Below are 144179 nucleotides of genomic sequence, written 5' to 3'. Positions count from 1 at the left end.
TACTGTCATGTGCTTTTATTACACTTGTAATAAAGTTCTCGGTGGGTCATTGGTCTGTTTTGCTTGTGTCCTGTTTGCTTGATGTCCCGGAGGTCTGCCTTGGGCCTCCGACACATGAGAGCCATGTAATGGTAGAGACTGACATGATAAGCCCAGGCCTGTATATGGGACCTGGGATTTCTAACATGCCCCCCCCCCTCCTCGTTTGGTGTTGGTTCTTCTCCCCTTTTCAACCCCTGTATGCACCGTAAGAGGGAAGGGTGGCACAAGCATTCGGGTGGCTCCCCTCTTTCTGTTTACAATGGTGGTGGAAAGAGGGAGTCCTGCACTGGTCAACACTGCCCATAGGTAAATGGGATGGTGCCAACCTAAGTGTAAGATGCCAATAGAAGAGGTGGACTCAGTGGCAGGAGCCCCAAGTCCAAGGAAGAAAGGGTGTGCCCTCCATTGACTGCATGGCCCAGGGTGAGGACTACAACCATGAACAGAGAGTACTACGCCCCCTCTCAGTGCCACTACCACCACCCGCATCCTTTCTGTCCTGCGTCTCCCCTCTGGGTCACTGAACCTAGGCCATGTGACTAATAAATGTGACGTCATTGGTCTAGGAGGAGGTTGCAGGGCTCACTGCCTGGAGTCAGACCTCCACCAATCTGATACTGATGACCTATCCTGAGGATAGACCTCTAATATTTTACTCTCAGAAAACCCCTTTATTTCTGACAGCCTTTTCCCTACAAGTGAGATCTAGTACTTGGAAGGAGCTGTCTAATCCTCACCAAGTATCTCAAGCTGATCTTTGTTTGGTTTGTTCATGGAGAAGGCAGAGCGGTTTCTATTGTTTGCTGGTTTCCTCGCAGGCTCTTATCAGGTATTTATAGACAGACCGCACAAATACTGAACATTTCCTCCCACGGCGCGGACTGGTGTTTTTTATGACATAAGCCGCACTTATTTGCCTAAGTAACTTGTCTCAATGGCTTGGGTTAATGATTACTGAACAGGTAACCTGCAAGTCACAAGTATAACTGGCAGGGGAGGGGTGGGAGTGGGCACCCGGATGGAAGATTTGCACCCGGGAACTGCAGAAAGAGTTATGGAGAATGGAATTGTACGCCTGTGGTTATTTGGAGAGACTGCAAAGTGTACTTAAAGGAAGAGAGACGGGGAGTACTACTACTACCATCATTGCTACTGCCTATACCCAACTATAGGAGAAATACTACACTGTGACATACCTTAGAACGGTGCCTTTGCTGCTATCTGTACTACTACTACCATCATCAACTTAGTAAAGAGAGACTTTATTTATTGCAACCAACTTGCCTGGCCATTGCCTCCATAATTCACCAGCCTTACACCCCATCACTCAATATTCAACACCATGGGCACCAGGCAGAAGGCCAAAAAAATCCACGGTTTTCCCCCAGGGAGGAAGGGTGCATTCGCCATTCACTTCATGGTAAGGACAGCCACTGTGATCCACTACAGCTCCCATCCTCCTCAGCGACCATCCCCCTGCTTGTCACTGCAGTACAGCTCCACTGGACTTTGTCTCTTAGCTTTACCTGGCTACTGAATACCAAGAAGGGGCTGCTAGACTCATTTTTTCACTGTTTATTTCCAGAAAATAAGGGATCTGACTGGTAAAATACAAACTATCGAAATCTTCTTTATCTGCATAGAAGTAGTTAGGACAACGCTGCCTCATAGGTATCTGATTGCTGGGACTGTCCCTGTGTATGTACCTTGCATTCTCTTCCAGTGCTCTGGCCCTAGCTACACTATAGTACACTGAGGACCTCTAGTGGTCATCTCAAGTAATGCCACATCTATTTCCTGTAGTTATTCCATACAGGATCAAGTTTTCTCCTACACACAGGATAGGGTATAACAGATCGGTGGAGTTACAACTGCTGGGATTCCCACCCATCACAAGAACAGGGGACCCCTGAAATGAATGGAGCGGCTGCTGAAGCCTGCTTTGTGCCACTGGCTACTTTCATACTAGCGTTTTTGCTGGATCCAGCAGGGTTCAGCAAAAACGCTTTCGTTACTGATAATACAACAGTCTGCATCCGTTATTAACGGATCCGGTTGTATTTTCTTTAACATACCCAAGACGGATCCTTCATGAACTCCAGTGAAAGTCAATGGGGGACGGATCAGTTTTCTATTGTGTCAGATTGTGTCAGAGAAAACAGATCCGTCCCCACTGACTTGCATTGTGGGTCATGACAGATCCGTCCCAGGACGGAAAGTAAACCGCAGTATGCTGCTCTCCGGTATGAGAACGGAACAGAATGCATTTTGGAGCACTCCGTTCTCTTCAGTTATGTTTTGTCCCCATTGACAATGAATGGGGACAAAACGGAAGCTTTTTTTTCCGGTATTGAGACCCTATGACGGATCTCAATACTGGAAAATATTAACGCTAGTGTGAAAGTAGCCTAAGGCAGTGCTCGTTTAGTTCCAGCAGTAACACAGCCAATAAATGGAGCTGCATAGAATATGCTCAACCGGCCCCTTCATTCAGTTGGGTGGCCCATGGGGTACAGGGCCCCTGCTCTCGTGATTAGGGAGGGTCCCAGCAGATCTAACAGTTATCACCTATCCTGTTGATATAACAGGAATACCCCTTTAATTTGTTTTCCAGGTGAACAATGGAATGGGTTAAAAAAAAATGATCATTACCCACATCACTGATCCCCGCCCCATTTCGCCGAATGGTTCACAAAATATTGGCGTTTTTGTGGTAAAATTGGTCCCATAGGAATTAATGGCAAAATGTTCAAAACTAGAGTGGGAGCTGACAAAAGCTAGAGTGTGAGCTGAAAAATCAGGACATGATTTCTAAACTGCCACCACTCCCTCATTTTCAAGCCCACCTACACAAATCTTATATAAAAACGTTCAGCTATCCCTGCTGCCACTAAAAAGCCATAGTCCTGATAGTTTTCACAATATAACCATTTGTTTGCAACTCACGCCGCCCATTGACATTCATTGAAACTCCACTCTAGCCATCTCAAATTTGAAGGGCAATTTCTAAACTACAACTGTGTCTTCATTATGATTCTCACAATATAAAGCTCTTCGCTGTAGGATTTATAATTTTTAAACTACAACCGTTTGAAGATGATGGCAACCGCCAGTGAAGTGAGCAAGTTGGAGCAGTTTGTTTTTTACCACTCTTCTCTGCCCTTGCTGTAGAGTGAGTTGCCATAGGAACCCAGGTGCGTGAGCAGCCAGCAGAGTGACAAAAGCAAGAGTGTGAGCTGAAAAATCAGGACATGATTTCTAAACTCCTACCACTCACTCATTTTCAAGCCCACCTACACAAATCGGTTGCTAATGTATTTATAAATGTATGTTTTAATGTAACTGTAAAGCACTTCCGGCAACAACATTGCAATTAAATGTGCTGTATAAATAAATAAAAGTTGAAATGCATGTCTCACTCTATCAAGCTTGCCATGTGCACTTTTTAAATTTGATTAATCAATTGGTTAGTGTAATGTTTACTATCCTTACTCACTCCAAACACTCCACACAGTTACTCTGCCCACTCCATAAAGTTACTCTGCCCACTCCATAAAGTTACTCTGCCCACTCCATAAAGTTACTCTGCCCAGTCCAACCTTTCCACAGTTAATCCAGCCACTCCAACCACACAACAGTTACTCCAGCCACTCCACCCAGTTACTCCGCCCACTCCAGTTGTAGACTACTGGTGGAGGCAAGAACACTTCACACATTTTCCCCAGAAATTGTAGCTTTTCTAGTTAACTTAATCTTTTCTTCATATATAACACTGCCGCCTCCGCAGAAGATAGTCCATGTACATAACACGTGTTGAAAAGATATCACAAGATGGCGGTATGCATAAGATGGTGGTTCAACTGTTCAATCTTGTCATTCAACATAAAATTGTGGATATATTTGTCTTTTGAGTATTTGTACTCTCACTTTAAGTTATTTAAGCACTTTATGATCTCTCTGAGAGGTATATCTGAGGTTAACCAATAGTTCACTTTCTCTACTTGGTTTGCAGTTTGCTCTATACAATTGCTTATGATCTGGTATGAGCAGTTCGCATTTGTATGCAATTTGTTTGGGCTGTATGATTGTATGGCTCAGTAGTTTGTTTGTATGGTGGAACGGTAAGTAAACTCACATATAACCAGTTCAGTATACAGTTCTAATCATTGTATTAACAGTAGGAACATTACATAACTGTTTTAAATATCTATTTTGGCCTCTTGCTTCCATGAAACACACCTCTTAGTGGAGTGAATGTCTGTTCAGCTTCTCTCCTCTGCTGTAATGATTCTAGCAGCTCCTGCTAGGGGAATTTCCCACACAGGTCGTGTGTGAGGCTGGCTGTGATTGGTCAAAACTCCTGGGCTGTGTGAGGCTGGCTAGGATTGGTCACAACTCTATGCTTTCTGTTGTTTCTGCTGCGTCATTGAGCTTACCTTACATTATATAATGAATCTTAAAGGCATATCATCTTTTCTGCTTTTGTGAACACAATATATATAACAGTTATATGACATCCAAACATAAAGTCACATTAAGTAACTCTGCTTTTGTCTTTAACTTATAAACATAAGAACTGTATTAAGGTTATTGGCAGGTCTAGCTGTATACAACACACAAGCTATATATATAACCTAGGACAGGTCTTAGCTGGCCAGCTACACCAAAACCGATCGGGCCCCAGTGTTAGAAATGCCAAGTGGTGATGTGTCACAGTGCTCCTACCTCGATACTGTAGCTCCAAGGAGTTTAAGAGTTTTTACTTGAATAAACTCTCAATAAACTTGTGTCATCCAAACAATCCTTGATCTTTCTCTTGGCTCCATTAGGCTAAGGGTAAACTGGCAGGTAAACTTAAATACTTTGCTTTCTCTTTCTCTGCTGTTCTAATCTCTGGCTTCAGTCTGGTTACTAGATTTTCTGGAATTTCTGGTACCTTTTGAGAGGAGTGTCTTTGGCTGTTGATCCCCTCTTAATACTCAGCCTGTGAACTGCCAGGAGCATGGTGCTCTATGAACTGCTTCCCCTGGAATACTCCTGCTGCAGGAGGAAGGGGGGGGGGTGCTCCTCTCACTGCGCCATGTCTCGTTTCCTTCCACCACACTCCACTACAGCTTCCTGGAACCCCTCTTTCGGTACTACTACTGCCCAAAAAGGAGAAGAATGAAATGGTAAGTTACATTCTGGCTAAAGGTTTCTCTGCCAGACACACTGCCACCTGCTGGTAAACCAGGCACACAATAAATAACAGTTACATAGCAATAATATTAAGGCCTATATCAAAGGACCTGGAATCAGATATACAGATGACATTATTGGTTAGACTATTAGAGACAGTAGTAGGTTATATGAATGGTAGTGCCCTCTCTGGGGTACTACAACTACTGTGAGTGGGCACAACAAGGGCATAACTACTGTGAGAGGGGCAAAATGTGGAAATAACTGCTGTGAGGGGGCACAAAGTAAGCATAACTACTGTGAAGGGAATAAAGGGATGCACATGAGCTCTTAACAAACTCTTCCTCTGATGCCACCAGATGTAAGGCAGCTATCCTATAAGTCAATGTTCAACCCTTTAAATAGGCCTTGAGACATGACTTGGATTTTAGACAAGTTAGCATCTCATCTGCAGACAGCTGTTTTGGGGTGATTGTCCCTCATCAGTGCAGAGGAGAGAATACTAGCTTTACTGGGTGAGAGGCCTAGGTCAGGATTTAGGGGGTACTATCTCTCTTTGGGGAGAGAGCGCCTTAGTCCACGTGAGGAGACATAACTACTGTGAGGAGGTACAATGTGGCCATAACTACTCTTAGGGGCACAATGTGGGCATAACTACTGTGAAGAGGGTACAATATTGGTATAACTATTGTGAGGGGAATAATGTTGGCATAACTACTGTGAAGGGGCACAATGTGGATATTACTACTGTGTGTGAGCGCAATGGGGCATAACTACTGTGAAGGGGAAAAATGTGGCATAACTACTGAGTGGTAGCACTAATGGAAAAGCAATGCCCTAGATTACCCTGTGATACCATCCCAATGGTATAATCTAGGGGAGTATTTTTATACGGTCAGGTTCCAGATGGGGTTGCCCTTTTTGGGGCGAGCTCCGTGGCTAGGTCTAACAGGGCAGCACAGCACCCCCTGCGAGGGATTTACCAAGCACAGTTACCATCCCCTGTTTATTTGGTTGTGTATTCTTTTTACTCTATCACTATAGTGACCTTATTCTAGAGGACATGATGTGTATTTGTAGAAGCCAGCCCTATGCCTCACCTGTATTGTTTTGCACTTGAGTTCCTCCAGTTTAGAAGCACACTGGTTTACTGCAAACTCTGACTCTCTTATTTCCCTTTGGGGTACACTATGTCTTTCCATACTCTCTGGAGAACTTCAACATGTGGTGACACCTCGATAGTGGACCCTGGGGGCTATCTCAAACTTGGCCACTACACTAGAGAAGTGGATCTTCTAAGTCACAATAAATTTGGTGTTCCTTAGGTTGGGGTCTGAGTAATCTCCCCATTCTTTACTTTTAACCCCCACAAGGAGGTATGACATTTTCCAATCGAATTCCCGGGTGTTGGACCCACAGTTGTCATGCATTGTCAGCAGGAGTGCTAATAAATCTGTAATAAAGTAAGGAACATAGCTGGGGTCACCACCAGGGAAGTAGTTAGGATGGGACCAGCTAAAAGATGAAATGGGAATGTGGTCAGAGGATAGGACAAAAGGCAAAACCAGGAGTAGATCAACAGGTGCCAAATCCAAGGGGTGAGACAGAAGCGTAATCCATAAATAAAGCCAAGGCTGATATCAGGGCCAGGAGCAGAGTCACAATAACAATTAGAAACAAGAAACAAGCAAAAGGATATACTTTAGTATAAAGGTGAAGTGGTAAGACGAAGTTCCCTTTAATCAAGTCAGGAGGCTGATGTCATCCAGGAGAGCATTTGTTATGGCAACTTGACACCACCAAGAGCAGCGGCTCCCAGCAGGAGGCATCACTGGAGTAGGGAAACCTATTACCTATTAACCTGATGTGGCTGGTGGCCACCAAAGTAGGCCTGCAGCTAGTATGTAGTCAGGTGAGTAACAGTGATGTCACAAGTGGATTTCCGTGAAGTAAGATACTATGACAACTCAGTGGAAGTCTGTCAGGTAACATACAATTATATCACACTGGGTTTCAATCAGGTAACCTATTATGACATCAGAAATAGATTTCAGGTAGGTACAATGCATTCGGAAAGTCTTAAGACCCTTTCACTTTTTCCACCTTTTTGTTACGATGCAGAATTGTGCTAAAATAAAATAAAATTCAAGTTTTCTCATCAATTTACACTCAGTACCCCACAATGAGAAAGTCAAAACAGAATTTATTATTATTTACAAATGTATTAAAAAAAAAAAAAAATTCAGACCCTTGGCTATGACACTTAAAATTTAGCTCTGGGGGCCTCCCATTTCTCTTTGAGATGTTTTTATACCATGATTGGAGTCACCTGGTAAATTCAGTTAATTGGACATGATTTAGAAAAACACAGCCCTGTCCATATGAGGTCTCACAGCTGACAATGCAATATCAGAGCAAAAACCAAGTCATGAAGAGGAAACAACTGCCTGCAGAGCTTAGAGACAGGATTGTGTGGAGGCATAGATCTAGAAGAGGGTACAAAACATTTCTGCTGCACTGAAAGTTCTCAAGAGCACGGTGGCCTCCAGAATTCTTGAATGGCAGACATTTGGAACAACCAGGACTTTTCTTAGAGCTGGCTGCGCCACCAAACTAAGTAATCAGGGGAAAAGGGCCTTGGTAAGAGAGATGGCCAATAACCCAATAGTCACTCTAGCTGAGCTCCAAAGATCCTGTTTGCAGATACTAGAGACTTCCAGAAAGTCTACCAATCTGGGCTTTATGGCAGAGTGGTCAAAAAAAAGTCTTTCCTTAAAGTACACTGAGGCTGTGAGAAACAAGATTCTCCGGTCTGATAAAACCAAGATTGAACTTTTTGGCCTCAATTCCAAACATCATGTCTGGAGGAAACCAGGCAGTGCTCATCACCTTCCCGATACCATCCCTACAGTAAAGCATGGCAGTGGCTGCATCATTCTGTGGGAATGTTTAGATGAGTGGATCTGCAGAGAAGAAAAGCAGAAAATCCCCAAATCCAGGTGTCCCCAAACCTTGTGGAAGACTTGAGGCTGTAATCGTTGCCATAGCTTCAACAAAGTTCTGAGTAAAGGGTCTGAATACTTATGTCAATGTAAGATTACAATTTTTCCCTTTCAATGAATTAGCAAAGATTTCCAACATTTGGTTTAGTTTTCTATTTATCGGGGATTGAGAGCAGAATGATGGGGAAAAACATGTGTTTATTTTTATTTTAAGTCCTCAACATATAGTAACGATATGTGTAAAAAGTGAAAGGGTCAGAAGACCTTCCAACAGGGCTCGAGTCCTGCGGGAACGTGTGGGAATGGCGTTCCTGCACTTTTTGTCATAGCTGGAACGCCGTTCCCTTTCAGGGCTGCCCGTCTTTAACGCCGGGCAAAAGGACCAGGAAGCGGTGAAGGCTTTGTACTCACCGCTTCCTGGTCCTCTGTAGGTAACATGCTTGAAGTTAAAGGGAGTCTTTCACGCAGATTCACCCTATTAACCAAATAACAGTGTTATGTCCACGGCATTCCCCCTATTAAAACGGTGCTTACTGTTTGTTCCTTGCTAGCATCGTTGTGGAGAAAAACACTTTTAATCTGCATGCAAATGAGTCTGTGAAGGTGCCCAGGGGCGGCGTTACAACGGCCTGTGCCCAGGTCCCTGGGTCATTTTCATACAAATGCACTCCACCTCCGCCACGTCTGCCCGCCCTTAGTCTCTGTTCTAACCTCCTTCCTCCCGTCCGTAATCCTGCGCATGCGCCGATGAATTGGTGGGCAGTGCGCCCCCCCAGTATAAAAATCATTGGTGGGCAGTACGCCCCCCTCCCCCCCATCATTGGTGGCAGCGGCAGTTCCGATCGGAGTCCCAGCAGTGTAATGCTGGGGCTCCGATCGGTTACCATGGCAGCCAGGACGCTACTGAAGTCCTGTCTGCCATGGCCAGTTAGTCAGCAGCAATATACTTACATGCAATGTGGCTGGCCCGCACTCCTTCTTCTTGTAACTCACAGGTCTGTGCGGAGCATTGCTGTAAGCATAAGCAATGCGCCACACAGACCTGTGAGTTACAAGAAGAAGGAGCGCCGGCCAGCCACAGCGCATGTAAGTATGCTGTTGACTAACTGACCATGGCAGCCAGACTAGACTTCAGTAGCGTCCTGGCTGCCATGGTAACCGATCGGAGCCCCAGCATTACACTGCTGGGACGCCGATCGGAACTGCCGATGCCACTAATGATGGGGGGAGGGGGGGCGCATTGCCCACCAATGATTTTAATACTGGGGGGGAGGGCACACTGCCCACCAATGATTTTAATACGGGGGGGGGGATTGGGCGCATTGCCCACCAATGTTTTTTTTAATACTGGGGAGGGGGAGGGCGCACTGCCCACCAATGATTTTAATACCGGGGAGGGGGGAGGGCACAGTGCCCACCAATGATTTTAATACCGGGGGGGGATTGGGCGCATTGCCCACCAATTATTTTTTTAATACTGGGGAGGGGAAGGTGGAGGGTGCATTGCCCACCAATGATTTTAATACCAGGGAGGGCGCAGTGCCCACCAATGATTTTAATACCGGAGAGGGCGCACTGGGGGCTGATGGAGAGGCACTGGGGACTGGTGAGAGGCACTGGGGGCCGATGGAGAGGCACTGGGGGCTGGTGAGAGGCACTGGGGGTTGATGGATAGGCACTGGGGGCTGGTGAGAGGCACTGGGGGCTGATGGAGAGGGACTGGGGGCTGATGGAGAGGCACTGGGGGCTGATGGAGAGGCACTGGGGGCTGATGGAGAGGCACTGGGGCTGATGGAGAGGGACTAGAGGCTGGTGAAGAGGCACTGGGGGCTGATGGGGAGGCACTGGGGGCTGATGGGGAGGCATGCTATGAGGCTGCTATGAGGCATGGGGCTTTTATCTGAGGTCTGATTGGGGGGTCATTCATATTGGGGTCTGAGCTGAGGTGTGATCTGAGGTCTTATTTGGGTCTTATTAACATTGGGGATCTTATTGGGGCTGTTAGCTGAGGTCTGATTAACATTGGGGGTCTAATTGGTGGTCTGCCCGAGGTATAATGAAATTTTTTTTTTCCGGAGCAGCTTGGAGAAAAAAGGCCTCACAGTCTCCAGCACCCCTGAGGCCAAGCCTGCCAGCACCCCTGAGGCCAAGGGGAGGGCGCAGTGCCCACCAATGATTTTAATACCGGAGAGGGCACACTGGGGGCTGATGGAGATGCACTGGGGGCTGTTGAGAGGCACTGGGGGGTGATGGAGAGGCACTGGGGGGTGATGGAGAGGCACTGGGGGGTGATGGAGAGGCACTGGGGGCCGATGGAGAGGCACTGGGGGCCGATGGAGAGGCACTGGGGCTGATGGAGAGGCACTGGGGGCTGGTGAGAGGCACTGGCGGCTGATAAAGAGGCTACTGGGGGCTGCTATGAGGCATGGGGCTCTTATCTGAGGTCTGATTGGGGGTCATTCGTATTCTGGTTTGAGCTGAGGTGTGATCTGAGGTCGTTTTGGGGTCTTATTAACATTGGGGATCTTATTGGGGCTGTTAGCTGAGGTCTGATTAACATTGGGGGTCTGATTAGTGGTCTGACCCGAGGTGTAATGAAAAATATTTTTTTTCTGGAGCAGCTTGGAGAAAAAAGGCCTCAGAGTCTCCAGCACCCCTGAGGCCAAGCCTGCCAGCACCCCTGAGGCCGAGCCTGCCAGCACCCCTGAGGCCGAGCCAGCCAGCACCCCTGAGGCCGAGCCAGCCAGCACCCCTGAGGCCGAGCCAGTCAGCACCCCTGAGGCCGAGCCAGTCAGCACCCCTGAGTCTTCAGAACTGTAAGTAAATTATATATAAGGGGAGCTTATAATATGAAAGAGATGAATTACGCCTGAACAGACATATAGCGCAAATTCCAGTTTTTGTTTACGTTTTACGTTGCACTGAATTTTCGGCGAAATATAAATATCTATTTTTCCCCCAAATTTTTTTTTGGGGGGGGGGGGTTTGCAGTGGATCTTGGGTGAGTTCCCACACTTTTTTTTTCCCCAAGACTTGACCCCTGCCTTCCGACTGCTGTGACATCCTAGTGGGTTTCATTCAGGTTTTGGTCAGGTAAACTGCAGACCTCCCAAGAGTCCATCATTTGGAGGGACAGTCCCTCTTTTTGACCCAAGTCCCTCTGTCCCTCTTTGCTCCTTAAATGTCCTTCTTTGTGATCTGAGGTATAGATTTGCATTTTTACATTCACAATATTGACCCAGAAAGTGTTCTTTTGGTGCCCCTATGTATATTAGAGCCTGTCTTTTATATTTTTTCATTATTAGATGCAATTTGGATTTTAGAAATTTCTATTTTCTGATAATTGTTGCCCTATTGTGCACAAGAAAACCATTGAAGTCTATAGATATGCATGGAAAATGGATCTTTCACACAATGAACCAAAATTGTCTGTCTTTGACCTTCCAAAAAGTTGGGAGGTATGAAACTATTGTGACATCACAACTGTGTATCACTCACACACTGCTATGATATCACAACTAGTTTGGGTCAGGTGATCTCACAGGTAAACATACCTTATGTACCATCAAATTAGCATCTGGAAATCCAGGAGGCTACAAAGGCCCCTTTCACACGAGCAAGTTTTCCGCGCGGGTGTGATGCGTGACGTGACCGCATAGCAACCGCACTGAATCCTGACCCATTCATTTTAATGGGTCTGTGTACATCACGCATCAGTTCTGCGTTGCCTGAAAAACGCAGCGTGTTCTATATTCTGCGTTTTTCACGCAGCCCTGGCCCCATAGAAGTGAATGGGACTTCAGTGAAAAACGCATTGCATCCGGAAGCAAGTGCGGGTGCGATGCGTTTTTCACTGATGGTCGCTAAGAGATGTTGTTTGTAAACCTTCAGTTATTTATCACGCAAGTGAAAAACACATCAAAACGCATTCCACCCGCGCTGAGAACGCAATCGCAGACAAAACTGACGGAACCTCCTTGCAAAATGGTGCGAGTTTCAGTGAACGCATCCGGAGCCAATCCGTCACGCTCGTGTGAAAGAGGCCTAACTGTTCCTTCACAGAGGACTTTGCCGTTCGTGTCTGACCCTAACAGAGGAATAGACGTTTCCAGTCACATCGACGTATGAGGGTTTCCTGTCCTGAAATATACTGATATTTTAATTGTTTGGTGGACTTTTTCGGATGCGGTGATACCAATAATTTTTTTTATTGCTTATTTATTTTTATATGTGAAAATTAAAAAAAGTGGGTGAATTGAATTTTTGATATTTTTGTGTCAAAACTACATTTTTTCCATCATTTTCACTCCTCTTTAGACCTCAGTATGCAATGTTCTGATCGCTTGTACCCCATTCTATTGCAGTCTATGGGATTTGGACAGCTTTTCTGTGAAGTGACCTCTATTACGCGGCCAGCACTCACTTTGTATAGAGTGGGATTATTTTGTGAGCCCACTCCATACATTTCTCCTGCACATTGTGTGGGAAGGGATTACGTCAGGACTCGCTGAGCCTGTTGTGCCACATGAGTTCAGTAAAGCTATTGTTCCCAGTTACCACCGCGTCCCGTGGGAACTGAGCACCGCCTGAAGACTGGACTGTGTTCACACTGACACATGTGTGAGGACTTCCTCATTGTACCTACAACTGTGTCTTCCCGATTCCTTCCGCCATCCTTGAGTGGGTAGGCATGTATACCACTCACTAGCCACTAGGGTAAGGTCTGTCCCCACAGCCCCTGTACGTTGAGACCATGAGGCTCCTATGGGCTCCGCTCTGGTTGGTTCCATCCCCTTCACTCCCTTTCTCCATAAGAACTGCTTTGCTAACAAACATGGAGCTGGGGAACTGACTCAAGGGTCATTGGAAAGGATGCTGGAGGGAGCTTTGTGGCTGACGCTCGTGGGGCTGTGTGGACCAGACATATCATTTAGGGCTCTGCAGATGGCACTCCTAGCTGGCTCCATGATTCGCACATATAGGGACTGTGTGGCATGGTTATCATCTCTGTTGCTGGCACTTAAAGGGCATCTGTCAGCAGATTTGTACCTATGAAACTGGCTGACCTGTTGGCAGCTGAAGGCATCTGTGTTGGTCCCATGTTCATATGTGTCCGCATTGCTGAGAAAAATGATGTTTTAATATATGCAAATGAGCCTCTAGGAGCAACGAGGGCGTTGCCGTTACAGCTAAAGGCTCAGCTCTCTCTGCAACTGCCGCACCCTCTCTACTTTGATTGACAGGACCAAGTGTAATGATGTGTTAACTGCCTGACCCTGCAAATGAAAGTGCAGAGGGCGCAGCAGCTGCAGAGAGAGCAGAGCCTCTAGGTGTAACGGTAACGCCCCCGTTGCTTCTAGAGGCTCATTTGCATATATTAAAACATAATTTTTTTCAGTAATGCAGGGACATATGAACATGGGACCAACACAGATGTCTTCAGCTGCCAACAGGTCAGCCAGTGTCATAGGGACAAATCTGCTGACAGATGCCCTTTAAGGTGGCTGGGCCCTTCCTCTATAGGGCCCAGAGACCACATAGAGGTGCAGAACCAGCTGCATCCAAGAAAAGCAGCCTCACATCCATAAGTCCTGTTTCTGGGGGTCCCTCACAATCACTAGAATGAAGGGGCATGCACCGCACTCTGTATATCTACCCTAGACCTCCATAGATATTAACCTCTAAATCTTTCAAGACTACCAGTTGTTAAATATTAACCCATAAATCACTGTAGACCACTAGAGGTATTACCTCTAAACCACTGTGACATTGATGCCCAGGGCCACAAAAGTATTTGCACCCTTGCCTGATGTCATAAAAGATGACTGGACCCCCATGCTCCTCAGAATGACGGTGGCACTGTGTTGCATTGTGGGTGGCCGTTGTGCAGAAGAGAAACTGAAGGGACCTTGATCCATTCGTTCTCGTGATCAGTGGGGGTCCCAGATGTCATACCTGCAGAAATCAGAATGTTATGGCGTACTAGGGGTACTTTCACACTAGCGTTTTTCTTTTCCGGCATTGAGTTCGGTCCTAGGGGCTCAATACCGGAAAATAACTGATCAGTTTTATCCCCATGCATTCTGAATGGAGAGCAATACGTTCAGGATGCATCAGGATGTCTTCAGTTCAGTCTTTTTCCGGCGACGGAATCCGCTGCCGCAAGTGTGAAAGTACCCTTATAATATGAAAAGAGAATGCGGCTTTAAATGTCTATAGAAATCATGTACATACCTTGTGTGACCACTAGAGGGCAGCATAGAATAAGGACCTAATATCAAGACCTCAGATGACACCAGGCTGCACCATATACCAGGCTGGCTGTGAAGTGTAATCACTGCGAAAAAGTCAGCAGGGGCGTCCGTGTTTCTCCAGCCAATGCAATAATTTGATAATAATTTTTCTTTTAAATCACCAATTGCCTATATAAGTGTTTCAATTGATTATAATAGTAATTCTGTTCACAGCTGATGGTTTGTTACAATTGTATGCACTCTCAATTGTCCTCTGAGCTATTGTAGGCACAGAAGCAGCAGCACAAATCTCTCACCAGTCCTGATTTTTTGTTACAATGTATCAGTCTGGAATCCTGTCTGTCTGGATAAAGTCTGAGAATTACCTAACTGTTCCCATTTACTGACAGGAAGCAGAGATTTTGCCTTTAGTGAGGAATTTAAAGGGGTTATCAGGAAATTTATATTGATGACCTATCCTCAATTGAGCGAATTGAAGTATCCAAAGTGGACTTAAATGCGAATTTCAGGGAAAATGCAATTCGCCGCCAAGCCGAATTTCCTTGCGCTTTCCCCTCATCCATTTGAGCGCGAACATGCTGCTGCGGCCATCATGATTGAAGATCCCGCACAAAATCTCGAGTGCGGTGACGTATAGTGTCACCACGCCGACCATCATGATGACGTCATCACACACCGTGCAGAATTTTCAATCAAGATGGCCGCAGCGGCCTCTTCGTGCTCAAATGGATAAGGTGAGTTTTTTTTTCCCTTTCCCAACAGTTTAACCCCTGAGGATAGGTCATCATTAGCAATCCCTGAATAACCTCTTTAACCACCAAGTAAATTTATAGACAAAAATAATAATAATAAATACCGCACCCAGATAAAAATGTCGGATTGCTTCACAACTCATCCTGTTGTGTCTCAGGCAGATATGTACATGATTACAGGTGTGGTCGGATTAGACACCAGGGTTTGTCACAAGAGGCAGTAAAAGTGCTTCCCCTGCTGCCCTATAGAAAGGCTCTCAGAGGCTACTTTTGGATAGTGCACCTCTTTGTGCTAGACATACATTTACGACACACTCAATGACATATTGCCTAGTTGACAAACTGTGAGAGGGGCACATCATTGGACTGAGAGAAGCAGGATGGTCGTTTCAACAAATTAGCCCCCCCACCCCATCTAGGTCATTCTTACCTAGCCGTTAGAAGGTGTTGGGACTGAGCAGTGGTTACATGAGGGCAGGCTCTGGATGGCCAGGCAGACCACCAGTGGAGAAGATCATTTGATTCCCTGACAAGTACGAGCAGCTCTCATAGTGTCATTGTCCACCATCCAGACACAGGTGGCTCCTTCATTATTACACATCTCTGTCTCTGCCTGGGTTGTTAGCAAAGGAAGGAAATTTAGTGTCATGGCGCCCATTATGTGTGAATGTGAATGAGAACCCTATGACCTGGAACAATATTAATTTTAGTGATAAATCCAGGTTCTTTCTGGGATCCAACAATGGTCAGGTTCCAGTATGGAGGCCTCATGGTGGGCTCTTCAATCCTGCCTTTGCTGTGGAGGACACACTGCCCCAACTGCTGGTGAGATGATCTGAGGAGACATCACATGTGACAGTCGGTCACCCCTAGTAGTGATCAGAAGGACACTGACAGCTCAGTGATAAGTGCAGGACAACCTGCCACCACATGTGTTGGACCAGGTGGGACACCAGCTTCAGCAACCTACCAGTGTACAGGATCTACAGGCCATGGCTCATTACTAGACTGAGGTCTGATACACTATAAGACATCCTGCAGCTAGTGAGGTATTGGCAGGGACTGTACCCCAGGGGTGCTGGTGCCACAGGAGCACAAAGTAATCACTGACCAGTTTATTTAAAGGGGACCTGTCACCGGGATTTTGGGTATAGAGCTGAGGACATAGGTTGCTAGATGGCCGCTAGCACATCCGCAATACCCAGTCCCTATAGCTCCGTGTGCTTTTATTGTGTCAAAAAAAACGATTTGATACATATGCAAATTAACCTGAGATGAGTCCTGTCCCTGACTCATCTCATGGACAGGACTCATCTCAGGTTAATTTGCATATGTATCAAATCGTTTTTTTGACACAATAAAAGCACACAGAGCTATGGGGACTGGATATTGCGGATGTGCTAGTGGCCATCTAGCAACCCATGTCCTCAGCTCTATACACAAAATCCTGGTGACAGGTTCCCTTTAAATACAAGGCTTGGACAGAAATCTGAATTTCAGCACTGGTGGAGGAAAGCTTAGCTATGACTTTGCTATGAGAAGATCAAACTAGCACTTTTCCTATGGACTGTACTAACTTACAGGCACCAGGACTAGCGCATCACCAAGCAAATATTTGGAAACCATGAATACATACAGAATGTCAGTAGGTGTCTATGTCCCCAACATGGTACAGAAGAAAAAGCTGGGTCCTAACATAAGATAAAAGGATACTATACTGGTGGCATGGATTCAGAGGCTGCTAGGATTTCTTCCAAGGTAGGTATCAATATAGACAGCACTTTAGGTAGTGGAGAAAGTGGAAGTGCACACCCAGGGCAGTTTCTACAGCCTGGCGAGGGGTGCGACTGCACAGGGCGCGGGCGCGTGTCTCCAGCAAGAAGAGGGGGGCGCCGTCGGACAGGCTGGCAGCCACTGGTGGATCCGGGAGGGGGGGTCAACAGGTCAATTGCACCTCCCTTACAATATAGTGAGTCAGGGCGGAGAGCGGATCGGGGGGAGGGAGAGGCGTCTCCCTTCCTTGTTCCTCTGACAGGCCGCCGCCTGAGCCGTACAGCACGGGACACAGGCTGGAAGAGGCCTGCATCGCTGCCAGCCTGATGGAGGTAAGTATAAGTGTTTTTTATTTTTATACGGGACAATACTTGTGGCACATGATTTGGGGGGGGGGGGCATGGAGAGACACTTGTTACTGGCACATGATGGGGGGCATGGAGAGACACTTGTTACTGGCACATGATGGGGGGCATGGAGAGGCACTTGTTACTGGCACATGATTGGGTGGGGGGCATGGAGAGGCACTTGTTACTGGCACATGATGGGGGGCATGGAGAGACACTTGTTACTGGCACATGATGGGGGGCATGGAGAGGCACTTGTTACTGGCACATGATTTGGGGGGGGGCATGGAGAGACACTTGTTACTGGCACATGATGGGGGGCATGGAGAGGCACTTGTTACTGGCACATGATTGGGTGGGGGCATGGAGAGGCACTTGTTACTGGCACATGATTGGGTGGGGGGCATGGAGAGGCACTTGTTACTGGCACATGATTGGGTGGGGGGCATGGAGAGGCACTTGTTACTGGCACATGATTGGGTGGGGGGCATGGAGAGGCACTTGTTACTGGCACATGATTGGGTGGGGGGCATGGAGAGGCACTTGTTACTGGCACATGATTGGGTGGGGGCATGGAGAGGCACTTGTTACTGGCACATGATTGGGTGGGGGCATGGAGAGGCACTTGTTACTGGCACATGATGGGGGGGCATGGAGAGGCACTTGTTACTGGCACATGATTGGGTGGGGAGCATGGAGAGGCACCTCTTACTGGCACATTATTGGGGGGAATCTATGGAGGCATTTCTTACTGGCACATTATTAAGGGGCACTATGTGGGCACTTCTTACTGGCACATTATTAAGGGGCACTATGGGGGCACTTCTTACTGGCACATTATTGGGGGGCACTATGGGGGCATCTACTGAGGCCACAAAGAAGGGGTATTTTATATGGGGGGCTCTGTGTGGTACTACTATCAGGGGGTTTATCGGTTTCTGCAGTATAATATTGGGGAGCATAGTGGCACAGTATTGGGGGTAGTAGGATGATTTGTCCAGAAGATGGGAGGATGATGGAAAAGTAGTAAACTAAGATTTTTTTTTTTGTCAAACTGCAGAGATGAAAACTGGTGGTCTGGTCTGAAGATCTGAAAGGAGAAGATGAGGAAAGAGAACATCTACATCAAAGGAGACGTCACTGGATGTAAAAGTATCCTGTGTAATACTGATACATGATAAATGCAACTTACTGAAGTGAGACAACCCCTTTAAAGGGGGGGGGGGGGGGGGGGGGCGCTTTTTTAATGTTCGCCCTGTTGGTAAAATTCCCTAGAGACGACACACACCATCTAGTGATAAGGTCCCATGCCTCCAGACAGCGGATAATCCAAAAAGTACAGGATTGGAGACAGCACTCCTTAAGGCAAGGTAGATGATCATCTAACCGAGATGTATGTGGATTAAAGGATCATCTACCTTGCATTAAGAAGTTCTGCTTCCATACTTTTAGTATTTCTCCCAGTCAGTGAGGTAGTGACAGGGTGATAGTTCCCTCTGGGCCCTGGACCCTGATAAATGGCACCCTTAGCATCACCCAGAAGTTTCACGCTATGCTTCATGTATTGAGTTATTTGGTCACTGTATGGTGGTATTGTGTGGCACTGCCACCTCGGCACTGTACCGTAGATGTTGCGTAGATGGCAGTGGTACCATAAAACATTATTATTTACCCCTCAGGCTAACAGAGGTTTTTTCGTTTCTGCGTTTTCATTTTTCTTCCCTATTTTCCTTGAGCCATAACTTTTTTATATTTCCGGTCACATTGCTGTATGAGGGCTTATTTTTTGCGGGACAGGTTGTACTTTCTAATGCCACCATTAATTATGGCATAAAACAGGGGCATCGCTAGGTCAAAACATTCGGGGCTTGAGCCCCAGATGTTTTGTCCAGGGCCCCGAATGTTACGGCTGGTAGCTATACAACCTAAGTACGGCGATACAGTTGAATTACTGTGGCCGCTTGCTTGTAGAACGGCGCGGGCGGTCGCCAAGCAACTGCCTGTGCCGGTTCTCAGGCGGCGTGATGATGTCATCGCGCACGCAACATGCCCGTCTGAATCCAGAAGCCTGCAACTTGGGCTTTGTGAATGCTATGGGCACTAAATGTTGGCATTATACCTGCTGGAGCCACTGGGGGATTAGTTATAACTACAGGGGCCTTTCCAAGTACTGGGGACGCTGAAGAGGTCATTTTACATGGGGGCACTATGTGGGGACCATTATAACTGTTGGGGGACACTATAAGTATGTGGGGGCATTATACCTCCTGGGGCACTATAGGAGGGTATTATAACTATAGGGGAACCACAGGAGGGCCTTATAACTACTGTGGCACTATAGGAGGATATTATACCTATTGAGGGCAGAAGAGGAGAGACTTATTACTACTGGGGCACTACAGGAGGATATTATACCTATTTGGGGCACCACGGGAGGGCCTTATAGTGTAATCTGCTCGGCGTCCCACGTGGCTCTTAGACGGGATGCTCGGATGCATGTGCGGGCCAGTAGTTTGGTTTGTGGAAGCGCTTCCAAGGACTACATCAGACAGAATTTATCCCAGAATGGAGCGTGCGGGTTCTGTAATGTGCTTTACCAGACGCGTTTCGAAGTCTCACTCTGACTTCTTCATCAGCGGTGACCCGCCTCTCTCCATTCAGTGCTTTTATACATCCATAAGGTTGGGCAGAAAATCCGAAATGGATTTTGATTCATTTCACTTTTCTCTCTCTTTTATTTGTATATTCATAATCCTCCTTTGAGGGCACATTTAACATAAATCCAGGCCCAGATGCAATTACTTATATATTGCCACAATTTCACTATATTTGTATTCAGTATATCAAGATGCGGTACCGTTGCGTCTTTTTATGTACTTAAGGCAAGGGTGTAACTATAGAGGAAGCAGGGGAAGCGGTTGCTTTGGGGCTCTGACCAAGAAGGGGCCCATCCAGGAGGAGGAGGACTTAAAGATTTGGTCAGGGCCCCCTCAACAGTATTACACAATGAAATTATATACAGTGACAGTATAGACAGTGTAGAAAACGGAAGGAACAGCTGCCGGGCCTGGTCTGAGAGAGCGATCTTTAGAAACCACAGGAATGGGGGCGGCATGAAAGGAAGGGGTTGCGAAAAAATTACTGGAGGAGGAGGGCCCCATTCAAAAAATTGCTGTGTGGCCCAGTCATTTCTAGCTACGCCACTGACTTAAGTTGTTGGCAACTGTGGCGAAACCAACCTCGCCACTGGGTTTTGGAGGGGCCTGGTTGCCAGCCTCTTGCCCCAGGATTATGGCCCATACTAACTTTGAAGGAGAAGACAGACCGGCCGCACAGCTTAAATCTGTGGAACTGTTTTGGACAGAAAAGCCATGAATACAGCCAGGCCCAAGAGACTTTTACAACTAATTCGTGCTATGTTGGGATGTTAAATGTCTATGTGTATTGTAAAGGGTGGGACATTGTATACGTTGAGTAGTGAGGTCTGTCCCATTGTCTCTCTGTGTGTATTGGCGATTGCCCTCTGTCCTGAGAGATAATTGAATTACAACTCGGTTTTCTCCAGGACAGAGGACATTGTGTATTCTCCTGCCTGTGATGATTATGTTAACCATGGTGTACCATGATTATATCACAGGCAGAGGGGAGGATTCTATGTGGGTTGTAGCCTTTGTGTTATTAGTAATTGTATTTTGTTGATTGCGTCTCAGACAATGCCAGTGTGTTAGTTAATTGCGTCAAAGACAATGCTCATTGTATTTTGGTGATTGCGTTACAGACAGAGAGAAGGGGGGTTTGTGTACAATTGCTGGGAAGGTTTCAATACTGTAAATGCATGTGATTGGCTAAAATATAAACTGTCACAGTCTTCTACAAGGGCCCCAGGGGGAGTGTCCCTTGCTAGGAGACCTGCATAAAAGGCTGAAAAATAACCCATTAAACAGTTGCTGTTTTACATTCAACATAGAGCCTCATCTCATGTGTGTGGGGATTGCTATACGCTGAAGATTTGCTATACTCTCCTGGCTAATACTATTAGCTCTTGTAAGAGCTGTTCCTGCTCTCGGGATTTAGGAGAGGTTCACCCACTGGAGCCTGGAGCCTTGTCGTAGGTCCAGGGTGGGTAGGAGACGGCGAGACCTCAACCAAGCTCCGACGGTTCGTGGGGTCTGCAGCGCTTACGGTGTCAAGTGGAGTGCTTGGAGTCCTCGGGAAGCACTAGGAGCATCCATCGACGGAGGTACCCAGTCGGGGATGCTAGGAGATCCGTTACAGCAACCATCTTCTTTCTGTAGCTCCAACCTTTACTTCTGATAGCATTGTATACATAGGATATAGAGGAAGCGTACTCTGTAATGCATGTAAAAAGGGCCGTCTAGGTCCAGAGTGCGGACATTTTTATATTGTTTAGAAATAAAATAGTTTTTGATCAAAAATAAATAAATACAAGATATGGAAGAAATGTACATTATAATCACTAGTCTGTGTAGACAGATCTTGGAAATGAGTATTTTTTATATTACATAAAGATAAATATCAGTGTAAAAAGTTGTAAGTAATAAATATCCATATAAAAATCTAATATATAGAGCTGAGTGTATGTGTGAGTGTATGTGAGTATGTATGTGTGTATGTCCACTAAAGGAATCCGCACCGTCGCATTTACAATCACGAAATTTGGCACACAGGTACATCAGGTGTCCGGGAAGGTTTCAGACCTGGTCTCAGCTCTCTAGGACGTATCGTTCCTGAGATATTCCCAAAAAAATGCATTAGCCAATAGAAGCCTGGTCACATGACCCTTATCAGCCACATACACAGTTTTACTCCAGATTTCCATAACAACCCAGCCAGTTCTCTTCACTGCTGTAGGAGAGCTTTAAAGGAAATCTGTCACCAGGATAATCGCTATTGAAGTAAAGCCATGGCCTAATAGCACTTAGTACCTTATTTCCAGATGCAGGAAAATGCATGATTTTTCTGTGCGAGTGCAAAGCGGTTCAATGCGTTTTGCACGCGCGTGAGAAGAATTGGCATGTTTGGTACCCAGACCCCAACCCGGACTTCTTCACAGAAGTTCGGGTTTGGGTTAGGTGTTGTGTAGATTTTATTATTTTCCCTTATAACATGGCTATAAGGGATAATAATAGCAATCTTAATACAGAATGCTAAGTAAATTAGGGATGGAGGGGTTAAAAAAAAATAAAAAAATTTAACTCACCTCATCCACTTGGTGCAGTGACGTCACCAAAAGTCCTTTTCCTCCCAGGTCCTCAAAGAAGAAGAAAAAAGATGAGCCGGGCTGAGTGAACAAGTGGATAAGGTGAGGTTTAATTTAAAAAAATAAAATTTTAACCCCTCCATCCCTAATTTACTTAGCATTCTGTATTAAGATTGCTATTATTTTCCCTTATAACCACGTTATAAGGGAAAATAATATAAAACGGGTCCCCATCCCAATAGTCACCAAGCACCATGCGTGAAAATTGCACCGCATCCGCACTTGCTTGCGGATGCTTGCAATTTTCATGCAGCTCCATTCACTTGTATGGGGCCTGTGTTGCGTGAAAAACACACAATATAGAGCATGCTGCGATTTTCACGCAACGCACAAGTGATGCGTGAAAATCACTGCTCATCTGCACAGCCCCATAGAAATGAATGGGTCCGGATTCAGTGCGGGTGCAATGTGTTCACCTCACTCATTGCACCCGCGCGGAATTCTTGCCCGTGTGAAAGGGACTAACAGGCAATGCATTACAATACAGATGTATTGTAAAGCATTGCAGAGGGGATCAGAACTCCAAAAGTTGAAGTTCCAAAGTGGGACAGAAATAAAGTGTTAAAAAAAAAGTGTTTTCAATAAAAAATAATTAAGTTTCAAGTAAAAAAATTAATAAAAATGTCATAATAAAAATTGGAAAAAAGGAAAAACACAGATATTAGGTATCCCCGCGTCCGTAACAACCGGCTCTATAAATATTTCACATGATCCACCCCGTCTGATAAACACTATAAAAAAATAAAAAATAAAAACTGTGTCAAAAAAAGCCATTTTTGTCACCTTACATCACAAAAAGTGCAACACCAAGCCAGTGTCGGACTGGGGTACCTAGGGCCCACTAGTAAAATTTATTTTGGGGGCCCACCATACGGATACATTCAAATATAATAAATAATTTAACAAGTTTTTTTATATGAACATAGACTGGTTGAGGTGCTGCATATTGAATATATGTATGTAGTGCAGTAAGTCTACTGTGTTATGTGCCACTTGTGCAGGGGGTGGGAGACTAGGGGCCCACCTTGCTCAAGGGCCCACCGGGGGATTCCCCTGTACCCCTGTGGGCCAGTCCGAGCCTGCACCAAGCGATCAAAAAGGCGTATGTCCCACAAAATGGTACCAATAAAACCATCACCTTATCCCGCAAAAAACATGAGATCCTACCTGAGACAATTAGCAAAAAAATTAAAAAATATATGACTTTCAGACAATGGAGACACTAAAATATGTTTGTTTTTTTGCTTCAAAACTGATATTATTGTGCTATAGTGAAAAAAAACATAGTGAAAAAAGACATATTAGCTATTGCCGCGTCCATAACAACCGGCTCTATAAAAATATCACATGACCTTACCCCTCAGGTGAACACCATAAAAAAATAAAATAAATTTGCAACACCAAGCGATCAAAAAGGCGTATGCCCCCCAAAATAGTACCAATCAAACTGTCCCCTCATCCCACAAAAAATGAGATCCTACCTAAGACAATCGGTCAAAAAATAAAAAAGCTATGGCTCTCAGACTATGGAGACACTAAAACATAATTTTTTTGGTTTCAAAAATGCTATTATGCCATTACGGAAATGGACCTTTATAAAAAAAATCTGCTCTATAAAAAAATCACATGCCCTAACCCCTGTAAAAGTAAATAAATAAAAACTGTGCCAAAATTAACAATTTTTGGTCACCTTGCCCCATAAAATAAAAAAATTATGGATCCGTGAAGGCACGGAGTAAAAAACTAAAGAAAAAAATAGAAAATTGCTGCGCCCATTGCCCAAAGCAAAACAGCTGGCGACGGGGAGGAGGGGCGTAGTCAATAACAGGCCGCGATGCTATAGAGGCTCGTTCCCGTCTTGGCCTGTTATTGGCTGTATCCAGTAGCGTAACTGCCGGGCAAGCGGCTGCTTCAGGGCCCGGGCTGACAAGGGGCTCGGCGTGTCAGTCAAGTTTCATAGTTTTGATTTTGCAAATGACCTTCCTAACCTGCCCAAAGTGCTGTCCGTCCGGCTGTTTGTGCCCAGCCGCGCCCATTATCACCAAGCCCAGCGCCGCCCCGCTGTTAATTATTCGCTGTTTTCCTCTTTTTTTTTTTCTTTCTAAGTGCGCCGTAGTCTCGCCCATGATGTTACTCACCTCCGGGCCCGCGCGGTGTCCTGGCAGCAGCCTCAAGTGGTGTAATCGCACATGCGCCAGCTTTCTCCGCTTTCTGGCGCATGCACGATTACATTACTTGAGGCTGCTGCCAGGACACCGCACGGGCCCGGATGTGAGTAACATCGGCGTATGCGCGAGACTACGGCGCACTTAGAAAAAAAAAGACGAGGACAGCAGTAAATAATTAACCTGTTTTACACAAGGAAAAAAGTGGTGCAATGTTCTGCAGACTCATTATGGAACTGTCTTCAGATCTCGCAGTTAATGAAGGTTAGTAGTTGGTCAGGTGGTGCAATGCTCTGTTGGTCTCCAAATGATAAAAACAGAGGTGAATGGAGCAATGCTCTGCAGATCTCTGAATGCATACAGTTGTGTTCAAAATAATTCAACCCCCAATGCTGTAAAGGGTTTTAGGGAATTTAGTGTACATTTGTAATTGTGTTCAGAATGAAATCTTACAAGGACTTTTTAAAGAACCAAATGCAACTAAAATGACATCAATTGTTTTTGTAATACAGTATTACATGTTTTTTTTGTGATTTCTTCATTGACACAATTATTCAACCCTTAACCACTTAAGGACCACAGGTTTATACCCCCCTAGTGACCAGGCCCTTTTTTACAAATCGGCACTCCACAACTTTAGCGGTTTATTGCACGGTCATGCAACTTACCACCCAAATGAATTTTACCTCCTTTTCTTCTCACTAATGGAGCTTTCATTTGGTGGTATTTCATTGCTGCTGACATTTTTACTTTTTTTGTTATTAATCGAAATTTAACGATTTTTTTGCAAAAAAATGACATTTTTCACTTTCAGCTGTAAAATTTTGCAAAAAAAACGACATCCATATATACATTTTTCGCCAAATTTATTGTTCTACATGTCTTTGATAAAAAAAAAATGTTTGGGCAAAAAAAAAAATGGTTTGGGTAAAAGTTATAGCATTTGCAAACTATGGTACAAAAATGTGAATTTCCGCTTTTTGAAACAGCTCTGACTTTCTGAGCACCTGTCATGTTTCCTGAGGTTCTACAATGCCCAAACAGTAGAAAAACCCCACAAATGACCCCATTTCGGAAAGTAGACACCCTAAGGTATTCGCTGATGGGCATAGTGAGTTCATAGAACTTTTTATTTTTTGTCACAAGTTAGCGGAAAATGATGATGATTTTTATTTTTATTTTTTTTCTTACAAAGTCTCATATTCCACTAACTTGCGACAAAAAATAAAAAATTCTAAAAACTTGCCATGCCCCTCACGGAATACCTTGGGGTGTCTTCTTTCCAAAATGGGGTCACTTGTGGGGTAGTTATACTGCCCTGGCAATTTAGGGGCCCAAATGTGTGAGAAGAACTTTGCAATCAAAATGTGTAAAAAATGACCGGTGAAATCCAAAAGGTGCACTTTGGAATATGTGCCCCTTTGCCCACCTTGGCTGCAAAAAAGTGTCACACATCTGGTATCGCCGTACTCAGGAGAAGTTGGGGAATGTGTTTTGGGGTGTCATTTTACATATACCCATGCTGGGTGAGAAAAATATCTTGGTCAAATGCCAAATGCCAACTTTGTATAAAAAAATGGGAAAAGTTGTCTTTTGCCAAGATATTTCTCTCACCCAGCATGGGTATATGTAAAATGACACCCCAAAACACATTCCCCAACTTCTCCTGAGTACGGCGATACCAGATGTGTGACACTTTTTTGCAGCCAAGGTGGGCAAAGGGGCACATATTCCAAAGTGCACCTTTCAGATTTCGCAGGCCATTTTTTACACATTTTGATTGCAAAGTACTTCTCACACATTTGGGCCCCTAAATTGCCAGGGCAGTATAACTACCCCACAAGTGACCCCATTTTGGAAAGAAGACACCCCAAGGTATTCCGTGAGGGGCATGGCGAGTTCCTAGAATTTTTTATTTTTTGTCGCAAGTTAGTGGAATATGAGACTTTGTAAGGAAAAAAGAAAAAAAAAGAAAAATCATCATTTTCCGCTAACTTGTGACAAAAAATAAAAAATTCTAGGAACTCGCCGTGCCCCTCACGGAATACCTTGGGGTGTCTTCTTTCCAAAATGGGGTCACTTGTGGCGTAGTTATACTGCCCTGGCAATTTAGGGGCCCAAATGTGTAAGAAGTACCTTGCAATCAAAATCTGTAAAAAATGGCCGGTGAAATCCGAAAGGTGCACTTTGCAATATGTGCCCCTTTGCCCACCTTGGCAGCAAAAAAGTGTCACACATCTGGTATCGCCGTACTCAGGAGAAGTTGGGGAATGTGTTTTGGGGTGTCATTTTACATATACCCATGCTGGGTGAGAGAAATATCTTGGCAAAAGACAACTTTTCCCATTTTTTTATACAAAGTTGGCATTTGACCAAGATATTTTTCTCACCCAGCATGGGTATATGTAAAATGACACCCCAAAACACATTGCCCAACTTCTCCTGAGTACGGCGATACCACATGTGTGACACTTTTTTGCAGCCTAGATGCGCAAAGGTGCCCAAATTCCTTTTAGGAGGGCATTTTTAGACATTTGGATCCCAGACTTCTTCTCACACTTTCGGGCCCCTAAAAAGCCAGGGCAGTATAAATACCCCACATGTGACCCCACTTTGGAAAGAAGACACCCCAAGGTATTCAATGAGGGGCCTGGCGAGTTCCTAGAATTTTTTTTTTTTTTGCATAAGTTAGCGGATATTGATTTTTTTTTGTTTTTTTCCTCACAAAGTCTCACTTTCCGCTAACTTAGGACAAAAATTTCAATCTTTCATGGACTCAATATGCCCCTCACGGAATACCTTGGGGTGTCTTCTTTCCGAAATGGGGTCACATGTGGGGTATTTATACTGCCCTGGCTTTTTAGGGGCCCTAAAGCGTGAGAAGAAGTCTGGAATATAAATGTCTAAAAATGTTTACGCATTTGGATTCCGTGAGGGGTATGGTGCGTCCATGTGAGATTTTATTTTTTGACACAAGTTAGTGGAATATGAGACTTTGTAAGAAAAAACAAAAACAAACAAAAAATTTCCGCTAACTTGTGCCAAAAAAAATGTCTGAATGGAGCCTTACCAGGGGGGGGTGATCAATGACAGGGGGGTGATCAATGACAGGGGGGTGATCAATGACAGGGGGGTGATCACCCATATAGACTCCCTGATCACCCCCCTGTCACTGATCACCCCCCCTGTAAGGCTCCATTCAGACATCCGCATGATTTTTTACGGATCCATGGATACATGTATCGGATCCACAGAACGCATGCGGACGTCTGAATGGAGCCTTACAGGGGGGTTATCAATGACAGGGGGTGATCAGGGTAATCAGGGTGATCACCCCCCTGTCACTGATCACCCCCCCTGTAAAGCTCCATTCAGACATCCGCATGATTTTTTACGGATCCATGGATACATGGATCGGATCCACAGAACGCATGCGGACGTCTGAATGGAGCCTTACAGGGGGGTTATCAATGACAGGGGGTGATCAGGGTAATCAGGGTGATCACCCCCCTGTCACTGATCACCCCCCCTGTAAGGCTCCATTCAGACATCCGCATGATTTTTTACGGATCCATGGATACATGGATCGGATCCACAAAACGCATGCGGACGTCTGAATGGAGCCTTACAGGGGGGTTATCAATGACAGGGGGTGATCAGGGTAATCAGGGTGATCACCCCCCTGTCACTGATCACCCCCCCTGTAAGGCTCCATTCAGACATCCGCATGTGTTTTGTGGATCCGATCCATGTATCCATGGATCCGTAAAAAATCATGCGGATGTCTGAATGGAGCCTTACAGGGGGGGTGATCAATGACAGGGGGTGATCAGGGAGTGTATATGGGTGATCACCCGCCTGTCATTGATCACCCCCCTGTCACTGATCACCCCCCCTGTAAGGCTCCATTCAGACATCCGCATGATTTTTTACGGATCCATGGATCGGATCCACAAAACGCATGCTGACGTCTGAATGGAGCCTTACAGGGGGGTTATCAATGACAGGGGGTGATCAGGGTAATCACCCCCCTGTCACTGATCACCCCCCCTGTAAGGCTCCATTCAGACATCCGCATGATTTTTTACGGATCCATGGATCGGATCCACAAAACGCATGCGGACGTCTGAATGGAGCCTTACAGGGGGGTTATCAATGACAGGGGGTGATCAGGGTAATCAGGGTGATCACCCCCCTGTCACTGATCACCCCCCCTGTAAGGCTCCATTCAGACATCCGCATGATTTTTTACGGATCCATGGATACATGGATCGGATCCACAAAACGCATGCTGACGTCTGAATGGAGCCTTACAGGGGGGTTATCAATGACAGGGGGTGATCAGGGTAATCACCCCCCTGTCACTGATCACCCCCCCTGTAAGGCTCCATTCAGACATCCGCATGATTTTTTACGGATCCATGGATCGGATCCACAAAACGCATGCGGACGTCTGAATGGAGCCTTACAGGGGGGTTATCAATGACAGGGGGGTGATCAGGGAGTGTATATGGGTGATCACCCGCCTGTCATTGATCACCCCCTGTAAGGCTCCATTCAGACGTCCGCATGTGTTTTGCGGATCCGATCCATGTATCCATGGATCCGTAAAAATCATGCGGACGTCTGAATGGAGCCTTACAGGGAAGTGATCAATGACAGGGGGTGATCAGGGAGTGTATATGGGTGATCACCCGCCTGTCATTGATCACCCCCCTGTAAGGCTCCATTCAGACGTCCGTATGCTTTTTGCGGATCCGATCCATGTATCCGTGGATCCGTAAAAATCATACGGACGTCTGAACGGAGCCTGACAGGGGGGGTGATCAATGACAGGGCGGTGATCAATGACAGGGGGGTGATCAGGGAGTTTATATGGGGTGATCAGGGGTTTATAAGGGGTTAATAAGTGACGGGGGGGGGGGGGGTGTAGTGTAGTGTTTGGTGCGACTGTACTGACCTACCTGAGTCCTCTGGTGGTCGATCCTAACAAAAGGGACCACCAGAGGACCAGGTAGGAGGTATATTAGACGCTGTTATGAAAACAGCGTCTAATATACCTGTTAGGGGTTAAAAAATTCGGATCTCCAGCCTGCCAGCGAGCGATCGCCGCTGGCAGGCTGGAGATCCACTCGCTTACCTTCCGTTCCTGTGAGCGCGCGCGCCTGTGTGCGCGCGTTCACAGGAAATCTCGGCTCACGCGAGATGACGCCAATCGGCGTTAGTGTGACCTGGCAGCGCCGCAGCATTGACGCCTTTCGGCGTTAGTGTGACGGCAGAAGGTTAAAGACTAACACTCTTAAGAACAGAGGTTCATTCAAGTGTTTTCGATCAGGTATAGGAAACACCTGTGGATGTCAAGGAGCAGCAATCAAGCATAATAAGCACCAATTAGGCAGATTTAAAAGGACTGTGATACTCAGCTCCTTCTAGACATTTACTGGTGTGTTTACAAACATGGTGAAGTCAAGAGAATGGTCTAGGAAGACAAGAGAAGAGGCGATTTCTCTTCACAGGAAGGGCAATGGCTATAAGAAGATTGCAAAGATGTTAAACATACCAAGAGACACCATAGGAAGCATCATTCGCAAATTCAAGGCAAAGGGCACTGTTGAAACGCTACCTGGTCGTGGCAGAAAGAAGATGCTGACTTCGACTGCTGTGCGCTACCTGAAGCGCAAAGTGGAGAAAAGTCCCCGTGTGACAGCTGAGGAACTGAAAAAAGATTTGTCAGATGTGGGTACTGAAGTTTCAGCTCAGACAATAAGGCGCACACTGCGTAATGAAGGCCTCCATGCCAGAACTCCCAGGCGCACCCCCTTGCTGTCTCCAAAGAATAAGAAGAGTCTACTGCAGTATGCCAAAAGTCATGTGGACAAACCACAAAAGTTCTGGGATAGTGTTCTGTGGACTGATGAAACAAAATTAGAACTGTTTGGGCCCATGGATCAACGCTATGTTTGGAGGAGGAAGAACAAGGCCTATGAAGAAAAGAACACCTTGCCTACTGTGAAGCATGGCGGGGGGTCAATCATGCTTCTACAGGTACAGGGAAGCTTCAGCGTGTGCAAGGTACCATGAATTCTCTTCAGTACCAGGAGATACTGGATGAAAATGTGATGCAGTCCGTCACAAACCTGAGGCTCGGGAGACGTTGGACCTTTCAACAGGACAATGAACCCAAGCATACCTCCAAGTCCACTAGAGCATGGTTGCAGATTAAAGCCTGGAACATTTTGAAGTGGCCATCGCAGTCACCAGACTTAAATCCGCTTGAGAACCTCTGGTGGGACTTACAGAAAGCAGTTGCAGCGCGCAAGCCTAAGGCCTCATGCACACGACCGTTGTGTGCATCCGTGGCCGTTGCGCCGTTTTCCGTTTATTTTCACGGACCCATTGACTTTCAATGGGTCCGTGGTAAAAATCGGAAAATGCACCGTTTGGCAGCCGCATCCGTGATCCGTGTTTCCTGGCCGTGAAAAAAATATGACCTGTCCTATTTTTTTCACGGCCAACGGTTCACAGACCCATTCAAGTCAATGGGTCCGTGAAAAATCACGGATGCACACAAGATTGTCGTCCGTGAGCCTTGTCCGTGATCCGTGTCCGTTTTTTCCTATCATTTCAATGGCAAACTTGACTTAGATTTTTTTTTCATTTTTCATGTCTGTGGATCCTCCAAAAATCAAGGAAGACCCACGGACGAAAAAACGGTCACGGATCACGGACCTACGGACCCCGTTTTTGCGGACCGTGAAAAAATACTGTCGTGTGCATGAGGCCTAAGAATGTGACTGAACTGGAGGCTTTTGCCCATGAAGAATGGGCGAAGATACCCGTAGATCGCTGCAAGACACTTGTGTCAAGCCATGCTTCATGTTTAAAAGCTGTTATAACTGGAAAAGGATGTTGTACTAAGTACTAAGAGTTAACGTCACTTGGGGGTTGAATAAAACTGATAATGATGTGAGCACAGAAAAGACATTTGTGGATATTTCATTATAAATGTTATGTTATATTTGTCTGACTTACAAGTGCCTCTGTGATTTAATTGTAAACAAGATGACTGAAATGATCAAAATCAATGTCAAACTGGCCAAAACACTCAATTTCAGTGGGGGTTGAATAATTTTGAACACAACTGTACAGGCTAGTAGTACAATGCCCTGCACCTCTGTGAATGAATAGACTTATGTGATTTACAAACCTATGACTGTATAGTATTGGTGGTGCAATGATCTGCAGGCCCCTGAATGTGTACATGCTAGTAGTGCAATGCTCTGCTGATCTAAGAATGAATAAATCTATGATATTTATAAACATATGAACGGATAGTGCCAGTGGTGCAATGCTCTGCAGATCTCTGAATTTATACAGGCTAGTAGTGCAATGCTCTGCAGATCCCTCAATGTATACAGGCGAATAGTGGAACAATGCTCTGCAGCTCTGAGAATGAATAGAGATATGTGATCTACAAATGTATAACTGTATAATATTGGTGCAGCAATGCTCTGCAGCTCTCAGACTGAGTAGTGATATAATATTTATAAACATATGACTGTATAGTGTTGGTGGTGCAATGGTCTGCAGATCCCTGACTGAATACAAGTTGGAGTAGTATAATGCTATGCAGATCCCTGACTGAATACGGGCTACTAGTAGTATAATGCTCTGCAGATCCCTGACTGAATACAGGTTATTAGTAGTATAATGCACTGCAGATCCCTGGCTGAATACGGGTTGGAGTAGTATAAAGCTCTGCAGATCCCTGACTGAAAACAGGCTACTAGTAGTATAATGCCCTGCAGATCCCTGACTGAATACAGGTTATTAGTAGTATAATGCTCTGCAGATCCCTGACTGAATACGGGCTATTAGTAGTATAATGCTCTGCAGATCCCTGACTGAATACGGGTTGGAGTAGTATAATGCTCTGCAGATCCCTGACTGAATACGGGCTATTAGTAGTATAATGCTCTGCAGATCCCTGACTGAATACAGGTTATTAGTAGTATAATGCTCTGCAGATCCCTGACTGAATACGGGTTGGAGTAGTATAAAGCTCTGCAGATCCCTGACTGAAAACAGGATATTAGTAGTATAATGCTCTGCAGATCCCTGACTGAATACAGGTTATTAGTAGTATAATGCTCTGCAGATCCCTGACTGAATACGGGCTATTAGTAGTATAATGCTCTGCAGATCCCTGACTGAATACGGGTTGGAGTAGTATAATGCTCTGCAGATCCCTGACTGAATACGGGCTATTAGTAGTATAATGCTCTGCAGATCCCTGACTGAATACAGGTTATTAGTAGTATAATGCTCTGCAGATCCCTGACTGAATACGGGCTATTAGTAGTATAATGCTCTGCAGATCCCTGACTGAATACGGGCTATTAGTAGTATAATGCTCTGCAGATCCCTGACTTAATACAGGCTAGTAGTAGTATAATGCTCTGCAGATCCCTGACTGAAAACAGGATATTAGTAGTATAATGCTCTGCAGATCCCTGACTGAATACAGGTTATTAGTAGTATAATGCTCTGCAGATCCCTGACTGAATACGGGCTATTAGTAGTATAATGCTCTGCAGATCCCTGACTGAATACAGGCTATTAGTAGTGTAATGCTCTGCAGATCCCTGACTGAATACAGGCTATTAGTAGTGTAATGCTCTGCAGATCCCTGACTGAATACACCAGAGCGCATATTAAAAAAAAGGAGTATGTAAATAAAAAAGTTCCTGATCTTGGAGGCAAAGGAGGAAATAAAAAAAAAAAAAAAAAAAAAATTAAGTATTAAAAGGGTTGTGTAATTTGGTGGCATGTTGCTACAAGATGCCACCAATGTCAGTTAGGTGCGGGGCCCTTCTGTGGGGCCCTCACTTATCTCTATAACGAAACACCAAAACTGAAACTAGCCGAGTGCACTGCTCAGGTCATGTCTAGGGTTCCATGACTTTCTTACCCTCATCTTACATTTTCTACCTCTTAGGCCCTTTGTAGACGAGCGTGTCCGGATCAGGTCCGGATGCGTTGCGGATGCGTTCAGTGACAACTGTGCGATTTCGCAAGCAAGTTCATTAGTTTTGTCTGCGATTGCGTTCAGTTTTTTCCGCGCGGGTGCAATGCGCAATGATGCATTTTTCACACACGTGATAAATAACTGAATGTTTACAAACACCATCTCTTAGCAACCATCGGTGAAAATCGCATCGTATCCGCACTTGTTTGCGGATGCAATGCGTTTTTCACGCAGCCCCATTCACTTCTATGGGGCCAGGGCTGCGTGAAAAACGCAGAATATAGAACATGCTGCGATTTTCATGCAACGCACAAGTGATGCGTGAAAATCACCGCTCATCTGCACAGCCCCATAGAAAGAAATGGGTCCAGATTCAGTGCGGGTGCAATGCGTTTACCTCACGCATTGCACCCGTGCGGAAATCTCGCCCGTGTGAAAGGGGCCTTAGGCTAATCGTATATTACAAGAGATTTTTTCCTACCTTCTAGATTTCATTGCTTGGAGCAGAGCGTCGGCAGAACTTGAAGAGGAGAGCGTGTCAGTGAAGACTGCGGTCCAGTGAGAAAGATCCCAACGAGGGGTGAGTATGGCCGGCGTCAGTGAAGACTGCGGTCCAGTGAGAAAGATCCCAACAAGGGTGAGTACGGCTGGCATCAGTAAAGACTGCGGTCCAGTGAGAAAGATCCCAACGAGGGTGAGTACGGCTGGCGTCAGTGAAGACTGCGGTCCAGTGAGGAAGATCCCAACAAGGGGTGAGTACAGCTGGTGTCAGTGAAGACTGCGTCCAGTGAGAGAAATCCCAACAAGGGTGAGTACGGCTGGCGTCAGTGAAGACTGCGGTCCAGTGAGAAAGATCCCAACAAGAGTGAGTACAACTTGCGTCAGTGAAGACTGCGGTCCAGTGAGAGAAATCCCAACAAGAGTGAGTATGGCTGGCGTCAGTGAAGACTGTGGTCCAGTGAGGAAGATCCCAACAAGGGGTGAGTACAGCTGGCGTCAGTGAAGACTGCGGTCCAGTGAGGAAGATCCCAACAAGGGGTGAGTACAGCCTGCGTCAGTGAAGACTGCGGTCCAGTGAGAAAGATCCCAACAAGGGGTGAGTACGGCTGGCATCAGTAAAGACTGCGGTCCAGTGAGAAAGATCCCAACGAGGGTGAGTACGGCTGGCGTCAGTGAAGACTGCGGTCCAGTGAGGAAGATCCCAACAAGGGGTGAGTACAGCTGGTGTCAGTGAAGACTGCGTCCGGTGAGAGAAATCCCAACAAGGGCGAGTACGGCTGGCGTCAGTAAAGACTGCGGTCCAGTGAGAAAGATCCCAACAAGAGTGAGTACGACTGGCGTCAGTGAAGACTGCGGTCCAGTGAGAAAGATCCCAACAAGAGTGAGTACGGCTGGCGTCAGTGAAGACTGCGGTCCAGTGAGAAAGATCCCAACGAGGTTGAGTACGGCTGGCGTCAGTGAAGACTGCGGTCCAGTGAGAAAGATCCCAACAAGGGGTTAGTACGGCTGGCGTCAGTGAAGACTGCGGTCCAGTGAGGAAGATCCCAACAAGGGGTGAGTAGGGCTGGCGTCAGTGAAGACTGCGGTCCAGTGAGAAAGATCCCAACAAGGGGTGAGTACGGCTGGCGTCAGTGAAGACTGTGGTCCAGTGAGAAAGATCCCAACGAGGGTGAGTACGGCTGGCGTCAGTGAAGACTGCGGTCCAGTGAGAAAGATCCCAACACGGGGTGAGTAGGGCTGGCGTCAGTGAGGACTGCGGTCCAGTGAGGAAGATCCCAACAAGGGGTGAGTACAGCTGGTATCAGTGAAGACTGCGTCCAGTGAGAGAAATCCCAACAAGGGTGAGTACGGCTGGCGTCAGTGAAGACTGCGGTCCAGTGAGAAAGATCCCAACAAGAGTGAGTACGACTGGCGTCAGTGAAGACTGCGGTCCAGTGAGAAAGATCCCAACAAGAGTGAGTACGGCTGGCGTCAGTAAAGACTGCGGTCCAGTGAGGAAGATCCCAACAAGTGGTGAGTACAGCCTGCGTCAGTGAAGACTGCGGTCCAGTGAGAAAGATCCCAACAAGGGGTGAGTACGGCTGGCGTCAGTGAAGACTGCGGTCCAGTGAGAAAGATCCCAACGAGGGTGAGTACGGCTGGCGTCAGTGAAGACTGCGGTCCAGTGAGAAAGATCCCAACAAGGGTGAGTACGGCTGGCGTCAGTGAAGACTGCGGTCCAGTGAGGAAGATCCCAACAAGGGGTTAGTACGGCTGGCGTCAGTGAAGACTGCGGTCCAGTGAGGAAGATCCCAACAAGGGGTGAGTAGGGCTGGCGTCAGTGAAGACTGCGGTCCAGTGAGAAAGATCCCAACAAGGGGTGAGTACGGCTGGCGTCAGTGAAGACTGTGGTCCAGTGAGAAAGATCCCAACGAGGGTGAGTACGGCTGGCGTCAGTGAAGACTGCGGTCCAGTGAGAAAGATCCCAACAAGGGGTGAGTAGGGCTGGCGTCAGTGAGGACTGCGGTCCAGTGAGGAAGATCCCAACAAGGGGTGAGTACAGCTGGTATCAGTGAAGACTGCGTCCAGTGAGAGAAATCCCAACAAGGGTGAGTACGGCTGGCGTCAGTGAAGACTGCGGTCCAGTGAGAAAGATCCCAACAAGAGTGAGTACGACTGGCGTCAGTGAAGACTGCGGTCCAGTGAGAAAGATCCCAACAAGAGTGAGTACGGCTGGCGTCAGTAAAGACTGCGGTCCAGTGAGGAAGATCCCAACAAGTGGTGAGTACAGCCTGCGTCAGTGAAGACTGCGGTCCAGTGAGAAAGATCCCAACAAGGGGTGAGTACGGCTGGCGTCAGTGAAGACTGCGGTCCAGTGAGAAAGATCCCAACGAGGGTGAGTACGGCTGGCGTCAGTGAAGACTGCGGTCCAGTGAGAAAGATCCCAACAAGGGTGAGTACGGCTGGCGTCAGTGAAGACTGCGGTCCAGTGAGGAAGATCCCAACAAGTGGTGAGTACAGCCTGCGTCAGTGAAGATTGCGGTCCAGTGAGAAAGATCCCAACAAGGGGTGAGTACGGCTGGCGTCAGTGAAGACTGCGGTCCAGTGAGAAAGATCCCAACGAGGGTGAGTACGGCTGGCGTCAGTGAAGACTGAGGTCCAGTGAGAAAGATCCCAACGAGAGTGAGTACGGCTGGCGTCAGTGAAGACTGCGGTCCAGTGAGAAAGATCCCAACAAGGGGTGAGTAGGGCTGGCGTCAGTGAAGACTGCGGTCCAGTGAGGAAGATCCCAACAAGGGGTGAGTACAGCTGGCGTCAGTGAAGACTGCGTCCAGTGAGAGTAATCCCAACAAGGGTGAGTACGACTGGCGTCAGTGAAGACTGCGGTCCAGTGAGAAAGATCCCAACAAGAGTGAGTACAACTGGCGTCAGTGAAGACTGCGGTCCAGTGAGAAAGATCCCAACAAGAGTGAGTACGGCTGGCGTCAGTGAAGACTGTGGTCCAGTGAGGAAGATCCCAACAAGGGGTGAGTACAGCTGGCGTCAGTGAAGACTGCGGTCCAGTGAGGAAGATCCCAACAAGGGTGAGTACAGCCTGCGTCAGTGAAGACTGCGGTCCAGTGAGAAAGATCCCAACAAGGGGTGAGTACGGCTGGCGTCAGTGAAGACTGCGGTCCAGTGAGGAAGATCCCAACAAGGGGTGAGTACAGCCTGTGTCAGTGAAGACTGCGGTCCAGTGAGAAAGATCCCAACAAGGGGTGAGTACGGCTGGCGTCAGTGAAGACTGCGGTCCAGTGAGAAAGATCCCAACCAGGGTGAGTACGGCTGGCGTCAGTGAAGACTGCGGTCCAGTGAGAAAGATCCCAACAAGGGGTGAGTAGGGCTGGCGTCAGTGAGGACTTCGGTCCAGTGAGGAAGATCCCAACAAGGGGTGAGTACAGCTGGTGTCAGTGAAGACTGCGTCCAGTGAGAGAAATCCCAACAAGGGTGAGTGCGGCTGGCGTCAGTGAAGACTGCGGTCCAGTGAGAAAGATCCCAACAAGAGTGAGTACGACTGGCGTCAGTGAAGACTGCGGTCCAGTGAGAAAGATCCCAACAAGAGTGAGTACGGCTGGCGTCAGTGAAGACTGCGGTCCAGTGAGAAAGATCCCAACGAGGGTGAGTACGGCTGGCGTCAGTGAAGACTGCGGTCCAGTGAGAAAGATCCCAACAAGGGGTGAGTACAGCTGGCGTCAGTGAAGACTGCGGTCCAGTGAGAGAAATCCCAACAAGGGGTGAGTAGGGCTGGCGTCAGTGAAGACTGCGGTCCAGTGAGGAAGATCCCAACAAGGGGTGAGTACGGCTGGCGTCAGTGAAGACTGCGGTCCAGTGAGGAAGATCCCAACAAGGGGTGAGTACGGCTGGCGTCAGTGAAGACTGCGGTCCAGTGAGAAAGATCCCAACGAGGGTGAGTACGGCTGGCGTCAGTGAAGACTGCGGTCCAGTGAGAAAGATCCCAACGAGGGTGAGTACGGCTGGCGTCAGTGAGGACTGCGGTCCAGTGAGGAAGATCCCAACAAGGGGTGAGTACAGCTGGTATCAGTGAAGACTGCGTCCAGTGAGAGAAATCCCAACAAAGGTGAGTACGGCTGGCGTCAGTGAAGACTGCGGTCCAGTGAGAAAGATCCCAACAAGAGTGAGTACGACTGGCGTCAGTGAAGACTGCGGTCCAGTGAGAAAGATCCCAACAAGAGTGAGTACGGCTGGCGTCAGTAAAGACTGCGGTCCAGTGAGGAAGATCCCAACAAGTGGTGAGTACAGCCTGCGTCAGTGAAGACTGCGGTCCAGTGAGAAAGATCCCAACAAGGGGTGAGTACGGCTGGCGTCAGTGAAGACTGCGGTCCAGTGAGAAAGATCCCAACGAGGGTGAGTACGGCTGGCGTCAGTGAAGACTGCGGTCCAGTGAGAAAGATCCCAACAAGGGTGAGTACGGCTGGCGTCAGTGAAGACTGCGGTCCAGTGAGGAAGATCCCAACAAGTGGTGAGTACAGCCTGCGTCAGTGAAGATTGCGGTCCAGTGAGAAAGATCCCAACAAGGGGTGAGTACGGCTGGCGTCAGTGAAGACTGCGGTCCAGTGAGAAAGATCCCAACGAGGGTGAGTACGGCTGGCGTCAGTGAAGACTGAGGTCCAGTGAGAAAGATCCCAACGAGAGTGAGTACGGCTGGCGTCAGTGAAGACTGCGGTCCAGTGAGAAAGATCCCAACAAGGGGTGAGTAGGGCTGGCGTCAGTGAAGACTGCGGTCCAGTGAGGAAGATCCCAACAAGGGGTGAGTACAGCTGGCGTCAGTGAAGACTGCGTCCAGTGAGAGTAATCCCAACAAGGGTGAGTACGACTGGCGTCAGTGAAGACTGCGGTCCAGTGAGAAAGATCCCAACAAGAGTGAGTACAACTGGCGTCAGTGAAGACTGCGGTCCAGTGAGAAAGATCCCAACAAGAGTGAGTACGGCTGGCGTCAGTGAAGACTGTGGTCCAGTGAGGAAGATCCCAACAAGGGGTGAGTACAGCTGGCGTCAGTGAAGACTGCGGTCCAGTGAGGAAGATCCCAACAAGGGTGAGTACAGCCTGCGTCAGTGAAGACTGCGGTCCAGTGAGAAAGATCCCAACAAGGGGTAAGTACGGCTGGCGTCAGTGAAGACTGCGGTCCAGTGAGGAAGATCCCAACAAGGGGTGAGTACAGCCTGTGTCAGTGAAGACTGCGGTCCAGTGAGAAAGATCCCAACAAGGGGTGAGTACGGCTGGCGTCAGTGAAGACTGCGGTCCAGTGAGAAAGATCCCAACGAGGGTGAGTACGGCTGGCGTCAGTGAAGACTGCGGTCCAGTGAGAAAGATCCCAACAAGGGGTGAGATAGGGCTTGCATGATTGAGGACTTCGGTCCAGTGAGGAAGATCTCAACAAGGGGTGAGTACAGCTGGTGTCAGTGAAGACTGCGTCCAGTGAGAGAAATCCCAACAAGGGTGAGTACGGCTGGCGTCAGTGAAGACTGCGGTCCAGTGAGAAAGATCCCAACAAGAGTGAGTACGACTGGCGTCAGTGAAGACTGCGGTCCAGTGAGAAAGATCCCAACGAGAGTGAGTACGGCTGGCGTCAGTGAAGACTGCGGTCCAGTGAGAAAGATCCCAACGAGGGTGAGTACGGCTGGCGTCAGTGAAGACTGCGGTCCAGTGAGAAAGATCCCAACAAGGGGTGAGTACAGCTGGCGTCAGTGAAGACTGCGGTCCAGTGAGAGAAATCCCAACAAGGGGTGAGTAGGGCTGGCGTCAGTGAAGACTGCTGTCCAGTGAGGAAGATCCCAACAAGGGGTGAGTACGGCTGGCGTCAGTGAAGACTGCGGTCCAGTGAGGAAGATCCCAACAAGGGGTGAGTACGGCTGGCGTCAGTGAAGACTGCGGTCCAGTGAGGAAGATCCCAACAAGGGGTGAGTACGGCTGGCCAGTGCTGTGGACCCCAGTGTCTCCTTCTCAGCCTCTACATCTTAGTAAGAGGAGGAGGAGAAGAAGGATGGACTTCCGTGGCATCCGGCACTGGCCGCCAAGCTACACCGAGTGGGAAAGTTGTAAGAAAAGATGATCCAGAATAGTTTGTTGTGGAATGCAGTGTCATTAATAAAACAGACATGTCAGGTGTGGTGATGGGTCCTATTTCACAAATGGGTTACAGGAAAAGAAGGGAGGGAAATGTAAAGTTCGGCAAAGGCAGGATTAAGACTTTGACAGGTCCCCACAACAGTATTATACGATGACACTACATGACAGACAGACTAATCGGCACACACTGCAGGGACTGCCCAAAGCACCGCGCCGCCGGCCAATGAAAACACAGCGCAACACATGCAGCCCGGACAGCCCACAGCAGCGCGGCCGTCCAATCAGTCGCAGCCCGGACCGCCCACATTTGTGCCGGCCAATTAACACACGGCGCACCACACGCCGTACGGACCGCCCACAGCGCAGAGCCGTCCAATCACACCATCCCCACAACTGCGCGGCTGGCCAATAACCGTCTCTTATGGTGTCTTGTGTCAGTTGGAGTAGAGTCATTTTGTGCATAACAAGCGGCACCATTACATGCACAGAGTGACAGAATTATCAGATACACACTGCAGCTGCCGCCAGCAGTCATGCCCACCAGTCACAGTGACAGCAGTCAGTGCCAGTCCTATCAGCCACCAGTCTCAGCACCACCAGTCAGTGCCAGTCCTATTGGCCACCAGTCACAGTGCCCGCAGTCTCAGCCAAAAGTCAGTGCCAGTGACGCATATTACAGCTACATATAAGCCAGTATTAGGCTGGTTTCACACGGGCGTTGCGGAAAAAGATGCGGGTGCGTTGCGGGAACATGCACGATTTTTCCGCACGAGTGCAAAACATTGTAATGCGTTTTGCACTCGCGTGAGAAAAATCGCCATGTTTGGTACCCAGACTCGAACTTCTTCACAGAAGTTCAGGTTTGGGATCGGGGTTGTGTAGATTGTATTATTTTCCCTTATAACATGGTTATAAGGGAAAATAATAGCATTCTGAATACAGAATGCATAGTACAATAGCGCTGGAGGGGTTAAAAAAATAATTATTATTTAACTCACCTTAATCCACTTGTTCGCACAGCCGGCATCTCTTCTGTCTTCTTCTTTGAGGAAAAGTACCTGTGGTGACGTCACTCCGGTCATCTCATGGTCCATCACATGATCTTTTTCCATGGTGATGGATCATGTGACGGACCATGTGATGAGCGCAGTGACATCACCACAGGTCCTTTTCCTGTGCACAGCATAGATGAAGACAGAAGAGATGCCGGCTGCGCGATCAAGTGGATTAAGGTGAGTTAAATTATTTTTTTATTGTTTTTAACCCCTCCAGCGCTATTGTATTATGCTTTCTGTATTAAGAATGTTATTATTTTCCCTTATAACCATGTTACGGAGAGGTCAGTGTAATCAAACATACCATACCCACTGGCTCTCATCCTCCTATCAAGGATAGATACAGACCCATGCCACCTACTACCTATCAGTCTGTGAAAGAGATGATACAAGAGATGAAGGACTCTTATATAATCCGGGACAGTCATAGTCCCTGGGCTGCGCCCCTAGTTCCTGTCCCAAAAAAAAGATGGCAGCATAAGGTTCTGCGTGGATTATAGAAAAATCTATCAAATCACCCACAAAGACGCTTATCCGTTACCACGCATTGAGGGGTCCTTGACTGCCCTTGGGTCATCAGCCTATTTTTCCACTCTGGACTTAACTAGCCGGTACAGGCAGGTACCTATTGCCCCAGAAGATCGAGAGAAGACCGCTTTCACTACGCCTATGGGCCTGTTTGAATTTAATTATATGCCGTTCGGACTGTGTAACGCTCCAGGGACGTTCCAGCGGTTGATGGAGTGTTGTTTAGGTCATAGGAACTTCGAGACTGTACTATTATACCTAGATGACGTCATTATCTACTCCAAGACGTATGAGGACCATTTAAAACACCTGGATGAAGTGTTTCAAGTCCTTGTTAAATATGGCCTTAAAATCAAACCGTCCAAGTGCCACCTGCTGAAACCAGCAGTAAAGTATCTGGGGCATGTTGTTAGTGCCGAAGGAGTCCAGCCCGATCCTGATAAACTTGCTGCTGTCCGTAATTGGCCTACTCCCACCACCGTGAAAGAGGTGAGAAGTTTCCTCAGCTTTGCAGGATATTATAGACGCTTCATTTTGAACAAATTGCAGATCCGATCCAGGAACTCCTAAGGGGGCATCCCAAGAAGAGTCAAAAGACTCCTATCCCTGTTGAATGGAATAAAGAACGGGAGATTGCCTTCCAGCTCCTGAAGAAGAAGCTGACCAAACCCCCTGTCCTGGGTTACCCGGATTATCAGAAGCCGTTCCACCTCTACACGGATGCCAGTAAAAGAGGCCTGGGAGCCGTGTTGGCCCAAGTGCAAGACAACAAAGAGAGGGTGATTGCCTACGCCAGCAGATCCCTGAGGGGGGCTGAGAAAAACGATCAGAATTATAGTTCCTTCAAGCTGGAGTTCCTTGCCTTAGTGTGGGCTGTGACTGAAAAATTCAAGGACTATCTTGCTGTCACACCGTTTGTTTCCTTCACGGACAATAACCCCCTGGCACATCTGAATACGGCCAAGTTAGGGCCCCTGGAGCAAAGATGGGCTTCCCGCCTTGCCAACTATAACTTCACTGTGAAATACCGGGCAGGCCGCTGCAATGATAATGCTGATACCCTGTCTCGGCTCCCCACTACAGAAGCACCAGATGAAACAAAGGATGCCTGGGAAGAAGTGGAAATTCTGGCGTTTTACAACAAATTTGCTTAGCAAGATAATATTTGCACTGAAAATCACTTAGCTGCTGATTCTTCTTCATCAAATATTCCTGAGTCCAGGGGCGAAAAAGAAAGGTGGATTAAGCTCCAGTCTGAAAGTAGAGTCCTCGGTGAACTGCTCGACTTCCTTACCAGTGGTAGAACTCCTGAGAGAGTCCGCAGGAAGAGTGCAGACCCAGAACTAATGAGACTGTGGAGATATCGCCACCAACTCTTCCTTCGAAAAGGCCTGTTGCTTAAAAGGAGCCTGGATCCAGTGTCCTGTGATAGGATATATCAGATCCTCATACCACGTCGAGATGCCAGTCTGGTGTTAGAGATGTATCATAACCAGTCCGGACACTTCGGCGTGCAGAAAACCGAGGCCACCATTCGCAGGAGATTCTATTGTATCGGGATGATAGATGACATTCAGAAATGGTGTCGAGAATGCACTGCCTGTGCTGTGGGGCGAACTAAACGCCATGACCAGAGGGCGCCTCTCCATCCTATCGTGAGTAAAACTCCTTTAGAACTTGTTTCCATTGATCATGTGAAGTTGGAGCCAAGTCGCTCTGGTTATACTTATGCCATGACCATTATTGATCACTTCACTAAGTTTGTCGTAGCAGTGCCTGTGAGAGACCTGACAGCCAAGACTACAGCGGAGGCGTTCTGGAAGCATTTCCTCCTGCCTTACGGCTGCCCAGAGAGGATCCTCACCGACCAAGGGTCTGTGTTTGAATCACAGTTGTTCCAAGAGATGTGCCTGCTGCATAATTGCCAGAAAGTCCGGACCACCGGCTATCATCCGCAAGGTAACGTACTCTGTGAAAAGATGAATCAAACTCTCATCGAAATGCTGAGAGCAGTACCCCCTGAGACAGGGGGTAATTGGCCTACTCTGCTGCCACAACTCATGTACACCTATAATAACACAATTCATTGCTCCACCGGATACACGCCCTTCTATCTGATGTTTAGCGTCCAAGGGAGGTTACCTGCTGACCACTCCCTGGATGTACAAGTGCCTGATGTCATCAATCCACTACCAAAGACTGATTGGGTGGTGGAGCATCAAAGACATCTCCTCAATGCTAAAGAGATTGTTCAGGAGCGCATGGAAAATGCTCGAGAACGACAGCAGAGAGACTATGACCTGGCTGCTCATGCGGAACCTCTAGCTCTAGGAGACATGGTGTGGTTGAAGAATAACCATCGAACCAGTAAATTGGACATTAAGTGGAAAAGGATTCCCTATGTAATTTCTACTATCCCGACTGCTGAGGCCCACATTTATCAAATTTCCAGAGATGGTAAAGGCTCTCAAGTTGTACATAGAAATCGTTTAAAACCCTGCATAGAAGGGGAACTTGCAGCAGAGGACATTGAGCCGGAGTCTCCTGAGCCCTAGTTGCCAGCCCAACCTGCTGATCCTATGCAGGCTGTTGAGAACCTGATACATGACAAAGAGCCACTTCATTGGTTTCTCACACCCTGGTTGAACTTGGTGGTACCAGCTCCAGTTCCTGCTAGTCCTCAACCCCAGGATGACCTGCCCCAGAAGGGTACCTGAAACAGCTCCAGAGCCTGTGGACTTCTCTGAACCAAGGCAGGAAGAACCTCTGCCAGTAAGGAGGTCCACGCGGTCTACCAAGGGGCACCCACCTGTGAGATTTGGAGACTATATTATGGGGCCAGGTAGCCCCTCCCGGGAAACCCCTGTTTAACCATTTACCAGACCCGGGTACGGACTCATTTTTGTTCTTTGAGCCTCCAGGAACTTATGTTACATTTGCATTTTCTATTATCATTATGGACTATCCTGGTTATCCTTGATACGCTGCACCAGGTCAGCGCCACCTGTTCCCTTATACTATCCTGAGAGAAGAGAACGACGCCCCTTTCCACCGCACTTTCCAGTGGAGCTGCTTGATATGTTTATACTGCTAAAGTGATTACTGTATATGCCTGTTATCCGTTTTGTCTTTCAGGTTGCAGTTTCCAGCTGGGCGGGCCCCTTATGTTGCGCCGAGGATGGGCAACGTCATAGCAACGGGGTATGTAGTGTCCCACTAGGTAAATGTGGGCACTACACAAGAGTTAATATGACTATTGTATTAATGTGATTTTTTTTATGTTCATTTCCCTGTGTTATCTGGGTAGCAGGCCTATTAGGGTGCAGTTATTCATCCTAGACACTAGAGGGAGCTAAAGAGCCCTTAGTATATATAGTTAGGCCCAGACAGGGAAGTGCAGTGCAGTCCAGGAGGCTAGTAAGTGCAGTCTAGCCTGCCTGTAGTTCCTGAGGCTCAGTTAGCTCAGAAGATTCACCCCAAGAGAAGAGTATATCTCCTGGGAGAAACCTGCAGTTCCCACAAGCAGAGCAGAGCCAATGTTCCAGCTAGTCAAGTAAGCTGAAGGGCAGAAGTATTATTAACGTAAAGCAAGAGATATATACCTGAGGAGGATTGCTACCAAGGATAAAAGCCAGCATTAGGGCATACAGGCCTTGGGAATACAGACAGCCAGGATATCTGAGGAATAGTGCAGCCTGGTCTGTGAGTGTTGTTTTTATCCTCTGAGTATCTTGCAAAGAACATTACTTGCCATTGACATAAATCCTGCTATTGATTGCTTCTGCAAATTGGAACTGAATTCAAATTGTATAAAGTTGAACTGTTTCCAGTAAAGAAAAGTTTGGTTCACCACAACACCGTGTTCCTCACTTATTACAACTATAAACCGGTGTGCCACCGTCACAGGCACTGGCGTCACGAACCTTAAAGGGACCTTGCCCCAGGTACATTAAACACCTGCAACATCCAGGTCACCTCATCCACCATCAGGCCTGGTCCCTAAATACAGAGAGTGCCCCAGAGGACCCCTGTGCCAGCCTCTCCATCACGGCTGTACGCCTGCCCAGGGACCCCATACAAACTGTGAGTAACCCTCGTTTGCCCATTAACCGTGACCTCACATCGCAATACCCTGCAGGGCGGCGTACTGCAGTATCAGCCACCAGTCAGTGCCAGTTGTCAGTGCCACCAGCCACAGCCATCAGTCAGTTCCCTTGCCATTTAATATAGACTGTACCTACTAATGTTTTGCACTTCTGTTCTAGCACCCGTCATTGTAACGGGCTTAATGTCTAGGTATATTATATAGGAAAAAGGTGGCGTGGCAGCCTGGTCTGGTCTACATCGTGACTAGCCAAAGGAGTGCGGTTAAGGCTACTTTCACACTTGCGCTTGATCGGATCCGTTCTGAACGGATCCGATCACATTAATGCAGACGGAGGCTCCGTTCAGTACGGATCCGTCTGCATTAATAACTTAGAAAAATTTCTAAGTGCGAAAGTAGCCTGAGCGGATCCGTTCAGACTTTCAATGTAAAGTCAATGGGGGACGGATCCGCTTGAAGATTGAGCCATATTGTGTCATCTTCAAGCGGATCCGTTCCCATTGACTTACATTGTAAGTCTGGACGGATCCGCACGCCTCCGCACGGCCAGGCGGACAGCTGAACGCTGCAAGCAGCGTTCAGGTGTCCGCCTGGCCGTGCGGAGGAGAGCGGAGCGGAGGCTGAACGCCGCCAGACTGATGCAGTCTGAGCGGATCCGCATCCATTCAGACTGCATCAGGGCTGGACGGAAGCGTTCTGGCTCCGCTCGTGAGCTCCTTCAAACCGGAGCTCACGAGCGGCACAGCAGAACGCTAGTGTGAAAGTAGCCTTACACAGGAGGTGGGAGTCCCAAAGCAGGGGTGGGGGCATACAAAAATTTGTTGTGGGGCCCAGTCACTTCTAGCTATGCCCCTGGCTGTATCCAACTGCCCCCCCCCCCACACACACACACACTCACACACTTTGCGTCGCCGCATGTTTTGATCCGCGCGACGGGGAGATGCACTGGCGACCAGTGCAGGCATCAGGTCCCGGGGTAAGTACAACCTGTATGAGGGGCCCGGGCATTATAGGGGTTGGATAAACCCTTTAAAGGGATTTCAAACTATTCTATATTGATGACCTGTCCGCAGAATAGGTCATCGGTATCCGATCGGTGGGGATCTGACTCCTGCGAGGGACCACGGCCTTACCCTGCGCCTGGTAAAGCTCTAGTCACCCCAGCTGATCGGTGAGGGTCTCAGACCCCCACCAATAGGATACCTGATGACCTTTCCTGAGGGGGATCATCAGTATGACGAATAACCCTTTAAAGGGTTAAAAGGGGGTGACAGGTCAAGCTTGCAGGGTGTGGGCGATGCACAGTGCAGATCCTGTGCAGTCACTTTCTTCCATAGATATTATAGATGACGTAAGCACGATGACAATGTAAAATCCCCGGCCGATGAGATCATCAGGTGACTGTATTGACTGAGGCAGCGGCTCTCCGACCATGGGCGGGGTCAGCGCAGGTTTCATTGTGACGTCACGGTGGGCGGCGCCTCCAGCCCCTTCTCCCGGCTGCCTGTCACTTTCGGCTCATTCCTGTGCTGTCCTCGGAGCTGGAGATTGGCAGCTCCTGTACAACGATGGCCGCCCGCCTGTGTGCCATCCTGCCCCGCGTACCTGCCCGCAGCCAGCCCGCCCTGCCGGGGCTCTGGAGCTCCTGTCCTCGGCCAGGATTCTGCTAACCCCCGGCACTGATGGGACCGGCCATGGGGGCGACCTGGGAGAGGAAGGGCATCAGCGCCCGGACATCTGCTGCTGCTGGCATCTGCCTACTGGTGGTGAGTACCCGCCGCCCCCATTGTGTGCCAGCCTCGTCTGCCCACTCTGCAGCTGCTCATCATGCCGGATCCTGCAGTCAGGGTGCAGACCTATGGATGTGCGGGGCCCAAGCTGCTGCAGAACCTCTTTCTGGACGGCCCCAGGGTTATTCTGCAGGGTTTGTGAACCAGGAATGTGCTGGAATGTCTCAGGTTTTGCAGCAGTTTATGTGGATGGGAAGAGGTTCTGCAGCAGTTTGTGGGTCGTAAGAGGTTCTGCAGCAGTTTGTGGGTCGTAAGATGTTCTGCGGGTCGTAAGAGGTTCTGCAGCAGTTTGTGGGTCGTATGAGGTTCTGCAGCAGTTTGTGGGTCAAAAGAGGTTCTGCAGCAGTTTGTGGGTCGTAAGATGTTCTGCGGGTCGTAAGAGGTTCTGCAGCAGTTTGCGTGGGTCGTAAGAGGTTCTGCATCGGTCAATGTGAGGGATTTTCAGGAATTGACAGCCTTTCGGATGGATGTTTTGTAAGTGCTTATTCCAAGAGGTTCTGCAGCGTCAGGGGATCCCAGGCAGTCCTGCATCTTTGCAGGCTGGTGCTGTGCCCGCGGTGTCACTGTATTTTTTTGGCCTGGATGTCCTCGTGCCAGTTACTATTGGCCCCCAGAACCAGGAGAGGACAATAAGTTGGTTTCTTTTAGTGCGGCCTTGAGGTGGGAGGCGCAGCACACCTCGCGCATCACAAGACGTGTACGGCCGATAGGTGCACCTTACCCCAAAATGCCCCTCTGAAGGCTTTTCTCCAGTCTGATGATTTTATTTTATTTTCTGAGCAGAGGATCCGTCCCTGCACCAGTAGGCTCTGGGAAAGCTGGGTGGCAAGTCTTTTCATGGCGGCCATGTTGGTTGTCACCCAGCTTTCCACAAGAAAATATGAAGAGGACAACTCGGGGCTTCTGTGACTTGTTGGTTTGTATGATTTTTTTAAAGGGAATTGCCCATTGAGCGATTGTATGCAATTGTCTTTAAGTATTTGTCTTTCTGTCTAACTGGCTCCGGTCGAGAGGGAGTTAAAGGTTTTTAGTTTCTTTTTTTTTTCTTTTTTTTTGAGAGGGAGAACTTAAAAAAAACAAGGTCCAAAGCATGTTGAAAGTAATAGACAATCATTACGCGCCTGTTTTTGGGTCAAGGGTGTTTTCTTTTGCAATCGGGGCGTGTTCTGGGTGTTGCATTGTTTTTTTTGTTTCTTTCTTCATCTTCTGGTATTTTGCCCCATAGACAAGGCGGGCATTTTGGGATTCATTAAATAAACAAAAAAACTCTTAGGGCTTGTACACACAACGGTTTTTGGCGCTGTTTTTCATGTGTTTTCTGCGCCGCCAAAAAAACAACGTTAATTCTCCCATTCATTTCTTTGGGAGGCAGAACTTGCTTTTTTTTTTCGCGCTGTATATTTTCTCCCATTGAAATGAATTGGAAGTAAAAAAAAATGTGCCAAAAAACACACTTTTTATTTAAAATCCGGAGCGTGAACAGACCCTTAGGCTCCCTGCAAAAGTTTTCGCGCAGATAAACTGCAGGGTCGAAGTGAATGAGATTTCCCAAATCTTTTGCAGACTTTGCTTTTTTTCAGTTCGGAAAATTTGACCTGCCGTGCGGTTTTTAAAATCTGCAGCGTGTCAATTGCATAGTAGTTTTCTCTACAGACTTTAATGGTGTTCCCCACCAAAAACAAGGGAACAAACGCATAAAAAAATGGGAAAAAAACTGGGATAAATGGTGCCTTTTTTTTTAATGCATACCATGGCCACCTTCACATCTGCGGCAAGGCGATCTGGCTGCCAGTTCTGGCAGAGAATGCCGGGGATCCGGTGGACGCAGGCGGCTGCGTGCAGCAGTTTCTCTCCAACCAATTCTCTGCATTTTGGCCGAATTGCATCCGGGGACACCATTATAGTTAGTGATGCCGCAGCGCCTGATCCGGAGAACGGCAGGCTGTTCTGTGCCGTAATTGCTGCCGCAGATGTGCAGCTAGCCTAATCTGTACCACGTGCAGTTACTCGTGGGGCCCGTTCACGCAGAGGAATGTGCCGGCCGCCGCATGGTGTCTGCCTCCTATTGTTTTCAATGGGCGGCGGCACTGCATTTAGTGGGCTGGCGGTTTAAAGCCGCAGCATGTCCCTTGATGCTGCGTTGTCTGGACAGATGGCGGCAAAAATTGCTGCGGAATACGCTGTGGATTTATCTGTGGGAATTTCCCCCCCCCCCAGACCCCTTTTTAAGTGCAGGTTTAGTTTTTAAGTTTGGGTGGAATCATGGCAACTGGCTCCATTGTGAGCGGTGGCGTCTCTGTTTTGGACAATCGCTCCTCCACTCTTACTACTGTAAAGAATCCACGTTAGAGATGGCAGCCAATAAGATTCCAGCTTTTATTTTTACATAAATGACAGCTGTAATGTGATTGGTTGCTATTGGCAACACTGACATATTGGCAGATGACAACTGAAAGAAAATCCGCTATTGGCCAATCACCGTGCAGCTTTCATTTTTGCACCGCACTGTAAGAAATGAAAGCTGCGCTATGATTGGTTGCCATGGGCAACAGACATATTGCCATTATGAGTTACCCCCATGCATTATTAGCACTGGCTGTCCTTCTCGCTGGTATCCAGCCGTAGGCTCTTGGGGCATGCTGGGAGTTGTAGTCTCGCAACAGCTTGAACCACCGGGCGCGGCCAGCTGGGCTATGTAATGGCCCACGAGACGAGCGCACTCCGCTATTGACCACTAACAGGTCCCACTATTAAAGGGGCGTCCCTGTATTCTATAAATATGGACTGAAACACAATCGGGCAGATTTAGCAATCGTTTTCATGGTTCCCAACGGTTCCAGATCTGCAAGGGACTGCCCCTGATTTCCAGAGGCAATACCTGCAAATTTTGGCCATCCTTGGTTAAAATGGATGGTGCCCGTGCGTGTTTATACCATACATTTTCAACTTTTTATACTTCTCGTTCTCGGCCTTTAAGGATAGGATGTAACTCCGGATCAGTACAGGATAAGTAATGTATGTACACAGTGACTCCACCAGCAGAATAGTGAGTGCAGCTCCGGAGTATAATACAGGATGTAACTCGGGATCAGCGTCCACCCCCCCTTCTGGAGAGAAGTTCAGGTCCCAGAGTTGGGACCCTCATCTATCATAGGTTTGTGACCTATTCTGTGGATATGCCAGAAATGTCTGAAGTGGGGACACCCTTTTAATTCTATAAGATACCCTGGTGGACACGCGCTTTATAAACCTCCTGTTCACACAGTGCAGCCAGAGCCATTAAGTTGTGGTACGTTGTGTGGGCAGACTCATAGGAGTCACAGAAAGGTCTCCGTCACCTTCTCCCCCTTGTGTACCTTTCGTGTCCGTAAACAGCACAGAGCCCAAAATATTGTTTATGGCTTATTGTAATCCTATAACCGGCGGCTAATCCCTATAGTCAGTGTGATAATCCTCAGAGGTGTCCTGTGGTAGAACAGAAGCCGACGCCAAGATGGAAGTTACCTCACTAACATATTGTGTGCTCCTTCTATGTCACATCACATGCAGGCTGCTCGAGAACACCTCTAATTGAAAAGTATCTTCAAGGGATTGACCACTCCTTGAAGGGGTCATGCACACGACCGTATGTATTATACGGTCTGCAAAAAATACGGATGACGTCTGTGTGCATTCCTTATTTTGCTGAAAGGAACAGCCACCCCTAATAGAACAGTCCTATCCTTGTCTGTAATGTGGTCAATAATAGGACATGTTCTATTTTATTTTATTTTTTTTGCGGAACAGACATATGGAAATTTTTTTATATTTTCTTTTTGCAGACCCATGGAAATGAATCTGCATATGGACAGTAAAAAAAAAAAACGGAACGCACACAAAAAGAAAAGGCTGTACATTTGTGCCTTAGGGCTCATGCACACAACCATATGTACTTTGTGGTCCACAAAACACGGATCCGCAAAAAAAAAAAAACGGATGACATCTGTGCTGCATCTGTCCCTTTTTTTTTTTTTTTTTTTTGGACGATCCATTGTAGCAATGCCTGTTGTCCGCAAAACAGACAAGAATAGGACATGTTCTCTTTTTGCAGAACGGACATGCACACGAGTCATTTCCGGGTTTTTTGTAGACCCATTGAAATAATTGGTTCCACCTAAAAAAAAATAAGAAAATAAGTTTGTGTGCACGAGCCCTTATATTGATGGACGTTCCTTAGGATTTTTCAGCCAGCACTTGGCCTATTGTGTCCGTTTGGCACTATCTCACCATTGGCATGTGGCTCCTGTCCATGGGATACGGGAGGATAATCCAGCTAGATGCCTCTCAATCCCGTTGTGGTTGTGCTTGATTTTTATTATTTTTCCCCCTTGTAACTTCTAGTAAAGCCACATCATAGACAACGTTGTCTTGAAGTCTCTTATCTCGACTCTCGAGCAATTAATTGATCTAATGGACGTTGAGTTCAGTCTTAACTCCATCGCGTTGTCTGACATTGTGGAGACAGAACGTGAAGATAAAGGGTAGAAGGATCTGCGGAAACTAAGATCTGAACAGACCCAAGACTAGAGTAGGGTGTCAGGAGAAAGGGCCACAGCTGGAGATGAGCGAATCGCTCAAAATTCGTTTTGGGTTTGATTGGGTGCGATTCTGTTCACGTCCAAATAAATTCTACCTGAATGGAAAGTGATAGAGTTGCCTGGGAAAATCTCTTGTCTCTCTCCTCTCACAAAATTCAGAAGACTCAGAATTTGTGGAAAAACTCAATCTGAATTTTAGAATTAATTTACTGGGTGGGTCATGTGCACTGAACCATGTCCACAATGCATGACTTGTCTTCTCCTCCTCCATGGAAGTGGTATGTGTGGCCGAACCTTCAAGGCCTCACGGCCATATTTTGTGTCCGCGTCCAATCTAAGTTTTTTTTTCCATTCATTTCTATGGGTCGGCGTGCCGTCCATATTCGTGTTTCTGTCCCGCGACTTATAGAACATGTCCTATTCTTGTCCATATTGCAGAGAAGAATAGTCATTTCTAGTAATGGGATTAAGAAAATTGCAGATTGCATACAGAAGGTATTTTGCGGACTGCAATACGGTAACGGTCATGCTCAAGGGTGCAGGTTTATAAGCCGAAAATCCGTATAGATTTCCATGCGGGTTTCTCAGCGTTTCTTCACCAAAACTAGTCCGCCTCATTTGAACCCTATGAATGTAGCAGTGGTAACCGGTGAAGTCCACGACTTTGGACCAACACTGATTTCAAGAATCAGGACCTGCCGACCATCTGATCTGTATGTGGTCCCCGCGACTCCCCCCAAAAAGAGTTTCCAGGAGTAAGAACTGATGTTGGATTTCAACAAACCCTTATGTTCTCATAAGGGCTCATGCACACGACCGTATGTATTTTGCACTCCACAAAACATAAATCCGCAAACAACGGATGACATCAGTGTTGCATCAGTTTTTTTTTGTTTTTTTTTTGCGGGCGGATCTATTGTAACAACCCCTGTCCTTGTCCGCAAAACGGACAATAATAGGACATGTTCTACTTTTTTGCAGAACAGATGTACGGACACGGAATGCACACTGAGTCATTTCCATATATATTTTTCTTTCAAGCCCCATTGAAATGAATGGTTGCGTATACAGACCTCTAAAGGAACGGAACTGGAGGAAAAATACATTTGTGTGCATGAGCCCTAAGAAAGCTGCCTCTAGAGATGTCTGGCAATGGCTTACCCACACCTCCAAATGGAGAACACATGCCCACTCAGCTGAGCTTGTGTTTCCAGGGGGCCAAATAATGTCTGCCATCTAAAGTGCCAGCGATTTCTGGAGATGATTGCATCAATGTAAGGGTTTGGGCATTCCAAGCAGGTGACTTTTTAACAGGAGACCACTTTTGGTTGGGTTTCCGTGGTCTGTAATAATGGCTCTGTCATCATAGGTACTGGTTCTGGGTGCCCATCATCAGTAGATCGAGGGAATAAAACACATGGAGGAGTCGTCTAGCTCACTCCGGGCAGCACATCCCCCTCGTCTGTAGATTTGGCCCTGTGACCGCCATTATTTGTGCTGCAGTCTAAGCAGCTTCTGCTGGAGAAGTGGGTGGATGCTGCTGTCAGGACAAGCCCGGCTTCTCCTTGGCTCTGTCCCTTGATTCCCTGCCATTGACGCTAGCCCTGTGTCTGCTATTGTCAGCTCTGCTGCACGAGATATATTAGTCATGTTACTTTATGTTGGGATGGACGCTTGTTTTCCTCTTGGTTATATCCGGCTTCTGCAGTGATCCATGTCACGCATTCCTGGTTAGTGACAATGGAGGCTGTTATGATGGGAGTTATACTTATTCCCCCGCAGACACGTGGAGTGTCTCATCACTTCCATAGTCCCATTTCTTAAGAGCCACAAAGCGTTTTTAAGTCATAACCTGATCACCTTCCTGTCTCCACCAGGCCACCGGTATCTCAGAGCCACCTCCATGTCCTGCACCACCTCAGTCAGGACACAACTGTGGTTTTTGGTGCAAGCGCTCTTTAAAGGGGTTTTCCCGTGATCTTTATACTGATGACCTATCCTACGTCATCCGTAGCTGACCAGTGGGGTTCTGACACCCGGGACCCCGCCGATCAGCTGTTTGAGAAGTCATCGGCGCTTCCAGTACCGCCAATGCCTTCTCTCAGCTTTCGTCTGGTTCATCGGGAGTGTCTTTTCTGCTTCAGCTAAGGGGCGTCTCCATGCCGTCCCTATCAGAACTCAGGAGGCAGTTGATGCTGAGCATGTGCGGCCTTCTCAGTGAGGAGGACAAAGAAATAAGAAAAAAAATAAACAGCAGGTGGCGCTATACAGAAAGATTTCAGTAAATTACTGTAACTATGCAAAATTTTAAAATATATGCAATTACAAAAGTATTTAGATCCAGGCGCTGGTTTGAAAACTGTAGAATATTATTGAGGGATAACACCTTATAAAAAATAATAATACCCAAAACACTAAATAAACTTTAGGAAATGTAATTCCCAAGGCATAAAACACTATACTTATTTGGCTTTGGTATCATCACAACCAACACCATCCTTACAATAAATGTGTGGCCTCAGTCTTGATGGGCGGTGGATATTTTTGCCAAAGTAAAAATTTTTTAAGTGGCAAACAATGGCGCTTAGAAAAAGAACGTATTGTCCTGCGGAAAACAAAGCTTCATTCAGAGAAGTTAGGACCACAGTAAAGGGAAAGGGAAAAAAAACAGTAAAATAGCTTTTTGTCCTCAAGACAAAAATGATGCTGGTCCTTCAGAGGTTGGGCATGTCCGCTCCATCCAGGTCTATGGGACTGCTGAAAACAGCGCCTGTCAATCCTTGGCAGTCCGTTTCGAATTGAGGGACATTGGACACCAGTTCTCGTTATCAGTGGGGGTTTCAGCAGTCAGACCCCCACTGATCAGACAGAGAGGGGTTAATTTATTGTTAATGGAAGACCCCGTTAAGCATCTTTGGTATAGTATCGCCAAAAAATAAAGACAAAAATCTTTACATAGTAAAATATAAATAAACTTTATTAACAATGTAAAAATACATACATACATACATACATACATACATACATGGTAAAAAAGGCAGCACAATGGGGACACAAAGGAGAGAAATAGGACCCAAGGAGGGGCTGGGAGGTCAGCACACCAAGAGTCAGGGAAAAAATGATCAGATGCTAGTCACCAAGAAACCTCAGGACAATGAGCCCAAAACACAAGGAAATGGAGGCAAATGTGAGGATAAACAGACTTGGTGATAAAAAGGAAAATGATAAGCATACCCGGAGTGGTGTTTCAATCTCTTAGCCACCTCCTGACCCAACGCCGTTTCGCCAGAGATCTGGGTCTGGCCGTCTGGGGGGTGGGAGACTTGTTGTTCTGTCCACCTTGCTGTCACCCCATAACTAGCACCCCCCCCTCCGGCTTCGGGATATTGAGGAGCGTAGTCTCTTGGTGTGCAGAATAGTTATTATTTCGACATGACCTACAGAAATACAAGAAGGGGAGACACAAAATCTAAAAGAACCTGCCCCCCTTTTCCTGTCACCCACTAGTGACGCTGCCCCCCCCCTTCTCCTATTGCCCCACTAGTGACCCTGCCCCCCCCCCCCCCCTCCTGTCACCCCACAGGGAAGAAGCAGACTCCACAGACTATGATGGGATCTGTTCAGTTTCTGTTCGGGATCTGTCTTTTTACTGGACACAAAACTGCTGCATATAAGGCTTTTTTGTCAGGTCTTTCGACAGAATCTGCAACAGCGGCTCCAAACGCAGCCTGCAACACAGATGTGAGCAAGTGTAAGCCTACCTATTATGTATCTGAATTACCGCAACTTTCGTACTCCTCCTCGGGTAAAAATACTCCTCAAAAATGGTCAGAGGAGTATTTTTACTCTTCTGCAAAAACATAGTGCGACCTCTGCATGTATGTATTTATGTGTGTGTATATAATATATATCATGATGTATGTGCACTCCATTAGGGCTGTACAGCATTTTTATAGATACACACATGTGTTTGTTCATGGTCGTAGACTAGGGGAGTCGATATCCCTCACATAAGGTCATGACAAGACCCCATCAGACCCACATTGTAGAGGACCAGTGCATCCAGCTCTGTAGTCGCTTCTGCTGCCTGGATAATAGATGTGGATTTATTTCTGGAGAAGCAATCGTTTGCACAGACTGGCTGTCCTGTACCCGATAGACGAGGTTCAGCGTACGTCAGTGAGGCCACAAATTCTCCAAACGATCATAGGGCAAAGTTTACTACTTTCCTTTGAAAAAGTGACCATCTTCTACACAGGCTTGTGGAATTTGGTGGATAGTTTTCGACCTTGGACAGATGTGCATCATCTAGGTGTCATTCTAAAGCAGATTTCACAAATCCTTGGATCATATACTGATATGGAACATAAGCTGTAAAAGAGAAAATTACTCTACTGATGACGAGTTGTCCACTGAGAGTCATTCTCATTACCTGTGGAAATACAGATGTGGATAGGTGGTTTACTGGGCTGAAGAAGTGAGGATGTAGCTACTAGATCTCAGTTTATGACCAAATACTGTACTAACCTAAATGTGATGATGCCCCAGTGCTATGATTCCTAGAAACGTACGTTTGTAGCTGCCTCTCTCATGTAGCATCGTACAGCCCAAGAGTGGAGTATGGACCTATCCCAAAGAATGAATTGTATGATATTTGGGACCTGGTGCTAATCAAAATTTACTTTTCACATCCATCCCAAATGAGAGATTCTTCAATGCCAAAGGCAGAACACAAGCAAAAAAAAAAAAAAGCAAAACATTTTTCATCATGTGATTTCCTAAAACAGTCCCTGGAGAAAAAATGAGTTTCCATTATAACCTATTTGGGTGAAGACCACCCATAATATGTCCAAGAAGATACCTTTTATTGGGGCTTTCTAAGATGTGCTTCCATTATAACCTATTTGGGTGAAGACCACCCACAATATATCCAAGAAGATACCTTTTATTGGGGTTGTCTAAGTGTTTTTTCACTGATGACCTATACTCCATGTGACCAACGAATGTGACGTCACATGGCCTAGGAAAAGGCGGAGAAGACTGCAGTGCTACTGCATCGCCGCTGCTTAGGTCATCACAAAAAAAACACTTGGCAAACCCCTTTAAAGTATCGTCGTCCAGACAGACAATTGTGGCCTTAAGGGATATTTCCAACTTGGACATTTATAGGATTTTCCATATATGTCTGGATGTAGATCCCACCTCTGGGATTTGCTCCTTTTTTGAAGAATAAGGGTCCCTGCCGGTGGGACGGCTGCCACATTCAGGTGGAGAATAAAAGGCTAAGTAGTTGTGCATCTTGGAGTTACAGAAAGAGATGAGCACAGCTGCTCGTCATGATGCTTTCTCCAGACCTTTTGTTCTCATTGGATCTGTTTCCACTCTCATCATGACTAATCGCTTTACTAATGGATCCAAATGGACTCTGACCAACCTCAGGGACTTTATTGGAGTCCATTAGGCTCCAGTGTTTCTGATAACAAGAATATTTTTGGAGATTATTCTGTTCTTGATGAAGATACCAGAAAGTTGACCGAAACCTGGAGGAACCATTGTAGTTCTGGTGTGATCAGAGAAAAGGAGATAAAATAATTGCCTCTGGGAGAATACAAAATGTAGACACTTGTCTAGTGGATTGGAGAGGCCCTCTAACCAGTGGGACCCGTCATCTCTCATTGTCTCAAGTAAATTCTTCAATATTTTCAGCAAAAATCCAGGAAATGGCTCATTCACGTGAGCTACTTTGCCCATTTGCTCTAATGCCTATATACCGGTATTTATTTGCATTCTGTGTTATTGATGAACCCAACTGGGTGGAAAAGGTGTTTTGACGCTTCCAGGTAATGACTGCCATATATTACTGGCTACTTGTTGGCGTTTGAATCTTGCCATGCTGGAAGCGGATGTCCCATGTCTCATTGCAGTGATGGTCGTACATACTGATTTAAAAAATGTTTTTTTGCATCATAAACTCTTTCATTATGTGACGTGAACGCGGTTATTACAGGACGCTGTGAAACAAGTCAGCGAGTGGCAACCAAATAATCTGAGGGTTCATGCAGATGACCATATCAGTTTTGTGGATCCGTGGGTGCGCTTAGCACTTTGCAGATCGGTACGTCCTGCCCTATGAGAGAAATGTCCATTCTCCTCCTCTAAACGGACAAGAATAGGACTTTCTAATTGGTTTTTCTTCTTTTTTTGCCGGGCTGCGTAATGAAGCCCCATTGAAATGAATGGGTCCGCATCCAATCCACCAAAAATGCTGATCAAATACGGACTGAAAATATGGTCGTGTGCATGAGGCCTAAGCAAGAGAGATAATCCAACCCGCCTATCGTAGGCTCTGGAGCACTACACCCTGCTTTCCCAGACTCCTTAATGGTAAATGCACTCATATCTTCTCCCTCATTTCAGTGTGTACCTCGGTAGGTCGGCCGTTCAGGGGTCCAGGAAAGCTGGGCGACCACCCCTGCGGCAGCTGGATTGTGAACCCCATCTAAATTTGTTTAGGGCGAAATGGTTAATATGGAGTGTCTCTACACAGTTGAGCCTGGCTGGACCATGTCCCTACACAGCCCATCAAAGAAAGAAAATGGTAACGCCCAGTTGTCAGTTTATTCCTACATTTCCAGGAAGAATAACAGAGGAATAGAATAACACAGTATTTGCTGTTTGGTAAACTGATCCCAGATTCTGATATTTTGGTAATGAAGGGCTTTCTAGATGAAGAGTTTGATTTCACGAAAAAGATCATTTATTTTTTTGATGCAGCTCTGGGTGTGGAGTAAAAGACCACATCATACCGTATTCATTGTGTTTTTTGTGGCTGCAGCTTTTTAAACCTTCAGAAAAAGTATGAGTCCTGTCTGCTCCCGATAGACTTTGCCAGTAAGCGTCACCAGAGGGACAGGGGCACTTTCTCTTGTCTGCTGCAATGACTTTCTCTAAGATTAAAAAAATCCTTCTGTGCCAGGGCGGTGTCTCCACTGATGTTTGTGGTCACGATAAATAAGGAACCATGAGTCGGGCTCGTGATGACTGCAGCGCATGAACTGCAGAATTAGCGTCTGGACCGTGTGAAAGTGCTGTGATGGATTTTCTCCCAAGGAGTTCACACGGGGGCACTGGTTTTCAGACTCTTCCTGATGTACACCAACTTCCATGATCCTTGGCTTGCCGTATGGTTTCATGCTGTTTCTATATGGCTTTAAGGGGTATATTTAAAGGGGTTTTCTCACTTCAGCAAGTGGCATTTATCATATAGAGAAAGTTAATACAAGCCACCTACTAATGTTTTATTGCCTCCTTTGCTGGCCGGATTCATTTTTTCCATCACAATTTACACTGCTCGTTTCATGGTTACGACCACCCTGCAATCCATCAGTGGTGGTCGTGCTTGCACACTATAGGAAAAATCACTGGCCTCTCTCGTGGCTGGGACCGTGATGGCGTACATAGGCTAGTGCTTTTCCCTATAGTCTGCAAGCACGAGCTCCACTGATGGATTTCAGGGTGGTCGTGACCATGGAAACGAGCAGTGTATAATGTGATGGGGAAAAAAAAATCCAGCCAACAAAGGAAGCAATATGGATAATAATATATTAGTGTCTGGTATTAACTTTATCTACATGATAAATACCACTTGCTAAAGTGAGTAGCTGTCCATGAGGACCCTTAATATTGGGAGCTGTACTGGACGAGTGGTTTAGATGACCTCTCTAGAGGGTTTCAATTCTGCCCCCAATGTCGACAAGACCTGTCACAAGAGTCGCATCAAAAGGGGGTCTCAGATATTGGACCCTCACCTACACACAGAAAAAACGGGGGTTGGTGCTGAAGATAACCATTCAAGATCACCTCTCAACGAAAGTTCATAAGACCTACCGTTTAGGAAAATCATCTTTCTGTAAGCTCCATGCAGTCTCATGATGAAGTGACGTTGGCACAACCAAATTCGGACCTACATATTTGTTGGGGCAGAGCTCCAGTGTTGAAGACCATTGCCCGCTTTCTTTCCTATCCTTGTGGTATGACCAGATTTACGTCAACTGCCAAGGGTGCATCTCCAGGAGGTGCACCCAACTTTAAATCGATCAGCAGTGTCCAGTGGTCACATAAGGAGACACTAGCATTAGAGATGGCAGGTGGTGGTCCATGGTACACATTTTGCATTGGGGCTCTGGACTTTTGAACCCTTTACCAGGAAACTACTTTTGATGGCCTCATCAATTGTTGATGTGACGACTTCAACTACTGTAAATTTGGGGCCCACTGGATAGAAAATGTTGCTGTGAATTGCATCTAGTATATATTTAACAGGAAGAGTCTTCCTAGGAAGAGTCACTTTACGAGCCGTTTACATGTACGATGTTTCAGGCTTTTATAGACTTGTTATGACTCCACACCTAGTGTTTGTTATTTGCTCTCCATGGTATCAACCAGATTTTTTCTGATTTCTCTGCATCCACAACTTGTCAAGTCTCCTCTCAGTTCCCCAATCTTTTCTTGTCAACCCCCTCCTCCCCCATCCTCTTTAAGATGTTTGTGTACTGGTGACAGGATGTGGTAGATAAGGGTTGTTATTTTAGCATAGTACTTTTTTTCTGCCTTTTCGTCAGTTACGATATGTTCTCGTTTTGCCGCCAAAGCTAAACCTTTGTATGCCATGTGTCTTCACTACTAGACCTTGTGTGACTGGTTGCTGGAGGCTCCATCCTGATCGGGAACTGCTTGGTGTGATGTATAAAACTACTACAGAAGACAGATAAAATAGTATGGTTGTATAGTTGCTTTATATAGATAAAATAAAATGGGTCTTTCGGCAATGCTGCTTCTGTGGTTGCAGGCTCTTGGACCTTCTGGAACTGGTCTTTACTTCAAAAACATTGAGGCACAGACTTGTATCATGTAATGATTCCCATACTCCAGTTATAATTATATTGGTTATTTATACTTCAGAGCAGCGTTCACAGTTCTGCTGTTTTGCTATTAGAAACAGTTGGAAAGCTTATCAGGATGTTCCACCGTTTACCGGAGTCTATATAATGCACCATTTCCTAAATGAAGGGGTCTCGTAGCAAAGATTAAAATGGTCCCCCAATTATGGTGTTGGGTTGTGCCTCACAAGACAAATTGCCTGGTGGTTTGTTTTTTCCCCACACATGACCTTAGGGACAGTTGCCCAACCCTAGTTTGTTATAGGGGTTATCCAAAGCTTTAAAACGCCCCGCCCACAATGTCTTTCATACAGACAATACTTACCTGGTCCCCGACGTCTATGTCCTCCCGGATACCTCCACGGTGGTCTCTGCTTCTCCACATTGTGCAGATGACAACATCCGGTGACGGGGGTGCAGCCGGTGCTACGGTAACCTGCCCCATTGCGTGACGTCACCCTTTGGATGACCCCTTTAACCATGCTGTTCCTCTATATAGGGGAGTCCTGTATAGGGTGTTGCCATCTAGTGGTAAAATGGAAGATGCTAAAGTTGGCCTCCCTCCCTCTAAGGGCCCCACAGCAGCCACATGGTCAACATCTATGGTGTGTATGGTTTTTAGCTGGAACATATTAAGACTGTTTGACGGTTCCGCCCTCACCCTGCCTTTTTCTTCCTACGCCTGCCCACATTTTACTTTTTTTTTTGGTAAACTGTCACAGCTTCTAAAACGGAGCAATAGGCAAAAGAACAAACAGGTGGAGCTATACAGATACATTTTATTGAACAACTCGGCTATGCAAAACTTTTAATTACATTCAATTATTAAAGCATTCAGATCCAGGAGCTGCTTTGAAAAACGTAGAATATTTTTCTTGAGACAACACCTTGAATGAGCTGCATAAAATATACAGATCTGAGGATAGGAGAAATATTATTTTTCCTCCTTGAAGGAAATTTGTCATCGGGATCTATTCAGTTTAGGTTGGGTCATCTATGGCGCCTCATTTATCAAAACTGTCCAATAGTAAAACTGTCTTTGTTGCCCATAGCAATCCAATCAGCAGTGAGCTTTCATATTTCTACAGCTGTACAAGAAATGAAAGCTGATCTCTGGTTGTTATGGGCTTCAAAGACAGTCTTACCATTGGACACTTTTGATAAATGAGGCCCAATTGTCCTATGAAAATGGAGCTTCTAGGTGCTTGTGTGACCAGTAACCGATCCCTCAACCATTGCCTTAAGGGACAGAACTGGCACATTTTGCCCATGTGGCTCTGAAAATCTTATACGTAGTTATGTCATGTGATCCCACTTGGTTCCGCTGCTTCATTGGGAGCCCAGTGGTTGGGAGCAGCAATATCATCAACAGACTCGTAGACATCGGGAGCGTCTTCTTTCTAGGAAAGAAGGGAGGTTGTTTCCGCAGACATGGGAAATCTGTTGGCACTTTAGGTGGTCTTCTAATGGGCATAGTTGAACAGGTACCCAAATCTAAGGAATACTTGCCAACTTTTTGACAGCATGGATAAAGGAAAGCAAAATGTATTTCTCTCCTATGACAGCACCCCTGGAGAGACTGCCTCCTCCTCCTTTAGGACAGGAAACAGGAACCAGAACCGCATTTTAAAGGATGGACCATCCCCTCTATCTCCAGGAGCAAATTGGATCTGCCGATGGAAGATTAGGATTAGAGCTGCGGGGACCCCGGCTATTGTAAATAGTGTGTGGAGGTTTCCCTGTGCGGCGTAAGCCTCCTCTTGGAGCTGCTGCAGAAGTCTGGACTCCCTTCTCTATCCTTACCCCTTCCGTCCTCCTTCCCGGAAGGGCTTGTTCTTCTGGGGCTCCTGCGAACCTCTGCAGCCGTGTTCGCTTGTTCGGCCGCCGGCCCGCACAATGAATTTGCTACTTCTGGGTTGCGGCGGTGGGAGGAAGCTGACGCTGAGGACCGGAAGGAGAGGATACCAGCTAGAACGCACCAAGGAGAAAAGACCAGCTGGCTCACTGCCATGCTGGGTGAAATAAACGAGGCAGCTGGTGTGTGCCGTATGAAACATGTAGCAGACTCAGCGCGTTGAACCCACTGAGACCACCAATGATACATCAATACCAGGGTGGGGTAAGAGAGGTTATACCCCAGCATGAAATTTCTATCTTGTGTGCTCATGGGGTCATTTTTTGTTGCTTAGTTTTCAAAGGAGTCTTCTAGGAAGACCTCCAGAGTAAAAGAGAAGGGATGTGGTGTGTGTATAAGAAGAAACTTCCTTGTGTCTGGGCATTGTCAAGGTTGTATCAGCAAATTAATGGAGGAGGAAGCCCCGTCTTTTATGGGCATCATTAAACAGATGATGCGTGAAGAGGTTAGAGAGTCAGTTAGCGGCTTGATAAAGCACTGTCCCAGTACTTCTGCTGCCGCTACTAAGGACTCCCCCTCCAGTAACAGTGATATACTTTCCGGTTTGCAGGAAGGAGGAGAATGGGGTCATCTGAAGTCTTCTGAGGACGAGGCCGCAGGGACACCATTATTTTATGTGGAGGATACCAACTCCCTAGTAAAGGGGGTTAGGGCTACTATGGGGTTGGAGGAGCAGAAGCCACAGCATTCTGTCCAGGACTCTGTTTGAGGGTTTAGGCCCCAAAAAGAGAAAAGTGTTTGTACATAGGAACATTCAGGAGCTAATTGCCAGAGAATAGAAAAGACCGGATAAGAAGTTTTTTCGTTCCTTCTTCGGTGAAACGGAAGTATCCGTTTGAGGGATTGTCTGCTCCTTGGGATAGGAACCCAAAACTTGATGCCCCGGTAGCAAAAATGTCTAGAAAAACCGCCCTCCCCTTTGAGGATATGGGTTCGCTGAAGGACCCAATGGACAAGAAGGCAGAGGTTTATTTAAAAAAGAATTGGGAAGCCTTTGCGGTGGCTTTTAAACCTGCTATTGCCGCTACGTCTGGGGTCAGGTCCCTAAAAGTTTGGATGGGAGAGCTAGAGGATCACATTAAAGGGGGTACCCCCTAGGGAGCAGTTACTTTCCTCCTTCCGCACTATATACAATGCCTTGGATTTCTTAGCTGGCGCCTCTGCGGATACCTTTTTTAAAAGCTTCCGCCTTATCCAACTCTGCCCGGCGGGCCATTTTGGTTAAAAGGCTGGAATGGGGATGCTGGTTCCAAGGCAAAACTTTGTGCTAATCCTTGTCAGGGAGAATTTTTGTTTGGGCCTGTACTTGATGATTTACTAGAAAAGGCCTCGGACAAAAAGAAGGGCTTTCCCTCAGTTAGTCAGGCACTTAAAAAGTATTTCCGTCCTAGATTTAATAAAGGCGTCTTTAAAGGAAAAGAGGGAGCAAAACAGTTTGCAGGTCCTGGTAAGAAGAGTAAAGCCGAATGCAGACGGCCATGTTTCACGGCCGTGAGTGGTCCGTGGTAACCCGGCCTGGATTCCTGCTGAGAGCAGGAGCGCACAGCGTCCTTGGTTGCTATGACTCTGTGTATTATTACTGTAGTGCAGCGGCATCAGGAAGCGCACAGCGTCATAGCAACCAAGGACGCCGTGCGCTCCTGCTCTCAGCAGGAATCCAGACCGCTCATGGCCGTGTGCATTCGGCTTAAAGTATTTTATTTTATTTTATTTTTCTGAGTCAAATGCCTCAAAAAAGCAGTCCCAATGATGCCAGAGCGCCTGTTGGGGGTCGTCTGTCTGTCTTTTTTTTTTTTTTTGCTCCTCAGTGGCAGAAGATCTCCAACAGACCCTGGATAAATTCTGTGATGGGGAAAGGCCTAAAGCTAAATTTTCTGAATCTCCCAGCAGGGAGATTTTGTAATTTCAGATTTCCGTACAGATCCCGCAAGACAGACTGCCATTATCTCAGGTTTTTTTCCCCTGATAGAAAAAAGGGTGTTGGTAAAAGTCCCAGAGCAGGAATTGACATAGGGGTTTTATTCAACTCTTTTTCTGGTCAAAAAACAATGTCTCGTTTCGGACTATAATAAACTTGAAGTGTTTGAACCAATTCCTGCAGTACGAGAGATTTCGTATGTAGTTCATCAGGTCTGCAGCGTACAATCTGTTCCCAGATTGCTTAATGGCCATAGTAGACCTGAGGGATGCGTATTATCATGTCCCCATTCATCCCAGCCACCAGAGGTTTCTGAGGGTAGCAGTCCAGTTAGAGAAAGATTCTGCATCTTCAATTCCAGGCCTTACCCTTCGGTGTTCACAAAGATTATTTTGGAGATGATGGCCCACATCAGGGAGAAGGAGATCAACATTATACCATACCTGCATGATTTTCTGCTGGTGGCCCAGTCAGGTCCGATTCTTCAGGATCAGATTGCCTGGTTCAGGGAGGTTCTAGAGAAGCTGGGATGGGAGATAAACCTAGAAAAATCCAGTTTGTGCCCAAGCCAGAGATGCAGTTTCCTAGGAATGATTTTGGACTCCAGTTCTCAGAAGTGCCTCCTATCCCTGCAAAAAGCTTTACTAATCAGGTCAAGAGTTCAGCAGCTTCTCTCTTCTCCTTTACTCACCATAAGAGAGGCCATGTCGGTACTGGGTCTCAAACAGCCACTATTCCGGGGGTGGAATGGGCCCAGTACCGTTCAAGGCTTCTTCAGCTTCAGATCCTGCAGGATTGGGATGGAAGTCTTCCCTCTCTGGACTCAGTGATGTCTCGATTTCCCCAGACCCTGGATTCCTTGGGTTGGTTAAAGGACCTAAAAACCTCGAAAGAGGAGTTCCTTGGACCAGGGAGGCGAGCCGTTAGGGTCACTTCTATTGCAGGGGAATTGGGACAGCAAACCTCTGTCCCATTCGCACAATTTCAGGGAATTGGATGCAGTCAGAATAGCCTTACTACAGAGTTTCCTGGTCATCAGAGGCAGGAACATAAGGGTCTATTCGGACAACATGACAGCAGTGGCCTATATCAACCAGCAGGGAGGTACAAGGGCTCGGGGCCTAATGTCTCTCGCTCAGCAGATTTTCTGCCTAGCAGAAGGTTCTCTATTATCCCTTTCTCCAGTACATCGAAGGGGTTCAGAGAATGTAAAAGCGGACTTCCTCAGTCGTCCTCGACTATACCAGGGAGAGTGGTCCCTAGATCAGGTTTTTTTTAATCAAGTAGCAGCATTGTGGGGAACTCCAGAGATAGATCTCTTTGCCACCAGGGCGAACAAGAAAGTAGAGGTCTTTTTTGCTCTCTCGCCGGAGGAGCATCTGAAAGGACTGGCCCAATCCTGGGTGCGGGGCCTTCTGTGTGCCTTTCCCCTCGCTAAAATTGCTACTCAGGGTGGTCAAAAAGATCTGAGAGGAGGAAGCCACAGTAATAGTTTTTGCTTCCTTTTGGCCAAGAAGAGAGTGGTTTTCATGGCTCTGCAAAATGTTGATAGCAGAGTTTGATGGTGGCACTTGGGGCACTGCAGTCCTTTTAGTTTTTAAGGCTATGTAGGGGCTCTTTTTGTACCCAAATGATGTTGTGTCTTATGTAGTAAGTTGCACCCGAGTTGCATTAAAAATTTTCTACTTACCCTTCTGCTCCAGAGCCGTGGCTTTCCTTACATGGCTGCATCAGTGATGTTCCTTTATACCACACATGACCACTGCAGCCAGTCAATAGCCTCAGTTGTCTTGTGCCCTATGCCTCTGAGGCCAGTGATTGGCTGCAGCAGCCATGTGCAGCCAAAAAGATGACATTGTGGCTTCAGCGGTTGTGTAGATCAGAGCAGTGAGAGTCTGTTAAATATAACCCATTTTATTTTAACTTCTTCCCTGTCATTTAGCCATTTTTACTTTTTTTTTTTTTGAAAATCTTTATTTGTGTCATTTTCCAATAATAAAACACGCAAAGCACATTCTTGTACATCCATAAAAGCAACATATCCGTACAAAACATAGACCAAGATCTGTTAATCCAGCGGGATGACTATGGAGCCCCACTCAAAGTAGCTGGAAGACCTTAATTACATATAAGAGGTAACAGTATATAAAATATACAATGAGCTAGGGTCGACTAACCCCTCCAATCATGCTGATATCTACTGATACCGTATAAATTATTTATCCAATGAACGTATCTCTTACGTTTGGTCCTGTTCCATAATGATCAAGTTGGAATGTGATTTACGAACAAAAAGAACTACACATACAAATAAACAGAGTTCAGAAAATAAAGAAATAATAAGTCAGTCAGGATCTCAACACACGAGTATATGGTGTTAGCTACTCAAAATGAACCTCTATTCCAAATGTATTAATAGGAATGACATTGCACATATCTTGCACCCTATTGAGGAAAATACATATCTGGTGGACCTACACAGCAGCCAAGGCATATTTCTCTTCCATATGTGAAAGCCAAGGTTGCCATATTTTCAAATAGTTACCCCTATTGTTATTCTCCCACCCCGCCAATTCCTCCATTTGACACAAAAGGTTCATTTTTTCATACCACATGTTCAAAGTGGGGGGATCTGTTTCTCTCCATTTAATTGGAATGAGAAGTTTTGCAGCAGTAATCATATGTGTGGCTAAGGAAGATTTACTTGGTCTGAACTCCTTCTCAGGAAGCCACAATAGAATCAAGGGGCCTGTAAGTTTAATTTGAGAACAGCACACCTTGTTAATAGCTGATTCAACCTCATGCCAAAAATGTCTCAGAGCCGGGCAGGTCCACCAAATATGGGAGATATTACCCACTCCATTAGAGCACCTCCAACAATCATTAGAAGGGATCAGATTAATCTTATGAAGAAATTCTGGTGTGCGATACCACCTGGTAAGTATCTTTACCGAGTTTTCTTGGACTCTTACACACCTCGAAAATCCATGAGAATGGGAAAGTATAAACGCCTTATCAGGGTCATTTATTGTGATGTTTAGTTCTCTCTCCCACTCTCTCAAATATGCCGGCGTATATTTATCCCTTTCAGTTAGCAATTGTCTATAAATTAATGACAAGCACTTTGGGGGAGTGGAAGGCAGAAGTACATAGTTCTCTAACCAGGTTGGATCTGGAAGGGGTAGGAAATCAGTCTTTGAAAACCTGGCACATGTACTCTCAAAGTCCCATTTCTGAATCATATTTATTTCGGAAACAGAAGTCCCAGTGAGGGCCTTGAAAAACTCAGAATTTGGTGGCGATCTAAATAGATCTCCTAATCTGTAACCTTGAACAAACTTCCAAGCCGTAGGTCTTTTGATGGGATTACTTGAAAGTACATGTGGTAACAAATGAAGCGGCATTAAAGGAGAAAGTCTCTTGCCACTCATGTTAAGTGCCGGAGACATATTACAATGAACAATAGTACACCTCGTAATTTCACTTTTTACCTCTCCTCTAACGGGGGTTTTGCCATTATAGCTCCAAAGAAGGTGCTCCCTATTTTTTCCCATCACCGCTCTCTCCATAGCCACATGGAGAGGAAAGGGTTGAGGCCTGGACAAAGCAATCCACCTCTCTAAATGTATAGCTTGGACATAGGCATTCAAATCCGGAAGGGAAATACCTCCTTGTTTCCTTTTCCTCGTAAGAAGAGAGAAGGAAAGTCTAGCTCTTTTCCCCGCCCATAGAAACTTTCCCATGAGTACCTTAAGACTATTAAGGAAAGATTTAGGGACTGAAATGGGGAGAGATCTAAAAGTATACATAACTTGTGGTAGCACATACGTCGTAAGGATGTTTTTCCTCCCTAGCCAAGACAAATTAGGCACTGAGGCCCTAGAGAGAAATGATTTGATTTTATCTATCACGGGGCTATAATTAAGTCGAAAGAGAAGGTTCGGGTTAGCCGGTACTAATATTCCTAAATATTTTATGGCCTCATTGGGCCACTTGAATGGGGTCAAGGCCATTATGTGACTCCTTGTATCCAGATCAAGTGATACTCCCAAGGCTTCAGATTTTCCCATATTTATCTTAAAGTTAGAGATAGCTCCAAAGCTCTTGAAAATCTCCAATACATGAGGCATTGCTTCTTTGGGGTTCGTTATCATCAGTAAAAGGTCGTCGGCAAATGCCGCCATCTTATGTTGGACGCCTTCTAACTGTATCCCCTCAATATTGGTAGATTGTCTGAACTTCAGTAGTAAGATCTCTAATGTTAGAACAAAGAGGGTGGGTGAAAGGGGGCATCCCTGTCTAGTGCCGTTCCTAATCTGAAAGGCGTCCGACAGAGCTCCATTAACTAGTACTCTTGCGGATGGGGCTGAATATAGGGAGAAAATGGCATCAATAGTTTGCAACGGGAATCCGTAAGCTACTAAACAGGACTTCATAAACAGCCAATTAACTCTGTCGAACGCCTTTTCAGCATCAGTTCCTAAAAGTAGCAGTGGCGATTTCTTCTCCTTGGCTAGGAAAATTGCATGCAGTACTCTACTGACGTTGTGTCTCCCCTCCCTGCCAGGCACAAATCCCACCTGTTCCTCTCCTATCAGCTCTGGGAGCAGCTTAGAAATGCGTTGGCTCAATAGTTTCGCCCACCACTTCAGATCTGTGTTGAGGAGTGAAATGGGCCTATAACTACCACATTCCTCTGGATCTTTCCCCTCCTTATGTAGAATGGTAATGTGAGCTAATTGAGCCTGAGGAGAGAGGGAAGACCCCAACATCAGAGAGTTGCACATTTTGGTGAAGTGTGGTATCAGGACCTCTTGGTACTTTTTATAGTAAGCAATAGGAAACCCGTCTGGGCCAGGGCTTTTTCCAGATGGGATAGTATTAAGTATTTGTCTTACTTCCAACTCCGTGAAAGGTGATAGGAGGCTATTTTTTCCTGCTTCTGAAATAGTTGGAATTTTAATGGATTGGAGAAAGGAGTCAATGAGGTTTTGTAGGTGAGAGGGATTATCTCCTGTAATATCTGAGCTTACCTCGATGTTATACAGTGATTTGTAGAATTTACAAAACTCTGCTGCAATGGCAGGAGTCGTGATCAGCCTATTACTATCTTTATCTTTAACTGCGCTAACAAAAGTTTTATTCCTCTGAGCTTTCAAAAGAGAGGACATTAATTTGGAGCCCTTATCTCCATGCGAGTAATACTTAAACCTTAACGACCTTAAAGTTCTAGCTGATTTGACATTTAGCGTATCTTTCAACTGGGAACGTAGCAGATTTAGAGCATTTTGTGTAGCCTCTGTCATGTTGGACTTATGTCGTTTTTCCAGTGCGGAAATTCGTGATAGAATGCGTTCTATTTTTTCGGTTCTCTGTTTTTTTACCCTAGTACCTAGGCTGATCAATTCCCCTCTAATAACTGTTTTGTGGGCCTCCCATATCGTTGTTTTAGGGATATCTGGCGTGTCATTATTCCTAAAATACTCTAAAATATTCTCTTTAATTTGATCTCTATTAACCGAATCTTCTATTAATGTGGTATTAAGTCTCCAAGACCAGGCTTTAGGTGGTATGTCCTTAAGCCTCACTTGCAAGCTAACTAAGGCATGGTCAGAAACTGTTATAGAGCCTATAGACGCGCCCATGACTGACCCCAGGGCCGTATTTGACAGGAATAAATAATCCAACCTTTGGTAAGACCTATGGACCTGTGAATAATAAGTATAATCTCTCTCACCGGGATGGAGGATTCTCCAGGCATCTGATATTCCCAAAGCTGCCAACCCTATCTGGAGCCTTCGGATTTGTTTCGGGGATATAGAAGTATGTTTAGAGGTGGAGTCTTTTGAGGGGTCTATTGCTAAATTGAGATCACCGCCCATGATGAGCGTTCCCTCAACAAAGGATTTCAGTATGTTTAATGTCTGGCACAGCCAAATGACTTGCTTGGTGTTAGGAGCATACAAATTAGCCAGCGTAACCATGGAGTTTAAAATTTTACCCTTAATAAATATATATCGTCCTTCAGGGTCCACTATCTTATCCATGACCACCATAGGAATATTATTACTAATCCCAATTGAAGCACCTCTAGCTGCTGAAGTATAAGTAGAATGATACCAGTTTACAAAGTGTCTGTTTACTAAATTGGGTATATGGAGGTGTCTGAAATGGGTTTCTTGAAGAAACGCTATATCCGCTCTCTCCTTCCTAAGCATATGGTATATTTGACTACGTTTTTGTGGTATGTTCATCCCATTCACATTTAGTGTCACAACCGTAACCTTAGCCATTTGAGGAATACTTGAGCATGTACTCTATCAATAAAATTAAGATCCTGACTAGTTTAAAAAAAAAACCCCATTTTTACTTTTAAAGAGGTATTTTGATTGGAACATGTCCGGTCCGACTGCTGGGACCTCCACTCATCACTGGAACAGGGATCCCATGAGGCCTAGGGAATGCCAGAGATGGAAGAGCACAGTGTTCACCCTTTTCTGGCAGTTCCATAGAGATGGAGTTCTTTAGCTGAGACAACCCCTTTAAGGACTTCTCAGTCAAGGAAGACCTTCCAGTAGCTGTGTACCTTTATTACGGAGAATTCCTGTCTTATTTTCACATAAGGTTAAGTCATCCTTCAGGAATGCATCTCGTTACTCATTCACAGTGTTCCTGTAATTCGTGGGGTTATCACTGCTCCTGGCAGGAAACAGTAGGCTACGACGCAAAAAGCCGGTGACAACGTGTGTTTATGGAAAATCTGTCGACTTATTCACAAGCTTTAATCATAAGCTAAACCAGTTGTATCTCATGATTTATTTGCCTCTTCCATCACTGCCAATGAAATACCCATCGGCTTAATAGAAACTGAAAAAAACAGGAAGTGCTAGATAAAGGGATACCTAAATCTTTCCGGTTCCTGATATATTAGTTTTGATATTCTCAATTATGAGAGGTCCTTTGGTAGAATAGAGAAAAATGGGCCTCAAAAAATTAAATCTGGCATCATCTTTTTAATGCAGAACAGTCACAGGACACCAGTCTCTAAATAGGTAGGGTCCCACCCTCTAAGACCCTACAGATGCACTGGGAACGTCTAGGGTTAGAGTACCCCTTTTAAAGGGATTATCCTGTAAATAATAAAAAAAATTGAAATTGCGCATCATATAGTACACAACAATCCCTTTCTAACAAAGCTAGAACCAGACCTCACATGGATCCAGATATCTCCACATTCATTGCTCCAGTTGATATACTAGGCTGCAGTTCAGGCGATGTGTCCTTTCTGGTGTGCCTCTCTCCCTATCACAGCACAGGGGGGTGGTCCGTTTTGCTGTAGCTCTCTCCCTGTCGCAGCTCATGGTATGTGTCCTTTCAGCTGCAGCTCTATCTCTGTAACGGTCACGGCTTCAAACAGTAGATAGTGCAGGTGGCAGTTCAAGGATGGGACTGAACATGTGCGACCACCTCACTTAAGTGGACAGAAGTAAGAAGAAGAACAAACAGCAGGTGGCGCTATATGTAGATGCATTTTATTGAATAAATTGGTGGCAATACTAAATTGTTAATTACATGCATCTACAAAAATATTTGGATACAGGTGCTGGTTTGAAAAATGAAGAATATTTTTCAGGGGACAATCCCTTTTAAGTGTTACAAGTGATGGTTTGAACAGACTGTATACTTAGCCCAAGGCTTTACTAGTTGATGTTATTAATTAATTTTGATGGACTCATTACATATAAAGTAAGAAATCTTTTGTACGTTTCGGTCAGTTCGGTATTCCCATATAATGAAACATTTTTCTTCTCTTTTCCTTTTCAGATTCTGCTTTTTCATCTTGAACCCATGGGAGCTGAGTCGGTGCTTTCTGATAAAAAGACAATTCTACCATCTGGGAAGTATTTGTATACCAATCCTGTGTCGAAGATAAATGTAACATGTGACAAATGTCCAGCTGGCACATACGTGTCCAAACATTGTACCCAGTTTGCCCTTCGAGAGTGTAGCCCTTGCCCCAATGGCACCTTCACAAGACACGAGAATGGGAATGACAGGTGTCATAATTGTAGTCCACCATGTGAACCACCCATGGTGGTGAAAATGCCTTGTTCTGCCTTGTCTGACCGTGAGTGCTCATGCCCATCTGCAACATACCTCCTCAATGGTACCTGTGTCAATCACACCATGTGCCCCATAGGATGGGGTGTGAGGAAAAAGGGAAGTGAGACTGAAAATGTCAAATGTAAGACATGTGCCCACGGTACTTATTCTGACGTGCCTTCAAGTACTTTGAGATGTAAGACCCATACCAACTGCTCAGCTCTGGGCCTGATGGTCCTGAAGCCTGGTACAAATGACCGAGACAATATATGTGGACCTCTCCCTTCATCCCCATCCAAAGATTTCTATTCACTACCCGCTGAATATGGTAAGTCGTGTATGATCAAGTTCACTTAAGAACTGCAGGTCTTTATTGGTTATTTTATCTCCAGTATCTGTGTATTTTTCTAGAACATTCTCAATGTTCTTTTTCCTTGTTTGGTATATCTCATCTCTTTTCTGACTCTCTGCCCTTCATGATATGATCCTATGACTTGTTCCACAACTCCTCTTCCTCAGCACCCTTACTTCTTGGCCATTTCTCCCTGATCTATTCCTGTGCCTCATAATTTTGACCTATTTACAGATCTCCCTCTTCACCTCATTCCTTAGACATGACCCTCTGTGCCTCTTGCACCAAGACTGAATCCTCTGTGCCTTTATGCCCTAGACCTATCCCACTGTACTTATACCCTAGACCTATGTCTCTGTGCTTATCCTTCAGACATTTGCCTCTGTATTCTTCCCTTAGACCTGTTTCTCAGTGGCCTTCACCCTTTGACCTGTGCCTCTGTGGCCTCTTCTCCTAGATCCACCCCTCTGTGGCCTCTTCTCCTAGATCCACCCCTCTGTGGCCTCTTCTCCTAGATCCACCCCTCTGTGGCCTCTTCTCCTAGATCCACCCCTCTGTGGCCTCTTCTCCTAGATCCACCCCTCTGTGGCCTCTTCTCCTAGATCCACCCCTCTGTGGCCTCTTCCCCCTAGATCCACCCCTCTGTGGCCTCTTCCCCTAGATCCAACTCCTTCCCTATTTGTCGTCTTACTTATTCTAGATATGCCTCACTGCTCACAGTTGCACTTATACTTTTATATTTCAGTTCTACAAAATGAAACCTTACATTTGCACTGCTCCCAGAGTGGTGCACCTATTTAGTGATCTGCGGGGAAGGTCTTGGCGCTTCTTTACCTCTCCTCTTCATGTTAGCATTCTTCTCTACAGATACTGCTTGCTGATTTGCCTAGCAAATCGTGATTGGAAATGTAGGTAGACTGCACAGATCAATGTGACCAGGAGGTTTTTGAGATTTTTTGCTGGTGTTGTTGGATTAGATTTAATCCTTCCATGTGTATCTTTTTCCAAATTATTCTGTATCCTGAAGACCAGGGGTAGACAAATTACTGTAGACTTTATGAGCAGGAGCAGAAAGCAGGAGTTGATCCAAAAAGGACTATACAATTTACTGAAAAACTGCTAGTTCTCATCCCTTTTGGATACACTTCTGTATTTGGCTCAAAAACTGAATGTATGATTCCAGCCTAAGAGTTGTCCCATCTGGAAATTTAGACATTTCTTCAGTGCATTTGTTTTGGCTTTTTTTCGGAACTCCTCCATTCGCGGTCACAGAAGACCTTGCCCAGTTCTCGAGTAAGGATAGGGATCCTAACTTCTGAGACCTGCTACCAGACGTTTATGGCACGTCCTGTGGATATTGTGACCTCTGAGTCCATTCCTGGAGACCTCTTTAGGAGTAGCTTAATTTTTCATTCAGTTGCCTCATCAACGAGACCACCCTGTCCGAGACCGCATCTCCCACTGACAAATTGTCACCTCTCCTGACATGCCTGTTTTAATAGCTTCATGCATTCCCCATGTAATAACAACAATACTGGAGCATCTATTCTTATGGCTCTATGTTGTGCCATTCCTTTATTATTTCTACTAGAAGTTAGGAATGAATTGCTAGCAGTCTGCAGTAAGGGTACAGAGGGGAGGTAACAAGTTGGGGGGGGGGGGGGGGGGTGTCCCTGCACAGTCTGACTATCCAATCAGTGCTGCCATTGTCAGACTGTGCAGAGACACACACCCAACGTGTTACCTCCCCTTTGTACCCTTACTGCAGACTGCTAGCAATTCATTCATAACTTCTAGTAGAAATAATAAAGGAATGGAACAACATGCATACATAAGAATAGATGCTCCAGAATTGTTAGTATGTGGGGAATGCATGAAGCTAATAAAACAGGCATGTCAGGGGAGGCTTTATTGATGTAGCAGTGCCACAATGATTTGTATTTACTGCCGCAGCCTGGAGGACGTCTTTGGGTGTTTTTTATATGGACCACAAAGATTTTGATGTCCTGACATGTCTGCTTTAGTAAATTCCTTAAAGGGCATCTGTCAGCAGTTTTGTACCTAATGAAACTGCCTGACAGACTGAAGACATCTGTGTTGGTCCCATGTTTATATGTGCCCTCATTGTTGAGAACAATTATGTTTTTAATATATACAAATGAGCCTTTAGGACCAATGCCAATGATGGTGTTGCCTTTACACCTAGAGGCTCTGCTCTCTCTGCAACAGCCGCGCCCTCTGCACAGTCAAGGGCCAAGCAGTGACTATATTATCACGTCTGACCCTATCAATCAAAGCGGAGAGGACACAGCAGTTGCAGAGAGAGCAGAGCCTCTAGGTGTGACGGCAACGCCCCCGTTGCTCCTAGAGGCTCATTTGAATATAATAAAACATCATTTTTCTCAGCAATGCGGGCACATATGAACATGGGACTAACACAGATGCCTTCAGCTGCGAAGCGCACATGCAACAGGTCAACCAGTGTCATAGGTACAAATCTGCTGACAGATGCCCTTTAAAAAGTAATAGGTTCGGTCTGGTCTTTTCTTAGAAGTCTACTTTGTGCCATTCTTCTGTTATGCTCCTGGAAACCTATGTTTGAATAAATTGATAACTGGATATTACCATTCCCTTTGTCAGTGCCGTGTCCCCAGTGCTGACACTGTCAGAGTATCTAGCGGCTCACCCGAAAAATAGAGAAAATGGTAATCAGTAGTTTCCACATCATACTAAACTGGAACTAAACCTAAAATGTAGTGTTGTGTGAGATTTCAAGAGAAAAATTCTCAGAGCGGGGCCAAAGGACTGTGATTTCTCTGTAGAGCCCTTTCATTCTGGAAACCGGCTGTGATCTGCAATCAGGCTTCTTCCAATGTAATCTTCTTCTCCCATGTGTCTATCCCATATCTGAAGGTCATTTGGACTAGACTTCCCCTTTTAATGTCTTCTCAGGTAAACTGAGGCAAAACCAACATAACTATTAATCTGGATTATTCTGGTTTATTTGCGAAATCCACCAGTCATTAATTCTGCCCAGGTAATTAGGAAGTTCTGAGAAGGTTTTGTGCCAGATGGATGGCTAATGTTTAAAATGGCAGGCTAAGGGAGGTAAGGTTTCCAGGTTTGTTCCTACACAAAGGTTTACTTCATCTGCACTTTCCTTTCTTGATGTTCACTTCTGGGTTTTCCTAAATTTTCCGAGCAGCAGGTGTGTGGTTGAGCGACCACTTGTCTGAGCGGGTTGAAGTTGTGGACTCCTGCCAGAATAAACATGTGAGGTCATAGAGGAGTTTGACAAAAGGGGTTGTATGTGAAGTCAGTTTTGCTAAAATTAGGTATGTTCACCATGCCAGATCATTCATGGCTTTCCGTAAGGAGCTGTCACCTGGAGGTAGGTCTTTCTGCAAATTCAGATATTCAAGGATTCAGAGCTTAAAACTTCACTTCTGCTTTTAGCAGTGTAGGACTCAGAATGTCCCTGGGATGTTAGTCACGTGTCTGTATTCCCATATTGTCTTCTTCTCCTTGTCTTGCAGAGCCGACAGATGTTTACAACAATACTGAAAAGAATGAAACGGAATACTTGAACATAACGGAAGATCAGGGCATGGGACACCAGCTGCAGACTCCAGGCAGAAGGCCTCCACAGATGGCAGGTGATCTTCAGCAACCTGGAGTATCAGGAAACAACGATGAAGGACTCAATACCATTTATAAGACCACTAGAAGGGGACCTCCTCGTCAAGTTCCCCACCACTTTGACATCAACGAGCACCTACCTTGGATGATTGTACTTTTTCTTCTGCTGGTACTAGTGATCATTGTGGTTTGCAGTGTCCGGAAGAGTTCCCGCACGCTCAAAAAAGGACCAAAGCAGGACCCGAGCTCCATTGTGGAAAAAGCCGGCTTCAAGAAGTCTACGGCATTGACCCAGAACAGGGAGAAGTGGATCTACTACTGCAATGGGCATGGTGAGTAGTATGACAACTGTCTTTTTCTGGATGGTCTTGGTCTTGATTGGTGGCAAAGTATTAGCCCTCCATTGGTTAAGGCTTTTTGCATAGGTGCTGCTCATATGGTGCCAAAGCCGTTCAAGAAATGGAACATGCCTCCTCAAACTAGGAACCCATAGGGAGGGAATATGGAGGTCAGCATGGAGGTGTTTTAGGTCCTCCATGAAAGCTCCAGGTACTGAACGACACGAGGTGCCTTCTAATTGTAGCCTAAGTTGTCCCTTGCTTGTAGGGTAGGATGTGCCATGATCCTATAGACGACAGGAACCCCCAACTTTGATTTGTAAGGGGACATGTTTAGACTATATAGGGCCAGTTTCTCAAACTTGTACGAAGAATGGGGGTCCTAAACTTGTTCCAGAGGAGTTTGAAAGGAGTGGTGGGACTTTCGGGGATGTCAAGTACAGTGCTTGACTATCTTCCTCATTCTATAACCTTTGAATGGAGTGGCAGGATGCATACGTGACCACCACTCTATTCTAGCGATCGGTGGGGCCCAAGTGATCATTTATTACCTATCCTGCGAGCAAGTGGTGGGATAACCCATTTAAGGTCAGGGTATGGATGCTTCTTAGGTCTTGAGGACCTTGGGAGCCAAGTAGACCATTCCAAGAGCCAGTGTGACCCTGTAAACGATAGACCATTTCTAGAGGTGATGCCCACCAACCTATGGTTTAGATTGCTTAGAGATGTAATCCATCTACATTTAGTCTCCGAAAAATCTGAAATGTGGCATGACATGGCTGCTTCCAAGCTTCACGGTGACAGCCCAGCTTTGTCAGGTTGTCTGGTTTCTATAGCAACTGGATTGTTAAGAAGTTACTGTCATATACGGTTGCCAGGCAGCTCTTTCCCAAGCAACCTGTCTGTCTCCGGTTTCTCATATCTTGAACTGAAATACTGAATAGACTAAAGATGGTAAAGAAGAAGCGAGAAGGCTTGAAACCATGACGTTCTCTATCACGAACTTCTAATAAAAGGAGTTTTCCAGAATTTTCTTTTGGTAGCCTGTGCTTAGGCTAGTCCATTAATGTATCATTGGTTAGAGGAGAGGAGATGTAGGAGACTTATTAAAGGAACCCCCCCGGGGCCAAACTGATGTTCAGTTGAGGGAAGGAGGGGTTCATGACAGAGTCAGAGTTTACTAATCTTTGTCATGCTCCACCTCCTCCCCTTTTGCATTGAGTGAGCTATTTTTTTTAAATTAAATTTAATTTATTTTAGAAGTCTTTGAAATATGTCCTCCCAGTTCTCATGAATTATAGGAATCAACATATTTTTCAGTATAGGGGGCAGTCTCTGCACAGAATTCACATTGCAGAGAATAACACTCTTTGTAAATTAATTTTTTCTGTTCATTATACACCCCGAACCATAAAGATAATATATGTCGTAGTGAATACCAAACCAAAAGTGCAACACCCATATAATGATTCACAATGTACCACACAATTATAACATTGTGCAATAAAAAGAGGAACCCAAGTTACACATGTACATAGGGATATAAGTCACAGGTAAATGGTGAGAAGATCATCCAAAAAATAAATAAAATTACAAACATAAGAAATACGGTAGATATGTAAACCTATAGTAACTAGTAATACATAGATATCCATCTGCGGCACAGCTCTCCAGCCGTTGCGTGCAGGGGGTTTTGTCCGGCCGAATGCCGGGGAGTGGCCGGATCTCATTATAGTCGGTGGGTTCCTGCGGGCAGATGGCACTATCCGGCAATTCTGGATCCGGAGAACTCTCTGCTGGAACAGCCTTCCTGGAAAGCTGTGCCGCAGATGTCAAAATGCCCTCACCCCCCTGACACGTGTTTTACCATAGTTTCTTCCAGAGGAATGATGATTTATTTTTTATTATGTTTGTAATTTTATTACTTTATTTTTTTAGATGATTTGAACATTTAGCAATTTTATTGCATGTGATTTGCAGAATACACTCACCTAAAGAATTATTAGGAACACCTGTTCTATTTCTCATTAATGCGATTATCTAGTCAACCATTCACATGGCAGTTGCTTCAATGCATGTAGGGTTGTGGTCCTGGTCAAGACAATCTCCTGAACTCCAAACTGAATGTCAGAATGGGAAAGTAAGGTGGGCTACAAGAGCAGAAGACCCCACTGGGTACCACTTATCTCCACTACAAATAGGAAAAAGAGGCTACAATTTGCACGAGCTCACCAAAATTGGACTGTTGAAGACTGGAAAAATGTTGCCTGGTCTGATGAGTCTCGATTTCTGTTGAGACATTCAAATGGTAGAGTCCGAATTTGGCGTAAACAGAATGAGAACATTGTATCCATCATGCCTTGTTACCACTGTGCAGGCTGGTGGTGGTGGTGTAATGGTGTAGGGGATGTTTTCTGGGCACACTTTAGGCCCCTTAGTGCCAATTGGCCATCGTTTAAATGCCACGGGCTACCTGAGCATTGTTTCTGACCATGTCCATCCCTTCATGACCACCATGTACCCATCCTCTGATGGCTACTTCCAGCAGGATAATGCACCATGTCACAAAGCTCAAATCATTTCAAATTGGTTTCTTGAACATGACAATGAGTTCACTGTACTAAAATGGCCCCACAGTCACCAGATCTCAACCCAATAGAGCATCTTTGGGATGTGGGGAACGGGAGCTTCGTGCCCTGGATGTGCATCCCTCAAATCTCCATCAACTGCAAGATGCTATACTATCAATATGGGCCAACATTTGTAAAGAATGCTATCAGCACCTTGTTGAATCAATGCCACGTAGAATTAAGGCAGTTCTGAAGGCAAAAGGGGGTCCAACACCGTATTAGTATGGTGTTCCTAATAATTCTTTAGGTGTGTGTGTGTGTGTGTGTATGTGTATGTGTGTGTGTGTGTGTATATATATATATATATATATATATATATATATATTTTGCTTCATTTTATAACTGTGTGGTACTTTGGGAATCATTATATAGGTGTTGTGCTTTTCCCGTTAATTGCCTGACACCATGTGTTGCGTTCATTAGCGAGGTGCGATGACAGCAGACCGCCAACTGCTTTATAATTGATCTATTAACCTGGAATGACTGTAAATGTGTAACTGATGACATCATGAGACGACGGAGGCAGCAGCTAACGGGACCCAGGTATACGCCATGTGATGGTCGCCCCAGTTCGGCTCAGCGTAGCTACTGATTCCTAATTAGTTTGGTGGCGGATGTCTCCAGCGTTGCTCACATTGGGCGTGGGAACTGCAGAAATCAACATTTGAGTCTTCTCTACTTAAAGGGGTATTCTCACCACAGACATGGCTGACGTATTGCTTGGACATGCCATACATTGCCCTTCGGCCGGGGTTTGCTGTTTGCCACCTTTGTCTTCAGTTGGATCGGCTCATCCGCATGGACAACCATCGCGGTCAGGGGCCACCCGGAGATAAAGTGTAACAGTGGTCCTAGCATAACGCCGCCAATGTCTACAAAGAGACGGTTTCTTTGTCAGTGAGAAAAGCGCAATGTGATAGGTGTGTGAATACCGCGGTCACCATTCATAGGACATATCAAAGCTGCAGGAAGGCGCTTGCATGGAGTTACATTAGTTGTACAGATGGATATGGATGCAGAGATTCTACCACTTGCAAAATGTTATGATGGCGCTCCTCTATCTTCTATGACAGCTGTAACTTGGCTTAGGCCTCCTTTACATTTCCGTTTTTCACGGACGTGTGCTGTCCACATCATCCACGGAATGCGCACATACCCATTGACTTTAATGTGTCTTTTCACACATCAGTATTTTTCTTTTTTTACCGACTGAGTCAGTGAAAATATCACCGAGACCTGCACTACTTTTGGTTCTTGATGCGGACCGGACGCGCCCATTATAGTCTAGGGGTCCGTGTAAAAACACAGACTCAACACGAATGACGCACACCTTAACGGATGACACGCAGATTTTTATTAAATTTTTTACACCGTTGTTAAACGGACACGTAAATGTGAACGAGGCCTCAGGCAGGGTGCTGGTTCTCGTAAGAGACCAGTCCTGTATGGGGACTTTCTGGAAGTGCTCCATGGGAAATGAATATCCAAGAAGAATTTTCTCGCCAGCGCCATCTATTGGACGAGGCTCCCAGTGAGCTAAAATCCGACTTTCCAACCAGCCTTGGGATTTGACAAGGGAATATGGCCAAGCCTAGTGTACTTCCAGTAAGTCTCATCTTTAAGGAGATCCAGCACCCCCGCCTAAGCCGCCTTTAAGGCATCGCACTTAGCCAGCCAGAATCCTACTCCGTACCGATGAGGGCCACTCCCCCCGAAACGGCTGTCTACAGATGGATATCTGGCCTGGCTATATTCACTTGTCCAATCCCAAGGCTTGTCGGAAAGTCTGATATTGACTCATAGGGAGCCACTTCCAATAGGTGGCGCCGGTGAGATGGTTCTCCTTTTGGGGAGGTACCTCTTTGCATACAGCTCTAACATAAGAGTACCAGGCGTTCATGGACACGGGGTGGGGCTGATTATGTTAGAGGACCTCTCTCTGTGCGGTCTATTGTCCACGCACAAAGCGCGCCTCTGAAAGCGTTACTATTTTGGAGCTGTTAGAATAAGTGGGCAATTTTTAAAAAAATAGAATCCGGTCTGTGGTTACCATGGCGATGGCAGGCGGTCGTCCGTTTGCCGGCACAGATTGTCTGTACGTCTGGAAAAGAGGTCCCTTGTAGAACATATGTATCGGCCATTGTGTACTAACCCCTTACAGCGATGAATCCCCCTGCAGGGGGGTGAGCGTTAACCCTTTGCACAACAGCAAAAGAAACTAAAATGACAGTCCTCGTTTATGAATAGAATGCTGGGACAACAGTGGAGACTGACTGTGACACAGGTAGAGCTGTAGATGAGTCGTGGGAGGAAAGTTAGCAAGTGAATGGGGCTGAGCTGCAATTCACTGCACAGAAAAAAATAAGAAGGCGGCGCAGGGTTATTACAGAACTGTGACCCCTTCATTCTCAGGATCGGTGGGGGGGGTCCCATATCCTAGCAATATTACATTACTTTATAAGAAGACCCCCTTCTGTTCTCTGTATTATTATTGTACGCAGTGTTGTGTTTCAGTTTGTCAACATTTTTCAACATCTCTGCTTGCTGTCAGAGAAACGTTATGTACAAAGGCCTTGAACCTGTACAAAGCTGGGTTTCCGTGCGGAGGCCGTACCTTCACTCACCTCCGGGGATCAGTGGGCACATGACTGTGAAGGTAATGCTTCCGTCAACCCAAATTTGTGCACCCATCGGTTGCCTCCGTCTGGTGAGGTTGCAGCCGCCTCACCCTTAGGCCTCATGCACACGATCCGCAAAAAATACGGATGATGTCCGTGTGTATAACTTCTTTTGTGGAACAGAACAGCTGGCCCCTAATAGAACAGTCCTATCCTTGTCCGTAATGTGGACATGTGGACAAGAATAGGACATGTTATGTTTTTTTTTGAGAAACGAAATGCACACAGAGTAACTTCAGTTTTTTTTTGCGTACCCATTGAAATGAATGGTTCCGCATACGGTCCGCAAAAAAAAACAAAAAAAAAAAAAAAAAAAACGGAGTTGACACGGAAAAAAAATACATTTGTCTGCATGAGCCCTTTAGAGCTGAAAATTTTACCTTCGCTGAAACACTGTAGCAAACTCCCAGTGATACGTGATATGTACTGCTGCTCATAGAGGAATTGCTTAAACTGTAATAGCAGCAAACCCTCAGCTGCGATAAAACATTTGACTGTATTGTGTTTGAACAGGGATTCACAGCTGAGGGTTTGCTACAGTTATACCCACTTTAGGCATGCTTGAATTCTCTGACTGCAAGCAGAGATCTTTATAATGGCGAGAAAGGGATCTGTAAAGTATATCTGACAGTAGGCAAGCTTTAAAATGTGACTTTTTCTATCGGAGGGGGGTAAGAACTCCGGAGTGAGCCGGCTGCCCAGCTGGTACCTGTTGTGCCCGCAGGGTACCGGGATTGAAGATTAATCTGAACGGAGCTGGAGACGTCCCCTCCATCCTCTTATTAGCAGAGAGTTGTGTTTGTCTCTGGGTTTATCGTGTGTAACGGGTAGAACTTAAGATTCGTCAGTGCCCGGGGGCCAGGGCTTTGCGATTTGCTGAGTACATGTGTGGTGTGGATGGAACAGGCCTGAACCAGCTGCCCGGGCCCCTGGAGGTGGGTGTACGTAGCTATTTAGAGGTCACAGATGGAGGGGCCACATGACTCAGAATCCCAGGAAATTCCCAGGGACTTCAGTAGAATGCTGCCTTCTGCTCTGCATCCCATTACATGGCGTATAGACTCGCCTCTGTCTTTCTACTATGTGCAAGATCTCCGCTTGCTTTTACAAATCTCGCCCACGTGCTGCAAACAGAAAAACAAGTGTGTTGCAAATTTGACCACGATCGGCGGTGGACCTGCAGCAACGTAACAAATACAGATTTTTCTGCCAAGTGTATAATTACCCTTGTAGTCGTAATACGGAGCCACAAGCCCCCTGGACCCTAGAATGATGCAACACGCCACATTATTTCTGTACTGTCTGGCCTATAGATTTCTGTGAATGCCATATTGTAGATCTGTGCAGCATGGACCCGTAATACCGCTGTGTGCCAAGCCCAGGACAGGAGAGAGCTTTGTGCTGCTGCGCTTTTTAGATCGCAACTGATACACTGAAACAAACTCGGAGCTGTGTCAGCAGCACATTCACCATTGCAAGGGTTTAGCCTCTGGAGGTGAACGTAAAAAGTCTCCATTCACTCACAGCAAGCAGAGATTTTTAAACTGAAGCCTGAAATGTGTTGCCCACACAGTAAGCAGCCAGCAGTGCCACTTGATGGGACGCGATGCCGGAACGCTGTGATATTACGGCTGGCACCCATCTCCCCCAGTATAACCTCAGTCTGTGGCGGTGCAGTGTAATGCAGATTGTTGCATCAGCCGCAGCGCTCGCAGTGATCAGACCATTACTGATGAGGAGCGCTCGCAGTGATCAGACCATTACTGATGAGGAGCGCTCGCAGTGATCAGACCATTACTGATGAGGAGCGCTCGGCTCACGTCTTGCTGTGACATTTGCAGTTTGTTTTTTTTCCTTCAAGGCGTCCAATAAATCAAGCAGTTTGGCTGAAACCTTAACCCTGGGTTCAGACCTGAGCGCTCTGTATGCGCGATTGTACGGGCGTTTACAATCGCGCATAGAGACTGGCGTTCACACATTGTCGCGCGTTCCCGAATATCTATGTGCGGGAATGCGCGACAAACGCCCAAAAAAAAGCTCAAGCACTTGTTTGAGCGTCGGGCGTTTTACAGCGCGATCGTACGCGCTGTAAAACGCCCAGGTGAGAACCATTCCCATAGGGAATCATTGGTTCTTGCCTGTTGTGCATTTTACAGCGCGTAGGAACGCGCTGTAAAACGCTCAGGTCTGAACCCAGGGTAAATGAGTTTCACTGCAGCCACATAATCTGATAGATGAGGCTTCTGTGCTCCGGGATCCAGTACAGTATAATCTGATAGATGAGGCTTCTGTGTGCTCCGGGATCCAGTACAGTATAATCTGATAGATGAGGCTTCTGTGCCCCGGGATCCAGTACGGTATAATCTGATAGATGAGGATTCTGTGCTCTAGGATCCAGTACAGTATAATCTGATAGATGAGGCTTCTGTGTGCCCCGGGATCCAGTACAGTATAATCTGATAGATGAGGCTTCTGTGTGCTCCGGGATCCAGTACAGTATAATCTGATAGATGAGGCTTCTGTGTGCCCCGGGATCCAGTACAGTATAATCTGATAGATGAGGCTTCTGTGTGCCCCGGGATCCAGTACAGTATAATCTGATAGATGAGGCTTCTGTGTGCCCCGGGATCCAGTACAGTATAATCTGATAGATGAGGCTTCTGTGTGCTCCGGGATCCAGTACAGTATAATCTGATAGATGAGGCTTCTGTGTGCTCCGGGATCCAGTACAGTATAATCTGATAGATGAGGCTTCTGTGTGCCCCGGGATCCAGTACAGTATAATCTGATAGATGAGGCTTCTGTGTGCCCCGGGATCCAGTACAGTATAATCTGATAGATGAGGCTTCTGTGTGCTCCGGGATCCAGTACAGTATAATCTGATAGATGAGGCTTCTGTGCTCCGGGATGCGGTACGGTATAATCTGATAGATGAGGCTTCTGTGCTCCGGGATCCAGTACGGTATAATCTGATAGATGAGGCTTCTGTGCTCCAGGATCCAGTACAGTATAATCTGATAGATAAGGCTTCTGTGCTCCGGGATCCAGTACGGTATAATCTGATAGATGAGGATTCTGTGCTCTAGGATCCAGTACAGTATAATCTGATAGATGAGGCTTCTGTGTGCCCCGGGATCCAGTACAGTATAATCTGATAGATGAGGCTTCTGTGTGCTCCGGGATCCAGTACAGTATAATCTGATAGATGAGGCTTCTGTGCCCCGGGATCCAGTACGGTATAATCTGATAGATGAGGATTCTGTGCTCTAGGATCCAGTACAGTATAATCTGATAGATGAGGCTTCTGTGTGCCCCGGGATCCAGTACAGTATAATCTGATAGATGAGGCTTCTGTGTGCTCCGGGATCCAGTACAGTATAATCTGATAGATGAGGCTTCTGTGCTTTGGGATCCAGTACAGTATAATCTGATAGATGAGTCTTCTGTGTGCTCCGGGATCCAGTACAGTATAATCTGATAGATGAGGCTTCTGTGCTCCGGGATGCGGTACAGTATAATCTGATAGATGAGGCTTCTGTGCTTTGGGATCCAGTACAGTATAATCTGATAGATGAGGCTTCTGTGTGCTCCGGGATCCAGTACAGTATAATCTGATAGATGAGGCTTCTGTGTGCTCCGGGATCCAGTACAGTATAATCTGATAGATGAGGCTTCTGTGTGCTCCGGGATCCAGTACGGTATAATCTGATAGATGAGGCTTCTGTGCTTTGGGATCCAGTACAGTATAATCTGATAGATGAGGATTCTGTGCTCTAGGATCCAGTACAGTATAATCTGATAGATGAGGCTTCTGTGTGCCCCGGGATCCAGTACAGTATAATCTGATAGATGAGGCTTCTGTGTGCTCCGGGATCCAGTACAGTATAATCTGATAGATGAGGCTTCTGTGTGCTCCGGGATCCAGTACAGTATAATCTGATAGATGAGGCTTCTGTGTGCTCCGGGATCCAGTACGGTATAATCTGATAGATGAGGCTTCTGTGCTTTGGGATCCAGTACAGTATAATCTGATAGATGAGGCTTCTGTGTGCTCCGGGATCCAGTACAGTATAATCTGATAGATGAGGCTTCTGTGTGCTCCGGGATCCAGTACAGTATAATCTGATAGATGAGGCTTCTGTGTGCTCCGGGATCCAGTACAGTATAATCTGATAGATGAGGCTTCTGTGCTCCGGGATGCGGTACAGTATAATCTGATAGATGAGGCTTCTGTGCTCCGGGATGCGGTACAGTATAATCTGATAGATGAGGCTTCTGTGCTTTGGGATCCAGTACAGTATAATCTGATAGATGAGGCTTCTGTGCTTTGGGATCCAGTACAGTATAATCTGATAGATGAGTCTTCTGTGTGCTCCGGGATCCAGTACAGTATAATCTGATAGATGAGGCTTCTGTGCTCCGGGATGCGGTACAGTATAATCTGATAGATGAGGCTTCTGTGCTCCGGGATCCAGTACAGTATAATCTGATAGATGAGGCTTCTGTGCTCCAGGATCCAGTACAGTATAATCTGATAGATAAGGCTTCTGTGCTCCGGGATCCAGTACAGTATAATCTGATAGATGAGGCTTCTGTGTGCTCCGGGATCCAGTACAGTATAATCTGATAGATGAGGCTTCTGTGTGCTCCGGGATCCAATACGGTATAATCTGATAGATGAGGCTTCTGTGCTTTGGGATCCAGTACAGTATAATCTGATAGATGAGGATTCTGTGCTCTAGGATCCAGTATGGTAAGGGGGAGGAGGTGAGCAATCTCCTTCAGAGTCCGTCACTTCCAAATTGGATGCTACCCTGAATTGATGGGGCTGTTTTACATTGGCCGAGGATCGGGCCAAGTATCCGGAATGTACATTGGTACAGACACTCACTCATTCCAGATTATTTCTCTGTCTGAAAGTGCCTCCTGCAAACAAGCAAAACACTCGTTTCTCAGGTGATCGCATCTTTCATGCGGCATCTGAAATCAATGTTTGCCGGTAGCATACTGTCCCATGTTAATTCAATGTGTTGTCGACCAATATGAAAAGTGAATGGGGAACGAATGATCATAATAACGCTCATTCCTTCCCCACTCTCTTTGCATCAAGCACTTTAAACGAGAGCACATCAACACATACATATATCGTCGATTGCCTCTCATTATTGGCTCCGCATACGCACTGGAAGAACGTTGACGGAACTTGACAACTGTCGGTTTCCACAGTGTTCCCAGACGGCAGATAGATGGGGCAGTTAGATTTCAGCATGCCCAATCCTCTGTATTTAGTCAAATTCATTTTTGCTATATTTTTATTTTATTTTTTTACATGGGAATGTTATCATCTATGTAAAAGGTTTCTGAAAAACCCGTGATGTTGACCTCATAAAATGAGTGGATAAAAGGTTTGGGTCCAGTTTTACAAAGCTCAGCATCTCTAAGTCTAAAATATTCAGTCAGTCCCTTTACAAATAATTTATAGCGGTCATAAGACGTCCTCGTTGCAGGGTTCCGACTCGTAGCCGCACGCTTCCTTAATAGAAGCCATCCAGTTATTCTTAGTTTATGGCTGCAGGGAGGCTGAGGAGCCTCCAGATTGATGGCCGTTACAGTCTCTGCACGGAAAGGCCTGAATTCTGAGCGAAATGCGACTGGTGCTCTACACCAAGCCTCGGGGGTCCATGAAGAGGTCGGATTTTTAGGATATCGCTTACTAATCACAATTCTGATTGCTAGAGGAAGACTGAAAGATTTGTCTTCAGTTCTAATCAAGTGTATCTTGAATGCAGGGCCGGTGTTGGGGGGGGGGAACTGGGCCACGATCCTCTAAGAGGCTCCCTGCTTCAGTCCAGCCCAGCAGATCGCAGAAGGTTGAACAGTCTGGACTCCAGAGTGGGGAATTTCCCAGCTTAGCAGTCCCTGCTCTGACTCCATATATGCATATGTCTATATATGGAGTCGGTGTTATCAACATGAAAGAGGTATTCCCAAGCATTGTCATTATGTATATCATATATAAATCTAATTTAGACTCTATTTTTGAACTCTATTTTTGAAATGTCTTTGTGGGGATTTGAACTTGCAACCTTCTACATTACGGGCAAGAACCTTAACCTCTGGGCTATAGAGCTCAATGCTAAGTCAGTGCTGAAAAACCTCATAGTATTTTGTATAATACAAGAGAAACTTCTATGCTGTTTTTCAGCACTGACGTAGCATTGAGCTCTATAGCCCAGTGGTTAAGGTTCTTGCCCTTAATGTAGAAGGTTGTAAGTTCAAATCCCTACAGAAACTTTTTTAAAATAGAGGCTAAATAAAACTTAAATACACAGGGTGTTCTCAACAGTGACATTTTTTATTTTATTGAGAACAAAAATGGAGCAAAACGTAAAATATGATCAAATAACACCCGTATTGGCCGACACCAACCTTTTTAATTTGTGTAACGGGTATTTTCTGTTTGGAAAGGTGGCAACCCTGTTGTGGAAAAATTATTGTTTGCTGTATGGTCGCCATCTATCCTATGGAGATGCGCAGATTCGTTCGCATCGCGCAGAAACTTTCGCACGATGGTCTGGTCATCCCAACCTGTAGCTGATTTGTGTCTGGCCTGGTATTACTGCAGGATAACAGTGTCATGGCGCCGGCTGAGGCGGGAGGGATGGGGACCGTCGAACAAAGGCTTCTTCATCCGCGAGGATAAGCGCGGCAACGAAAAGGGTGCGATCATTCACATATTCGCCAGCCAATCATTTCATACCATAACCTGTCTCCCCATTGGTCATGATTGTAAGACCGCCTTCCACCTTCTGGTATAAATAAACCTCGCCTAGCCGTTGGAGGCAGGCACCTTATTGGATCCTACTTGAGAACGTCTGTGACGTTATTTTGTAGGAATTGCGCACACATCGACGCACACTACACCAAGGATTTCCCGCTTGTACTTCTGGCGGTCGTTTTCGGTTGTGACAACGAGACAAAGGAGCAAACGGCGATATCAACCCTAATCAGGACCTCTATAGGCCCGCTCACTGCAGCAAGCTAAGCCTCATCAGGACTCTTCATAAAAAATTTCATCGTGATATACTGACCGTCATACGGTATCTTTATTTTTTTTATCGTTATGTCCACGGAGATGTGTGGGGGCTCATTTTTTTGCAGGACGATCTGTCATTTTTGACCATGCCATTTGAGTATTTGAGTTGTGTATGACTTGATCACTTTTTCTTGGGAGATAAAGCAGATAAAAAAAAAAATATTTCTGTTACGCCATTCGCCATATGGGCTACTTTTTAAAAATCTTAATAGTATGGGCGCTTTCGCATGCGGCGATGCCCATGATTCTATTTTTATTTATTTTTTGTTTCTTTTTATTTTGGGGAATAGGGGTGATTTTTAATTTTTATGGTATTTTCAAAACTTCATTTACATATTTATTTTCTTTAAGTCCCCTAAGTGGACCACAACTTGGGCTACTTTCACACTTGCGGCAGAGTGATCCGGTCAGCAGTTCCGTCGCCAGAACTGCCTGCCGCATCAGGCAATCTGCATGCAAACGGACAGCATTTGTAGACGGATCCGGATGCGGATCCGTCTCACAAATGCATTGCAAGAACGGATCCGTCTCTCTGTCATACGGACAAACGGATCAGTTTCTATTTATTTAATTTTTTTCACATTTTTACCGGTCTGTGCAGAAGGACGGATCCGGCATTGCAGTATTTTTAATGCCGGATCCGGCACTAATACATTTCAATGTAAATGCTGCGGTATTTTCTCCGTCCAAAACGCCATTCAGTGACTGAACTGGAGACATCCTGATGCATCCTGAACGGATTTCTCTCTATTCAGAATGCATTAGGATGAAACTGATCAGTTCTTTTCCGGTATCGAGCCCCAATGACGGAACTCAGTGCCGGAAAAGAAAATCGCTAGTGTGAAAGTACCCTTACAATCATCCGATGTAAATTGCTCCATTATTCTGTATAGAAATCACTTTATCACAGTTCAGTACTGCCATCTAGTGGCCTGAACTGGTATATACTAACAATGAGCCTGGAAGCCTAGTACAGGCTGCGACTCCTTTTTAGAACAGGGTGCTTTCCCTGATCTCCTCTGGGGGAAAGCGCGCCTGACGAGGAATCCCGCACTCTGAGATGCCATGAGTGAGGGGAGGGGGCATGTGGCATATTCTAGGGCCATGAGGGTGAAGAACAGTGTGAGGAGCTTTACGGGGTGTAAATGTGTGAGGGAGCGCTGGTATAGACAGAATGTAACTGGTTTTAGTACATTATTTCAAGATATAGGGCCCCACTTTTGATTTTGCCCAGGGCCACATTTTGTCTAAAACCGGCCCTGCTTGAATGGTCTGTAGGGGGCACACTTCTAGTTCATGGGTCTGTTTTTCCTTAGAAACACTCGTGTTCATGGACTGTGTCTGGTATTGCTGCGCTTTCAAATGAATATAGCTGAGCTGCAGTACCAAACACTGCCCATGGACAGGGGTGGCGCTGTTTTAAGAGGGGGGTGTGTGTGTATATATATATATATATATATATATATATATATATATATATATATATATATATATATATATATATATATATATATATATATATATATATAATTATTTTTATTTATTTTTTCGAATTCTGGACAAACCATTAAAGCTCAGGCGATATGGTGTCGTCACTGGTTACCAAGGCTTGACATTACGCCCTTCCTGGGAGTGCGCGAGTTCAGCTTGGCACAGTTTACACAGACACCTCCTGTCCGCACTGGCACAGGGAGGTCCACGCTACCTCCGGCGTGACACAACACTCGCTCACAACCCTGATAAGCTGAGAGAGCCTTTTCACTGCCCCAGTGAAACAGGCTCTGCCAGCCCTGTAGACTTTGTGAATGTAGTCACAAAAATCCAAATTTGCTGGATCTTTAGTTTCGGATCACAGCGTAGGTTGTGTGTGAATCACTTGCCACATGTCTTGGGAGGCATTCGGCGCAGAGATCCTGGGGCACTGTATGAGACTGCCCATAGGACACTTGATGAGGTTTGAACTTCTTTCCTTGGTCATACCATCTAGGTAGGGGAGCTGATGGCACTGGAGGTAACTGATGGCATGTATAAACCCCTTTAACCATCACTTACCGAGTGCTGTCAGCAGTTTTGAGTGGTCAAAATTGCTGACAGACTCAGTCTCGAAGCTAAAATCTAAGTGTCTGCATTATTTTTCTTGAAGGCCTCGACTTCCATCATCTTCTACTCCATTCACAGTGAAAGTTGCTCTTAAATCAGCAGGGGCTGCTTGGCGGTACGAGCTCGAGCCACTTAAAGGAACGCTAAACCTAGGAAATGAAACTCGGTAAACTCGTACAAGGGCTCTTTGAAGGACCTGAAACAAAACTTTTTCAAAGAAACAGAGGTCCTTCACTGACCGGTTGTCTCCTTATACCGACTAAAGTGGGTGGAGGTTAATAAGGGGATGCGTCAAGGTCATGGCATATCCTTTAACCTGAGCCATATTTGAGATCGGTACGATTGTCATCATAATCTGACGGTGATCATTATCTGATTCTTCCTGCAGGGATCGACATTCTGAAGTTGGTGGCAGCTCAGGTGGGCAGCCAGTGGCAAGATATCTATCAGTTCCTTTGCAACGCCAATGAGCACGAGGTGGCAGCATTTTCCAATGGCTACGCAGCGGATCACGAGCGAGCCTACGCAGCTTTACAGCACTGGACTATACGAGGGCCTGAGGCCAGCCTGGCCAAGCTGATCAGTGCTTTACGCCAGCATCGGCGCAATGACGTGGTGGAGAAGATCCGTGGCCTCATGGAGGATACTGTACAGGTACCATGATTTCGTGTTTAGATGAGGAGACCCACCTGGACACCCCCATTAATATGGTGTCAGAAAGCACCCTTTTTTTTTTTTTTTTTTTTTATACTAAAGTATCATGTGTTTGTGGTAACAGCTGGAGTAGATATAGAGAGAAGGTTTTTGGGATTTAAAAAAACTTTCCACAGGATAAGAGGATAACTATTAGATTGGTGGGGGTCCTACCGATCGTGAGAATGGAGGCCTTGTACCCCCTGCAGCCCCCTAAAATGATTGGAGCGGCCTGTTTGGCATGCGTGCAGTTGCTCCATTTATTTCTATGGGAATTCGGGAGATAGGCGAGCGCTATACTCGACTATCTGCCGAACTAACTTGAAATCGGTAGAGCGGCCACGCGCATGTGCGACCTGCCACTCCGTTCGTTGTAGGGCATACGAGGCCCCCCCTTCTAGTGATCAGTGGGGGTCTGAGCAGTCTAATAGTTATCCCCTATTCTGATGGGAGATAACTTCAAACAATCAGAATACCCCTTTAAGCTTTTAGACATGATGTGAAAATGATGCAAAGTTCGAGTGCGGTGGACGTGTGATGACATAGACATAGCTCTTGGAAGGTAGTGGTTCAAACCTGGTTTTTTATTAGTAGCTGCAAACATTCATTATTCTGCATTTTTATTTTTTTACAAAACTTTAAGCTTTCATGCAAAATCGCATGAAGGCGCACATATTATTTTTATTTAATTTTTTTATGTTCTCATTCAGGCTTTATTTGTGTGAAAATTGACCTGGCAATTTGAGCGTTAAGCCATAAATGACCTCAAAACAGCCGATTTTGCCTCCTGGCGCTTTGTTTCGTTTTGTACTTTTTCTTTTTGAATAGCTGCTATATACAGCTGACTGTTTCCATGTATAAATGATGGGCTGTGTGCTGCACGGGATAACATAGTGTTCTGAACAGTGTCCTCATAGAAATAGCTCCTCCTGGTCCCGTTATAGCACATCATGGATGGATCTGATCTCCGCACTGCAGGACTGCTCCCGAGTGCCTGGATTTTAGATGGTTGCCTGCTAAAACTACTGGGCAGGAGACCATATCTGGACATGTTGTTGTATTTCTTCTCTCCATGTACTTGGAAACATATGGCGTGCATCTTGCCTGCAGAGCTCTTTTTCCCCCTCATACACCTAATTTAGTTGCCTTTTGCCACCACTAGTGGGCTGCTCGGTAGAATCGTAGCCATATTTGGCTGCATACAAATCGCTCCCCCTAGTGGTGACAAGCGGCAGCCTAGGCATTTATATCTATTTGTATGAGGGAGGAACATTTATACGTGTCAATCTACTCTCATCCAGATGCTAAATCTCAATGCATAGCTACTGATTTTGACTGATCCTGATATATAGAAGATCATGCCTTGACTCCAACTTCTCCGTTCCATTTGTGTTGACTCGTAGGCTCAACACACCCGCCATTACATGCTTGATCAGTGTCTGTGCAACATTTACAATCTGGGAAGATCATACAGTAGGAAATAACAAACTGAGTTTAATTATATTGAGTAGCAAACCGCAGAAGTATGAATACAGCTCTGGAGTATGATATGGGCTCTAACTTGAGACCAGTACAAAGGACCTGTCATGGAGGCACAGTTAAGGGCTCATGCACACGGCCGTGCCCGTGTTACAGCCCACAAAGAGCGGGTCCGCAATATGCAGGCATGTTCGTGTGCATGAGCCCTAAGGCTGAGTTCACACTATCGTTAGGGTCTCCATGGGCAGTGCCGTCAGATTTGACAAGAAGAATAGGGCAGCATCCAACTCTATTCTTCCCATTAAAATGATGGACACAACGATGGAACCTCAATGAACCCCATTATAAGGCCTCTTTCACACGACCGTATGGCTTTTTCAGTTTTTTGCAGTCCGTTTTAAACTGATCCGTATTCCGTTTTTCCATTCCGTTTTTCCGTATGGCATATACAGTAATTTCATATAAAAAATTGGGCTAGGCATAACATTTTCAATAGATGGTTCCGCAAAAAACGGAACGGATACGGAAGACATACGGATTCATTTCCGTATGTGTTCCGTTTTTTTTGCGGACCCATTGAATTAAATGGAGCCACGGAACGTGATTTGCGGGCAATAATAAGACATGTTCTATCTTTTAACGGAGCGGAAATACGTAAACGGAATGCATACGGAGTACATTCAGTTTTTTTTGCGGAACCATTGAAATGAATGGTTCCGTATACGGAACGCAAAAAACGGCCCGCAAAACGGGAAAAAAAAACGGTCGTGTGAAAGAGGCCTTAGGCCTCTTTCACACTTGCGTTGTCCGGATCCGGCGTGTACTCCACTTGCCGGAATTACACGCCGGATCCGGAAAAACGCAAGTGAACTGAAAGCATTTGAAGACGGATCAGTCTTCAAAATGCGTTCAGTGTTACTATGGCAGCCAGGACGCTATTAAAGTCCTGGTTGCCATAGTAGGAGCGGGGGAGCGGTATACTTAGTCTGTGCGGCTCCCGGGGCGCTCCAGAATGACGTCAAAGCGCTCCATGCGCATGGATGACGTGCCATGCGATCACGTCATCCATGCGCCTGGGGCGCCCTGACGTCACTCTGGAGCGCCCCGGGAGCCGCACGGACGGTAAGTATACTGCTCCCCCGCTCCCCACTACACTTTACCATGGCTGCCAGGACTTTAGCGTCCCGGCAGCCATGGTAACCATTGCAATGCGCCGAAACGACGTTTAGCTTAAGGCCGGATCCGGATCAATGCCTTTCAATGGGCATTCATTCCGGATCCGGCCTTGCGGCAAGTGTTCAGGATTTTTGGCCGGAGCAAAAAGCGCAGCATGCTGCAGTATTTTCTCCGGCCAAAAAACGTTCCGGTCCGGAACTGAAGACATCCTGATGCATCCTGAACAGATTTCTCTCCATTCAGAATGCATTAGGATAATCCTGATCAGGATTCTTCCGGCATAGAGCCCCGACGACGGAACTCTATGCCGGAAGAAAAGAACGCAAGTGTGAAAGAGCCCTAAGTTAGCGTGGTCCGTCAGGTGCCAGTGATGTCATGTGATGGATTTGGCACTGCCGCCATGGTCTCTGTGATAACTGATGTGGGGGAGGGTGGTTGTAGGAGATTTTTCTCTTGAGGGTGGAGGTGGGGTGCAGACGGATGCAAGTGCTTTAGGTTGCTCCTGTATACTAATGCCAGTTACTCAGATATTTTATTTATAGAAGCTTGATCTCTTATAATGAGCTTTGAATCTCCAAAAAGTGTCTCCATTGAGTATTCCAAGTGTCGGGAGGTGACCGCGGTGGAGACGTGTGCCTGGCTACGAAGGCTCTTGATAGATTGGCGTGGCGCTGTTCATTAAACCTTAATTGGAGTCATTTGGCTCATGCTCTAGTCACACTCCATATACTTGACTGAGCTGTTTACCATCTAGTGCTCACAGGAGGTTCCTTCAGTGGGTAAGAAGTGGGTTCTTAAGGGTTATATCATATTATCATTGGTTAAAGTGTATGGGGCGAGCTGACTCAACTGTGTAAACGGTGAAGGGGACCCTTTAGTGATGGTCATGGGGCTCCGGGAGGTTGGATCATGCCAATCAAATATTGATGGTTTATCCAAAGACTGACTATTGATGTTATAGTCATGGAGAAGGTGTCGGGCCTGACAGAGCAGGGGCTACTGACCCTTAGTGGTTGTCTGTTCTGGCTTATAAGGGGGTTGGGGTTATAAAACATGGTGTAACGTGAGCAGGACTGCGGCACCTGTACAGGCACTGGCTTATGTTGACCAAGGGTGGAGATTAAGAAGTAGACCCCAGGTTTGACTTCACTCCGGGCCCCTTCATCCTCATTCTGCACCCCTGCTATGTTCAGCTGTATGTTTTAACATAATGATGGTGGTAGTAGTCCTAGTAAATATGTAAACTCAGTCTATTACTTACAGCCAAGGTCATATCTGCACGGTTCTTCGGGTCACCTGGTGGACACAAATTCTGGTCTACTTTTCGTGACTTGTCCACGGCTCTCAGGAGATGAATCATTTTTACTTTATCGAAAGGGCACGCTGTGGCCCTGGGCGTCTCCTTCATGCTGCATTTCATTTATCGGCCTTGACAAGGGCACTATGTCATGTCTTGGAGGAGATGATGGGAGCCTGGGGAGTCTTGACGCTGAGTACTGGGAACCGCCGCCACAGATGACTGTGAAACTTCATTATACAATAATTGGTCTCTGGAGATGACTTGGACACCCAAAATGTTTTTGTTTTTTTTTGTAAGGGAGTAGGTCACCTACCTGCCTCCAGATCATCATCCACCACTGCACTGAAAGTGTTAATGGATTGTCAGAATGGGTGCCAAGTACAGCTGCTCTGGCACTTGTAGTGTTAATACATAATCGGCATGGGTCCTAGGTGCAGCGGTCACTCTCTGCCCTGGCAGTGTTAATACATTATCGGCATGGGTCCTGGGTACAGCGGTCACTCTCTGCCCTGGCACTGGTAGTGTTAATACATTATCGGCATGGGTCCTGGGTGCAGCGGTCACCCTCCTCTCTGGCACTGGTAGTGTTAATACATTATCAGGGTGGGTCCTGGGTACAGCGGTCACTCTCTGCCCTGGCACTGGTAGTGTTAATACATTATCGGCATGGGTCCTGGGTGCAGCGGTCACCCTCCTCTCTGGCACTGGTAGTGTTAATACATAATCAGGATGGGTCCTGGGTACAGCGGTCACTCTCTGCCCTGGCACTGGTAGTGTTAATACATAATCAGGATGGGTCCTGGGTACAGCGGTCACTCTCTGCCCTGGCACTGGTAGTGTTAATACATAATCAGGATGGGTCCTGGGTACAGCGGTCACTCTCTGCCCTGGCACTGGTAGTGTTAATACATTATCGGCATGGGTCCTGGGTGCAGCGGTCACCCTCTGCTCTGGCACTGGTAGTGTTAATACATAATCAGGATGGGTCCTGGGTGCAGCGGTCACTCTCTGCCCTGGCACTGGTAGTGTTAATACATTATCGGCATGGGTCCTGGGTGCAGCGGTCACCCTCTGCTCTGGCACTGGTAGTGTTAATACATAATCAGGATGGGTCCTGGGTGCAGCGGTCACTCTCTGCTCTGGCACTGGTAGTGTTAATACATAATCAGGATGGGTCCTGGGTGCAGCGGTCACTCTCTGCTCTGACAGCATTGTCACAGTGAAGTAGCAGAGCTGAGCGCAGCCCCTTCCCTCATTGTCGTGAATAATGAATGTGCGCTGTGTGCTCCCGTTTCCCAGTACACTGTAATCAAGCCTCCCGGCTTATTCCTAGAAGTGACATTCAGCTCACCCCTGATTCTCCCAGCAGTGAGTGACCACAACCCTCATCATGAGGACATTGCCCTTGTCTCTTGCCCTCTCAGGACTGCTTAACCGAAAGGGGTATTTCCATCACGCGCAGTTATTTTGACCTCATAATTTTTGAAAAGCCCAAAAGGGATAACAACAGCGGCAATTTTTTTAATACTGCGCTATGCCTCAAACTCTGCCTAATTCCTGTCCATACACACCCAGTCTCTCTTGTGCCCCCACACAGTAGTTATGCCCCCATTTGTCCACCACACAGTAGTTATGCCCCCATTGGGCCCCCACACAGTAGTTAGTTATGCCCCCCACAGTAGTGCCCTCCTTGTACTGTTATTAAAGTAAAATTGAAAAAAATTAAGTAATTCTCACCTAGCCCAGTTCCACCGATGATCGGAGCACTTCCTGCACTCCCCAATGGGCGCAATGCAGTGATCCTCTGCCTGTGCTCCCTTACACAGCCCAGCAGGTGTAGTGTGTCACTGCATTGCATCTGCTGGGGATCGCAGGGAGTTCTCCGATTATCGGTGGAACAGGTCTAGGTGAGTTTTTTTTTTTTTTTTTTTTTTTTCAGTTTTATTTTATTAACAGCGCCAGCCAGTAAATTACATTCAGCTGTCTCTGTGTCCTTAGGGTCCAGGGCCGGTGGGAGATATGTTTATGGCATATCTATGGGATGTGCCATAGACTCCTTACAGATGCAGGTCCCACACATATCTCTAGATATCTTGTGAGGTGCCCATTCATGTGCCACTCTCTCTACCTTCACTTCTATGGGAGTTCTGATATGTGGTTATTTGTGGTGGTCAGGTAACGTGTCTGTAGCCACCAGATTAACTCACATTACAAAAGTCTCACAGCCTTATACCACTCAAAGTCTGAAAATCCTGGAGAAACTGCTTTTAAACCCAGTGTCCCTCTTTTCCACTATGACACACTGCCAGCCGGGGGTATAGAAAGCTGAGATATGAGGAGCTCTTTGGCGATGCTGCTCACAATGTAGACCTGTGCCTGTTACATGGTGGTCATCCATGATTTACTCAGATACCCTGAAGCCCAAGCAGTACTTTCTCTTGATTATATTGTAACATCAAGTCCATCTTTTGAAACCCCTCCCCTGAGAACAGCCATACCTTGTCCACCAGAACAAGTGCCCCATTGTTAGTGGCCCTCTGCTATGGTTAAGGGGAGACCTTCCTCTAACCAACTCTGCCCTATGACATAATGATCCCCTGACAATAAGCTGATCACAAAGTGTTCTCCTGGGAGCTCCAACACTCACCCTTAGGCCTCTTTCACACGACAGTATGTCCATTTCAGTGTTTTGCGGTCCGTTTTTCACGGATCCGTTGTTCCGTTTTTTGCTTCCGTTGTGGTTCCGTTCCGTTCCGTTTTTCCGTATGGCAAATACAGTATACAGTAATTTCATATAAAAAATTGGGCTGGGCATAACATTTTCAATAGATGGTTCCGCAAAAAACGGAACGGATACGGAAGACATACGGATGCATTTCCGTATGCATTCCGTTTTTTTGCGGACCCATAGACTTTAATGGAGCCACGGAACGTGATTTGCGGCCAAATATAGGACATGTTCTATCTTTGAACGGAAATACGGAAACGGAATGCACACGGAGTACATTCCGTTTTTTTTGCGGAACCATTGAAATGAATGGTTCCGTATACGGACCGCAAAAAACGGCCCGCAAAACGGAAAAAAAAAACGGTCGTGTGAAAGAGGCCTTAGGCTACATTCACACGTCAGTATTTTTCTATATCCCGAATTTCGGTCCGTTTTTTGCGGATCCGTTGTTCCTGAAAATGTTTCTGTATGTCATCCGTTTTTTGCGGATCCGCAAAAAACTGAAACATGTATAAATTTCACAAAGCAAATAAAGTTGTTTGGATTTCTTTGAAAAAAAAAAAGTGAATAAGTGATTTCTGTGGGCAGGATTTAATTTCCAGGAACGGATTCCGCATAAAACGGATGACATACGTAATGACATACGAATGTCATCCGTTTTTTGCGGAACCATTGACTTTGTATTGTACCAGGATCCGATTTTTGCGGAAAAGAATAGGACAAGTTTTATATTTAATCGGACATGCGGAACGGAACAACGGAAACGGACAGCACACATTGTGTTGTCCGATTTTTTTTTTTTCCAGGACCCATTGAAAATGAATGGGTCCAGAACTGGTCCTGATCTGTTCCGCAAAAAACTGAACAGATCAGGAAAGAAAAAACGGACGTGTGAATGGACCCTTAATCTTTGGGGAAACTTTATGGTGAGTGCTTAGTTTCCCTGCAACCCCACCACTGGGGAAATAAGGCATTACACAATGTCCATTCAAATCTGTGGGTTGCCTGTGTAATGCAGGGCAGGACAGGTCCTCGAGAGATTATTGTAACCACCCTCCACTCTGACCAAGTATGACTTGTAGTTCAACCATAGTGTGGAGGAGTCTCGGAGGCTTTGAGCAAAGGAGTCCCAGAGGTGAACTTCTGGCTTGAGTAGGATGGGGGGAGGCTAGACTTCTGCTCACCTCCCTGGTGTGGAATGTGTGGAATTGCACTTGAAGATGATTCTTGCAACATGTCCTAGAAGCTGAGCTCTGGTTTTGGCAATGGAAGCAGAAGACAAAGGTTCAAGATCTATAAATAACCAAGTCCATTCCACGTCATGGTAAACAGGCTTCTGCAGGCCTGTGGCGTTCAGCAGTATCCTAAATAAGAACTTGAAACTGTCTGGAGGAAGTCTTGGGTACTTGTCACCTAGCTACACCTGTTTGTGGAAGAATGTACTGCCAGCGCTGAGGCACAAGGCCTCCTGAACTTCATGCCTCATTGCTGTCATTAGCTACTGATCATCATAGAGATGACCTGAGACCAAGGAGGAAAATAGTTAAAGGGGTCTTCTTACTACAGACAATCCAAATCATATGGCAGCTGCTGCATCTGAGGCCTTTGGCACACCCCGGCAGTGGCCCTTGTAGAGGGTAAATACTCATGCATGGTGCCAAGTCAGATGAGTGGGGCCATCTGTGTAATACACGATCCAAGATTGCCCGAGCGGCAGATGCTATTACAGAGGGGCTCCCCGTTCTGCCTGAGCTTGGGACCCTCTTCTGTGCCATCTATATGTCACATATTCCTAAAACAACCCCCTTATATGCATCTATAGATCTGCATTTGATGTGTGAACCCATAAATGTTGTGTGTAACCCCCTTGAATATTCTGTAAATGTGCATTTTCTTCATGCAGAATGGCAGCATGATGCAAAAGCTGAGCACTGTGCTCCTACCATCTCCTTCTCCCCTCTCACAGCAGCATGATGTCTGCTACATCTCAAGGGAGAGAGACTGCAGCTTCATCTCTCTTCTCGTCCTCATGCAAAAGCCACATACTGTTCTCCTACCAGCTCCTCCTCCCCTCTCGCAGCATGCTGACTGATGCATCTCAAGGGGAGAGATTGCAACTGCATCTCAGCATGCTGCAAAAGCTATGCACCTCTGCTGCGACCTGCTCTATTTCCCCTCTCGCCGCATGCTGTCTGATACGCATCAAGGGAGAGATATTGCAGCAACCTCTCTTCTCAGTGAGATGCAAATGCTACGGCTTGTGCTCTTAACTGCTTCTCCTCCCCTCTCGCAGCATGCTGTCTGACACACCTCAAGGGAGAGAGATCGCAGCTACTTCCCTTGGTGAGATGTAAAAGCGGTGCACTCTGCGCCGACCTCCTCCTCCCCTCTCGCAGCATGCCATCTGACACATCAAAGGGGAGACCTCTTCTAGCTACATCTCTCTTGCTGATGTGATGCAAAAGCTCCGCACTGTGCTCTAACCTGCTCCTCCTTCCCCTCTCGCAGCATGCTGCCTCACACACACAGTAAGGGAGAAATACTGCAGCTGCATCTCCCTCCTTTCACTTTCATATATTCAGAACGTACTAAGTTGCTGAAATAGAAAGGCACTTGAACTCTTTTTAGAGCCTATCTGTTCAGAGAGTCAGTGATGGTCTGAGGCCCCACCCTGGACAGAAGGAGAGTCGGGAACCTCGCATGCCTGGCCGTATCTGTACCATTCTAGGTGGGCGCTTTACACTGATTCTAGTGGTTGTGCCTGTATATAAGACAGTTTGTAGATACGTCGTTGATGGTACGCTGGCTCCACCGGAGCATAGATGTGTACTCTATAAACAGGGCCCGGGTTCCTCTCCCTCGCCTGGGGGGGGCTGGATGAGGTGTGGACATTGTGTTCCTGGCTCTCACCACTAATATAAACATGGATCATGCAATAATATTGCTATTACGAGCTCGTAGCTGCATGGGTCAGTAGGGAGTCCAGGGGTTGTCCATCGGTTACAGTGTATGCTATAGGGCGGCTGCATTTCCTCGTGTCGGTCACATAGTACATGAGATTTTCTGTCAGGCTGATGCATGCAGTAAATCTATATATCTGATCTTCTGTAATTAGACACCGCTCTCTTGAGAAATAAGATGTGTGTGGAGCGTGGTCGCCCCCTAAGCAAATGCTAGTTCAGTGATGTCATCCGACAAAGGTAATGCGCTATATGTCTTCTAGTGCATATGGATCCAGTACTGTATGATGTCATCATGTATGGCATGATGACATCACAGGGTAAGAGGTATCCCACTTACCCACAGCAGTCAGTCAGGTTTATGCTGTGCACCACCAACCATGACTCCATGGTTGGTGGTGCACAGCATAAACAGTTGTCGGTAGTCAGCCAGTTTTAGCTATTTAGCCAGTGCCCTGTAGCCTCAAGATGTGCCTCTATGTTGTGTACTATCCTGGTTGTCAGGCACAATAGAATCAGCCCGGTTTATCTATTGCCCCGGCATCCGGTAGCCTCCAGCTGTCCTGCCATATTAGTTATCAGTTGCATCGGCATCCTGAAACCCCCAGCTGTACCACCACATTGCATGTTGTAGTTGTCAGCCATGGTAGTCAGCTAGGTTTAGCTGTTGCACCAGTGCCCAGTAGCCCCCAGCTGTACCACCACATTGCATGTTGTTGTAGTTGTCAGGCATGGTAGTCAGCTAGGTTTAGCTGTTGCACCAGTGCCCAGTAGCCCCCAGCTGTACCACCACATTGCATGTTATTGTAGTTGTCAGGCATGGTAGTCAGCTAGGTTTAGCTGTTGCACCAGTGCCCAGTAGCCCCCAGCTGTACCACCACATTGCATGTTATTGTAGTTGTCAGGCATAGTAGTCGGCTAGGTTTAGCTGTTGCACCAGTGCCCAGTAGCCCCCAGCTGTACCACCACATTGCATGTTATTGTAGTTGTCAGGCATGGTAGTCAGCTAGGTTTAGCTGTTGCACAAGTGCCCAGTAGCCCCCAGCTGTACCACCACATTGCATGTTGTTGTAGTTGTCAGGCATGGTAGTCAGCTAGGTTTAGCTGTTGCACCAGTGCCCAGTAGCCCCCAGCTGTACCACCACATTGCATGTTGTTGTAGTTGTCAGGCATGGTAGTCGGCTAGGTTTAGCTGTTGCACCAGTACCCAGTAGCCCCCAGCGGTGCCTCCATGCTGTGTTGTTGTAGTTGTCAGGCATGGTAGTCAGCTAGGTGTAGCTGTTGCACCAGTGCCCAGTAGCACCCAGCTGTACCACCACATTGCATGTTGTTGTAGTTGTCAGGCATGGTAGTCAGTCAGGTTTAGCTGTTGCACCAGTGCCCAGTAGCCCCCAGTGGTGCCTCCATGTTGTTGTAGTTGTCAGGCATGGTAGTCGGCTAGGTTTAGCTGTTGCACCAGTGCCTAGTAGCCCCCAGCGGTGCCTCCATGCTGTGTTGTTGTAGTTGTCAGGCCCAGCAGGTTTGCAGGAGTCGTTCTTCTAGTTCTCGTGTCCTCGGAGCTTGTGCTGTACAAACATTGACTATGCTCTGTTGGCCTCATGATCCAGAATTACCTTGAATAATAGACTCACGTTGTCTCCTATTGTACCGCCGATGTCGTGAGCCGCCGGGACACAGAAAATACTCTCTATTCTCTTGCGTCTGCCTCCTACGCCGCTGAACATCTATTCTGCACAAGTGGAATGAAAACAACTGAAGAATAGTGCAGGGATAATGGGCGAGCTCTGCACGCAGCGCCCATGATGGGCTGTGTCTCTTCTGCCGCCATCGCTGGTGGGTTTTCTATGCTAGAAACGCTGCAGATTACATTACAACCGCCATTCACTGCACCTGGACTCAGAATAAAAATAATTTGTGCAGTAACCCCTTTGCGGTACATGAGATTTGTCAGATCTCATTCACTTTGCTGATACTGGATTACACGGGAGAGTGCACATGTAATCCGCAACGTGTGCAGGAAGCCTAAGGGTATCTCTGATTCTGCACCAAAACTGCATTCGGATCTTCCCCTTTGATTTCAGTGGGGAAGACGTATGTGAATTCATACTGTGCTTTTTGTTTTGACGGCTTGCTGTGTTAAAAAAAACTCCTCCTATCCATTCTTGATGCGGACTCTGCGGGGGATCTAGGTCCAGAATTCCCATTGAAACGGGCAGAAGTGAAATTCTACATCAAGTGTCAGGAAAATAGATTGCATCCCCAAAAAAAACTTGTGCGGATTCTGCATCTGGGGTTTTTTCGGCACAGAAAATTCTCTGTGTGAGCATGCCCTTGGGTAACTGCACACGATGCAGAAAATCTGCACCAAAACAGCACGATCAGGATACCAAAATCTGCAGGTGTTCGCAGGGAAATCCGTGCTTCCAATCCGCATCAATTGGTACGGATTTTACTGTCTCCATTGAAGTGATTTTAGGAGAAAATCCGGTCAGGAAAAATAAAATAAATTGACATGACCTACGGTGCGGATTTTCCTTCTCGCAATCCTGATTGTGTGCATTTAGCTTACAAAAATGCACACAAATCCACATTATTTTTATGCATATTTTTTTTTTTTTTTGGTGCAGATTTGTTTATTTTCACAACCCCACTGAAGTCTATGAGGTGCAGAATCTTACAGTTTACGTACCGCAGATTTTGAAATCGGCACAGCAGGTCAATTTCTGCCCAGAAAATGTAGGCTCTCCCCTGAGATACAGTCTTATCCAGTGTAGACAATGCTCTGGGAGCTAAACGCAACAGCAGCAGCCACACAGATCTCGCTGGCATTTTGCTACAATGTATCGGTCTGGAGTCCAGGCTGTTTAGCTCACAGATCATTGTCTAGACTGGATAAGATTGTATTTCTCATCTGAGAGTAGGACTGGCTATGCACAGGTTTACTGTCTCTGAATGTAACCAAGAGTGTCCTCGTTCACTGACGGCAAACTAATATCTTGAAAAAAAATGAGGCATTGAGGCATAAAGTATATTAGAAAGTTGTAGGACATTTTTTAGTTAGGGTTCACAAGTAGCGGTTGAGGTGTGGTTAAAAACGCATCGGGAAAAAAAAACTCATAGGTTTTTGGTACACTTGTCTAATAAATGTGTAAAAAAAAAAAATAAGTGTCATCCTCCCAATGTGGTTTTGATACCATTTTAAGTTAACCATGCCTCAACCACTGCTTGTGAACATACCCGAAGATCCCTCTTACACTAGCCGACAGAGCGGGCACTTAGCGGGTATAAGAGTTCATTTCTGATCATTGCCCGCTCGGTAACTGTCTTTGCGTACGGCAATGATCTGTGATATTTGGGATGAATGATCGCTGCTACGATCATTCATCCCTAGTTCCATTGTTTGTAAGCAGCACATGCCAGTTCACAAGGGGCAATGTCCTGCCGCCAAACAGGAATTTTTTGGTGTTGGCTAAAAGGATGCGCTCACCTGACAGACTGGCGGTTTGCTTGTTTTTTGGGTGACCATTGGTACCTTGACTTGGACCAGTTATTGGGAAAACATGTTTGTACCACTGGTCATCCTGAACATCTGCTTTTGTTAAAGGGCCTTTTATACATTGATTTCACTCTATAGGGCGAGTGTCCTGTTATTTAGTTCTGTAACTGGGCCATGGTCAGACCCTGGTGGACTCCACGGCCAATTTTTTTTAAAAAACACCTACAGTCCCTTTATATCAGGAAGCTAAGGCTTGATGGTTGCATAGTATGCAATAAAGAACACATGTCAACATGGCATCATGTTATGGCTACTGTAACTTGTCCTTCTCTAGACTGGCACTACCCAAAATATATGGGCATACCCCAGGTAACTGTGGTCTAACTGGTCACTATAGGGTGTCCATAGTCCCTTTAGTAAGTTTTGGGTGCTGCCTCATGCCCTTTTTTTGCCCTCTGGTGGTTTATGCCACCAACCTCTCCATTTCTAGGTACTAGGTTCTCTTCTCTTAACTCATAATTTTAGAAATTGCATTTGATTTTTAGTTGACTAGTACCAAGTTTGAATAATTGTCAGTTTTTGAGGAATCACTTGAGTTACTTTCATGAGTATTTCTAGCTAGAACCAACATCCTGGAAGCTCAGAGTGAATTTTTTGGGGACTTGTACCAAACCCTATGTACCCAAAACGTAGTGAACTTGAACCAAACCCCATGTACCCAAAATATGAGTACGAGACAGACTGACCACTTGCCCTCTTATTTAAGTGACCCACTACAGTGATTTTAGTGCCAACTTGATTAGTCATAGTCCTCTCCTGATCTGACTGGGAGCTCCGGGGTGAATCACTTGAGATCTAGATGACAGATGTGGTTTACTGTAATGACTGTCTCGTCCTCCGTATATAACTTTCCAGACCTCGGCAAGTTCAATTAAGTTCTCTGACCACACAGACACAGCTGCTGACTTTATAGAGGGAATTACTGTTCCATCTCAGGTAGCTTCAGAGCTTAAATTTAACATTGTTTGGAAAGTCAAAGGTGAAGAAGAACTAATATATATCTAGTTCTGCTTGGATCGTACATCTGAATATAGGAACTAATGGCGCCTTTCTGAAGTTTTTTTTATGTTTTATCTACCATTGGAAAGTAATGAATAATATAGGATATCAAATATGAAATCTTAAGATTGACAGGAGGACACACGGAGGCTTAAATCTGAGGACAAGCTTTTTAGATCTTGGGCTGGGATTGCAGATCATAGTACACAGATAAAATGTACAACGTTTTGGCCATGTCCTAGCCTTTCAAGGCGTGCATTTTGGAGGAGATCAAGCCCACCCAAACATATCACCAGCTCGTCTCCGACTGTACAACATAACCCTATGGGGAAGATTTATCTAAAGTGGTGTCGAGGAAAACTAGCTTTGTTGCCATAGAAACCGATCAGATTCCACCTTAAATTTTTTCCCTTCACCTATGATCGCACCCCTGGAGAGACCGTCTCCTCCTCAGGACAGGAACCAGAACCGCTTTAAAAGAGGGGGGACCACCCTCTCTACCTCCAGTTCTGTTTCCTGTCCTAAGGGACAGGTGGGATTTGGAACTGATAAGAAGAATTGAAAGGAGCTGCTGTTAGGGCTTTTCCCAGCAGCATAAGCCTCCTTTAGGAGCCGCTGCAGAGACTGGGCCTCTTTCTCTCTCCTACCCCACTCTGTCTCCTTCTTGGTCTGGCAGGGTTTCGGCCTTCCAGGACGTCTGTGGCCGTGATCCCACGTCCGGCTGTCGGCACACGTAAGGGAGAAGTACTTCCAGGTTGTGACAGTAGGAGGAAGCCAGCACTGTAAGACTGGAAGTGGGGGGGGGAAGAGAAAAGCCCAGCCAGCTCACTGCCATGCTGGGTGGAAGAAGCTGGCAGTTCCTCCATTCTGGCTGATATTGCTGTGGGAACATGGAGCAGACTCCACTGAAACCACCAATGATACGCCGGTACCACAATGGGGTTGTACCCCAATATTTCTGATGCAGGTTACTCATGGGGGTCATCTTCTAGAAAAGTCTCCAGAGCGAAGGACAAGGGTTGTGCTGTATGTAAAAGAAAGCTTCCCTCTGCCTGGGCTAAACCCCTTTGTGAAGTGTGTGTAAGCAAGTTAATGGAGGAGGAAGATCCGTTTCTGATGGGCAGCATCAAGCAGATGATCCGTGAGGAGGTTAAGGAGTCAGTTAGCGGTCTGCTAAGGAATTGCCCTAGTACCTCTGCAGTTGCATCTAATCACCCTCCAGTGACAGTGATGTGCTTTCAGGATTGGAGGAAGAGGGAGAATGGCTTTCATCTAATGAATCCTCTGATGACGAAGCTGCAGGGAGGCCTCTCTTTCATGCGGAGAACATTAACTCCCTAGTCGAAGCAGTGAGAGCTACCATGGGCTTAGATGACCAGAAGCCACCACAGCCTGTTCAGGACTCTGTTTGAGAGTCTGGGCCCCAAGAGAAGGAAGGTCTTTGATGTTCATATAAATATTCAGGCAGTCATTGATAAGGAATGGAAAAAACCTGATAGAAAGTTTTTTTTATTCCTTCCTCTGTGAAACTTTAAATATCCTTTTTGATGAAGAAGTGTCTGCCTCTTGGGACAGGGCCCCAAAACTTGATGCCCCTGTAGCTAAGATGTCTAAAAAAGCTGCGCTTCCTTTTGAGGATATGGGTTCTCTTAAAGATCCGATGGACAGAAGGGCATAATTTTTTTTTTTAAAGAAGAATTGGAAAGCCTCGGTGGGAGCCTTTTAAACTGGCAATCACCACCACTTCTGTTGCGAGATCCCTAAAATCATGGATGGGGGAGCTGGAGGCTCACATAAAAGGGGGTACCCCTAGGGAGCAGTTATTATCCTCTTTCCCTACTATATATAATGCTCTGGATTTCCTGGACTTCCACTGACTCATTAAGGTTATCTGCCAAAGCTTCTGCCTTATCCAACTCTGCTCGTAGAGCTATCTGGTTAAAAAGCTGGAATGGAGATGCTAGCTCTAAAGCGAAGCTTTGCGCCATTCCATGTCAGGGTGAATACTTATTTGGGCCGATCCTTGATGATTTACTTGAAAAGGCCTCTAATAGAAAAAAGGGCTTTCCTTCCACCAGTCAGCAGCCCCCTAGGCCTAGGAGATCCCCCTGAAACCCTCTCTATTAAACCTGGGACGGAAGGAAGGATAGAACTAGTGCGGGAGCAGCTAAGAAATCTAAGTGGTTTCTTTTTTCCGGGTCAGATGCCTCAGAAAACAGTCCCAATGACTCCAGGCCTCCAGTGGGGGGTTGTCTGTCTCGTTTTTAAGGTCAGTGGCAAAAAATCTCCAACAGCCACTGGATAATTTCTGTTATAAGATTAAAGTTTCTAAAGTTGCCGATAGAAATATTCATGAAAGCAGATTATCGGTCCACCCCCCCAAAAAAAAAACAAAAAAAAAACAGGCAGCCATCATTTCAGAGTTTTTTTTTTTTTTTTTCCCCTGTTGGAACTTCCACCAACACTTTCTTTTCTAAGACAGGAGGTGAAAAAAGGCTTTTACTCAACCCTATTTCTTGTAAAAAAAAAAACGAATGGTTCGTTTCATACAATAATAAACTTAAAATGTCTGAACAGTTATCTGGTGTACGAAAAATTTAGGATGAAATCCATCGGGTCGGCGTTGAACAATTTCTTTCCAAACTGTTATATGGCCACAGTGGATCTGAGGGATGCATATTATCATGTCCCTATCCATCTCAGCCACCAAAAATATTTGAGGGTAGAAGTTTAGCTAGAGAAGAAGATCCTACATATTCAGTTTCAGGCCCTTCCCTTTTGGACTATCTCAGGCCCCAAGGGTTTTCACAAAGATCATTGCAGAGATGACGGCATATGTGAGTGAGAAGAACATAGTTATCATACCCAATCTAGACTATTTTCTTATTGTTGTCAGATCCTAAAAGAACAAATTAACTGGTTAAGGGAGGTTCTGGACAGACTAGGATGGGATATAAGCCTGGAGAAGTTCAATTCTAAAAAATCTACAGAGGGGGGTTCCATGGCGCAGAGAAGCAGTCCTTCCCTTGACCACGGATGCCAGCCCATATGGATGGGCAGCCTATGTGGAGTCTCTTCTGTTGCAGGGGAGCTGGGACGACAATTCTCTGTCCCAGTCTCATAATTTAAAAAAACAGAATGCAAGCCGGTTAGCATTGAGACAGAGTCTCCCTATCATCAGGGGCAGAAATTTCTGAATCTATTCAGACAATGTGTCAGCAGTAGCCTGTATCAACAGGCAGGGAGGTACCAGAGCTCTAAGTCTGATGGCCCTAAGCCACCAGATTTTCAATCTAGCAGAAGATTTTCTCTTATATCTTTCTGCAGTACATCTAAAGGGAGTGGATAATGTGAAAGCAGATTTCCTCAGCCGTCATCTATGCCAGGGGGGAATGGTCCCTAGACCAGAGGGTTTTCAACCAGATTTCAGCTTTTGGTTTTCAACCAGATATCAGCTTTTGGTTTTCAACCAGATTTCAGCTTTTGGTTTTCAACCAGATTTCAGCTTTTGGTTTTCAACCAGATTTCAGCTTTTGGTTTTCAACCAGATTTCAGCTTTTGGTTTTCAACCAGATTTCCGCTTTTGGTTTTCAACCAGATTTCCGCTTTTGGTTCAGCATCCAAAGGTAGTGGACCCTTTGGCTCAATCCTGGAAGAAGGGCCTTCTTTATGCCCCCCCCCCCTCATTCCTCCCTCTAAAGCTATTACCAAGAGTCCTCAGGACGATCAGGGAAGAAAGTGCCACGGTCATAGTGATATAGCTCCCTTTTGGCCAAGGAGGGTTTGTTTTTCTTCGATCCGCAGGATCTCGATAGCCACCCCTTGGGTTCTTCCCGTAATCCAGGGACTTCTAGTTCAGTGAGTGAGTGCCTGGCTATTGAGAGGGAGATTTTGAGGAAAAGAGGGCTCTCGGAGGATGTTATCACTACTCTGTTGGCGAGTCGTAAGAGGGTCACTTCAGAAATCTATTTGAGAGTTTGGAGAGCTTTTTACAGATTCGCCAGTAGACCAGTGGACGTGCTAGCGGCTCAAGACATTCCACTTGTATTGGATTTTTTGCAGGAGGGTTGGAGAAAAAAAGCTTACACCTAGCACTTTAAAACTGCAGATTTCAGCATTACCGTGAGTGCCTTTGAGTTTAAATTGGCAAATCATCCTTGGGTTAAGAGGTTTTGCTTTATCTAAGTTATTACCATTCTGTAAAGATAGAGTTCCTCCCTGGGTTTTAAACTTGGTGCTTTCGGCTTTCACTTCAGATCCTTTTGATCCTATCAGTGCAATTTCCCCTAACATGCACTTCCTAAAACTTGCTTTTTTATTAGCCATTACCTCCGCTAGGAGAGTCAGTGAGATCGCTGCACTTTCCATTGACCAACCTTACTTAAGAATCTTGTTGGAACTGGTGGTGGTTTTCTCCTGAACCTTCTTTTTTACCTAAGGTTTCTTTCCAGTTTCACCATTCCCTGGAGATAGTTTTACCCTCCTTCTGTGCTTCTCCAAAAAAATGAGAAGGAATCAGAATTCCATTGTTCAGACGTTCGGAGGTGTATAATTCATTATCTTCAGGTCACTCAGCCTTGGAGGTCCTCTTCCTGTCTGTTGCTTTTATTTCTGGGTACGAAGAAGAGCTCTGCATCTTCTCAAACCATTGCTAGATGGATCAGACAGGCTATTTACTTAGTGTACTCATCCAAGGGGATTGTTTCGCCCTCTGGGTTTGGAGCTCAGTCTATTAGATCAGTCTCCACTTTTGGGCAGAGTTCCCCACATGCTTTTTTCAGACACTATAAACTTCAGCTGCCTTCTAATGAAGGCCTGTCATTTGGCCGTAAGGTGCTCCAAGCTGTTGTCTCGCCCTAGAATAATCTTGCCTAAATCTCCCAGGGGTTCTGTCACCGAAGGGGAAAAATGGGAATACACTTATCGGTAATGAGCCATTGCCTTCCACGTCCTATAACCTGTCTCCAAAGGAGATACAAACTGTCCTGCTACAAGAGGACATAGTTTCAAATTAGAGGGGCAAAGGTTTAAAAGTAATATCGGGAAGTATTACTTTACTGAGAGAGTAGTGGATGCATGGAATAGCCTTCCTGCAGAAGTGGTAGCTGCAAATACAGTGAAGGAGTTTATGCATGCATGGGATAGGCATAAGGCCATCCATCATATAAGATAGGGCCAGGAGCTATCCATAGTATTCAGTATATTGGGCAGACTAGATGGGCCAAATGGTTCTTAGCTGCAGCCCTAGTCTGTATATAGAAACATTGAATGTGTCGGCAGATATCGATTATTCTAGTAATTAAGTATTCTACCGATTGAATCCAACAGTTAATCAAGGACTCTAATAAGAAAAACTTGGGCAGATAAGTGGCAGATGAGGTTTAACACTGACAAATGTAAAGTTATGCACATGGGAAGGAATAATGCAAGTCACCCGTACTTATTAAATGGTAAAACACTCGGTAACACTGACATGGAAAAAGATCTAGGAATTTTAATAAACCGCAAACTAAGCTGCAAAAACCAGTGTCAGGCAGCTGCTGCCAAGGCAAATAAGATAATGGGTGGCATCAAAAGGGGCATAGATGCCCGTGATGAGAACATAGTCCTACCACTTTACAAATCGCTAGTCAGACCACACATGGAGCATTGTATACAGTTCTGGGCTCCAGTGAACAAGGCAGACATAGCAGAGCTGGAGAGGGTCCAGAGGAGGGCAACTAAAGTAATAACTGGAATGGGGCAACTACAGTACCCTGAAAGATTATCAAAATTAGGGTTATTCACTTTAGAAAAAAAGACGACGGAGAGGAGATCTAATTAATATGTATAAATATATCAGGGGTCAGTACAGAGATCTATCCCATCCTCTATTCATCCCCAGGACTGTGACTGTGACGAGGGGACATCCTCTGCGTCTGGAGGAAAGAAGGTTTGTACACAAACATAGAAGAGGATTCTTTACGGTAAGAGCAGTGAGACTATGGAGCTCTCTGCCTGAGGAGGTGGTGATGGTGAGTACAATAAAGGAATTCAGGAGGGGCCTGGATGTATTTCTGGAGGGTAACAATATTACTGGCTATAGCTACTAGAGAGGGGTCGCTGATCCAGGGAGTTATTCTGATGCCTGATTGGAGTCGGGAAGGAATTTTTATTCCCCTAAAGTGAGGAAAATTGGCTTCTACCTCACAGGGTTTTTTTGCCTTCCTCTGGATCAACTTGCAGGATAACAGGCCGAACTGGATGGACAAATGTCTTTTTTCGGCCTTATGTACTATGTACTATGTAATTAAAAGAATGTTGTATATAAACATACATTTTCTCCCCCATGCCATCAGTCCCCCCTCCCCAAGTGCAATCAGCTCCCCGCAGTGCCATGAACTCTCTCATGCCATCAGCTCCTCCTCCAGTGCCATTAGTTCCTCCCCCATTGCCATCCACTCCCTCCAGTGCCACCAGATCCCCCACTGCCATGAACTCCCGCAAGCCATCAGTGCCCAGCCGCAGCGCCAGTGAAATCAAATATTTACCTTTCCTGCTATGGGTGCCACCGACACTCTATAGCTCTTCCACCATAATCTTCACACGATGCACTGGGACCTGACATCACACAGCATCAAGTCAAGGTGCACACTCACGTGCACTACATCCTGACCATGTGTGTACGTCAGGATACAGTGCAGCATGGTGCGGTCCGGCGGAAGACCACGGAGCGGTGACTAATAGCAAGCGCTTCACTCGCGCTCCGTGGTCACATAGTAGATAAGAATCCTCGATGCAAAACATTTTTTTTGTCAAGTTACTCGATTTGATTGGAGTAATCGTTTCAGTCCTAATACAATCATTGTTTTACACGGGCAATTTAAATCCATTTCAACTCAACACAAGGTAAGGACCGCAACCCAGGCGCTCATTCATTCTCCCCAAACGCCCCCCACACAAGTTAAACTTACCTGGCTCCCCGGCACCCGCGTTGCTTCTGATGCCTGCACGGCCGCCACTGCATCTCCCCAACACGCAGATGAATTGAAAACATCCACCGTTGGGCAGACACATAGTACTGTACAGGATAATGGCTTTCAAACAAAGTTAGAACCAGCCCTGTACCTCACATGGGTCCAGAGAGCACATTCGACCAACTCGGTGAGATGGACAGAAAATTAGGAAAAGGACAAACAGCAGGTGGCGCTATACAGATACGATTTATTGAATAACTCGCTGGCTAATCCATTTTTTTATACATGCAATTACAATAGTATTCGGATCTAGGTGCTGGTTTGAAAAATGTAGAATGTTTCCCCTTTAAATATAATTGGACAACCTGCCATTACAGTTTAGGACGTGGTGTTATGTACTGAGGATCTGTTGTGGCTCTCCCATGGCTTGAGTAGATTAGTCTAGCAAAATGTTTCTGATGTTTCTGTCTGTAATAAAATTACGGGAAGAGCAGATTTTATCAGCTCATCTTAATGCACTCATCTGCCAGAAACACCTGCATTGCAGAGGAATACAGATCAGCTCCAAGACCTGGGATCAGGATCTGAACGTGCTTTTTGGTAAGACATAGTAGGGGGCTGCAAATATACTGGTAGTCCTTGGGAACCTCACCATGAGTGGTATTCTATATAATGTGGCTGCAGCGTATTTCTGAGATTGTGAGATTTTCCTGAAAGTAGATAAAGATAACCAAACCAGAGAGTCAAAAATATTAGACTTTGATGTATAAAGGAAAATGGTCTAATATCATATATCTGAGTGGCATGGCATGTGACCCATAGTAGATAATTTGAAGATGAAATAGGCTTATTTTCAATCATTGGCATGACAATCAGATGTGAGTGGGTGACCTGTTTTATCTTAAGAACAGTGATCTATCAAAGTCTAATCTTCACAACATATTTGTGGAAGTCTTTTATGGTACGAACAAAGGAGATTTTGGAGGACCTCAGAAGAGGGGTTGTTGATGCTCATCAGGCTGGAAAAGGTTGCAAAACGATCCCTAAAGATTTCAGACTCCACCAGTCAACATTTAAACACATTGTGTACAAATGCAGGAAATTCAAGACAATTACCCTGCCCAAGAGTTATCGACAAACAAAGATCACGCCAAAAGAGCAAAGCCTGTAGTAGTAAAGTCACAAAAGAAACCCAAAATAATCTCTTAGCAACTAAAGGCCTTTCTCACATTCGCTAATGTTGATGTTCATGAGTCCACCATCAGGAGGACATTGAACAACAATGGTGTGCATGGCAGGATTGCGAGGACAAAGCCGCTGCTGTCCGAAAAAGAGCATTGCTGTCCATCTGCAGTTTGTTAAAGATCACCTGGACCAGCCAGAAGGCCATTGGAACAATGTTTTGTGGACGTATAAGGGCAAAATACTACTTTTTGGTTTAAATGAGAAGCGTTATGTTTGGAGAAATGATACTGCATTCCCATCTGTGAAAAATGGCGGTAGCAGTATCATGATTTGAGCCTGTTTTGCTGCATCTGGGCCAGGGTGGCTTGCCATCATTGATGGAACAATAGATTCTGAATTATACCAGCAAATTCTAAAGGAAAATGTCAGGACATCTGTCCGTGAGCTGAATCTCAAGAGTGTGTGGGTCATGCAGCAAGACAACGACCCAAAGCACACAAGTCTTTCTACCAAAGAATAGTTAAAGTTAGGAATGTCCTGATCTTAATCCAATAGAAATGTCGTGGAAGGACCAGAAGGAAACACTTCATGGGAGGAAACCCACCAACAACAAAGTTGAACCTGTTTTGTAGGGAGCAATGAGACCAAATTCCTCCAAGCTGATGTGCAGGACTAATCAACCATTACCGGAAACATTTAGTTGCACAAGGGGGTCACACCAGATACTGATAGTGGAGGTTCATTTACAAACTTTTTCCACTCAGAAGTGATATTGGATAATTTTCCCCAATAAATATTCTAATATTTTTTACTCCTTTTTGATTTGATTATCTTTTGAATACTTTTAGGACTTGTGTGAAATATAATGTAGTTTTAGGTTCAATTTATGCAGAAATATATAAAGTTCACAAACTTTCAAGCCCCATTGCACATGGCAACAAGGGAGGCACCTGTAGGACCTACTGACTACTAAGCTGTAAAATATGGTCTGGGAGCAACATAATATCTGTACAGGTACAACTGCCATGACGTGGCATAAGCTAGTCATGGTGGTCCCCCTTATTACCCGAAACCAATGACATGGGCCGACATAGGTAAGAGACCCAGAAGTCTACATCACTACGCCTCCTAGGAGCCGCTATGTCCACTTCCCCCCAGTATTTGCACAAAGGTGTCGTATCCCGCATGCTAAGAACCTTCCTGCAACCTAGGCATTTTGCATTCATGGACATGTATGATCTAGGTTTGTGGAAGTTCAGCTCTTTCAACAGCCTTCAAAATGTTCAGGATGTTTTATAAGGTTACTGCAGATCTTGTGCTTAATGTAAAATATTCATGGTTCACACCTTTTATTGTGGCAGCAGATTTCAGCTCTACTCTGCAGTGCATCACAGGATCCCTCCCCATGACTTATTCATTAGAAAGAGAACTTCCCTTATCTGGAGGACAGAAGATGAGCCTGGGTACTTGATGAAAGTCACCAGGGGTTTTGCACATTGTGTTTAGCACCTCCTTACTGTAGCCTGCATCGACCTGACATTTATATTTCTAATAATTTTTGCAGCCGGTATCCTCATTTTATTATGTAGTTATGTAGTTTTTATAATGTAGTGATGTCACCTTCAGTCCTATGTAACACCACAGATAACACAGTGATAACTCTCAGAGCACAGATCATGTAGTAGATTCACTTGCAGTCCTATGTAACACCACAGATAACACAGTGATAACTCTAAGTACAGATAATGTAGTAGATGGGTGTGAGGCCCCAGAATTCAGAACATGCACAGTGTGACCTGCAGTGTGGGCCATATTCTATATACCCCCTCCCTCCCAATCCTCCTGTGAAACAGATATTTGGATGGACACTACATACATTGCTACAAAATATACAGTAGAATATAGCACCATACCTGTTACATACAGTGACGTCTCCTGTCATGTAGACTTTCCTAAATGTCTTCATTTAGAGATTAGGCCCCCATGATACCTTTCAGCCGTGTCTCGTCTCTGCAGAGTTTGACATTTTTTTTAGATGCCTCACTTTACTATCATCTTCCCCCTTCTGGTGCCTCAACACGTTCATCCTGCTGCTACCCCCAATACTGAGCTAGTACCATACAAATAGTCCCCCATAATAACATGCTTCCGCACTGTCCTCCATGGTAATAGTGTGGCCCACATGGAAATTCCTTGTGTCCCCTGCAATTTTGCTCCCTGGGCAATGACACTCACACACAACGGTACTGCAGTAGTGGACAAGTCACTGCCTCCTACAAGATCAGCACACTCTTTGCCTACTGCTGTCATCGTTTTCATTATGTGATGACCCCACAAAATCATCACATTCTTCTCCTGCTTCTGACATCCTTTTCATTATCTGATGACTACAAGGCATTCTATCCCCACAGTTGCGTATAGCCCGGTCTGAATCTGTGTTGTATCTCTATCAATTCATGATACTGCCGCTGTCAATTTTTTTTTTTACTTTTCTAGTATAATCACAAATAGACCGGTCACTACCTCCAACAAAATCGGCAAAACTCCTCATCTGCCACTGTCCCCATTCCCTTGATTCCACAGGATGTTTTATCACCCACTTTATGTCCCTGTCGCATTACAGTCCTCTCCTAAGTCACTGCCGGAAACCCGCCAACCCCATTTACTGTAATGGGGACCAGCAGCGATGCGGCCACATCCCAGAAAACATGCCGACAAGCGGCCAGAAGAAAACCGCTGTGTGCAGCGGCATTTGTCCGGCTGCTTCTTGGCATATTCCGCCGCTGGTCCCCATTATACTGAATGGGGCCGGACAACAATGCGTTTGATTCTGGAATGCAGAGAGAACTGAAATTTGCTTAAACGCAAATGTGAAACAGGTCTTATCCCAGTTCCCACTTTGACGAGGTTGTCGTGCTTAAATACTACTACTCCGATCATTTGTCATCTAATTTGCTTTAATTGATTTTCCTTCTCTATTAAAATTGAATTCCTTTATAATGACAGATCATAATTATGAGATCAAAGATATGAAGCCTCAAGTTCCATACAATATGTCCTAAAATAAATCGCCAATATCCGACGGCATAAGAACTGTGTCAGTTCGTAGCATGAAACCTCGTGTACGGTATTGACTCTTCCTACAGAGGATCATAATGCTGCCGGCTATATAGCGGTTTATTGCTTAGACAGGTTGTTAAAGAGGAATTTATTGCGGGTGTCGCCAACTGTAAGGTTAGTGTACCTGCTGCTGGCTCCTGTACGGTTACATATTACCGGTTTATGGCGCTGATGCATCTTCTATATACTTAAGTCATTTTCTGACCACGTGGACAGCAGTGTAGGACCTCAACCTAAAGTCATTTCCAAGACTTAATATTGAAAGCATGTCCTTAGGATAGCTCACCAAATATTTGATTCTGAGGGTCTGATACTCCAATCCGGCCAATGAAGGCATCCTGCAAGGGACTCAGCTGCAGTAATATATTGTTGTGCCGAGAATTGCTACCGCTTCCATTCAGGTGGCTGTGAGTACCACTGTGCAGAAAGACTGTGAAGGTCTCTTCATACTCGGGATAAACCGCACCCCCATAATCCTAAAATGACGGTGTATCCCAGCTATAGATAACAACTTGTGACTGTTGTAGCTGAACACTGGCCTCAGTAGTGATCTCACTGGTTTCGACATGCTTGCCACCACCACCACCGATTGGCTGCAGCAGTCATGTCAACATGTCATCCCTGGAGCAGTAAGAACACTAGGGAGCAATAGAGCAAGTATCAGCACTGGAGCTGCAGAGGAGTAGTAAGGTAAGTATTACTACTTTTGTTATTTTTTGACACCATTGTAAGTTTATTCTTTTTTATGACTTTTTTTTTAAATTTAAAGAGCAGGATCAACCCTATCAAACCAGACACACTGCCTGGTAAAGTTGACCATGCCGGTGACAATGATGCCTGTCTTGTGAAAAATGGTTGTGGCATTCCCAAGAACAAACAGCTTATTTCCTTATACAAATGAGGGCTTCAGTGCACTGAGGGGCGTGGCCAGCACTGGAAAGCAGAGGACGGCTGAGGTATAGGCTCCGCCCCTTGGCGCACCAAAGCCCTCCTTTGCATAAAGAATAAGTCTTTTTTTTTTTTTTTCTCTGGACCGCCACAACCGATTTTTACCAGACAGGTACCATTTTAATCAGCAGGATCAACTCTACCAGGCAATAGGCCTGCTTTAAAAGGATTGATCCTGCTGACGGGTGCTTTTTAATTGGTCACCTTTAAATGGCCTTCAACAAACTAATCAGTTACTTGATCTGAGCTCTGATTGACTGCCCACCCTCTTCCTCCTTGCCATTACCCGTGGTGGAGTCCAGTTCCTTAAGATTCATGCTCCTTTAGATCCACCTAGGTCAGGCATGCTCAACCTGCGGCCCTCCAGCTGTTGCAAAACTACAACTCCCATCATTCCCGAACAGCCTACAGCTATTAGCCTACAGAAGGGCATGGTGGGAGTTGTAGTTTTACAACAGCTGGAGGGCCTCAGGTTGAGCATCCCTGACCTAGGTCATGGGGCCTGTTATACAGTAAATTGCTTTAAAGGTACAATATTTTTGAGGATAATGCCCCTTTTAATAATATGCTGTCCCCCTCCCCCATAGCTGTATACAGAAGATGGTGATGATGGGGTCTAGCTCTTGTATGGGAGGTGAGGTATAACTGCGTGTCCTCTTCTCTCTAAGGTATGGATTCACGATAATTTAGTAGCTTGTTATATTTTTCTCCCCGTTGTGCCGTTGCTAGTCGGACGGCGTTGGTATTCACACAGAGTCCTGACAGACCTCGCTGCCAAGGCACGCACTGCCCGCTGGTGTCCCTGTAATGGCTGAGAGACATCTAGAGCTACCCCACCCTTCCATGGTTACATATTACCCTTCATGTCCTTTGACGCCATCAAACAGGTCACCTTCAGGAAGCCGCAACTATCGAATATTCTGCCCTCGGGACAAGGTTGTATGGAGTGGGGTGCTTCCATTCTCCATAGGCGGTAGATACTTTTGCAGAACTTCAGACCCTCATTAAATAAAAACCTAGAAAGGTAGACATTTTTCCAAAAAGTGGTTTCTTCAGGGGTTGTGGTGACCCGAACCAGCATAAGGACCACTTTTTCTCTATGGTGGCCCCTTGAGCTCACGGCAGTCAATCCCATGGTAAAGTTTCAATAACGAAAGGAAGCGGCCACGTATCTGATCGGATTAGAGACTCTGGCTAATGTCATTAGTGATGTCTTTTTTTTCTCAGACTTGGCAGCTGCAGATGCAATGTTTTTCTTCGGTAATTTACTAGCAGAAATGGTTTTTGACAAAAATGTAATTTGCCTCCTGAGCCGTTGGCTCTAGTATGCTCCCTGGCAGCAAGGAAATTAGATTGTAAGCTTCACTGAGATGGGGAGTGATGTGAATAAACTAACATTACATTAGAAACCAAAGCGTAGTACATAATGAGATATTGCAGAGGACAAACATTTTGGATGGTTTTTCTATTAAAGGGGTTGTCCAGTATTAAGCCTCATGCAGATGTCCGTGGAACACGGTCCGTGAGATACCGCACTGGCATTGCAGGAGCGCTCGGCGTCATAGCAACCAATGACGCCGTGCGCTCCAGCTGTTAGCAGGATGCCAGGCTGGGATACCACGGACCGCTCACGTCTGTGTTCCACGGCCATGTGCATTCGGCCTTAATTTGAGGGTATTTACATCCAAATCAGGTGGACGGTGTAGGAATTACAACAGTTTGCATATGTGCCTCCCAATTGTTAAGGGACCAAAAGTAATGGGACAGAATAATAATCATAAATCAAACTTTCACTTTTTAATACTTGGTTGCAAATTCTTTGCAGTCAATTACAGCCCGAAGTCTGGAACGCATAGACATCACCAGACGCTGGGTTTCATCCCTGGTGATGCTCTGCCAGGCCTCTACTGCAACTGTCTTCAGTTCCTGCTTGTTCTTGGGACATTTTCCCTTCATGCATGCTCAATCGGATTCAGGTCAGGTGATTGACTTGGCCATTGCAGAACATTCCACTTCTTTCCCTTTAAAAACTCTTTGGTTGCTTTTGCTGTATGCTTTGGGTCATTGTCCATCTGCACTGTGAAGCACCGTCCAATGAGTTCTGAAGCATTTGGCTGAATATGAGCAGATAATATTGCCCGAAACACTTCAGAATTCATCCTGCTGCTTTTGTCAGCAGTCACATCATCAATAAATACAAGAGAACCAGTTCCATTGGCAGCCATACATGCCCACGCCATGACACTACCACCACCATGCTTCACTGATGAGGTGATATGCTTAGGATCATGAGCAGTCCCTTTCCTTCTCCATACTCTTCTCTTCCCATCACTCTGGTACAAGTTGATCTTGGTCTCATCTGTCCATAGGATGTTGTTCCAGAACTGTGAAGGCTTTTTTAGATGTCGTTTGGCAAACTCTAATCTGGCCTTCCTGTTTTTGAGGCTCACCAATGGTTTACATCTTGTGGTGAACCCTCTGTATTCACTCTGGTGAAGTCTTCTCTTGATTGTTGACTTTGACACACATACACCTACCTCCTGGAGAGTGTTCTTGATCTGGCAAACTGCTGTGAAGGGTATTTTCTTCACCAGGGAAAGAATTCTTCGGTCATCCACCACAGTTGTTTTCCGTTGTCTTCCGGGTCTTTTGGTGTTGCTGAGCTCACCGGTGCGTTCCTTCTTGAAATGACCTCTGGACCTTGTATCTGCTCATTGTAATTGGGATAATGAGGGAATAACACACACCTGGCCATGGAACAGCTGAGAAGCCAATTGTATCATTACTTTCGGCCCCTTAACAAGTGGGAGGCACATATGCAAACTGTTGTAATTCCAACACCGTTCACCTGATTTGGATGCAAATGCCCTCAAATTAAAGCTGACAGTCTGCAGGTAAAGCACATCTTGTTTGTTTCATTTAAAATCCATTGTGGTGGTGTATAGAGCAAGAAATGTAAGAATTGTGTCGATGTCCCAATATTTATGGACCTAATTAGTTGTAAATGTTTATAGTGGTGTCAGATCCTTCAGATCAAAAATTGGCAAATTGCTGTCGACCTAAAGAACCTATTTATTTATTTATTTTATATTTTTTTTATATTTGGAAAACCTTGATTGTAATCCGGTTACCAGGATTCTTATCTCATGGTAACTCCAGGCAATGGTTTTCACCTTGAAAGGCTGCCATGGGCAACGATTCTCACATGACTGGCTACCCTGGGCAATGGTTATAAAGTGATAGGCTACCTTGGACAATGGTTCACATGATTGGCTACCCAGGACGGTTTTCCCACAGCCCTGTGTGTGTGTGTGTGTGTGTGTGTGTGTGCGCATAGTGATCTTCTCTGGGACACACCCGGCTAGCCCTGCTGCGTTCTGCATATCAATGCACTCTCTGCCAAGGGCAGCTGTCATTGACAAATGAGCGCACTTACATAATCTGCTGAGGAGCATGCACTCTCTAATAGGCTCTTACAGGATGAAAGTGCTGGAAATCTTATATGTGTACACAGTTCTATCATATTGCTTTGTTAGTGCTATGGATATGTGTTTTGGCATGCCAGGAGGAGACTCTTTATAACAGTTGGAGAGGGTCTTTTAGGTGTGGTTCATATATATATATATATATATATATATATATATATATATATATATATATATATAGGCTAGAATACGTTAAAGGGCAAATTACATGGTAATAACAGTGCCATACTGCAGACTAGAAACACTTAGGCCCCTTGCAGACGAGCGTGTCCGGATGCAACCACGAACTGCGATTGCATTCCGTTGCTCAGTTTTTATCGCGCGCGTGCAATGCGTTTTGCATGTGCGTGATAAAAAAAAACTGACTGTGGTACCCAGACCCGAACTTCTTCACAGAAGTTCAGGTTTGGGTTCAAGGTAGGGGTGCACCGAAATGAAAATTCTGGTCCGAAACCGAAACCGAAAATTCAGGATACCCCTTGACCGAAACCGAAACCGAAAATGGCTTTTTGCCCAAATACTTTTAAAAGACCCCCCACCCCATAACAGTGCCATCCACAGACCCCCCTACCTCATAACAGTGCCATCCACAGACCCCCACCCACCCCATAACAGTGCCATCCACAGACCCCCCCACCTCATAACAGTGCCATCCACAGACCCCCCCACCTCATAACAGTGCCATCCACAGACCCCCCCACCTCATAACAGTGCCATCCACAGACCCCCACCCACCCCATAACAGTGCCATCCACAGACCCCCACCCCATAACAGTGCCATCCACAGCCCCCATTGTACAATTAATAGATTAATTGAAAATATTTCAAAATAGCGGGGAGGGACTGGGAGGAGGAGCTGGGGGCCGGTGCGTTCACTGTGCTCCGGCCCCCAGCTCCAGTAGTTATAAAATGTTGTACAATTAATAAGCATTCTATTCATGAGGCCCCCTCTGCAGTATTACATTCAATACAGCCACATCCTACTCACAGGGCTGTCATCTTAATGCTGGCCGGCCGGGCAGAGGAGCTGCAGCGTCACAACTGACGTCATGTGCCCGGCCTACTTTCTGAATGAAGGAGGCGGCGCAGGCATGTGACGTCAGTCGTGACGCTACCGCTCGTCTGCCCGGCCGGCCAGCACAGCCCTGTGAGTAGGATGTGGCTGTATTGAATGTAATACTGCAGAGGGGGCCTCATGAATAGAATGCTTCTTAATTGTACAACATTTTATAACTACTGGAGCTTGGGGCCGGAGCACAGTGAACGCACCGGCCCCCGGCTCCTCCTCCCAGTCCCTCCCCGCTATTTCCGGCCGATATGTAAAAATATCGGCAGAAACAGAGTAGGTGCATTCTCGGCCGATATTTTCGGCCGCCGAAATTTCGGTGCACCCCTAGTTCAAGGTTGTGTAGATTGTATTATTTTCCCTTATAACATGGTTATAATGGAAAATAATAGCATTCTGAATACAGAATGCATAGTACAATAGGGCTGGAGGGGTTAAAAAAATAAATAATAATAATTTAACTTACCTTAATCCACTTGTTCGCGCAGCCGGCATCTCTTCTGTCTTGTTCTGTGAGGAATAGGACCTTTGATGACGTCACTACGCTAATCACATGGTCAGTCACATGGTCCATCACCATGGTTATGGACCATGTGATGAGCGCAGTGACATCATCAAAGGTCCTATTCCTCACAAAAGAAGACAGAAGAGATGCTGGCTGCGCGAACAAGTGGACTAAGGGGAGTTAAATTATTTATTTTTAACCCCTCCAGCCCTATTTTACTATGCATTCTGTATTCAGAATGCTATTATTTTCCCTTATAACCATGTTATAAGGGAAAATAATAAAGATCGGGTCCCCATCCTGATCATCACCTAGCAACCATGCGTGAAAATCGCACCGCATCCGTACTTGCTTGCGGATGCTTGCGATTTTCACGCAACCCCATTCATTTCTATAGGGTCTCCGTTACGTGAAAAACGCACAAAGAGGAGCATGCTGCGATTTTCACGTAACGCACAAGTGATGCGTGAAAATCACCGCTCATGTGCACAGCCCCATAGAAATGAATGGGTCCGGATTCAGTGCGGGTGCAATGCGTTCACCTCACGCATTGCACCCGTGCGGAAATCTCACCCGTGTGAAAGGGGCCTTAAAGGGGTACTACACAAACATGACATTATTATAGAGCATGCTTGCACTTAGAAGACAGTCCTGATTTCTTTTAAGCATCAAGTACGTACATGTAGTATGATGCTATGTACAGTAAACACTTCCTTTATACGTAAACTGGGCTTTCATGTTCATTGTCATGAGAGGACCTTCTTCCTCTGCAAGTTGTGACACCATGCTCTATAAAGTATTGTGTAAGTGTGGGACAAAAGAGGTGATATCTCCCTGTCTTCTATCTGCAAGAATATAACTATTATACACTGCCTGCTATTTACTATAATACTGCCTCCTATGTACAAGAATATAACTACTATAATACTGCTCCTATGTACAAGAATATAACTACTCTAATACTGTCCCTATGTACAAGAATATAACTGCTATAATACTGCCTCCTTTGTACAAGAATATAACTGCTATAATACTGCCTCCTTTGTACAAGAATATAACTATTATAATACTGCCTCCTTTGTACAAGAATATAACTACTATAATACTGCTCCTATGTACAAGAATGTAACTCCTATAATACTGCTCCTATGTACAAGAATATAACTACTATAATACTGTCCCTATGTACAAGAATATAACTACTATAATACTGCCTCCTTTGTACAAGAATATAACTATTATAATACTGCCTCCTTTGTACAAGAATATAACTACTATAATACTGCTCCTATGTACAAGAATGTAACTCCTATAATACTGCCTCCTATGTACAAGAATATAACTACTATAATACTGCTCCTATGTACAAGAATATAACTACTATAATACTGCTCCTATGTACAAGAATATAACTACTATAATACTGCTCCTATGTACAAGAATATAAGTACTATAATACTGCTCCTATGTACAAGAATATAAGTACTATAATACTGCTCCTATGTACAAGAATATAACTACTATAATACTGCCTCCTTTGTACAAGAATATAACTACTATAATACTGCCTCCTTTGTGCAAGAATATAACTACTATAATACTGCCTCCTATGTACAAGAATATAACTACTATAATACTGCCTCCTATGTACAAGAATATAACTACTATAATACTGCCTCCTATGTACAAGAATATAACTGCTATAATACTGCCTCCTATGTACAAGGATATAACTACTATATGATGTGGGATTTTGAAAGTATTCATGACTGCATGGAAAGTTCCAAAGTTCTCAGCCTTTGCAGAAGAAGGATGTCTATCCACTTGAATTTGCCCTTGATCCGATATATAATTTTTTCAACCTCTTCTTTTAACAATGTAATGTAACTCCTTCCAATATCCCACCACCCAGAAGATGCTTAACTATATTTGCTTCTTTTCTTCATTAAATTTAGGGTTATTTTAGTGATCTTAGTCGTTGATAATATACCTGATAATCTGTAAACATCTTCATGCCCTTATGTCAGACAGTACATTGTGTTCTTGTTATTGTGCCCACTGAGCCATGTGAAATGTGACCAAGACTGCAGAAGGATCCTTGGCTTTGTATCTTGGGAAATAAATAAATGAGTGCATTGTTTAGCGCCATTCATGTATGTTTCTTCTATTTGCTTTGACAGATAGAAGATGACAAGCCAACCCTTCAAGTAAATCCTAACCAGCCAATGTCAACTCAGGATCCTTCCCTCAAGGCACCCGACTCTGCCGCCCTGATGATAGAACCATCTCCACTGGATAAGAACAAAAGCTTCTTTGCCGATGAGTCAGAACCTCTCCTGCGATGCGACTCTACATCTAGTGGTTCCTCTGCTCTTAGCAGAACAGGCTCCTTTATAACCAAAGGTAACTGAACTGGGCTCATTTTGGTGTCAGTCTGGTCATCTACGCCAAATGGGGGACGGTGCTAAACAACTGCTGTACTCCAGGGGTGCTGTCTGTTTTGGCGGACAGGGTCCGGTTAAGTTGAGATCCAGTACACTCTGGTGTTGCTTCGATTAACAAGAGCCAGCCAGGCTCTTCCATTCGACCATAGATGGTCATCAGACCCCCCCAAGTCCACTCTGCTTCTCCACAAATCCAAAAAGTTAGTAGTTACAAATTATCCAACACACTGACAACTTACTCCTGCAATTTGGGCTGCCCCACTTTAGGGTTGTGACTTCCAAGATGGAGAACTACTTCTGTTCCAATGTTGAAAGGAAGAGGGACTACCTGGCTGAGATGCAGGAGGAAAAATTGCAGAAAGTGACCAATTACATAAGTGATCGGAACTTCCCTGCTGCTGCAGTCCCTACACTATCCAATAATCATAAAAATGTGGTGGTCTTATGTCCTGGTAGACCACTTCATATAGTAGCTCTGGTCTAACTACTGATATTTATGGGTTAGACCATCACTAGGATCCACACCAATAGTTTATTTGTCACTCCTTTTAAAAGTGAGGACTATGGATACGTCCAAGTCTTTATGAAGTCTACAGTCCTAGAGCTGGGACCTTTTACTGACAGATATTTATCGAATATTTTGTCGTTGAGTAGTGAAGGAAGTCATTTTTACACGTTAATACATTGATACATCTTATTCTCGTCTTCCCACAGAAAAAAAAGACACGGTACTCCGCCAAGTTCGCTTGGACCCTTGTGATCTGCAGCCAATCTTCGATGACATGCTACCCATCCTCAGTCCTGAAGACATCCGCATTATTGATCAAATACCACAGGCTGAAGACAAACTAGATCGTCTCTTTGAGATAGCCGGCGTTAAGAGCCAGGAGGCCAGCCAAAAACTCCTCGACTCGGTCTACAGCCACCTCCCTGACCTGCTGTAGTCCTGGTAATGTCTACAATAAACTACTTGCCTTGAATGACAGAAAGAGCGGGTACCTTGCTTCTCTAAGCCAGTCTTAACGAAACGTCATCATCTCCGCTTATTGCATTCACCCAACTTCAGTAACCGTGGCATTGATCGGGATGCCATGCGTGCTGCAAACGTATGTTGGATTTGCAGCTCTGTACATATCATGGCCATTTTCACTTCACGAGAATTCACTTCACCTCGTTTGCATAGCCGCTATCGTTTGTTCCACATGACGTGTAGCCATGGAGGAACTCTGGAGTCTAGAAGGCATTCCACCACACAAAGTACACAAATGTCTGGAACCGTTGCTTTGCATAATGCAGACCACTCTTGGTACCACTCGTATCTTCTGGTTTCCTGTATATCGCTGACCTTTGGGCTGATGATTATAATAAAGGGGAGGGAGATGATAATCTAATAAACTGCCCTCCCGAGCTGCTGATGAGACTTACAATGCATGGTACTTACCTTTATCACAGCCGGTACAAGAGTATAGGTTTTATGATTCCTCATGAATGGTTCTAAAATGATGCAGTCTTCTTGGTCACCACATCTCCAACCCCACCTACCCTTGAGGGACTCTCTCTTCATTGTTAGACCTGTTTTGGCAGGTTTTTCTTCTCTTTGAAAAGGCTTAAAAGATAAATTTTTCGGTTATTGGTCTGTTTCTTGAAAAATAAGGTAAAAAATACATATATTTTTTTCATATTTAGTCAGCTGAACTAGTTTTTCTCAGGATGAGTACCTGCCATTTATTTAATAATGTTTTTTGTTTTTGCTTGACAAGGTAACATATCACCCTCCCATGGTCTATTTTGTGGGCTAAACCAATGCTTACTAGCATGGTCATGAATACGCTGGACATTGGCCCCCAAAATGGCCGCCTTGTCTTTGTTTAGCGGACAGATGCCCTTAAACTTTAAGTCAAGGAGATATCGGGCAGATATGTTGCTACCATCAATGATATAAGGGGTTAGCTTTGTTTCACATTTGCGTTAGACATCTCTGACAGGCAGTTCCGGGAGGGAGCAGCTGGCCACAGATGTCTGGATGCTGCACCGCCGGACTCTACCTGACACTCACCAATTCCATTCACTATATGGGGACTGGCGGAGATATGGCCGCAACCCGGTTAACATGCCGAGAATCGGCCGGACGAAAACAGTTATGGCCTGATCTCCATTGATCCCCATTATAGTTAATGAGGCTGGAAGGCAACCTGCAGGATCTGTCTAACGCAAACCTGAAACAAGTATGTCTTTTTGGGCAACTCTTGATCTTGAATTGTAGCCTAACATTATATACAGTTTATAATCAGCAGATGAAAATATCTGGCATTTGTATGTTCTCTGTGAAATGTTTTTTTTCTATTTTTCAGCTTGTTTTGACTCTGTAATGTAAAAAAAAAAAAAAAGTTGTATCTGGAAACCATCAACAAGCAGACAATCTGCTGTTGACAGATCTTACTATAGCTTTAATACTAATCATGGTTTTCATCCCAATAACCCTTGTGGAGCCATTAAAGTATTGATGATCCAATCAGACCACGGCAGGACACCATGGTACGAAATAGAGCCGAATAAGAATCTGTCTGCAGCAGCTTTATGACGGTTTCCAGGTAGCGATGATTATTAAGTACAGTGGAAATGCCAAATATGTTTTGAAAATAGATGACACAGATGCTGGCTGTTGCATCTGCTGACATGGTCACCAGTGTTAGTAACAGACTGTGTTGAGGCAAGGGAAATTTAGCGGCGGGGTGCGACTTTATTTATTACTTAATCCACAAATTAAGAACGGTTTTACGATTTAAAATGAAAGTCCACATTTCAGCACTAAGTAAGTTCCAAAATCCTGTCCTGTATATTATTATAATGCATTGTTGTGGGGTTTCGTTTTTTTGAGTACATGTCTCCGAATGCCTTGGAGTTAATGATAACATTCTTGCTATCTCCAGCCACCACTAGGGGGAGTTTAATGTCTACAGATGTACTAGTGAGTTCAGAGGTAGCTGTATAAACCCATAAGCTACCCCTAATGGTGGTGGACTATAACTTTATTTGGTTCAAGAGGATTAAAGGGGTTCTGCAATAATTGGGGTGGTGGAGTGTTTGGCAGACTCCTCCACTTGGCCGGACCTGTGAAAGATAGATTACTTACCTACTTCCCGGTACTGGCTCCCAGTCCGTGATGCTTCGCTGGGCTCCCTCGCTGTAAACATCCGGTTTGACATCGCTGCAGCCAGTCACTGGTCACAGCATAGACCGGATCTCCTTATGTCATCGCCACTGCCAATGATTGGCTGCGGAGACATCAAGCCGGATGTTTACAGTGCGGGAGCGCAGCAAAGCATTACAGGCTGGGAGGAGAAGGAGCAGGGAGCCAGTTCCGGGAAGCGGGTAAGTAATCTTTCCGGAACAGGTCTTTCCAAGTGGGAGGTTCTGCACAACCGCTTTAAGGAATTGGGTTCAGACTTCTATAAAGATATATTATGAAATGTATCAGGACATCATTTTGGAGCAGTTGTGCTGTAGGGTGGATAATCACTGTACGTCCGTATAGTAGGACTGTGCGTATGTGTTACATCATATGGTCAATGCCGGGCCGGTTCACGATGTAGTCCATGAGTCTGCGCTTGTCCCCATGCAAAGTGAATAATCCCTTAAAACACCAGTGTATTTGATCCCTACAATAAAGGTAACAGCTGAACACACGTGGCCACCATGGGTGGTCGGGGTTTGGTCACTGATCTTACCCTAATCATTGTACTTATCAACAATATTTGCAAGAGGTCTCCATGGATTTCATATCATGTTACGTTTCTCAAAGGGAAATTCTGCGTCTAGTTGAAATTCAAATTTTTTTTTATCAAATTTTTTTTTCTTCTGGAGAATGACTGACTAATTTCTGCCTTAAATTGTCTGCTAAAGACTCACATCCAGCCTCGAGACATGTGGGTAATCAAAACTTCAATATAAAAAAAAAAGTATCCACGGAAACAGTTGCTTCTATTGCAGTAGAGGTTGGTAAGGATAGCCTGCTCGGTTTAGAAACTGTCAGCAGGTAGCTAAATCTATGTCTGAGTTTTCAACAGGCAATTTCAGGCAACTTCTTGCTGGAAGTTGTGTCACCGCCACAATTCGGATCTCGAACTCCACAACGTTCATTCATTCCTCTTCATTTTGGAATTAACCTTTTTTTAAATTATTTAATTATTTTCTGTGTTTTTTTTGTTTTTTGACATGTACTTCAAGTATATCTGACGAGAATAAGATTTGCCTTCAACAAAAACTAATTTATTACTAGATGTTTGTTACTGGACGATGCTTCTTTATGTCCACCTCATGAAGATGAGATATTTCCATGTACTTATCTAACCTTACCAGTAAGCAATCTGATATGTTAAGCATTTAAGCAAGTGTGTTTTTTTTTTTTTTCTTCTTGTTTTCTAAGAAAAATATATAAAAACTTTATTTATATTTCAAGAGCGGTTTGTGTTATTTCATTGGTGAGGTCGTGTGTTTGTGTTATGTCTGGCTCCGTGCTGTGCGACCGGCACACCGAGGAAATGATGGCGTATTCCACAAGATCAATGCACGTTTGTATGCAGCACAGCGCGTGCTTACAATGGACATATTGGTTCTTTCTCCCACTTTAACTCTTTTTTCAGAGGCAGGGGTCTGGGAACAGTTTTCACACTTTGGACATATAGAAATCAAACCTGAAAATATAGAATAAAAAAATATACCCGGGAAAATTGTGAAAATGCCACTTTGTACCAGGGCTGTGAAGTCAGAATCTTGGCGTCGGAGTCTGACTCTAAGCTAGTTTTGGGTGGAGGAGGTAGAAAAGTTCTGACTCCAGCTTAAAAAAATAGTCAAAATAAATGTATTAACTTTCATAGGCATTTAGAAATGTTAATCATAAATATGTACTATCGATCTAAAGGCGCATTTACATGCACAGACCCAGCAGGCAATTATCAGGAAGGGACCGTTCCTTCTGCTCGTCAGTGGAGGTAAAGCGCTGCATTTACACGTAGCAATCTCCTCCGCTGTATGGGGTTGAGTAATGGCTACTGCATACAGCTTTATTGTTTCTGGACAGCAGATCACTGTTCACGCAGCATGGTCTGCTGCCCAGAAGTGATGATTTAATGTTCTGCAAGAACGAAGAACGAACCCAATGAACAAGAGTTCATCAGTTGGTGAGCAGCACATTTATATAGCTTATATTTGGGAACGGGTATACGTAGTATCATTTGTTCCTGATAATTGGCCCCACAGTTGTACAGTGTAAATCCACCACTAGGCTCCTATTTATCTAAAACGGTGATAAGCAGGGTGTTCTAGTGGTGATAGATAATCTGTTTTCACCTCTCCTGTGACCTCTTCTGTCCTCATACTATGAACAGTGATGAGCAAGGTTTTCTAGTGGTGATAGATAATCAGTTCTCACCTCTCCTGTGACCTCTTCTGTCCTTATACTATAAACAGTGATCAGCAAGGTTTTCTAGTGGTGATAGATAATCAGTTCTCACCTCTCCTGTGTTCTCTTCTGTCCTTATACTATGAACAGTGATGAGAAGGGTGTTCTAGTGGTGATAGATAATCAGTTCTCACCTCTCCTGTAACCTCTTCTGTCCTTATACTATAAACAGGGCCGCCTTTAACGCAAGCCAAAAGGGGCAGCTGCCCCGGGCCCAGTTGCTCCTGGTGGGCCCAAGGCAACTGCCTCGTGAGCCCCTCTGGCTACTGGAGGACCTTTCATGGGTCCATACTTTATTAACTAAGTAGCAGGACATGTAGGGCATACATGGGGGATGTCCATGCACTTACTATTATTTCTGGGCGCCGCTCAGTTGCGCCACTGTGGCCCCCGTTACATTCTCTCGCACTGTATGTTAAGTAACCGCATCGGAACACCAGGGAGGAGAAATCAGCTTTTCTTTGTGGACGTACCTTCTCCCTGGCTGTGACGTTATGCACTGCGAATGGACATCGCTACAGCCAGGGAGAAGGAACGCCCAGGACGTATATGTGTATGTTCTGTGATCACTCAAAAACACAACCATCGATTTCAACGAAACTTGGCATACACATCCCTTGCCTCCTGGAAAGAAATCTTGCGGGGGTCACAGCTCTCTAGGACATAACGTTCCTGAGATATTCCCAAAAAATGACCTGCATTAGCCAATACAAGCCTGCAAGTCTTTCTCTTCATATCCCAACTGCCATACACACGGTCACATGACCCTTATCAGCCAATAGAAGCTTGCAGGCGCTTAGTTTCCACATACACAGTTTTACTCCAGGTTTCCATAACAACCCAGCCATTTTTCTTCACTGCTGTAGGTCAGCTTTAGGCTAGGGCTGCACGACCCATAGGGCACAACTACACTGCTACATGTGTCGCGTGAATTTTTTTTATGATAGTCTAGGGCAGGGATGGGCAAACTGCGGCTCTCCAGCTGTTATAAAACTACAAATCCCATCATGCCCTGCTGATAGCTGTAGGCATACTGGGCAAGATGGGATTTGTAGTTTTGCAACAGTTTGCCCATCCCTAGTCTAGGGTGTTGCACTGCCACATGTAACATGGTGCGTTTTTCAGGCAACGCAGAACTGATGCATGAAAAGAAAACCGCTCATGTACACTCACTAATTGAAATGAATGGGTCAGGATTCAGTGCGGGTGCTGTGCGTTCACGTCACACATGCTGATGTGAAAGGGGCCTTAAGAGGGCAGGGGCCAACTGCTGTGGAGGTCACTGTTAAGGCAGCAGGGTACTGTGGAGGTCACTGTTAAGGGGGCATGCCCCTGAGGAGGTAATTGTCAAGGGAGTGGGGTGCTGTGAAACTCACTTTTAAAGCGGCAGGCTGCTGTGAAGGTCAAAGTTAAAGGGGTTCTGCAGTTTTATTAGGCTGATGATCTATCCTCTGGATAGATCATCAGCATCTGATCGGCGTGGGTCCGACACCCGGGACCCCTGCCGATCAGCTGTTTTAGAAGGCAACGGTGCTGGCAGTAGCACCGCGGCCTTCTCGCTGTTTACCGCAGGCCCAGTGACGTCATGACTAGTATCAATGGCCTGGGCGGGGCTAAGCTCTGTTCACTTGAATGGAGCTTAGCCCCACCCAGGCCAGTTCATACTAGTCGTGACATCACTGGGCCTGCAGTAAACAGCGAGAAGGCCGTGGTGCTACTGCCAGTGCCGCTGTCTTCTCAAACAGCTGATTGGCAGGGGTCCTGGGTGTCGGACCCACGCCGATCAGATGCTGATGACCTATCCAGAGCATCAGTTTAAAAAAACTGCAGAACCCCTTTAAGGGGATGGGCTGCTGTGGAGGTCCCATTTTAAAGTGGCAGAGCACTGTGGGGGGGGGGGGGGGTCAGTGTTAAAGGGTGGGTAACTGTGGAGTCCACTGTTAAAGGGGCGGGGTACTGTAGAGGTCACTGTTATGGGGGATACTGTCGATATCTTTTAACGACACACACAAACATTAAATGAAATAGATGAAATGTATCCGTGCAAAGCCGGGTCCTTCTGCTAGTTACTGATAAAAATAACTGATTAAACAACTGAAGTGTGACATTCACAGTTTGAACATAATCCTGTTCAGGGGAATCTATAGTAGAATGAGGTTGTATACCAGGGAGTCACAGAATTGCCACCATTCTAAAATATAACCTTTAATTGTATTTGAATAAAAGTCAATACACCCTTATCTATTCAAAAATTGGAAAATAAATACAAAAAAGAAATCAAAAGTAAGGTCTAATGGTATAGCCCTTCTGAGGCTGGTAGGGAAGGGGTAGAGCAGGTGTGTTGGGCCTATAGGGAAGAAAGTCCCTGACTCTGGCCCTAATGTAGACAATCCTACCTATATACGGAATAGCCGCCCTGATAAGGGCGATCCCGTCTCTCGTACCTCCTACTAACCCTAAAAGACCCTAGTGGGGAAAAGAGCACAAAGATTGATAATCCTGATAGAGGACCTATACTAAAGTACACAAAATAATAAATAGAACAACAGAAGTACCCAAAAAATATGTGACAATAAATAATCCAAAAGAAAAGGTGAATATATAAGGCAATAGAGATGTTCAATACCGTCCCTACGCGTTTCGCCTGGTTGTTGTCAGGCTCATCAGGGGACAAAATTGATCATGGAATAACCGACACCAAGGGTACTAAAGGTGATATTATATACAAGTAAGTTTATTTTTGGTTTATAAGCTTTTTGGAGCTATTTTAGATAAAATAATACAAGCCACTGGCTCTAATGAAAATAATTACACCTGTCAGTAAGATAACTGAATATTTGGAGGTCCCATTTTAAAGTGGCAGAGCACTGTGGGGGGGGTCAGTGTTAAGGGGTGGGTAACTGTGGAGTCCACTGTTAAAAGGGCGGGGTACTATAGAGGTCACTGTTATAGTGGATACTGTCGATATCTTTTAACGACACACACCAACATTAAATGAAATAGATGAAATGTATCCGTGTGAAGCCGGGTCCTTCTGCTAGTTACTGATAAAAATAACTGATTAAACAACTGAAGTGTGAACTAGACCTTATTCGTTTTGTGTGTTGTGGGCTACTTGTCTGTTCTCTCTATTTGTCTGGAAACCACTTTAACCCCTTAATGACCTGCGCCATACATGTACATGATCGGGCGGGTGCAGGAGATGCACCTGCCTGATCTGCGGCAGGGGTCCTGCAGTCACTGATAGCCGGACTCCTGCTGCATGCGCCGGCATCAGTGAAATCACTGATGCCGGCACATTAACCCTTGATGTGCCCCGGTCAGCGCTGACCACGGCTCGTGCGATGTGTGGAGGGAGGGAGAGCAGCCATCGGGTCCCAGCGCTGCTCGACGGGGACCCGATTGTCGGGAAGGCAGCCCGATGCCTTCCTTCCATGAGAGCCAGTGAGATCCAGCCCCCTGGATCTCACAGGCAGGAAGGCTGTAAGTGTATTACAGTGTGTAATACACTTACAGCCAATGCATTACAATACAGAAGTATTGTAAGGCATTGTAAAGGGGATCAGACCCCCCAGAGTGGGACAAAAAAATAAAGTGAAAAAAAAGTTAAAATATAAAGTTTTACAAAAAATGAAACGTTTCAAGTAAAAAAAAAAAAGCGTCCTTTTCCCAAAATAAAGTAAAATTAATTTGTAAAAAATAGGGAAAAAAAGAAAAGTAGACATATTATGTATCGCCGCGTCCGTATCGACCAGCTCTATAAAAATATCACATGACCTAACCCCTCAAATGAACACCGTCAAAATAATTAAATACTGTGCTAAAATAAACTTTTTTTTTTTTTGTCACCTTACATCACTAAAACACCAAGCGATCAAAAAGGCGTATGCCCCCAAAAATAGTACCAATCTAACAGTCACCTCATCCAGAAAAAATAATCTACTCTACCTAAGACAATCACCCAAAAAATAAAAAAAACTATGGCTCTCAGAATATGGAGACACTAAAACATAGCATTTTTTAAACCCAAAAAATTGTTATTGTTTAAAACTTAAGTAAATAAAGAAAAGTATACATTTTAGGTATTGCCGCGTCCGTAACAACCTGCTGTATAAAAATATCACATTATCTAACCCCTCAGGTGAACACCGTAAAAAATAAAAAAATAAAAACTGTGTTAAAAAAGCAATTTTTTTGTCACCTGACATCACAAAAAGTGTACTAGCAAGCGATCAAAAAGTCATACACACCCCACAATAGTACCAATTAAACAGTTATCTCATACCGAAAAAAATTAGCCCCTACATAAGACAGTCACCCAAAAAATAAAAAAACAACAGCTTTCAGAATGTGGAGACACCCAAAAAATCATTTTTTTCAGAAATGTTTTATTATGTAAAACTAAAACAAACAACCAAATAAATGAGTCATATTTGGTATTGTTGCATCCGTAACAACCTGCTCTATAAAAATACCACATAATCTAACCTGTCAGATGAACATTGTAAATAACAAAAAATAAAAACTGTGCCAAAACAGCTATTTTTTTTTGTTACCTTGCCTCACAAAATGCGTAATATAGAGCAACCAAAAATCATATGTAACCTAAAATAGTACCAACAAAACTGCCACCTTATCCTGTAGTTCCCAAAAAGGGGGTCTTCAAATGTGACATGGCAGCTTAGAATTATCCCAGTGAAATCTGCCTTCCAAAAACCATATGGCATTCCTTTCCTTCTACGCCCTGCTGTGTACCCATTCAGCAATTTACGACCCCATATAGGGTGTTTTTGTAAACTACAGAATCAGGGCAATAAATATTGAGTTTTGTTTGGCTGTTCACCCTTGCTTTGTTACTGGAAAAAAATGGATTCAAATGGAAATTCTAAAATTTCATCTCCATTTTCTATTAATTCTTGTGGAACACCTAAAGGGTTAACAAAGTTTGTAAAATTAGTTTTGAATACCTTGAGGGGTGTAGTTTCTAAAATGGGGTCATTTTTGGGTGGTTTCTATTATTTTAGCGTCACAAAGTGACTTCAGACCTGAACTGGTCCTTTAAAAAGTGGGTTTTGGAAATTTTCTGAAAAATTTCAAGATTTGCTTTTAAGCCTTCTAACGTCCCCCCAAAAAAATAATGGCATTCACAAAATGATCCAAACATGAAGTAGACATATGGGTAATGTAAAGTAATAACTATTTTTGGAGGTATTACTATCTATTATAAAAGTAGAGAGATAGAAATTTGTAAATTTGCAAGTTTTTCAATATTTTTTTTTAATTTGGTAATTTTTCATAAATAAAAATGAATTGTTTTGACTCAATTTCACCACTATCATGAAGTACAATATGTGACGAGAAAACACTTTCAGAATGGCTTGGATAAGTAAAAGTGTTTTAAAGTAAAGTGACACATGTCAGATTTGCAAAAAAAAAAAGGCCTGGTCCTTAAGGGGTTCAGGGGGCGATAAACTATAAAAAATTCCATCTATCACTCTCCCCTGGGTCATGGGAGGCTTTACAGGGGAGAGAAGACAGTAACAGGCTGTGACCTTTCTCCCTGCTCTCAGTTGCAGCTCCCCCTCTGTCCCCTACACAGATACAGAACAGCAGCTTGGCCCTTATATGATATACTTGTTGTGACCGCTGCAGCCAATCACCGGCCTCAGAAGTAGAAAATCACAGACATTTGTGATTCCTCAAAACTGATTCAAGAGAAAACTGGAGAGGTTGTCCCAGGTTTGACTTGGAAAGTGGTTGGTTACAGCCTAATGTTTCCCTTTGCTTTTGATAACACCTTCCTTCGGCCCCCCTCCCCCCTTTCAATGTTGGTTCTATGGCTTTCTAGCCTTTGGGATTTGTCTTGAATTGAAGGATGTTGTTTTTGGCTATGTTTTATCAGGTGCTTGGCTTGGTATGGGTTCCATCATTCATCAAGAACTGAAGACCCCTTCCACCAATATGAAAGGAGTGTTTTACTGGCTAGGGCAGTGCTAAAGCCCGCCCATCATGCCGGTGACGTCACCGGGCTTCCTGGCAGTCCTATGGAGAGCCCGGTTCGTCACCGGAACTCCTGAAAATGCCTTTGACCTGCGCGATTTAGCGCAGGGCAAAGGAGAGCATCGGAGCATAAACTGCTCCGACTCTAAAGTCAAGGGGGCTGACTGGGTGAAAATGGGGATATGTCCAGGTTCAGCTCTGAACCCGGACAACACCTTTAACTTTGTCAAAGGGGTGTGCCCCGGCACAGTCTGCCACTGCCAGAACTAATTGGATAGCATCAGACTGTGAAGTAACACCCCCCCCCCCCCCAACTGGTAACACCCATTTGATAATTGATTCCTAAATGTCAAGTAAGAATAATAGAAGAACGGCACAACATGCAATCAAAGAAAAGATGCTCCAGAATTGTTATTTCACATTGGATACAATTATTTACTAAAGCAGATATTAGGAGAGGGGACATATATGCAAACATCAGCACATTTACAGGTCTCCTAAAGGCACAGTACTCATGTCAGTTACAGTGTCAGTAATGGCATATACACTTGTCGGTTACAGGGCCTTTTAAATGGCACATCAAGCTTGGCTGTTCTTATTCAGAGACCTTGAATGGACTACAGTCCATATATAGTAGCCCCAAGGGGGTCCTTCCTACTATAGGGGTGATGTTAGGCCAGTAGGCTTCAGGTGTCCCGCTCAGGGATGTCAGCGACAGTATTTGTAGCCGTCACACTCTGTTGGGCCTTGGTTGTGAATTGCCTTAGGCCTCTTTCACACGGGCGTCCTGTTTTTGACCCTGATAATATGCGGGTGCGTCGCGGGACAATGCGCAATTTTTCCCGCGCGAGTGCAAAACATTGTAATGTGTTTTGCACGCGCGTGAGAAAAATCGACATGTTTTGTACCCAAACCCAAACTTCTTCACAGAAGTTCGGGTTTTGGTTAGGTGTTGTGTAGATTGTATTATTTTCCCTTATAACAAGGTTATGTGATGAGAGTAGTGACGTCATCAAAGGTCCTATTCCTCACAGAACAAGACAGAAGAGATGCCGGCTGCGCGAACAAGTGGATTAAGGTGAGTTAAAAATTATTATTTTTTAAACACCCCCCCCCCCAGCGCTATTGTACTATGTATTCTGTATTAAGAATGCTATTATTTTCCCTTATAACCATGTTATAAGGAAAAATAATAATGATCGGGTCTCCATCCCGATCGTCACCTAGCAACCGTGCGTGAAAATCGCACCGCATCTGCACTTGCTTGCGGATGCTTGCAATTTTCACTCAACGCACAAGTGATGCGTGAAAATCACTGCTCATCTGAACAGCCCCATAGAAATGAATGGGCCGGGATTCAGGGTTCACCTCACGCATTGCACCCGTGTGGAAATCTCGCCCGTCTGAAGGAGGCCTTACATCTCCATCAGAGTCAAATGTCTCCTAGAGCTGAGGCACAGGCCAGGGTGCTGGCTCCTCTTCTGTCCAGTTGCACTAGCCTTTACTGTCTCTCTCTTCTCACTGGGCACTTAGGCACTCTGTGTTACTGCGGCCGATTGCATTCGTAGCAGTCTCATCTCTGGTCACATTACTGGATGCCATCAGTGGCACCACCTGTCATGCGTTCAGGGTTTTCCTACGGAAAATCCAACATGGATTTTTCATAGAATGGTTGAAACTCCGATTTCTCCGCGCTTGGATTAGTCGTAGACACCTCTCACACGAGCGAGTTTTCCGTGCGGGTGCAATGCGTGACGTGAATGCACAGCACCCGCACTGAATCCTGACCCATTCATTTTAATGGGTCCGTGTACATAAGCGTTATTTTCACACATCAGTTCTGCGTTGCCTGAAAATCGCAGCATGTTCTATATTCTGTGTTTTTTCACGCAGCCCTGGCGCCATAGAAGTGAATGGGGCTTCAGTGAAAAACGCATCGCATCCGGAAGCAAGTGCAGATGCGATATGTTTTTCACTGATGGTCGCTAGGAGATATTGTTTGTAAACCTTCAGTTTTTTTATCACGCGCGTGAAAAACGCATCAAAACGTATTGCACCCGCACGGAAAAAACTGAACAACTCAACGCAATCGCAGATAAAACTGACTGAACTTGCTTGCAAAATGGTGCGAGTTTCACTCGGAGCCAATCCGTCACGCTGGTGTGAAAGAGGCCTTACTGTCATTCGATGGGACTAGTCCGCCGATTTTCCGTGAAAATAACGAGCCTGTGAATGAGGTATGATGTAATGTCATCGGATTCTCTCTGTGCAGAATCTGCTCACGTTAAACAGAACAAGGAGAAGAAAACGATATCGGAGGTACCTAAAAACAAAATATGAGAACAGACCGTTATCTAATCTCAGACCAACCGCACTGAGATAATGTAAGTAACATAGTTGGGACATATAAAGCTCTGCGGGAATGGGCAAAAGGTAACACGATGATATGAATGATGGTATTACATCTAGCACAGAAAGGATAGAGGACAACCAGAAAAATAGTCAAATGTCTGGTGGAGCAAAAGAAAAGCAATTAAAGGAAATCTGTCCCATGGATTATCACTAATAGGCCTCTTTCACACTACGTTTTTTCCCCCCTGTTTACTGGCCGTTTTTTGCGTTCCGTATACTGTACCATTCATTTCAATGGTTCCGTAAAAAAGACTGAAAGTACTCTCTATGCATGTACCCCGTATGCATTCTGTTTCTGTTTTTCCATTCCGTTGAAAGATAGAACATGTCCTATTATTGCCCGCAAATCACGTTCTGTGGCTCCAATTAAGTCAATGGGTTTGCAAAAAAAAAAACGAACACATACGGAAATGCATCCGTATGTCTTTCGTATCCGTTCCGTTTTTGCAGAACCATCTATTGAAAATTTTATGCCCAGCCCAATTTTTTCGATGTAATTACTGTATACTGTATATGCCATACGGAAAAACTGAACGGAAACAAAAGACCGCAAAACACTGAAACAGCCATACGGCTGTGTGAAAGAATCCATAAAGTAAGGCCTATTGCGCACGACCGTATGGCTTTCAGTGTTTTGCGGTCCGCAAAAAAGAGATCCGTGAAAAATACGGATGACATCCGTGTGCATTCCATTTGCGGAACGGAACATCTGCCCCCTAATAGAACAGTCCTATTGTTTGTTATGCGGACAATAATAGGACATGTTCTATCCTTGAACGGAAATACGTAAACAGAATACATACGGAGTACATTCCATTTTTTTTTGCGGACCCATTGAAATGAATGGTTCTGTCTACGGTCCGTATATGGAACGCAAAAAAAGGAACATAAACGGCAAAAAAAAAAAACAGCACCTTCCCTGATGTACCTTCCATTTGGCGTTTCTCGTTTTCTATCTTGTGGAAATCATCTTTGTATGATATGCAAATTAGGCGGTAAGGTGCCCAGTGGGGTGTTATTTTCTTTCAATAGTGAACGCCCCCATCCAGTGCCCAGGCTGGCCCAAGCACGCCTCTCCTGGGCTGAGACTACACGTCCCCATCAGCGCTTTCGCCGCCCCTCTCCCTGCTACGTCACTGATCCGAGGTAACACCGCCCACACTCTCCTTCGGGTTCGCAGAGAAATCTTGCGCAGACGCATGCCCAGTGACACATTTGAGGCTGACCTGAAGCATGCAGGAAGTCTTCGGTACTGCGCCTGTGCGAAATTTCTCAGCGAACCCGAAGGTGAGTGTGGGCGGTGTTACTTCGTATCAGTGACGTAGCGGAGGGAGAGGGGCAGCGAAAGCGCTGATGGGGACGTGGAGTCTCAGCCCAGGAGAGGCGTGCTTGGGCCAGTCTGGGCACTGGATGGGGGCGTTCCTGGGCACTGTTGAAAGAAAATAACGCCCCTCTGGGCACCGTACCACCTAATTTGCATATTGTACAAAGATGATTTTCCCAAGCTAGAAAATAAGAATTGCCAAATGAGCGGTACCTCAGGGAAGGAGGCGTGATGTTCCACATGTACTTTATTAGTGATATAATCCATGGGACAGATTTCCTTCCAATAACATTTATCGCCTGGACCCTAAATGTAGAAGTCGTGCTTGTCCGATCTCCGTTCCCTTCCCTCCCCCAATGGCACGACTAGGACAAGCAATTTGAATAGAATTTCTGCTGCAGCTCTGCTTTTTGAGATTGGCTGCTGTGTATAAGCGGAAGCCCACCACAAGCTCAGCACTTTTATGTCATTACATGGAGAGATGGGGGAAAATACTGCAAATTCTAATAAATATATTGTAATAAAGAGCAGAGGAGAAGCGTCTTCATCAGCTTTTATCTTCCTGCCTCCTATTAGTAAGCAATAAACCTCTCTGGCAGTAGATCAGTAGATTTTAGATTCTGATTTCATAATGTACATGAAGTAACTAAAGTTTCCAAACGGCTTTCTCGGCTGTAATTTGCCTTCTGGAGCGCTGCCAGCTTTTATGGAGACTGCGTTGCGGCAATCAGGATTAGATTCCTGTCTCCTCAGCGATCGCAAGAACGTACCGTCAGCTGCTACCATGTCCTGTCTGTAAACTCCACCGCTATATTGTGTGCAAACGTGTCGTCTGCAGACGCAGGGCAGTCATCCATATTATATGGAGGAGCAAAAGGCATGAGACATGGAGGTTCTATTTTCAGATATTGCTCCAAAGCCTCCATACCATACAATACCGCCACCATGTGTTACCTCTACCCCCATTCATGGCGTAATAGAAATACTGAATCACTATCTGAAGTCTTTTTATAATAGCAGATAAGGGCCAGCAGCTATTGGTAGCTCCATGCCCGCCACAACACCCACTCCGATGTCTCCACCTGCTCTGCTTCTGGATGCAAAAACATCTGGTAGAAGCTTTTGAAAAGTCGGTAATAGTGGCTAAATGTACTGCCCAATATCATCACACAGTCCCCAAATATACTGCCAGCTGCACTGCCCAATATCAGCCACAGTCTCCAAATATAGTGCCAACCATAGTGCCCAATATCAGCCGCAGTTACCAAATATAGTGCCAGCTGCATTGCCCAATATCAGCTACAGTCCCCAAAAATATGGCCAACCATAATGCCCAATATCATCCACAGTACCCAAAAATAATGCTAGCCGCACTGCCCAATATCAGCCACAGTGCCCAAATATACTGCCAGCTGTACTGTTCAGTCAGTCACAGTCCCCAAAAATAGTGCCAACCATAGTGCCCAATATCAACCACAGTCCCCAAAGATAGTGCCAGCCGCACTGCCCAATATCAGCCACAGTCCCTAAAAGTAGTGCCAGCTGTAATACCCAATATCAGTCAGTCCTCAAATATAGTGCCAGCTGCACTGCCCAGTACAATTATGTCAGCCATGCTTCCTTCTGTCAACCTTAGTCATCATAGTGCCAGCCATACTGCCCTATCTCTGCCATCATCACCAACGCCACACTCCATACTCTAATAGTTCGGCATAAAATCAAAATGTCCTCGCCAGCAGCCCCTCATCATCTGGGTACACCATATGGCCAGGCTCACTTTAGGCGGCAATGATCTATAGCACTTTCCTTCACTTCTAAAATGCCTCATACTTTATGCCTCCTACCTCGATCTATACAATGGCCTTTGCTTCATCAACAAAACATAAACTTGGTGTACCCGTTCCCTTTAACAGATAAGGTAAGAAGCCCGACAGCTATTCATCCACAAATTGCCACGTCTGAAATTACACTGAAATGATAAATCATTACTGACAGCTCAACGAGACGAGAAATGTTCTACACGTACATTACAGACCAAAAGTTTGGACACACCTTCTCATTCAAAGAGTTTTCTTTATTTTCATGACTATGAAAATTGTAGATTCACACTGAAGGCATCAAAACTATGAATTAACACACGTGGAATTATATACATAACAAAAAAGTGTGAAACAACTGAAAATATGTCATA

At 45.5% G+C, this 144179-nt stretch overlaps 1 protein-coding gene across 1 annotated transcript; it reads left to right on the top strand.

The window, feature by feature from the left end:
• The first annotated feature begins 47613 nt into the window (after window positions 1–47613).
• TNFRSF21 (TNF receptor superfamily member 21) lies at window positions 47614–131243 on the top strand. The gene is made up of 6 exons (XM_044290312.1): window positions 47614–47882; window positions 73080–73686; window positions 77247–77681; window positions 92580–92845; window positions 126528–126750; window positions 127506–131243. Exons 1-6 carry the CDS (start codon window positions 47799–47801, stop codon window positions 127733–127735), a joined length of 1845 nt encoding a protein of 614 aa, XP_044146247.1. The 5' UTR covers window positions 47614–47798; the 3' UTR covers window positions 127736–131243.
• Window positions 131244–144179: the final 12936 nt, after the last annotated feature.

This window comes from Bufo gargarizans, chromosome 4, assembly GCF_014858855.1.
Source record: "Bufo gargarizans isolate SCDJY-AF-19 chromosome 4, ASM1485885v1, whole genome shotgun sequence".
Classification (NCBI taxonomy): domain Eukaryota; kingdom Metazoa; phylum Chordata; class Amphibia; order Anura; family Bufonidae; genus Bufo; species Bufo gargarizans.
This window is presented reverse-complemented; position numbering and strand designations above follow the sequence as displayed.

Coding starts and splice junctions, on each gene's coding strand:
- TNFRSF21 (XM_044290312.1), top strand. CDS start 47,799: ATGGGACCGGCCATGGGGGCGACCTGGGAGAGGAAGGGCATCAGCGCC. Junction 92,846..126,527: donor TCATGGAGGATACTGTACAG/GTACCATGATTT, acceptor TTGCTTTGACAG/ATAGAAGATGACAAGCCAAC. Junction 126,751..127,505: donor AGGCTCCTTTATAACCAAAG/GTAACTGAACTG, acceptor GTCTTCCCACAG/AAAAAAAAGACACGGTACTC.